Below are 142,198 nucleotides of genomic sequence, written 5' to 3'. Positions count from 1 at the left end.
TTCTTGGGCTCACAGGGCCCATCCCCTGAGGCATCTTCCTGGGCTCTAAAGCCATGCCTCTCATTTGAACAATGCTTATCTGAAATGAAATCTTTGCCTCCCTGGGATGTGGGCACCTCTCACAGGTTGGCTGTCCTGGCTGTGCTCTGTCCCTGTGCAGCTGCTCGGACACTGCACAGCCTGGGCTCGGGGTGAGCAACAGCTGCAGCACTGGGGTGTGAGCAACACCATCCTCACCCTGAGCCCAACTACAGCTCTGCACCGGATAGCGGGGAGAGACTAACCCTGAGCCCAAACCGGTGTGGGTGTGAGTGTGAGGGTGTGTTTGTGAGTGTGTGTGTGTGAGTGAGTGAGGGGCGGCTGTGCCCGTCGAAGGGTGTGAATGGAGGAGGGACGTGGGTGAACGTGTGCGGGGCGGCTGTGCCCGCACTTGAGCGGGGTGTGTATTGGGGGGGTTGTGTGTGTGTGCAGGGGTGTCTTGGGGTGTGTGTATTCTGTGTACAGGGTGTGTATTCTGTGTGTAGGGTGTGTACTGGTGTGTGTGTGCAGGGTGTGTTCAGTGTGCGGGGTGTGTGTCAGTGTGCAGGGTGTGTGTCAGTGTAAGGGTGTGTCAGTGTGCAGGGTGTGTCAGTGTACAGGGTGTATTTCAGTGTACAGGGTGTGTGTCAGTGTGCAGGGTGTGTGTCAGTGTGCAGGGTGTATTTCAGTGTACAGGGTATGTTTCAGTGTGTGGGGTGTGTGTCAGTGTACAGGGTGTGTGTCAGTGTGCGGGGTGTGTTTCAGTGTAAGGGTGTGTTTCGGTGTACAGGGTGTGTTTTGGTGTACAGGGTGTGTCAGTGTGTGGGGTGTGTGTCAGTGTACAGGGTGTGTGTCAGTGTACGGGGTGTGTGTCAGTGTGCGTGTGCGGGGTGTGTTTCAGTGTAAGGGTGTGTTTCGGTGTACAGGGTGTGTTTTGGTGTACAGGGTGTGTCAGTGTGCGGGGTGTGTGTCAGTGTACGTGTGCGGGGCGGGTGTCTCCGTGCGAGGGGCGGCGTGTGCCCGTGAGCGGGTGCGGGGGGCGCGGCGTGTGCCCGGGCGCTCCGCTCGGCTCCGCTCCGCTCGGCCCCGCTCCGCTCGGTCCCGCTCCGCTCGGTCCCGCTCCGCTCGGTCCCGTTCCGCTCGGCTCGCCCGGGGCCCGGCTGTCTCCAAGGGACGGCCGGAGGCGGCGGGAGCATCGCGGGCAGCTCCCGGCGGGGTTTTTGGGGAGGCGGCTCGCAGCCCTGCCCGCCGCTGCCGCCGGGGCGCGGAGCGCGATGCGGCGGCCGCCCTGCCCTGGCCGCCGGCGGAGCGGAGCCTCGGGGCCGCGGGCAGCGCCGTAGGGACCGGCCGGGCAGCGGAAGGGGGGCGGCCGCGCCCCGCGGCCCCGGGCGCCCGGCGGATCGCGGATGAGCCCCGGGCCCGCGGGCAGCCCGGCGGGTACCGCCTGACGGAGCGGAGCGGAGGTGAGCGGGGACGGGGCGGCACCGGGCGGGGGGGGACGAAAGCCCCGCGGTCGCTCTCGGAACTTGGAACCCCGAGCCCCGGAACGCCAGGCGCGGGTGATCGGGGCCGCTCCGTTCCCGCATCCCCCGGAGCCACCGGCACCCGCCAGCCCCCGAGTGGAGCGCTGCTCCCGCTGAAGTTGCCGGCGGCGGGACCGGGAGGGATGCGGGACCGGCAGGGATGCAGGACTCGGATGGATGCGGGACTGGCAGGGATGCGGGACTCGGAGGGATGCGGGACTCGGAGGGATGCGGGACCGGCAGGGATGCGGGACTCGGAGGGATGCGGGACTCGGAGGGATGCAGGACTCGGAGGGATGCGGGACTCGGAGGGATGCAGGACTCGGAGGGATGCGGGACTCGGAGGGATGCGGGACTCGGAGGGATGCGGGACTCGGAGGGATGCCGGACTGGACAGGATGCGTGGCCGCGCTCCCCTACAGGAGTTGCCGGCAGCAGCGGGATGTGCATCCCGAGGGACGGTGCTGGATTTTTTCTGCCCTTGCCCTACATGACAGCACGCAGCGAGCACCCGCACCCTCGCAGGGAGGGTTAAATGCCGGTTTAAATTGTTATTAAATTGTTGTTCCTTCGGGAAGCCCTTGACCTGGCATGGGTGAGCCGTCCGGGTGACCCACGTGCCCCCAGCACGGGAAAGGTGACGGTGGTACCGGAGAGCTGTTCTCTGGTGTGATGCTTGCAGAAGAAATATGCCTTTTTTATCGACCCCTCTTTGAACTACCAGGCATCTCGCAGTTTATAGTGTATCGAATTCTGCATGGAAAAAAAAAAAAAAAAGAAAAAAAGGGCTGATTTTCAAGACTCTTCATAAGTTCATTTGTTTACTATGGAGCCGTGACTTCAGTGGTCTCTTTGGTATAAAAACATTCTGCTTGTGTGATATTTTTGGTGGCATTGACAACAGATTTGTTAGTCATGGTTATGAATATGGTAATGTGCGAGTCTCCCATTAAATTCTCCATGCTCTAAGGTAACATGGTTGAACAGTCACGTACCAAGCCTTGCATTCTCGAGCAGCATCACTCTGAACTCCCAGTGTTTCATCACTTCTTCTTAACTTTTTCCACTGTATTGTAAAAAAAAAAAAATATTTGATTCCTCTGCCGGTCAGATGTAAACCCCAAGTTTTGTGCCTGGTGCATCTCCATGCAAGCAAGCTTATGTAATGCAGTGCCCTGTGCAGAATGCAAGAGGTGATCAAGGAGCACAGAATATCCTGAGTATGAAGGGACCCACTGGGATCAAAGCTGGAAGGAATTTTAGGGAAGAGGATTGTCTTTGTGGCCACGGTGCCTCTGTGTGTGTGCCTGTCCCCACGGGAGAGCTGAGCAGGGTTTTTCTGGTCTGAGGACATCCCGGGCAAGGCTCTCAGTCTTCTTCGGTGTTGATTGCCTTCTCCTTAATGATGGCATATCCTGTGCCACTGCTTCCCAGGGCTCCGTGAAGCTGCTCAGAGAACACTTTTCAGCCAGGCAGGTACTGTGTAAATGCAAATTACTGTATTGCTGCTTTAAAAATGCTTTTCAGAAGTTAAAGTGGTATCTTTGGGCAGTTTATTTGAGCTTGTAGCCAAATGCCTGTTCAGGGAGCTCCAAAGCAGACTAAAGGAACTGGGATTTTGACAAATACTCCCTGGTAAAGAAATCTAGTGTTGTTTCTCGAGACAAGGCAGAAAAGCACCCCCCATTTGTGTGTTATCAGATGTGTCACTCTTTGTTCCAGCCATGGGTATTCACTCCCAGTTCCCCTGCATGTAACTTGGCAGTAATTACCAGCTGAAGAAATGCTTCAGCCCCAGACCCTTCAGTGGATGAAGATGTGAAGGTGCTCCCCTGACCACGACACCCCCTGGCCCGCTGGGAGCCCACTGCTCCCTGAGCTGGGGCTTTGCTGTTCCAGCTGCTTGTACTTTTATTCTCAGGCACAGCAGGGATCGATACACTGTCAGCTAGGTGCAAGTCTTCCAGGCAAGAACTATACCTCAGTTACTGCTACAGGGTACATTTCTGGAATTAAAAGTAAAGAAAAAGGTTGAGGTGCTGGTTTTTGGTTTAGTTTTGTGGTTTTTTTTTTTCCTGTGAAGCAGTGAAGAGAAACTAGATGGAAAAGGACTTGAGCTTGAGACTAACCTCTGATCAGTCTTAATACTTCTTACAAGTGCACAGAACATTAACAGAATCCCTTATTTTTATTACTGGGCTTCTGAGAGAATGATTTCTATTTTAATGTGCATCGCTTTCGCTGTAGTGTATTGAGATCTCATTGGTTTTGTAATATGTTTTTAAAAGGTGTTGTTACTTTTCATAACCTCTTTCTGCTTTGGTAGAATCCCTGAATAGCTTCTAGAATTGCGTTAAAGGTAATGCAAAGCTCAAAATTCTTTGATCAGCTTGCTTTCTGCAAAGATTTATTTCAGGCAACCTGAAAAAAAATCCTTAGAATGTCAATTCTGAGGTCTTTTCATGTTGTGGATTTAATAGACAAGGTACTGTCAGCTGAGCTATGTGTCTTGCTAAGAATATGATTACGTTGTTTTTTGAGAGAGGTAGTTCTTGAAAACATACCTTGGAGAAGAAAATTCACAATAGCTATGTGCAAATAATTTATTTTTTTTTTTCTACAACAGATGGAAGAGCAGTCAAGGGTGGCTAAAATTAGTTTGAAACTGAATAGATTATTCCTACAAGTACAGTAGTATAATTTGTACAAAATGAGCCAAATCCTACTAATTGTTACACTGTAACTGGTGTAAATGTAGAGTAATTTATTTGCCTGGATTTTCTCCTTGTTTATGAAGAAATGCAGAACACAGGGGATTATGAGGCTATTGGATTTTGACATGCTTGCAAAAGTCAGTTTTTCCTGAAACCCAGTGGCAGAATATGGCCCCCCACTCTCCTCTTGACAACAGCATAATATTCACTCCCTGAGACTCCAGTTCCAAATTTGCTGTAATATGATTGTGGGTAGAGGGTTGCTGAATGACTCAGATGAATATAGCTCAGAGTAAACAAACATGTAAATCATTTCTGGCTAGCGACAGGGAGAGGAAAACATGAGAAGAGCAGAAAAAAGCCAACCTGCAGGATGAGACATTTATAAAGTCATGTTTAGCAAGGATCACCAAGTTCAGCACAGAGGAGCAACCATCAAAAACTGGGGTCTGGATTTGCTGTGGTGAAGCAAATGAGAAGCAAATGAGAAGCACCTGAATGGAGGGAATGCCTAAAGGCAGGTATTGCACAGCAGCAGAGTTGCTTGGGCTGGGAGCCTGGTACAGAGGTGGGCAGGTTCATCTCAGCACCTGCATTTGGCAGTTCACAGGGTGAGAGCTGGGAAGCCGATGTGCTGCCTGTCCCACAGAGACAGGGTGCTGCCAGGGATGGAGGTTAATCTCTGCAATGTCCAGTCTGGGGCGGGGGGGGGAACCAGCACAAGCTGGTAAATGATTCCTGAAAGTTTCTGAACCTGAAATCCTGGCGAGCTATGTGGAATCGGTACCAGTAACTGCAGAAGGGTCCAGACCCAGTGTGTGGTTCAGATGAAGAAGTTCCAGAGCAGGTCAGTGGCTTTTAAACAGCTGCGGGTTTCTTAGCTAGACAGGCACTAAATCAGAGCAAGGCAAAAGCTGCTCTCTGTTGATTTTCCTGCCAAGGGAGATGGCCAGTAAGCACAAATCACTGCAACAGAGCATCTTGCCAGCCAGCTCCTCTTGGATGCCCAGGCCCAGTGCAGTCGGAACTCCAGGGAGGATGGAGCTGTCCCTGTGAGAGGGAGCTGCAGTGGCTGGAAAGCTGGGGCAGGGTTGTTATTCCTTTCAGCTCCCTGAGCGATTCCGCTTCAGTGTGTTTTCAGGGTAAGTTAGGTTAAGTTCCCTCTTGGGGAAGAAAGAAATGTGCTGGCATCCAGAGTTGAAATGAGGAGAGCTGGGGCTGGTCCCCTCCTGCTGCTGCCTGAGGATCTGCTGGATAACCTGCTCTGCCTCCCTGCTGGATAACCTCCCTCACGTTCTGGCCTCATGTTCTTTACCATCATGGTAGAGAAGCTGCTGTGTTGTTGTGTGGAGTTCTTCAGCACAAAAGTTGTGCTCTTCCTGAGATTTCTTGCCTTGGAGAGCAGTGGGAAGTCCCTGAGTCAAGTGTGGCTGTAGGTATGGCACCCTTGCAGTGTTTTCTGTGAGGTGGTGGCTGGGAAGGGGAGGAACTGGAGAGACAAGGAGTATTTCTCTCTGCAGGTAGATGTGGGTTCTCATTTTCTCCATTTTTTATTTTCTTCAGAGCACATCAGAATACTTTGTATTGTGTTGGTCACAGCAGCCATGATAGAAGACTTGACTTAGGCAGCAGGATGGTTTCTGCTAATGGGAATGATGGTGTTTCTGTTAGCTCGTTAGACACGTATTATTATTTATTCTCAGCTCAGTCTCTGGATTCAAGCCAGGAAGCTGCTTTGTCCTTATTCCCTTCTCCCTTCTCTCCCTCTCTCTCCCTCTTCACGTGCAGTGAACATGTTCCAGTGAGAACTGAAGCAATTTCCTGGCCCCTCTCACGTGTCCTGCATCCCTTTTTTCATCCTTAGAGAGCAATCTGATTCACTGCTTGGGAAGTAGTGGCTTAAGCACCTGAATAGAGTCAGATAGGTTCCCTATCATGTCTGCTAATTAAATTGTAATGCTCATTACCACAGGATACCGTGGAGGGCAAGAGCATAAGCAGGTTGAAAAACAGGAGGCAAGTTCACAGCGCACAGGGAGGGGATGGGAAGGATGAAGGTCTGGGTGTAACCTCTGGCTCCCTGGCACTGCCAGATGCAGGGAGATCGCAGAAGGGCACCCAGACTGCTGCCCGTCACCAGAGATGGCATCCTGGGATAGAAGGAGCATGGATTTGATCTGTTCCTGTGCTCTCCCAGCTCTGACATGCACAGCTTGCTAAAGCAGCAATTCACTTTCTGCTCAGTAAAATAGAGAGGGAAGGACAGAGCTTATGGAATGGTGTTTATTGGGCATTTTGGTTCCAGAATGATAACCAGGGTAGAGATTTCAGCCTGCTCTCACAGGTATTAATGGATTAACATAGGAAGCTGCAAGAATTTCATTGTGTGAAGCCTTACTGACAAAAGCAGTGAGAGGATGAAGCCATTTGGGGCTCAGGGCTCTGGCTGGGACAACAAGATGAAATAATTCCTCTCTGTCATTCGGTCTTTGTGTCCTGCTCATTCTGGTTTGTGCTGCATTACGAAATGGAGGTGCTGATCTCTTACTTAGCCTGGAGCTGCAGTTAATGAAAATCTCTGTATTATATCTATTGGGGTATTGGAAAGTTTCCAGGTGGAAAGACCTCCAGGTTTATAAAATTGTCCTAATGGCCTAAAATTGTTCATAATAGGAACAAGAGGAATAAGGACTGCTAGGATGTCAGTGCCTTGCCGCCCATTTCTCCTGTGAGGTCAGGTTGGAAGCAGGGACCTGGTCAGGGACTGAATGGACAGGTGAGGGGGGTCCCTGAGGAATTCAGGTTGATTCAGAGAGAAGCATCTGCTCCAAGAGAGGGATTTTCTCACTGAAAAGAAGAGGTTATGTGGACAAAGGAAGTAAGATGTGACCTGTGGAAGAGGGCAGGAGAGCACAGAGAATGTCTGAACAAAAAGATGCAAAGTCCCTGCAGGGGCCATAGTGAAAATCCTTTTCCCAGATCTTCCTGTCCTGTGTAAAACCATCAGGGGATCCTCATCTGGGAAGAGCAGACTGAGCCTCTGAATAATCTAAAAAGTTTGCTTCTGCTGCAGTTATCTCATTTCTTCAGCAAGAAAGCAAAGACTGACTTTCCTCTTGGAAGAGTCCGTGAGGGACTGGAGCTGACTGGGCCCAGTGTCTGCACAGGGGCTGCTGAAGGGAACACAGCCCAGACACAGCCCTGTGCTCCTGCAGCTCCTCCTGCTTCCTGGCCAGGGAGAGCAGCTCCTCCTGCTCCTGGCTGATCCCCCGTGGCCAGCTTGGATGCACAAGAGGAGAGAGGTGCCACGTCCCTGTTCCAGACAGACCCCGAGTCCCTCCTCTGTGCCATGGATTTAAGGGGCACAAGCTGAGCCCAGACCAAGGCAGGGAGATGCTCTGTAGCTGGCAAAAGGGCTCTAGGCTTCCTCAGATTTAAGGTCTAAACCAAGGTCTAAACTTCTGCCTTAAAATGCACATCTTTGTTTAAGCCTGGAGCTCCGTGTTTAGGGGGTGTTAGGGCAAATGTTCTGCCGTTTGTCTGTGGGTTTCTGTGGATCTTGAGCTGATGCCAGGTTTGGAGTGGTACCCTCCAAGCTCTCCTGACTTCTTCCCCACCCTCATGGTGCCCAGGAGCTCCCTGCTGGGATCACCCTGGGAATTGGGAGAGGTTTGTTGTGGTCCTGCAAAGCCGCGCCTGCGCACACCCGGAGCATCTCCACTTCCACATTATCTCCTGCAGCTTTCCCTGCACCCTGTCTGTAACCTAATCAAACAGGCTGAGCAGCTGGTGAGTGGGAGCCTTGCCTGTCAAAGACAGGAGTATGAATATCAGCAGTCAACAAGCCATCACTTCAGCTACTGGCACAAAATGGAATCGGGAGGGGTAGGCACCCCTCCCAAAAATAAACCCATTGCTGTCCACAGGAGCCACATGAACCCCTGGCTGACTGAAATAGTTTGGGAGAAGAAAGCATGAAGAGTGGCTTGGCTGAAAAGAAATGCAGGATGCTGCAGTGGATGGAAGGAAGAGGTGTTTTAGAAGTGTTTTACATACAGGGGTTTCTGGATGATCTCCAGTCAAAACCAGTTCATCTGCACTGGCCATACAGCTGTGGAATGGGTCAGGGAACACAAAGATGAGCAGATCTTTCTGGGTTGTCCTCTGATTTTGGCAAAGATTTGAATGTACTCATCAATGGAAGAAAACTTAAAATAGATGGTTTTGTCCTACAAAAATCTTACAAGATTCCTGGTATGTCGCTCCAGTCTTCAAGCACAACAGTCAGCAAGCTCCCAAAGTTTTTAATTATTTATGCAAAGAGGAGCATCTAGAGGATCCAAGATCCTGGTAGTTAAATCTCTCAGCAGAGAGCTGGGGAAAGACAAGGAAAGGCTGGGATTCAGGCCACCAACACTGGACCTTCTGTAGGGAATAAAGATCAAATTTGTCAGAGTTGTTAGCTCTGCCTGGTCCCTGCTTAGGGACATTTCCAGTCCAAGGCTGTGTTAAATTCTCAGAATTTCCAGTTCTTGCCAGGCTGAAGGGAATTGTGCCTCTAATCAGCCTCCTCTTTCTCACCAGTCCTGGGGCTGGCTATGGCTTGAATTGTTGTTGAAAACTGAAGGGCCCTTCTGTGGCCACAGGAGCAGCAGTGGGAAATGAAAAAACTCCCATTGGCTTCAGCAAGATTTCGATCTGGGCATGAATGTTTTATTTCAGATGTTCTCAGTGTCATCTGAAGAGTTTATTTTCATTCTTAGGGCACGCTATGTGATAGCACCAAAATTCAGAGAGAAGCATTTGGGGTGTAATGAAAGAGTGATGCTGCCGCCATGACCTTCCCATACATTTTGAGATTAATCTTTCTCTCCTGTAAAAACAAGCTGGAAACAAGGCTTCCTTTCCTGTGTCACTGACCTGTGCAGAGCAGGCCAGCTCGGGGCTGCTCTGTGGGTTTGCTTTTTTAGCATCAGAGCCGCTTTTTGCTTCTTCTGCATACAGAGCTCCCCACTCAGTGAGCAGAGGTGTGTGTGGAGCAGGGACATCTGACTTGTGCCAGTGACCTCTTCAGAAGCATCCTTCTGTCCCTGCCAGGATGGGGCTGGCTCAGCCCAGAAGTTTGGGCAGGAGTTGAGGTTTCTACAGAAGCAGGGAGTTACAGATGGGGGTAAAAGCAGCGGGTTGTTTTGTGCTGTGACAGGCTGAGCTGAAGGGAACTACAGAGTTGCTCAGGGTCACTGAGGTGTGATTCCTGAAGTCCTGCTGCAGGGCCCCTCTCAGAGTCCTTTCATGTGGTTCTCCTGCTTGGCTGAAGTCCTTTAACCCAACCTTGGAGCACTGAGGCTGTGAAAGGATCCTGTGCCTGATTGTTCCAAGATTTAAACCAGGATAAGGCCACAAACACCTGCTGAATCTCTGCTGTCAGATTATTCACAGCAACAACATTGTTACACGTTTTTTTTTCCTTGCTAATGGCCATTTCAGACCCTGATCCAGGGTGTACAAATGACTCTGGTGTTCCTGGATGTTTGGCCAGACACGCTTTTGCCAGCTCGTAGATTGGTCTCTCATTTTCCGTGATGCCTGTAGGAGAATTTGGGCAGCCACAGGATGTGGCTCTGTTTGATCCAGACACTGATGCTTGAGCCTGAGAGCCTTTTCAAATGCCCTCTGGTCATACTGGCAAGGTGAGAGCTGTTACACACATTAAGTGTGGATTTTCCTCTCTTTCCAAGGGATCACCAAGCTTGAGTGGGAACAGCTGGGACATGCAGAGAGAGCATCCAAACAGCACCGAGTCCTGGTCCAGGGCATGTTCCTGTGCTTAAATATGGAAGAATTATGAAGAGAATGCAGAGTTGAAAAAAAAAAAAAAAAAAAGAAATCAAATTAGGCTTTTGGTTCTTGTTCACTTCTGGAAAATCTGAAGTATGTTAATGGCATTATTACTGTGCCCGTATTGCAGCTTAAATCGGCTTTATGGATTGAGCCTCTTAGCGTGGAGTTAGGAGAGATTAACAGCATTTCCACCCATTTTACAGGCAAGGAAAGAGAAACACAGCAGCACACCCGTGATCAGGCAAGATTGAGAAGTCCAAGCCAGGTTTCTTCCTTCCTTGAGGCTGTACCACACAAAGCTGTCACTGAGTTCAGTTTATTAGCTCAGAAGCAAACGAACAGTGTGCTACTGAAAACGTGGATACATGAGGGGCACCATCCTGCTGTGTGGATTTTGTGATGGATGGATTCCCATTTTATTCATCTTTTATAATCTCAGCACACAGAATATGCCTTTGTGAGTACTAAATGGGGAATCAAGTCATAAAGAATTGAGACTTCAGATATGAAAAGTGGAGAGTATGGGCAATTCTTCAGTGGAAGTGAAGTCTTTTATAGGGAAGATCATTTGTAAGTATCATGGAAAACTGATGCTGCTCAAAACTACTGGTTTGTTTCCAAATTAACCAACACATAAGTAGACCTGCTTGTGCCTCATTTAAATTCTTTTTTTTTTTATCTTGATTTGGAACCAGAGGCCCAATCTAATGTTTTTCATCCAACACTCTTGTTTACTCCATATGGATCAATTATCATTACCAAGAGCTGCTGCAAAAGAGAACGTCCTGCACCTGAAAAATGAACTCTGGAAACAGCTTCCTCAGGCTGCAGGATTTTCCTGTCCCAGATGGATCTCCTCAGTGCAGTGGAGATGCTGGAGGCACAAGAGGTGTTTGAATACCAGGTTTTTTAGTTGGAGCATCTCCATTTTTGTAGCTGTTTGGAGCATGACTGCACCTTGCACGAGTGCTTGAATCCCTGAGAAGTGATGGATGCTACAAAGTAAAGGGCTGATCCTGGTGGAAACCCACTCATCTGCTGGCTTTAGAGCATCCAGGATGTGTTTGTAGCACTGCTGACAGTGCCTTTCAAGTCTGGGCAGCTGGGGAGACCTTATGGGGCAGAAGAGCAGAGCTTTAGTTCAAAGGAAATATTAAAAGGCAGCAGTGTGTGATTGTGGCAAGAGTGAATCCTGTCTGTGTTTGTTACAGCCCAGGAATGTTTCACTCTCCAGGGTAATGTCAAAACAGTCTGCAGAGCCCCCTCAATGTTTCCTGCTACACCACACCCTATTTCTGCACAGAGATGTGCAAGGCACCAGGAAATGGTCCTGTTTTGGTCCATATTTGTGCTTTACTGGGTTCTAAGGCAGCACACACCCAAGCCCAGCACAGCACCAGTGATGCATGGATAGAGACACACTCCTCATTGTTCCCTTTCCCTATTTTTTGGGGTGCTGAGGAGGGGAGCTAGAGCCCAAAAGTGAGAGTGACAATAGATTTAACTCAAAGCTTAGCAGGCTTTGGGGCTGAGAAGTGAAGAAGTTCAGTAGCAGCATGTGACAGACCCCGTTGGTGGGACATGAAATGGGCACAGAGATGCTTTGATGTGCTCCCAAAGCTTTGCAACACCTTCCCTGCTGAGCTGGAGGAGAGTTTTAGTTTGGAGAGTATAGTCAGTGGCATCACAAGTGCAACAAAGCAGGAAGGAATCCAGGATAGTGACTTCTCTTTTCAGTTTCAGCCGGGCAATTAGGAGTTCTGTCACTGGAGTCTGCAAGACAAGTGGATCTGCATAAGCAGAGTGAAATTCAGAGTGCACAAAATGCATTTGAAACAATTTGGCTCTGCTCTGGCTGAAGCAAAGTGAAGGAAGAGCATAGTAAATTAATATCTAACACTAGAAAAGAAAATAGGAAAGGAAGTTAAAAGAATGGATTGGTCTAAGTGCTTTTGTGCTCCAAGATGACATATAAATATATACAGATTTAATTAGGAGAGGGTTATTTGAATCTCAAAGCCAACTATCAGCCTCTCACTTTCTCACAATATTTTGTTACAGCCTACTATAAAAAAGGCAGTTAATTAAAACAGATTTATTCATCCAATCATGCAGGTGTTACAATGAGACAGTGTTTCCAGAACCTGGGTATTTTTGTTCAGTTTAATGGAAAGTAATAATATCGTGTAGGAGGTGTCTCTAACAGGCGATATTCAATATTCATCCCTCCTTCCCTCGGTGTTTGGTGCCTCTGCCCTGAGCCCAGCAGGCTGCAAATGTTGTCCTGCATTCCACGTGCGAGGAGGGAGGATTTTCCCTGTGGTTTTGTTGGATGCAGGGCTGCAGTTGCTGGTGTTGCTTGCTCAGGCTCCGCCGTGCGCCCTGAGGATTTGCAGCCCCATGCTAACGCAATCCATGAAGTGGAGTCACCTTGAGTTGGCATTTATCAGCTTATGCAAGTGCAAACCTGCTGCTGCACTGCAACAGAGATGTCACTGGTGCTCTGGAGGCAGCCCTGCTGGCAGGATCAGGTTTGGGAGCCGGATGGCTCTGTGCTTGCTGCTGTGTCTGACGCTGCACAAACTGGAGTGGACAATCCAGGTTTTTCCCCCCAGGGAGGGCTGGGGTGTGTGTCTGTGTGTTGCAGTGTGATTCTTGTTAATGCTGTGTTCTGTTATTGCCCAGGTTGATGTTTTGTTCCAAATGAGACCCTCCCACCTCACACTGTCAATCCACCCTGAGTCTCCTGTCAATCCTACCCTGGGCCCACCGCATGCTTGGAGTTCCACTTCAGAAATCCACTAAACTTCGATGTTTGCTTAGTCCATGTGACCCAGTTTTCCCCCCCACCTCCTTCATTGGATGATGATTTTGTGAACCCTGCTTTTTACCCTCCCCAGGATATCTCTGATTAGCTGATGCTTTGTACCCTCCCTTTGAACCACCTCCCTATTTCAGCTGTTGCACGCTCGCATTTTCTGTCTTTTGCCCCCAAGATTCCTCCTCCAATTATTGGGGCAATAAATCCTCTATTATCCCATGCAAAAGACCTCCCTCCCATCCTTGCCTCCTCAGGGCAGAGAGTGACAGCCTCTATGTGTGTCTGTTCAAGTGGTGCCACCTTTTCCAGGCTTTCAGAGGACATTCTTGAGTTATGCTGATCGCTTTGAGGCAGCTTTCCCCTCGCTCTTGTGGCATTATCCTGTGCAGTGCTGGCGTGTGTTTGTGAGCAGATCACACTTTGGCACAACTGCAGCATCCCCAGAGCTGTCTCTGCCCCTCGTTTTCTTTCGTGGAAAGCTGAAGTCCAGAAAGAAATTTTGGGAAATGTACAGATAGCATTTGATTTATTTTCCCCAGCTGAAATGTCAGCCAAGTGACATTTGTTAGTCACGGTGTGACAGTCCGGACTATCCTGCTAAGGGTTTGCAAGGAGCTCTCCTGAAATACAGGGGGATTCTTGGAGGAGTCCAGCTTCTCTCAGCCAGGCCCCTCACTCCTGTAGCTCCCCTGGAAGGTGATCCATGGTTTTTGGCTAAGTCAGCAGGGTTTTGGGACTGGTAGGATGATTTGCTGAGCAGGTTTTTTGGCTTCAGAGGGCATCTCACAAGTGGGACACTGTTTGCTTCACCTGACCCAGCACATTCAGAGTGAGTTTGAGTGCTGCTGTCGTTAAAAACACCACAGAAAAGTCAAAGTACAAATCAAGGGAAACTGGCTAATAATCCTCATATTAAAAAAAAAAAATAATAAAAAAATCCCACCAAAACCAGTTTTGAGGCACAGAATATACCCTTAACAAAATATTTTGATTTTGCTAAGGAAAATAAAATCATCCGTGACTGAGCGAGGGTGGACTGTTCTGAGACACCTCAGGGATGAAATAAAATCCAAAGTATCAGGAGGAAAAATAAAGACTTGAGGTAGAGAAGCATCTGCAACTGGGAATCTCTCCAAATTGCACCCTGTGAATAAATGGCCTGGCCTTGGGGATGGGACAAGGACTGCAGTGCCATCCTCCCATGGCAGGAGACAAGCAGGATTGAGGGGGCAGATGCAGCACTGACTGCTGCAGGGTGGGATGCACAGCACCTTTAATTATTTTAAGGTAGAGATTGGAGCAAAAACAGGACAGAGGGAAGAGCTGTAGTCACCATGATCATATGGGTAGAGCCCAAGTGGCTTCCAGCCCTCCTCCTCTTCATCCTGGAAATCCAGAGGAAACCAGTGGGGAAAAAATCCCAATTGGTCCATTCAAATAACAATTTACCAACAAAAACAAAATACTTGGATTGGTCCACAGGGGATCCTTACTAAGCTGAGATGGAAAGAGTTAATTGCAGGAGACTCTGAGTAGGTCTTTTAGGAGAAATTCCTCCGTGCACAAGGATTGAACTGAGACATTTAAGAGTGCACCAATTCTCTCTCCAACTGGAGCATCTCTTGCAAGGAGAAGGGCTGACAAAAGATGAGCTCCTTGCCCTGGGACCTGTGGGATGAGCAGTGGCTGCAGCATCCCTGGCTCACTGTGGGGACAAAGTGCTCGCACAGACAGAGCCAAACAGGTGAACAGCTGACTGAGCACTGCCTAAAAGCAGGGTATGGCTGGTGGCTGTAGTTTTCCATGCCTGGCTGTGTGAAAGCTGGGGAGAAGGTGGTTTTTTGGCTCTGTTCTGCAGGGGCTGCCCAGGAGAGAGGTTTGTGCTTGTCAGGGGTGCTTGATGCTGGTAAAATCCACTCCACTGTGTTTTGATCAGAAATCAGCACAGGTGGGCCTGAGCTGCAGCTCTGGGAGGAAGGAGTCAGACCTGGGCCAAAGGTAGGTGAAGAAAGCAAATAGAAAATTTGGCTTAAAGGATTTAAGACATTTAAGAATTTAAGAATTGAAAAGAGGTGGTCACTGGCAGTAAGATCCAGCTAAGGAAACAAAATGCAAAGGCTCCCTGGAGTGCTGGAGAGGACATGAAAGTTGGTGCTGAATCTGGCTTCCCAGAGCAGAGCTGTGCTGGCAAAGGTAATTAATGAGCAGGGGATGGAAATCTCAGAGAAACAGGCTGAAGAAGATGAGGAAATTTAGACAGGCTGCAAATCCTGTAACACCAAACAAAAAACAGGTCCCTCAGAGCACTTCAAAACACAGGACTCAGGGAATATAACCTCAGTGCTTTGAGAGGAATTTGGCCTTAGTTCATTAGAGTAAAAAATTAGTTTTGGTTTGTTTTTTTTCTGTGCATACAGAGGTAACTAGCTACTAAATACATACCTTTAGTATAGTTACAGAAAGAGACCTGAAAAATTAGGTTTTGAGGAAATTGTGAACCTGAATACTTTTGATGAATCCAAATTAAGTCCTGTATGTAATTAAGCTAGCAGGGATGCAGGGTAATCCTAAAGAGTCAAATAATTAATTTTAGATTTGTGACAGAAGCAAGATCAGACTCAGTATTTTAATCAATCATGCAGTCTGTCTAGGAACAGCTCAGGGTTTGAGGAAGTTTTCCACAGTTTTCCCTTGTGGTGATGCATGTAACATGTCTTCCATGGATATTATTTCTGCAGTAATTTTTGCTGTTCTTCTATCAAAACTAGATTGTGGGTAATGAAATTTAATGGACAATGTTCAAGAATGCTAACAGCTAATTACATGAACAAGGGAATGTGTAAAACTAACCGTAGAGCTTGAAATGATGGAGCTGTACATGGTCATTATGCCAATGCCCATTGTAAGAGTAAGGGGAAAAAATCCCCAGGTCTTCATTTAATATCTCTGCCAGTTGCTTGTTATACAAGCTGGGTTTAGCCCTTTGTATCTGTTTCTTAATCAGACACTTTATCTTCTTTTCTGTATCTGGAAAGAAGAGTGCTGACATTGAAGAGGAGAGCTGTGCAGTGAAATTCATTGAAAATAGGAAGAAACAAGAAATGAATCCTAGGAACAGAGCAGGTTCCTGTCACAGCAACCAGGAGCAGGTTGTGTTTGCAGGCACACACCCTAAAACCAGCTGAGAGGGGCAAACACAAGTGCAGGTATGCAAAGCTGCTTGCCCAGAAAGGCGGTGGAAGAATCCCCAGTTTGCCACATCTCTGGGATGGGGCTGTGGGACGGATCAAACGCTGCTGCTGAGAGTCCCAGTGACAGTCCTGACGGCTTTTCAACCCCAGAGAAGCTCTCAGACACCTCAGGGATGTTACCCACAGTTTCTTTTGTCACATGTGATGGGGTGTGCTTCCCTAGAGACCCCCTTCTGCTGGGACACCAGGCCCTCCTCCTTCTCGCTGGCGTCAGAAACCAAAGTCAGGGTGGAGCTGGGCACTAATCTCATTTCCCTCACATTAATTCTGCTTGTTTTGCCATGGACCTAATGATCTGTGAGGAGCTGGGCTGATGTGGTCGTGGCTGCTTTCCCCAGCCCTCCTGGGAGCCTCAGGTGGCTCTGCAGGGGGACCTTGGCCTGACACTCCTCCCTCTGCTCAGTGTTGGCAGCTGCTGCTCTGGAAGCAGCCCTGGAAGGGAGAATTACATTTTGTGTTCACAGCAGGACGTAGTTCAGAGCCCAGGAGCGGGGTCAGCCTGAGCAAGCAAAAGCTGGAAAAGTAACACATGCCAGGTGAAGCCATGTCCAAGTGATGCCTGACATCTGCAGTGGTGCCTCCAGCAGTTTGCAGAGTTCCTTAAATTCCATGCTTGTCTTGATGGGACAGTTGTGGTTGGATTCTTTTTCCCCCTTGGACTGAAAATTGATGAGAGAGAGGCAGTTTTCTCTTGTTTGGACTAGGTTGTTTATTATTTTTTTATCAGCATTACATGTATACAGGGTACAAGGAGCTGTGTGCACTAAGATAGAAAGGTGCAAAATGTCTAACAAAGATCTTCTTCAAGGTCTTTTATATGTCCATTTACCCAATTAACAAATGCCAAGTAAATTATTTTCCTTAGTGACCCAATGACCCAACACCTGAGTGCTGCACTGCAGAATCCTCTATCCAATCACTTATTATTACACAAAAACCTCTGGAAGAAGAAAATGAAGAAGGAAGAAGGAAAAGACACAATGCCCTAATTCCTCCATATTGCTTCTTATTTTCTAAACTAGTTTAAACTTTAACTTTTTCACCCAGTGACTTAAGAAAACTCTCTAATTTACACACTCACACTCCTAGTTTTTCTATTTAACAGTTGTTTTCACAGTGTTATATGAAATTCGATGTTTTCTTGGATGTCAGAACCAGGTATCAGAGATAAGGGCACACTCTCTGTGCCTCTGACTCCAACATCTACCTGTTTCCTGTGTTTCAGTGAACACCTAAATCACAGCTCACTTCCTGTACAAGTTTTATTTATGTAGCTCCTTTTAGGTGGGGCAAAATAGGCAGGGGTGTCTTCAAACACCACCCAGGCATGGAAGTAAAAAGGATAAGAAGGATGCTAAAAAGGAAAATAATGCAAACTGCTAACTTTCCATCTCCTCTCCTGTGTAAGGATTGGAATTGTCACCAGCAGAGATCGTGCCCCAGGATTAAAACCCTTCACTGAGATGGATGGGACTGTTGAAACCTCTCTAAGCCCTTTTCTCCTTTCCAAGCTGCCTGCTAACTCCTGTAGCTGTCTAAGCACCAGATACCTGAATTTTCAGACCTTTCAGAGCCACAGAGGACGGGAACTTTCAGATAAAGGAGCAAGAGGAAACGAAAAGAAAATGAGGATTTGAAAGAGCAGTGCCTGTCAGAAGAGACTAGTAGTGCATCATCACTGTACATCTGCTGCTCTTGTTTGTGGGAAAGCATCAGCAGGGAAAGCATCAGCAGGGAAAGCATCAGCAGGGAGCTCTCACTCTGCCCTGCAGCCTTCCACGAGGGGCTCAGCTGTCAGTCAGTGCTTAAGGTGTGGAGTGGAATGAGGTTCTTTTCTGTCCTGGATATTCTGTCAAAATCTGGAAGTGTCTCCTGCTTTTCTTTCCTTAGAAAACAGGGGTGATGGTCCTTCCTGTTTTTCAGGGCTCTCCAACCAGTAGGCACAAGGGATTTGCAGGAGGAGGGCCCTTGGAAAACAGTGCCTGCCTGGTGATATCCACTCTGCATTTCTGTCTGTAGCCAAAGTTATGACTGTGCTTAAATAAAGTGTGCAACATCTTTTCTCAGCTGATTTTAAGCTCAGTGTGGCAGTAATAGAGGTGTCTTGCAGCAGAGAAGCTTCAGCAGGCCTTGGCTGTTAAGTAGGCCTTCATGCACAGAAATGCATTTCTCCTCTGCCAAAAGTGGTGTTAAATTGGTGGCTGCTTTATTGGATTGAGTCAAAGGGATCCTCTGTCGCTCCATGTGAACAAGGGTGGATGATATCTGGCTGGAATGATTTAATGGACTTACAAAACTGCCTTCATGGAGAGCACCAGTGATGCTTCTGCGCTGTGCTGGCTGAGCGATAACACCCTTTTAGCTTTATAAATAGCAGAGCAGGCAATCCCTGAAGTGTGTGGGCTTGAGTCAGTGCACAAAATGCCACTGTTGCCCTGACCTGCTGCCAGAGCAGAGCACAGACACATCCCTTGCTGCAGGGATCCACACCTGGGGCTTTTTCCAGCCAGGAAAGGACTTAAGAGGAGGTGCAGTGGTCAGCAGAGAAGATCTGGCATCCCCAGCTTTCCCAGGAAATGGCCCTGAGCCTGACAGAGCTCTCAGGGATGCACAGGGTGGGATTTTTGGGTGTCTGTGCAGGGCCAGGAGCTGGACTGCTTGATCCTTGTGGGTCCCTTCCAGCTCAGGATGTTTTATGGCTCTTATGTTTCTGTGATTCTAGTGCTGCCAAGTCCCTGGGCTCCAGGGCCCATTTCTCCCCTCTCTGTCCCACATCTCAAATGTGGGAACTTTGCCTTAAAGTTAGGAGATTTTTAAACCCAGAGAATTTGGGACACTTTCTGTCTGGTTTCTGCATCAATGAAGTTCACTCTGTGACTCACACTCTTTACTTCACACCCCAGAGGCTAGAAACTTTTTCTTTTTTATTTTTTTTTTCTCCCAGAAGAACACATTCTCATATAATTACTGAACTCCCAAAGCTGAGGGCTGAAAATAAACCCCAGCAAGTGTGGCTAGACTCCCAGGGAAGTGACAAGCATGGCATGACTGTAATCTAGTCTAGTCGTGCAGACTGTGAGCAGTTAGGGGAGCACACAACCCTGGGGAGAGCTGCTCTCCTGGGGTGAAACAGCTCCTTGATACTCTGCTGAGAGTGATGCTGCTTCCATGGCCTGCTCCTTGCTGTGGTTTATCCTCAATCTCAGTTTTAATGCCAAAACAGTTGCTTTCAGAGTCACTTTAGAGCCACTTTGCAGACAGTGCAGTGCTGCTCCCTTGGCAGAGATCAGTATCTTGTGAGCCATCTGTCCTGTAAGAAACAATGCTGCCTTGTCAGGGAGATGGTGAGAACGATATCCTACACGTTGTAATCTGCGATTTAGCAGCTCCACACAGACACTCAGGAAAGACTGGCAGCATAAAAAGCACAGCTTTTATCAGGAGTGCACAGATAGGAAGAAACCCCAAGCAGGCAGGGACGTTCTGCAGGTAGTTGTGGTTTGGGTGAAAGAAGCAATTAGCTTTCTTCTTTGCAGGATCAGTGCTCACTGCTTTGATCTGCAGTAAATCACAATTTTGGTTTGTGCCTGCCATGGTCTGACCTGTGGTTTAGGCAGAAGCCAGGAAAGCATAAAGCAGGTGTGCACAGCAATGTTCAGGGACAGCAAAGGAGAATTTGGTGAAGTTGTGGGTGGGTGAGGAGGAGAGCTCAGCTCCTGCCTCATTCCAGAACTGGAACTCTCCTGCCTGGCAGAGGTGTCTGAGGGATGCACAGAGGACAGGAGGGGACAGAGCTCTGGGGCACCCCAGGAACTCCCAGCAGGTTCCAGACACTGTTTGTGAGGATGGCTGGAAGGGAGCAGGGCAAGGAGCCTTTACAGAGCCTTGGAGGGGAGAGATCAACACCAGGAGAGAAAAAGAAAATTGGTGGAGACATCTGAAAATCACTCCTTGGGGATGATTTTCATTTAACTGTGAGATCTTCTTCCCAGCTGAGGTCAGACAGAAAAGGAGAAAGTGAGGCTGTATCAGAAGAGACCTGAGAGGGAGTAGAAAAGAGAAAGGGAGGACAAGACGTCTCCTCTAGAGAAATAATAATGTCTTGGACAGGTCTGTGAATCCAAGAGTTAAGACAGACCCCAGGGGCAAGGTATTTGTTAACTGTTTTCTTTTTAAGGTTTGCAAAACATTAATATTTTAAGTAGTTTATTCTTCATTAGCATAATTAAGAATACATAAGTCTAAACTCAGTGAAAACAGAATTAACAAATTAGCAGGTGCAGGAATTTGGAAGCGAGAGGTTTGGGAAAACAGGGCTTGCAAATGTCGGCATTAAGTAGAGCAGGGAAATCGTGCCAAGCCTTATTTATGGATTTGTGCATTTCCTTTGCCTAGGCCCACTCCTGCAGCCAAAGGAATGCAGCTCAATTTAAACATGAACCCCCTGCAGTTATACTGTAGCTGAGCCTGAACCCCAGAGCATATAAAATAAAATTCTTCTGAAGAGAAACTGATGAGCCTCACCTCAGATGTCTCTTGAAAGCTGAGGTGTCTTGAATCAACACTTAACTGAACAGGGAAGCAAACTGCAAAATTAAATCCAGAAGAAAACGGGAGAAAAATTTAGAATAGTATCTTGATGAGGGGAAATATAAAAAGTAGTGACATTAAGGTGTACTGCAGACAAGGGCTTGGGGGGGAAAAAAAAGACATCCTATTCCCATGTGAGGAGTTCCCCTTAGGAAAACCAAGAACTGATTTCCAAGATGATGTCCTGCAGATTTTTCAGTGTGTGACAGAGTAGCCCTGTGGGATATTTAAAATAAGGTTTTTCCCTGTTAATCTGGGACAGTTCTGGTTTTTATCATCATTTTCATGGGATGAAACTACTGCACTCCAGATCGCTCAGGCACTGGGCTTGTCTCAACAAACTGTTGACAACAAACAAGCACCAAAAAACTGTTTACACTTACAGAGTTATAGGTATATAATATATATGTGAATCTGTATTTATGGGCTATCCTGCCCAGTTATCACTTGCTGTCACAAAGATGAAATAACTTCTGTTTTGCTGCAGATTTTCAGCCCACACAATGTGAGGATGAATGCTGTCTGTCCTTTTAAAAGGACTGTTAGGTCTGTGGCTCAAAAGATCAGGATGTTATTATTGGGCACAGGTGTAATTATGGCAAAGATTAAAGAATAATTAAATTATTATTTAATTTTAATTAGATTATTAAATAATCTAATTATAGATTATTTTAAAGAATAAAGAAATACTTACTCCTACAAATCTCTGACCCAAATCTCTGACTTTATTGGAATGATCTGGAGGTTGAATAAGCAAGTTTTATACTGCAGTTGTTATTCAGGAGCCATTTAGGACATCAGTGGAAGGAAAAAACCTGATTCTATGCATTCCTTCCCTTAGAAGCAGCATAACACTCTTACTCCTCTCCCAAGCTGCTTTATGTCTGTGCAGCATTTTTGGTGTCTTTTGGATTTGCCTGCTTAGTACTCTTGAGAACAACATTTTCCCACTTAAAATTAATGTGATTTTACTGCCTGCAGCCTTTCTGTGGGTCTTCAAAAACTGTCCAGTCTGCAGTTCTAGGTTCTGTCCTGAGCTGTATTAATGAACTGGGATTTGGGCTTTGCTTCTTTATTTTATCTGCAGCCTATTCTGTTTATTATCACTGTCAGGAGGAGCTCGCTCACACTTTTTTTTTCTATGAACATTTCTCTTTTCTGGATGGCATTTCCACCTCCCCATAAAGCACCCTGCTTTACTGCCCAGCCAAGGCAGTTGTTTTTTCCAGGACTGTGAAGGATGTGACGAGCAGGGCTGACTTGTGCAAAAACCACGACTGAGACAAACTGTGCCTGCAATCTGTAATGCTCGCTCTCCATCCTTCTAAAATCCATTCAGAGAGACCCTGTGCTCGTGGAAATGTTTCTCTTCCTCAGCTCTACAACCCTCTGGGTGGCTCAGACTGTGGGATTTGGTGCTGAGGTGTGTCTGAGCTAGGCAGGATCCAACCTGATGAGGAAGCTGCCCAGAAAGGGGACTGTGAGCAGCATTGTCTGGAGCTGCTGAAGGAGATATAATCTCCCCACACCAAGCTGTGCTGTATTTAAATCAGTCACCTGCTCTAACTACTTCAGATATTTGCATTTTTCAGATTTTTCTTCCCCTGTCTGGAAGCCCCTAAAAAAAATTAAAATCTCTTTTTCTCCTGTGAAGGTTTTAGAAGAGGGAAATGTCTGGAAGTTTGTTCCCTTTCCACAGAGTGCCGGAAGTATAACTTTTTAAAATCTGTTTTCTCTTCTCTTTCTTGATTCTGCTGCTGTGTTTCTTCTGCACTTCTCTTCACTCCTGGATTTCCCAGCTTCTCTGAGCTGAGCTCCTTGGGGATATTCCCTCACAGGGAGTCCCACTTATCTCAGTTCTCTTCCTGGGTCTTCTTCTCTATTCCTGGGTCAGGAATAAAACTCCAAAGCTCGTTAGGATCTTGTTTCTCATGTTTATTAGGATGTTATCACAAAACTTGGCAGATCTCTCCAAACTTTCTGCACAAGTTCAATTCATCCTGCCCTTGTGGCTCACTTTGGGCTCTGAAGGCTCAAAATGGCCCCAAACTACACAGTTCTTTTATCTTTATACTCATTCTCATCCAATTAACAATAGACACGTAAATTATTTTTCTTAATGACCCAATGACCCATCACCTGTGTGCTGCACTCTGACATTTTCTATCCAAAAACCTCTAGAAGAAGAACATGAAGAAGAAAGAAGGAAAAGAAACAACATTCTAAATCCTCCATCTTGTCTTCTGCTTTCTAAACTAAACTCTAAACTAACTTTTTCACCCAGTGACTAAAAAAACTCTTTAATCTACACACTCACACTTTTAGCTTTTTTATCTGACTTTAACAGTTGTTTTCAGGTAACACCATGAAAACACGCCCATAAATTTCATGTTGTGTGAAATTCAGTGTTCTCCTGGATCTCAGAGGCAGAGATCAGAGCCAAGGGCTCACACTCTGAGTCTCAGACTCCAGCAAGCAGCACCCTCATGGGAGCAGGGTGGCTGCTCCTTGCCCACCCAGAGCTCCCTGTTTGGCCCCCTTTGTTCAGACAACTGTGAAATGAAGGTGTGCTTGCTCTCTGTGGGGCACAGATTCCTTGTCCCAGTGTCCCACAGATGCAATGAATTTGGCTTTTAATCCCTTTGTATTTACCACAGTTTAGAATTTAACTCAGGGAAAGAGAATTCACGGGTTTTGCGCTTTTTCATATCCAAAAGGAGCTGCAGGTGAACGTAGTACTGCCTAAAAAAATCCCTTTATTTGCAACTGGGAAACATTCATTTGAGAATTGAGCACAGGAGTTCTCCTCTTCCTTCCAAGAACCTCTGGTCAGGTTTGAATGACAGAATTGGGAACAATCCCAGAACAGAGCCCGAGGTGGAGTTCCTGCAGCACAGTAACCCTGGAGGCTCAGAGCAGGGCTGCAGGTGATGGATGCTCCATGTGCTGACTCTATTTTCACACAGGTGCCAACGAAACCAGCCCAGCAGAGCTTGTTCAGAAATGGGAGCTGGTAGCCACTGATGAATCCACTCATTGCCAGATGAGAAAACGAGCCTGAACTGTTGCAGTTGGTAGCTCAGAGCTTGCTGCCACTGCCTTTTCCTCTCTCTGGCCACTGTGCCATCATCTGGACTCTTCCCTCCTGCCTGGCTGGGTCACTTGCGCTTCCAGCCAGGCTGAGGCAGGTCTGATGGTCCACACAGCTCTCCCTGAGAAGATGCTCCCAGATTATCTTGCTGGTTGAAGAAATGATGAGCCAGAATGGGAACAAGCAAAAATAAAAACCTCCAAAACCTCTTGTTGGATAGGTGCAGCAGGCAGAGATCACAAGCAGCAGGCACAGAAGCAGTGGACACAGAGGCTGGGGATGATAATGATGCCATGCTACATTAGTGCTGCATTAGCAGATAAGACAACAGGGCAGCGTGCTTGACAGTATTTCTCACTTCACTCGACATCTCTTTTTTGTAGGAAATGAATACTTAGCCCATCTCAAACAAGTAGGGGACAGAGCAGTGACGTCAGACAGACAAAATGAGTTTTCTGTTCTGCCTGCATTTGTAAAGATACACACTATGAATATATTCAATTTTTTTTTTTTAATCTACTCACAATGGTACATTTTTATTTATTACCACCTGCGTGATGGCTGTGTGGAAAAAAAGTGGGAGAATTGCAGACTGTAAATACTTTATTATAATAGTAGCTAAAAGCATGTTCTGCAGCCATTCCATCAGTAGGAAGTAATTTTAATCATTTTAGTAGCCCAGACTGATTTCTGTTGAATACTGAAATATTCCATGTCTGGGTCAGTATTTCCCCCTCCCGTGTCTCCCAAAGAGGAGTTTTACATTTGGCTCTACACCAGAGGCTTTTTCTGTCATCCTTCCCAAAGTTGTGTCTCGATTTGCAGGTCCTGCCCCTCTGCTTCCTTCTCGCAGGTGCAGGGAGAACTCCTCTGGCCGTGCTGCAGGGAAATCTGGTTTGCAGCTGGTTTTTATTGCAGAGCTGCTCTCCCCCTTCCTGAGCTGAGGAGCTCAGATGAAATTTTAGCATCGTTAACACCCCATCAATGCCGAGTGAAACTTTGCTGGGCAAATCTGCAGCCCATCCCTGGAGTGGATCAAAAGCACACAGAACCCATCCCTGGAGTGGATCAAAAGCACACAGAACCCATCCCTGGACATGCAGGAGGCTTGAGGGAGCCCGAAGCATTTCAGACTTCTGCTCAGGCTGTCTGCAGCCCAAATTCTCCATCCATGAACTGTGCTCTGCCTGGCAGAGGAGATGTAGAGAACATCTTATTGCAAAGGGAGCTTGAACAGAATGAGCCAGGTGAATCCTCAGCGCTTTGCAAGGGGACAAAGCTGAAGCTTCCAGCAAGGAGCTTATATTTTATATATATATATATATATATATGTATAAAAAGCACATACACACATATAAAAACACGTATATATATCCCCATATGCAGTTGGTTGTGACTCATCAATTGATTATGCAGCGGAAGAGACTTCTACCAAAGAGCTGTCCTTTCCAAATCCGACATATATATCTTTGATAATTGTCACCCTCCCCAGGAAGTTAGGATTTGCAGTTGGGACTTGAGTCAAATGGTGACATTTTGCAAAGGAATTTTCTCCTGGTGTCTGTAAACTTTGTAATCTGAAGTTTGAGGTTGTGTTTATGAACACTGCTGGGTTGGAAGGTTCTGTGCTGTACCCCGAATTTATGTGTTCTTAACTAAGCCTGGAGTGATGATGAGTGAGAAATATATTATAGGGAATTTTTCTCTGTGTCTTCTAAGGACATATCTCCACTGTGAATCAGGGGGCACTGCAGCCTTGTGTTTTTATCACATATGCTATTAGTGCTCTTCCTTTTTCCCATGTTGGGCAGTGAAAGTGGATTACTCATCCCCATTTTTATTAGCTGTCAGTTTCTCATTTTTGTGTTGTACTGCGGCCCTGCAAGTTTTGGACAGCACTTACTCCAGTCAGTGATATATTTTATAAAACTTATGTTCTGGATATAAACTTTCTGAGATCATGGGGCTTTAGCTAAAAGGAATTTACACAGCCATAGAACCAGAAGGTCACTGAAATTTTATAATTTTAAAACACATCTGAGGTCATACATTTATTCAGTCATGGTTCTCTTTACATTTAAAGGCATCAGGAAAAAAAATTCTGCTTCTGGTGGTGAAAGACATCATGAGAGACAGCGAGACTTAGGGCTGTAATCTGGTTCCCACTGAACTCCATGGAAAAAGCAATTTTCTGGAACAAGAGGGTATCTTTGCAGAAGGAAAGGAATTGCAGAACGTTACAAAGTCGGTTTTATTTTCTCATACTGTGCTCAGCCAGGCATTGTTAGTAAATAAGATCTAGAGCGCTTAAAAGAAGGATCCAATCACAAATTCAATTGGTCCATTAACTACATGTAATATTATTTACCTAAGTGGCCCTTCTGGACTATTTCATAGCTCAGGTTTATAACCTTTTTTAAAAAGATCAATAGTACTGAGCAGGCAGTGTGTGAGCACGATGAAAGTCAGGCCATTTTCGCAGTTACGGGCCGTGATTTCCAGACCTGGAGGCCAGATTAGAATTGCAAAATGAGGAAAATGCTCTCCCTGAAACACTAAAAAGAAGAAACAGCCTTGGCAAGAAGGATGGGGGGAAGCAGTGAAGCAAGGGATCAGTTCTTTGATACAGCTGGAAAATGCAGGTGGCTTTTCCAGCACCTAAACCCTTCTCAGGTGTGAGCGAGAGGGTGAGGTGCCATTTAAAGCCACACACGGGGTTTTGCTGAGTTTTGTTGGTGTGAGGGCATAGCCAGCCGTGCTCTGAGCAGCCTGGCAGGTGAGATAGAGTCCCAGCAAGCAGGAAAGGTAACTCTTTGCTCTTGGTCTCGTGTCCAACATCCGTGTTCAATCAGCTCCTCGGGGTGGCAGATGCTCACATCAGCTGGCAGCTAAATTCCACACCCCCAGAATCTCTGCTGCCTCTGTTCAAGGGTGCTTTTCCACCTCTGAATCAGCTTCATGGTGATGATCACAGCAAATAAAATCCAGGAGGGTCCTGTTTGATAATGGCCCTGGTGATCCGTGGCTGTGACCCACCTCTGGCTGCCTCCCCTTCGGTTCTGCTCACCCCATTTCATCCAGGTCACGCTGGCTCCCCTGGGATGGGATGTGAATTGGGAACTGAGGGATGGCTCAACTCCAGCACACCCAAAAACTTTCTGTAGCGACAACTCATGGAATTTTTCACGGCAAAAGGCCAGAAACTTCCCTTCCCCAAACCAGGCCAGATGTTCCTGCCAGGTATGGCTGCTTTTCAGGGGCTAAAACTCTGATTTCTTGTGCCAGGCACCACAGGAGTGAAAAGGCTTGGAGATCTGGACTAATAATTCAGGGAGAAGGGTGTCTCTGCTGAAGAGAGGTGATAGAGTCCAAACTGAGTGCTGAGTCCTGCTGCCTTGAATAGTTTGTTATATTTCTCTTGTTATGATTCTCTTTTTTTCTCCACCTGTTTGTGGTGCAGATATCACCACTGCATTAGCCAGGATATTGTCTGAGGCATCTGCAGTCAGGCATAGGCTGGGAAGAATCTTCCTTGCCCCAAAGAGTAACCCAGGTAGCAGAAAATGCCTCTCTGTGAAGAGAATTCATATGGAAAACACGTGTTTTCAGTCTCTCTGCACCGATTCCAAAATTTTAGTGTGGCTGTGTTCCTATTTTTGCTACCTTTCAGGAATGTCACTGCTGCTTCTCCCTAGGCAGCACCTGTGCATTGCCTTCCCCTTCTCCTACCTGGATTTCATCAATATTTTTGTAATTTTTTAACTGTTAAACAGGAGACAGGACCAGTCTGGGAAACACAAGTGTTTAGGGCCTTCCAGAATTGTCTGCTTCGCCAAGAGATGCTGCCCCTGGGAGACTGGTGGTGCTGGGAGGTGGCAGCTAGAGCAGGGATCTTGTGCTCATTCATTCCATCCACAGGTTTGACTGATCCTTTGTTGAATAATTTTGATTGACAAAGACATCAGGTTTGGAGAGTCTGTCTGTAAATTGTGCTGGATCTCTGGCTGAGGGGCAGCTCAGCAGATAAAGGTTTTGCTGAAATCTCCCATGAACTCCAGGCAAGACATTTTTATTATTTTCTTTTAATCCTGCCTGCTATTATTTCCAAACCCAGTCAGCAGCATGTGTTTGTCAGGCAATGCAGGTGTTGGCATGAGAGGAATTCAGGAAGATCTTTAATTTTGTGAGTCTTTTCTGTTTGGTTTTATTGCAGCTTCCTATATGCTTGAGGTATTAACGTTATTAGCTTTCTTTGGGCTGGGGTTGTACTGGGAGATGAGATCTCACTGAGGAGTTAAGGCACTTGAAGCTTTCTTTTCTTTCTACAAAACTGTTGGGAAGGAAAGGGATCCAATGCTGGCATGATGTTTCATAAGGTGACATTTGTTATAACTCATTGCAAATGTTACTCACCATCTACAAAAAGTCCAATTAAACTAAAGAGCAGTGAAAAATAGCCAATTCCACTTTAGCAGCTGCACTTGTTGCCAGAATCCCTCATTTTTTTGGAGCCAACAGATTCCCCCAGGAGACCTTTATACAGTGACTACTGTCCTCTGGCACCAGTCCCACTGCTTGGTGTTCCCTGCTCCCATCAGCCAGACTGTCACACAAGGACAATATTTCCCTTCCCATTTGGGTTTATCTTTACTTTCCCAAAGATCTCTTTGGTCCTTAGTTGTTACCAGACCTGTGCTGCATCCTTCTGTCTCCTGTCAGTGTTTCAGTGGGAATTAGCTAGATCCCAGAGGAAGAAGGTTTTCAAAAACAAGATTTGAAAATGACCTGTGACCCTTGGTGCTTTTCAGAATCCGAGTTCTACATGACTTGAAGCTTCTGGGTCACTGAGATTCTTCTTAAGTTCGAAAACCTTTAGCAGCAATTATGTTCCTGTAGAAAATAAGCCAATATATTTATGGTTTCTATTCACATTATGGGTCCTTTAGCCTCCAGTGCCTTTCTGTGTGTCTTGAGGTTGAACCACTGGATTCTGTGGTTCTGCCTGTGCAGAGAGACACGTGAGCAGTGTGACAGCATCTCTGGGTACGTAACAAACACAAACTTCTCTGGCACTCGGAGGAGAGCGGGATCCTGAGCGAGCACATTCCCTGAGGTGCCAAACTGGCTCCCCAGGAAGGTGCAGCTTTGCTGTCTGCTACAGCCACCCACTGTTCTGCAGTGTCAGCTGGGCTGGAGCTCAGATCCACCCACTCTGGAAAGGCAGAAATGCAGCCGGGCTCTGCGGCTGCCTCGGGCACGCCGGGGGTGGTACCTGCAGAACCCCAGCTCTGCTCTGCAGCCTCCTCCTCGTTACCCTTTATCAGCACCTCCTTTGCCCCCAGGATAGGGCACTAAAATGGACCAAACTCTGGCTAATTTGCTGCAGGAAGCTGTTGAGCTTTGGGCAAGGAGATGGAATAAGTTGCCCAATTAGTTATAGCTGCTGGTGGCCCCTGGTGCTGGCCTGGCATCGTTTGTCAATGCCAAGCAGAGAGAGACAAGACTGGTTCCTTTTTTCCTTACCTGTGACTGCCCAGCCCATGTTTCCTATGGCTCCAATCACCTGCTGGGATCCTTGAGGTGTGAGAAGGAACCTCAGTTCATTCAGTTTGCCGCAATTGTTCCAGGGCAGGGTTTACTTCTCGTTTTCCTGGACCACAAAACATCGCTGCCTTTGGAGAGCAAGGGTCTACATCAGCCTGTCTTTAGGTCCTATTTATAAATGAGGAGAGTGAGAAAAAATGTTTTAAAACATGCAAGCTTTAAAAATAAAATGGTGACCTAGTCAAAGAGTAAACACTAAGGGAAAATAAAAGACTGTTTTAAGAGATGGAAGCAGAGAAGCAGCAGCAAAAATGTTCAGAATGAACCTATTACTGTAAAGAGGAGGGTGTAGATCAGCAGGTCCCATCACTGACAGTTCAGAGGACCTGGCTTAGTAGTGGAAAAGGAGGAATGGAAAAGAACCTTGAGTGGGAAATAAAGCAAAGATGAGAAATGCACCTATTTGCATGTGATAGATTACCTGTACACATCCAGATCACACTTGTGACCAGACAAAAGACACCAACTGCTCAGTGTTTAAACAAGATAAAAAATTGTTGCACTCTATTAGGAATGGGGAAGTACCACACAGACTCTCGTAGCTTTGGTTGCAAAAGAGAACAAGTTTTATTCTTCCAGATCTCCTTTTATAGACAGTTTTGAGAAGGTCTGAGAGGTAAACCTCTCATTGGCCATGAAGCCAACACATCACCATCACTGGGCAGCTGGGAACAACACCCCTTGACTGCTTCTTGCAAGTAAACAACAAGGATCCAAACAACACCTGCAGAGGTTGTTTTCCTTCTCCAAGGACTGTTTGGATTCCTCCTTACGATTTCTCAGGCCAGAGTGAGAACCTTGTGTGACTCAGTTTCACACAGGCCCAAGCTAATGCCTGAAGCCTAAAAATCTCTTATTTGACCATTGTCAGTTCCCATAAAGAATTATACTGAGTTTCTGTCATTGTGAGTCGTGGTGGCCCCTTTGTGCTTCCAGGTAGTCCTTTAAGGTGGGGTTGCTCAGGGGGTGGTAAGAATACAACACCTTAAAAAGGGATGGGGAGCTTTTCCCATGATGGCCCTTTGGAAGCTTGTCCCCTGTGAGGCTGTGCTGTCACTGATGCGTGGTTCTCCTCCCTCACAGGTTGCCTGGTCACTATGAACCATGGCCCAGCTATACTACAAAAAGGTCAACTTCTCCCCGTACCGAGACCGGATCCCACTCCAGATCGTGCGAGCGGAGGCAGAGCTCTCGTCGGAAGAGAAAGCCTACCTCAGTGCTGTGGAGAAGGGGGACTATGCCAGCGTGAAACATGCCTTGCAGGAGGCAGAGATCTACTACAACATCAACATTAACTGCATGGATCCTCTGGGTCGCAGTGCCCTCCTAATAGCCATAGAGAATGAGAACCTGGAGATCATGGAGCTGCTGCTGAGCCACAGCGTCTACGTGGGGGATGCTCTGCTCTACGCGATACGGAAGGAGGTGGTGGGAGCTGTGGAGCTGCTGCTCAATTACAGGAAGCCCAGTGGTGAAAAACAGGTTGGTTGAGTGTTCCTGTTCAGTTTTGAGCCTTAGGGAAAGTGCTGCTGCTCAAAGTCCTTGCTGTTGTTCCACGGCTTTAAATGCCCAGAGCATCCCTGTTTGGATGGTAATTCTCCAGCCTGAGCAAACATGTTCTGCCTGACTTAAACACCCAGTTTTTTATCTTTCACTCAGTGTTCTTTCCAGCCTCACAGTGTTTGTGGACACACTGATTTATAGGTTGATTTATAGATGAGCACTTTCCAAAGGAATTTGTGGCTCTCTGAAATTATATTACAATCTGTAAGTATGAACTATTGCCACGCTGTTGTGCTGATATTAAGTGGAATTGCTTTTCATAAGTAAATCCTCAAAGCACACAAGCTTATTTACAACTGCAAGCAAGCAAGCAGCCTGCTGGGTTTCAGTCCTTGGCTTCGTAGTCCTCTTGGTCTCCCTCTCCAAAGAGCTCCAGGGCAGAAATGCTGAGGCAGGACATAACTTACAGCAGTGACTTGTAGGAAGGATCCTTAGCTGCAAAACCATCCCTAAGTTACATAAGGATCTTGTGGAAAATCCTGAATCCTGTCACTTCAAGTATCACTTTTTGCACGACCCCAACTGTTTTTTTATTTTCTGTTTTTTTTTTCTTCTCATTTGTAACCACTACTGCCAATAACTAGAATAATTTATGTACGTTGCTGACCACTGATAATTTTTGCGTATTCACTGCTTAGAAAGGAACATCCAAAACTTGGATAATCCTTATATATCAGGCCTCCTTTTGAAGGGAACACATCCCTCTGCATGTGAAAGATTAGTACCAGTCAATCATAGAAGAAAATGTTTTCAATGCAAGGGCCCCTTAGCACATAGTTTTTCAATAGTCATTTTAACAATAAGGATCAACCCTGGTGGAATTCAAGAGTGCTCAGCTTATTATCTAAAAATGGCAGCATTGTGTGTGCTTGTAGCAATGTGATTCTAATGTGTGGTTTAAAAACTAGAGAGGTAATGAAACTCCTCTGTCTGACCTAAGAATTGAAATGTTAGTACTGAGTTTTAGTCTGACAAAATGTAAGTAGCAAAATACAGATTATCCATTAAGAATGAGCCATTTTTTTATCTTGGTCTTCTAGAAATTTGAGCATCCTGCAGCTCAGCAGGACAGAAAGCACTGGAAAACAGATTTTTTTCAGTGGCATGAGGAATTGCTACTGATTATAGCAGGCTAATGACAGGTCTCAAGTTTCTCCTGAAATGTCATGGAAAGCAAGTGATGGGATTCAAGTGGGTTTCTGTAACATCCCTTGAATGCTAAACCTTGTGTCCACTCAAATCCACAGCTCTGCTGGCTTAACTGGACAGAGACAGAGGTCCATGAAATGAGGCTGATATTTTACAGCTGAAATTCAGCTCCAGTGTCTCTAGTTCAGTGATCCATTTCATAGAAGGCCTGTTCTATTTTTTGGTTATCTCTGTGCCAGCATTCCTTCTGTAGCTAGAATTGTATCTGCTTGCAGGGTTTACAACTTGGAGAGCATGTGTGGGGGAGAAAAGATGCAGTGCCAGCTTCAGCTTTATTTACAAGGTTTGTTACAAGACCAGATTTTGTCAGTGTATTTTAAACTAGCACTGGCTTGGTGCAAAATTCTATGAACAAACTCGGATTAACTTCCCTGGCTGGGGTTCAGGCTCTTCTGGAGACTGCAGAAAATGTTTGCTGGTAGAGGACTGCAGGACTGGACTTCCCTTTCAGCTGTTTCACTGACTGCTCATGCAGTGATGGTGATTTATTTGCTGATGAACATTAATTTCATGTGTAGTGATAGGACAGGCTGGGCCAAAGTTGGTTATTTTGTCAAATCACAAAGCTGTTACAGGAGGGGTTTCTGAACACAAGCTCCTGATGCTAATTCCACAGCAGTATCAATATACATTCATTAATTTCCTTGCTGGACCCTTTCTCAGAAGGTCCTTTGGGAACCCCACACCTAATTGCTTTCACAAAAAGCACCTGATAAAGCAGATTAGCAGGGCTTTGTCCTCATCAGCTACTTACATGTTCTAAAACGTGTAGAAACCCTGCTTTTTTGTTCCAGTAGTAAAAAAAAATCGCACCTGATAGGAAGGTTTCTGTCTAGCTGTGAAATTTGTAAGATAGTACCACTGCACTTCTTATATATTAGGTTTAGTGTAATCTGTTAATTAAATGTGCAGAGGGTTCAGTTTGCCTGGTCAAGCCTGTGTGGGGACAGCTTCTTGGCTCGTGTTTTTGCCATTAGGGACTGGCTGTTTCTGCTGCACTCTGGGCAGAGGTGCAGGAGCAGCATCCTCCAACTGCCCCGTGTTAAATGTTCATTCAGCTGAACCTGGGCTCTGGGAGAACCTGTTGGTTCCATTTTCCTGCTGCCTGTTGTTGTTTGTCTCTCTCCCAAAGCCTGGTGTCTCTCTCTGGCTGTTCCTATTTGCGTCTGTTCACGTCAGCTCGGTTAATTGTTGTCTTTGCATCTCAAAAGCAGCTGAGCAGCATCATCCAGCATAAATCCATTTCATGGGTGTGTATCTTCAGCCTTATCAGCGTGCCACAATCCCCACAGCAACTCCCACAGGCTGCCTCATTCCAGCCTCTTGTGGAGTTACAGTGGCTGGGGCTGGTTAGGGGAAGAGACGCCCAAAACAAGGCAGAGAACCGTGGGCCCTTGCAGACTCACCAGCTTCACTCTCCAGCCACAGGAGAGCTCCAGAGCCGGCTCTGAGAGCTGCCCGAGGGGAAGAGCTCTGCTCTCCACCTGCACCATGACCTTTTCAGGGAGCAGAAGTTAAAAACCTTTCAAACACACGTAGTGACCTTTGCCGTGCTCCTTCTGCCAGAGAATCAGGGTCTCATTGATGATGTAAGGGGAGGGGGATGGATGGATGGATGGATGAAGGGCTTGGGTGGCTCAGAGGCTCAGATCCTGTTATTAAGTGAATTTTTATGAGTCATTATTCTGCAAACCTTTGCTAGACCTGCTGTTGAAGCACCGTTTCCTGCGAAGACAGTGGCAGGGGTAAGCCACAGCTGTAACTATAACAACCCCGCTGCAGCCAGGAGCAAATTGCTCTGTTTCCATGTGGAGCCTGGAGAGCTGGGAGCATGAACACCTCGCTCCAGAGGCTGCTGCAGAGCACAGGAGAGATTAGCAGTGATGTGCTCGAGTAGATGTGTTTCTTTTTAGGTTTATTATCTCCAAGCGAGGTTTGTGGGCTATTTTAAGATCTCCTCAAATCTGTGCTGCCCAGTCCAGACAATTCAGAGCCGTGGTTTTGGGTGCTGAGCTTTGAGCCTGCTGGTGAAGCTGGGGAGGAGGCTTCACCACTTGCAGGCAGGATAATGCTAATAAACTTACAGCTGCTTTGAAAGATGCTGTTGGGAGATTTTGGGGTCAGTGAGAAAGTCATCATGGTGCAGCCACGGGAAGAGCACAGAGATGTTCTGATGTGCTTCACTCCCAGCAGAGAGTAAAGCCCAGGCTTGAACGACCCATCCTCCTCTTCAGTAACCAAAGAGCTCCCCTAATATAGTGAGTTTTACAAGTTAACTTTTAATTTCCAAGCGTTACGTAATTTACTCCAATTACTCCTCAAAGCTTTTTATAAACCATATTTCCCCTTGACCAGTCCCACAGCTGATCACTTAAACCATGGCATAGCTTTTCTCCCAAACTCTTGACAGGGTTTGGAAATCAAGCAGCCTATTCATGAATATTAAGAGGAAGAACAAAACAAATTAATATTTGTGGAACCAGGGGGTTGTGCGAGCATGGCTTTTCCTGCAGAGGTTTGTAGCCAGCAAACATGCATTTTCCAGGAAATAAAAGTGAGCCTGATCTGGAGCTGTGATATTTATTGTTTGATTTTCTGGGCAGTACAGAGGCTGATGTTGTACTGCATAGTGGCAGAGGAGTAATACAGGGGTACTTGGCATGGCAATCCATCCTAAGTGATGAGTGTCATTTAAATAAGACAACAAACCACCGAATAAGCATCAGAAAGAGCAGGGATAGGCTTGAAATAGCAAAAATTAGCACCTGCAGATGTAGTATCGAATTTGGCCCGGGCTTTTATCTTTGGGGGTGGAAATGTTAAAATTCAGACTTGTCTGTGCATGGGACAGGTCCAGTACATGCAATGGCAAAACAAGGCAGAAGGCACACAGCAAAAACAGAGATCTGGCTGGGTCCTGTGGGGTTGGAATTAACTGGGAACTTTAAATTATTGTTTTTTTCTTAATTCAGAACTACTGTATGAGCAAGAGAATGTGTATATGAAGCCTGTTGAATGAATTCTCCAACCTTGTGAAATCTTCTGTCTCTCAACCTATTTGATCTTTGAATTTTGCTGGGCTTTTTTGTTCTTAAAAGTGCTATCAGATGGGTTTTTTACACTACACAAGCATCAATTCAGTGGGTTATGTTTTCAGCTAAGCTGAGACTGCACCTAACCTTTTCCAGCAAAAAGCAGGAAATTCCTGTCTGAAAACTCCCAATTTCCCCCCGTATTTGATTCACCCTCAATTTACCATAATAGCTGTATTTCCTGACACTTGGAAACCTGTTGAAATCAGTACCAATTTTTCCAGATGAGGGGTTTGGAGGCCCATTTATTCTGAGCTGCTTGGGTGAATTGTGTGGAGTGGTGGCAGCATCCCCCTGAAGGTGCGTCACCACTCTCTGTCCTCCTGCCAGGGCAGGACACGGTCTGTGCTGCCTGCTGAGCCCTCCTTCCTTCTTTAGGGAGCTGTAATCAGTCATCTGAATTACTCCAGTTGGTAAGCACCTCCACGGTGGCTGTTTTCTTCACAACAATCAGAGCTGACATCGGCTGTTTACACAAGGAAGGGTAGGAGCATCTCGCTGGTATCTGGCAAACTTAGCGATCTGCTCTCGTGGCAGATGGCTCCAAATTAAGCTGCTTCACAGATGGGACTACAAATGCAATTCCTCAATAATGAGGATGAAAAGGGAAAAAGGGATCTAAGGATTTATGGTTCCCATGGTCCAAAGGCCTTCTGAACCAATGTGATCCATATGTATTCCAAAAGAAGGAGTTTACAGCTACAGCCTCTGCAAGGGTATGGTTGTGAAGAGGAAACTAGAGAGAAAAAAAGGCAAGTTTTCAGTCTTAGTTGCTAATCATCAGTTTGATGGAAGATTGCTGCTCTGGATAGTGTTAGTGAACCTAAAACTTGACCTCAAAAATCCTCTTTTAGGTGAGCTGATGAGTGAAAATCCACCTTCATCTTTGTTCAGATCCCACACATCAACAGCCTTTTGTGAAACAGAAAATGAAGCCTGCATTAAACCACTTTATTCTTGCCCAAATCCAGTAACTTCTTTGAGACAATGTGATTTAGCTTAATTTCCCTACTCACACAGGGGTTTTGTCCTGTGTGCAGAAACCAGGGTAAAGTTTAGCCCTTACCACTGAGAGCCCTTCATTCTGCTGGTACGAGCTCACTGTCAGCCCTGTGCTGCCACTGATGGGACTGTTTGAGTCAAAAGAAACAGTTCAATTCTCAAAAATCTCACTATATAAAATCCAGATTGTGCAGGCAGTTGGAAAGAGGAGAGGTTTAGGAGAAGGCATCTGTATCAAGGAATTGTGTGGCAGCTCTGAGCTGTGGCTGTGGAGCCCTGAGGGGAACAGGGTGTGACTCGAGCCAGTCATTTCAACATTGATAGGAGGGGTCCAAAGTGAAAAGGAAAGGCTGAACCTGGTTAGGAACACTCCTGAGCAAGAGGAGGTTCTGAAGAATAGAATAGAATTAAGAAAAATATGGCCACAAGTTCTCAGTGTGGAAGTATTTGAAAGGCACAATAAGGAAGAAGAATCGTGTCTGAAAACAGAGAAGCAGCTTCAAAGCCTAATGGCTCCATTAGCACCCAAGCTTTTCATTATTTTTATTGATGCAGTAATAATTCACAGTTATGGTTAACATGCCTTTGACACTGGTGGCTGCCTTCAAAATGAATTCCATCTAATTAAACTAAACAACAGAGAAATCAAAGATCACTTCAGCTAATGATTACATTTAACTGTGAAATTCCTTCCTCCCTCCCCATTGCCTCGATCCCCAAATAATCTGAAATCTAGGTGAAAAAGAACTGGGGTGAAATCTCTGGACTCAGCAAGCAGCATCAGGATTAAGGCAGTGACAGATAGCAGATTTCTGACAGTGGCAATAAGGCACAGGCTCCTTCTCCTGGGTCAACACAAAGTCTGTGATTATTTCCTAGGATGCTGGTGGGGGTCAAGCCAAGAACTGCATCACAGCGTGCACAAACATGCCATGCTTGTAATTGAATGTATAGACAGGTGAGAAGTCAGGAATTACCCAAGATGCTTCCCAGAGAATTGTCTTTACTGATCTGTAGGAGTGTTCTTAGCACTTGCCCGCTCTGGGCACACTGTACAGTGAATTTTCAGTCAGATGAGATGGGTTCTCAGGATTCAGCTGCATGGATGAGCTATTATAGGGGAAAAAAATCCTGTTTGTGCTGCTACACAAGTAAACTTCTGGGCTCTCTGTAGACCTCTGGATTAAGGAGTTTAGTTTCAAAAAACCATGTTATCTACCCAGCATCCATGAATGTGCCTACTGTACCCACCTCCCTTTGCTCCTGAGCCCCAATTACAGCATCCCCTGGCATCAGCCAACACGTGTTTGCCTCTAGTCTGTGTGAATCCCCAAAGCCAGAAGTTTGATATGGCTGTGCAGATTCCCTGATACAGATTTGTGGGAGATTCTTCCCGCTGCAACAGTCATAACACATTTTTTTTCCAAGGGAAGCTTCTCTCTGTGGGAAAAGTGAATGGAAAAAATTACAGGCTCCTCCAAAACAAAGCTCTGGGGTCTATAAAGATCTGTGAGGAACTGCAGGGCAGCTTAGCAGGAGTCCCTCAGCCCTTACCTGGCTGTTGAACAGAGCTGTGCTGGGCTGGCAAAGTCACATTTATGGCTTGTTTATCCCTGTAGGAGCAGTATTTTGCTATCCCATGGCAAAACACTGCCTGGTGGGGCAGCCCTTTGGTGGCAGTGGTGGTGGAATATCAAAAAGGCGCTGACTGGGAGCAGTATTTCTTGTCTCTGAATTGCTGCAGCGAAGGAACGCTGTGAGCCAAGGTCTTTGCTCTGTCATTGCCTTGGGAGGATGCTGGAAAACTGCTGGAGAGGCTCAGGGCCATGTGAATTGTTGGTACTTAATTCAGGGCAGGGAGAGAGGGCTGGTGTGCTCCAAGTACTCCTCAGGCAGGAGATGATGAGGCAGTGCCAGGCTCTGCAGCATCAGGGGCACAGCATTACCTAGAGCCTTTCAACTTCCTAGCACTGACAATATCAGAGGAAGTTGCTGCCTGAGTGGGAATAAAGGAAGATCACAGCCACACAGATTTTTATTTTTTTTTCCTCGTGCAAAACCCTGCCACCTGTCTAGGTTGCCATTTCTTTGCTGTTGCAGACTCTGGGGTCTTTTCAGAAGCTCACAGTGTCTTCTTGGTTGGTAAAACAGCAGTGCCAAAAGCACAGCCTAGTAGTCAAAATGGGGAATAATGAACCTCCTGGTCTGTGAGCATCAGGATGTGTTTTGTGCACCATCAGGCAGCGCTGGGCTGGCGCCAGATGCAGTAACTCATTCCTCTCCCTGACACTGTCTCATGATCCAATCTGATTTAACTTTTTTATTTTTCTAAAGGAATGTGATTGAATATGAACACAACCCAAGGAAAAAGCCCTCCCTCTTCAAGCCCTGTTAGCAAGATATTACCTCACCTAAACTTAATGAAACATCTCTCATCCGCACAAGGTGATAAATTACAGGAAGAAGGGATGTTTTATGTACAAAGATGATCTAAAAGGCTGTAGATAGCATGATTATTAACCTATATTAGCACATCTTGTCCTTGTTACCACTAAGAATAGATAATACAGAGACCAAGAAAAATGAATCAAAAAGCTGGACAGCTCTTCCTCCCAGAATAATGCCTGAAAAATATTAGAAAAATAGTAACTGTAATAAAATGAAGACTACCTTGAAGGCAGAGCCTGCAAGTTTCCAGATAACCATGGGCTGTCTTTGTTTCATTTGTGTTTGGATTCAGGGGAAAGCTTATCCATAAAATGAAAAATATCTCAGATGCAGCAACATTCCAAAGTTCTTGGAGTAGTTAAGAAATTTATAAGACTGGATTAAGCATGCTCTTTAATAAAATTCATTTCAAAGCTTAAAACCAGCATTAAAAATAAGGAATAAACCCTAATAACTTTTATTCAGAACAGCTGCTCCTATCACAGAATAACTCTTAAAATGGTAATGAAGAAAGGTGAAAAAGCCCAAACAAACAGCATTTTGTGTTTCCAGATGAGGGGAAAAAAACCCCAGCCGTCAGGAATATGCCAGCTAGTTTTCCTATCCAGTCTTGAGGAGATAATTCAGTTCACTCCTGTGTCAGTCATCCTGGATTTACACCTGTGTTGTTGTCACAGTCTCAGGAAAAAGCTCCAGCAAGCAGCCAGGGAATCTCTGCATTTTGGGAAGATGCATAGTATTGCATTTTTGGTAGACCCATGGGTCTTTGTCACTTAGGCCACTTCAGCAACTTCATTTTTTGTCTGGATTTGTGACAGTCCTGAACTTTTGTGCTGGGTTTGTTCCACATGCAGAAGCGTCCCCATTCAGTGAGCCCCTACCCCTGTGCAGGTGTAGGATGGAGCCAAGGTTCCCTGGAGGTAACATCACACAATATGTGATAAACTAGGACTACAAAAGGCTTGTAAAACATTCCTCACAGAGGAGGAGCCATAGCCAGGACAGGCTGCAGCTGCTGGTGGCACACCAGCACTCTGAGCAGGGATAGGCACTCGCCAGCCCAGCTCCCTGCTGGATTCTGTGGCTCTCAAGTGCATCAGGGCACGGCAATTCAGGGCAAAGCGAGCTCAGGTTGCTCCAGCTCAGCAGGAGAGGTTCAAACACGAGGTAACTCTCTGGCAGCATCCCTCTGTGACTCGCAGAATCAGCCACACTGACTGCACTCTTCCTTCATTTCGTCATCAAGTGCCTCATCTCATCTCCTGCAGGGAGAGGAGAGGGCTCAGGAGACAGAGACACAGAGACAGAGACACAGAGAGAGGGCTCTGTCTGCAGGAACTTGCCACAGGCCATTAAAATGCATATTTACCAAATCCTTTCCTCCCAAAGGCTCCTCTCCCAATCCCTCTTTTCTTTAATCCCCAGCAGAAGTTATTATGTAGCATCAGCCACAAATGGTGACATCTTTTGACAATCTTTCTGGCTGTGCTGCATTTCCTAAACACATGGCTGAACACAAGCTCTGATGCAGTTCTGCCACTGTCAAGTGCACTAGGTTTCAGTTCAGCTCTGAGAACTAATCCCTTGGGCCTACCTCCATTTTTAAACACATGGATAAGAAACCAAATTAAAACTGGAAGAGCCTAGAGCAGGTCTGTCCGTATTTTGCTTTTGTTTACTGGTTGCAGAGAAGGATATTTGGTTATACAGATATCACAGATCTACTTTTTCACGTTCTTTCAGTAGCAGTGCATTACATTAATTAACAGTTATTAGCAGTTCTGTGATTCTCTGCTTTTTTTGTTCAAAGGTACATATTTTAGTGTTAATGTGCACCATCTGGTAACCTTGTATCAGCATTTGGCTTGCTACAGGGCACTAAAAGGTACTAATTTTCACTGTTTTGCAGTACCAGTCTGAGGAGCAGAGATTTTATTTGGCTTTTACAGGCACATTTGTAAGTCACTGAGGAGATTTTAGACCAGAAAGAGCCTTTTCTTCAGCTGGATATTCTGGGACAGCTGTATTGGAATCAGTGGAACGCTTCAATAACAGCAGAGTTTGCCCATAAGTACATCTACAACAACGTGAGCCTTATGCCAAAGTTACAAAGATCATTAACAACCAGCACAAAAGCCCTCAAACTACATGACTTTTTTAGATAGCAGTTTGTGTTGTTCATTATATTTCATTAACCAAATGACATCGTTTCAGTCAATGAATTGCTCTTGAGAGAAGAAACACAAACTCCCTATTAACAGAAATACTGGCATCACTCTGATACCAGACGTGTCTCAAGGCATCTCTGGTTAAGATGCTGAGTTTAGTGAAGCCCACACCACTGCATCACCTAAAATAAATGCATTTATTTTATAAATTTATACAGCCATGTACCATTTTCCCAGGGTCCCACATAGGTTTGCTTCCTGTGCCTCAAGAGAGCTTACAAGAAAGCTGTGTGATATTTGTAGCTTTCCACTGAGGCTTGCACAAGTTTGTGTTGGCAATTAGAAAATCTTCTATAGCACACAGCTGAGTCAAAAAAAGTTATACAAGCTGAAAAGAATGCAGATTAATGTATTTACAGTTGATCATGGCTATACTTACAATTTATTGCACTGATCCAGGGGAGATGAGAGTTTATGAAATGCAGGTGGCTTGAAAACAGGGCAGTTCCAAATGCTACAGGTAAAAGCGCTCTGAGTTATTCGCAGACAAAATATTATTATCCATAGAAGGCAAAAGGTGCATTGCCATCTGTCTGTTAGTTTGGTTGAGGAGAATGTTTTTGAGCTGAATCTCCTTAGTTTTCCCATTTCTTGCTGCGTGGTTCACATTGCTGAGCAGTCTTGGTGCATTTGAGCTGGGTTGCTTTTACACAACACTAAACCAGAGGAGCTGCTCCAGGGACAGGTACCAAACTAGATTAAATTCAAAGTAAAACTCCTAAAATACCTACAACAAGGCCACCAGATCTTCAGTGCCAGCTTTTTTCCTTTTTTTTTCCCCTTCTGTAGTTTAATTCCTCTTACACTGTACTCCTGACTAACAGCAGAGATTCCTGCTCTCTTTCAATCCAGAGCTCCTTTCCAGCAGTGCACTATTTTGCTGGAAAACTTATTTTTTCCATTCAGAGGAGGGCTTAGCTGTACTGAACAACGCTTTTATGCGAGCTAATCCTTCTCCTTTTAATGAATTAAGCTTGTTTCTTCACCCTCCTTTTCAAATAAAGGAGATTTTTCACTCGCTGCAGCATCTTTCAGAGCAGCAGTGGTACAGGGGTAAGCAGGCCACCTTATGAGGATTAAGTCTAGGCAGATGATAACAAGGATTCAGTCACTTGTTGTTAATGGTAGCATTAATTTCTCAAATGAAAAGAACCAAGATGAACTGCAGAGAAGGCCTTTGCTCCCGTGCAGGTAGTGGCAGTGAGGTTCTGAAGGACTCGGGTTAGCAGCTGGTGTCAGGGGATGAGGTTAATGGAAAAGAGTTTTGTTTTTCTGGTCATTTAATGACAGTAACCTTGGAAGAGCTCAGCAGAGCCCTTGGGGTAGAATTAATTATTCCTCTTCTGCTTCCATCACTGCAAGTTAGCCCAAGACACAGGAGAAGCCGATCTGAACATGAACTCAGCTGGGCAGAGCATCACAGGAGGAACATCAGCGCTGTTTGTGATCTCTGCTGTGAGAGAAAACAGCCCTTGAGCAAAGGCTTTGCAGAGCCACAGGTTCAGAATACATAGTTTAGGATGCAGGTTATCAGAATACACTGTGTGAGAAGACAACAAAAATATTTATCACAAGACAGGCAATTTTGGGCCAATTGGTGGCCTTTGGGCCAGGCAGGCACAGAAAAGAGGCCGCAGCAGCCCCTGGTCACACTGTCCCTGTTCTGTGCTGTGCTGGTTTGTTTTGCTGCCCAGAAATAACTCCAGCTCCTGAGAGAGGAGGCCTTGCACTGATCTGCTCCTCCGTGTCTCTGCACCACCATTTCCCTCTGTATGCTTTAATTAAAAGTACTGTGAGCTGCCCAGGAAAACACGCCTTCCCTGCCCCTGCTGGAGTCCTCATGAGGCAGCGCTCTGTTTTGGGGGTGATACGAGCCAGAACAAGGGATGAGAGATCCCTTCATTCAATCCCAAACCTTGGGAAAGGCATTTTGAGTGTCCCAGATCCATCTTTAGAAAGCCTCTGGAGCAGACAGGATTAGCGCTATCCCCACCTGTAACATCACTACCTTCTCCTCAAGCGCCCATTTCATATTCCAAGCAACATGAATTCCTCATCTGTGTAAAGCTGAAAATCCTTTTTTGCAGCCCTGGGTACAATAACTTCCATAGAGAAAAACAAGATTAAACTTGACAGTAATAGAAGTGGTAGAGGAGGAAAAGCGTTCTTCCTTTGAGGCACAGGTTCTGAGTACAGCAGCCAGTCACTGATTGAAAAAGGGCAGGAAGAAAGATAAATGCAGTTATATTCAAGCATCAGGTCTTAAAAAAAATATAAAAGCTTGTAAGAAAGAGAAAAAAGAAAACCCCACACCTTTCTCTTGACATTTAACAAACTACCTAAACGAGCTAAGCACAGGGAAAGGAAGAGAGTGCAAGACCTTACACAGAGAGCTGCTTTCAGCCATTTGTTACTGGATATCTTAAAATACATCCATCCAGCCTTGCTAAGAGACACCAAGCCCTCCATGACCTACAGCAAATCCTCAGGACTGTTTTGTCTCCCTCCTGCCTCTGTGGGGACCAGCCTGCTTGGCAAAGCACACACCCGTGGGTCTGCAGGTCGCCAGGGATTTAAATCCTCGTGTGCCACATCCAGGGGAGCAGATTTGTTCCCCAAAATGCCTGCAGCCACTCAGTGAGCCCTGCTCCCGTGGCTGACCCTGCACCTCGCTGTGGTGAGCACCTTTGGGAGCTGTTGTCTGGCACGAACAATCCCTGTCACGCTGTTCAGTGTCAGGGTTCCTCGATCAGCTTTGGCTCTTTAGTGCTCTACAGGCTCTTAACTCCCAGGAAACTGAGATTCTGAGGCTGGAGGTCTCATCAGGTGTATCCTACAGAGGGATTTCTTACCTCATGCTCCTCCATCACTGCTTTGCTTTTGGATTTAGGCAGACTGAGGAACGTTTGCTGCCGCTAGGACCCTTTGGCATCTCCGAGATGCCCTTGACGTTCCCAAAGGGAAGCAGGCCCACTGTTCCCCCGGCCCAGCCGTGCCCCCTGGAGCAGCAGGGATGTGCCAGGGCAGGAGTGGTGGAGAACAGAGTGTTTGAGTAGTGATTAACACACAACAAAGAGAGCTGCCTGCCTGCAAATGGAAACACACTGGGTGCTTGTGATGTAACAGCATTACCATCTAATTTTACACTCTGCATATAGTAATAAGACACAACAGGGTGTGCATTAAGCTCATCTTTTGAGAAGTGCAGCGGTAGCTGAATAATGCACACCCTGGAGTGGCTTATTTGTAGTGGACTATGGCTCATTAATTTTACATTTAGTTTTTTTCAGATCCGTTTTTAAAAAAACCCACAGGTCTCTTCTGAGGGCAGTTACGTAACGTATCCTCACACTGAAAAATATTTTCAAATAAAAACAGTAGGCAAAAGTGAGAGTTTTGCCCAGCTGCAGACCAGGGTTTGGTGTGTTTGGTTTTGGGTTCTTGGTCTGCTGATGCAGATATATAGTGCAAATAATGGTAGTTTTGGAAATCTATTCAGTGTTCACTCTTTTCTAGACTTTTCTTTCTTTTTGTGGAATTACCTGGGCCTTTTTTCTTCCTTTTTTCCCCTCTCTTTTTTTCTTTTTTTTTTTTTTTTTCCCCTTCTATTTGGCATATGAGCCAATACCCATTGCAGACCAGATTCACATCTAAAGCATTTGGATGGGGATGGGACTGGCTTTTACACCAGACTAGGAACGAATGGTCAGGAGGCAGATTTGCAGGATTTGGGGGAAAATGATTTTGCCAGAATGGCAGTGTGCAGATGAGCCAGCCTACAACGGAGGGCGTCATAAAAACCCTGTTTTCTTATTTCATTGCTCCAAAAGTGTGAAGGAGGGACTTCTGAATTCTGCTGCTCCACGTGAGCTATGACTTTTTTCCCCTTGTGGTTTATGCCTCCATGCAGGTTCCAACCTTGATGATGGACACCCAGTTTTCGGAGTTCACTCCGGACATCACGCCCATCATGCTGGCGGCTCACACCAACAACTACGAGATCATCAAACTGCTTGTCCAAAGACGGGTGACAATCCCACGCCCACACCAGATCAGGTGCAACTGTGTGGAATGTGTCTCCAGCTCCGAGGTGGACAGCCTGAGGCATTCCAGGTCGAGGCTGAACATCTACAAAGCCTTAGCCAGCCCTTCGTTGATTGCCTTATCGAGCGAGGATCCCATCCTGACCGCCTTCCGGCTGGGCTGGGAGCTGAAGGAGCTGAGCAAGGTGGAAAACGAGTTCAAGGCTGAATATGAAGAGCTTTCACAGCAGTGCAAGCGTTTTGCTAAGGACCTTTTGGATCAAGCACGGAGCTCCCGGGAGCTGGAGATCATTCTCAATCACAGGGATGATCAAAGCGAAGAGCTGGATCCCCAAAAATGTCACGATTTGGCAAAGCTAAAGGTAGCAATAAAGTACCACCAGAAAGAGGTAAGAGCCGCCTAGGTGTGAAGGTATTGGGTGAAATAATTAATTTTTCGAGTTGCCGTGGGTTTGTGGAGTGTACATGGATTTTTGATGGGGTTTTTTGATGTGCACATGGATTAGGCACAAACCAGGAGGCTCGGGGCACCTTGGTGACAGCGTCAATCTGACAACAACTGAGGGCAGCAGGACTGGGACTTGTTGCAGTGGGCTGTGGTTTCTCCAGCACCAATAATTTCTGTCCCAAAGCTACTTGAATCCCATCTGATTGTAACCCATGCCCCTGAACAGAGCAGCCTTCAGACATTTCCAGGTCTGCTCGCTCTGAAAGCTTTTCCCTTTTTGTACAGGAACCCAAAGCTAGATGGGGTCGCCTGGCTCCTGAAGGCTGGAGTGCAGGAAATAATATAGCACACAATTCACCTCCTGCAGCCACCAAGCACTTCCAAGCACCCATTCAGCACTAACTCCAGAGGGCCAGAGATGGAACAGCAGCTAAAGAGAGCAGGAGAGGTTGGGAGCACTCCCAGAGCCCCAGGTCTCCAAGTTACCAGCAGTTCTTGTGAAAACACTCATGTGGTGCAAATATTTCTTCACACCTGTGACACCTCTTGATCCTCAGTCCTCCTCTGTTTTAGGAACCGAGAAGCAATTCCCAGAAATTCAAACTCCTGCCCGTAGCTCCCAAGAGGGAAGCCGTACTTCAGCTAAAGGGCACAGAGCCTTTCAGAAGCCCTGATTTATAAGTTGATTCAATAAAGGCCATGAACCCCAGGAGAATGCTGACAAGAGTTTCATTAGTTGGCTCTGGATTTCCTTTCTCTTTCCAAATCCAGACAGAATTTAGGAGATGATATATTGTTGTTGGCCGGCGATGTTCCAGGTTATCTGAAGGAGGAATTTAGTTGCTTGGTTGAGGAACTGAATTTCAATGTGTATTACATATTTCTGTGTCTGGAGGGTCACCTGAGTGGCAGAAGATCCTGTCACATTCCTGTGTTCACTGTCTTCCCCACATCCAACAGTGACCCAGCGTGGTGTGATCCCTTTCACCTCCCTGCAGGGCTGCACGTGTCCTCCGAGGTACAAACAGCCAAGAGGTGAAAGATGCACATTTCCTTTCATCCCTTCGGCCTCCCCAGTGCCAGCCCCTCCATGCAATAAGCTGGAGCCAAAGCCCCAAACTTCCTGGGATCCAGCACTTGGCAGCTTCCTGCTCTTAGTGGGCTGCTCTGGGGGAATGTCAGCTCGCTGGTGTCACCTCAGGTTGTGTTTCTTGCTCTGTGACACGCTTGGGTAACACCACAAGTGCTTCAGGGACGTGGACAGTAGTGAAGAGTTACTCTGGAGAAGGACAACTCAGGTAATCAGGTCGGTGTTCATGGAATCTAAGAAGGAGCAGAGATTCTACTTCTGTTTTTCCACTGGCCTGGCAGGCCCAGACTCTGCAGCCACAAGCTCCAGGTTGCCCCAGCGCTGCTGTGTGCAGGTCACTGCTGGTCCCTCTGTGTCCCTGGTGGCATCCAGGTGTAAATCTGTGCCTGCTCTTGTGTTCCCACTCAGTAGCTGCAAATCCGAAGCAGCTCTCTGTGTTTGAAATGTGCTGAACAGTCCTGAAGCTTTTTTATTTTAAATTTTTTAATCGTTGCCTGCTTTCTTGACAGTTTTCATCTTTTTTTTTTTTTTTTTTTTTTTTTGGGCGTATTTGACTGAATTCCAAGCATATGGACAAATTCCATGTTTTGTGACATATTCATGACAGTTCCAGCCTAAAAATGACAGCAAATACGCTCTGTGTTGCCAGCTAAGCTCAGTTCTGTTTTCAGGTGGAATTCTGGTGGGCAGGGGCAGAATGAATGAGGTTGGGAAAGCAGCTACTGAACCCTATCATCCCACCTGGTTATTCACAAAAACCCTGAAGGGTGGCTGGGGTTTTCTTATCATAATAATTAGGCCATCTTATAATGGTAATTAGCACAACACAAAACATCAGGCAAGATACAAACATCCTTGCCAGCTTCTGAAGAAGTGAGTAGGAACCTTTGCCAGGGAGACACTGAGAAATGTTTTTTGATCCTGACTGGAGAGTATCAGACAGAGAGGATTTTTGTGGGGACAGGAGGGAAAATTTTGGTTTGGTTTTCATGCAAGACGGTTCTGCAGAGAAAAACAGCAGACTTTTAAAAGTAGATCATCTTGTTCTGCTGAAGCTTTTTATGTCTTAATGTTAAATGGGATTAGATTGGGTGGAGAAGCTTTTTACACCTTAACACTGCCAAAGAAAGAAGTCAAATCTCTGGTAGCCTAAGAGAAGAATCCAATGTGGACTTGGTTTATTTTCTGGGGTGTCAATTGTCACTGCAGTTCTTAGTTCTTTGTGTTCAGCACAAAGAATGTGTAATTTCATATTGATTTCAGACAAATTTCCTGCAGCTTTTATTTCTTTTTGAGTGAAATAAACCTGAAAATTTCTCCCCAAAATATGAAATGATTCCATTTCAGCTTAGTCAGGCAGATAAGGTCAACTTCAAGATTCTTTTCAGAGAAGCTGTTAAGGGGAGATGGGTGAAGAGATCATGGGGTTTGTCTTTACAAAGGCTAAAAAAAAATCTTCCATTATCTTTTGGTTTTTGTTTTGTTTTTTCCCAAAAAACCCCTTGGGGAGGTGCAAGTTTTGGCTACTCCCAAACATGACCCATCCTAAATATTTTATAAGCTGAGAAACGTGCTGCTCATGAGGAAGAAGACCGTTCTTCTTTGGAGGAGGGCCAAAACAATGGAGTATAAATTTGTTGCTTTTCCTGTTTGTTTTTAATAAGCCTGTAAATCCAAGGTAAATGACTGTTTACACAGAAGGGGGAAAAAAAAAATCAGTTACACAGGAAATATTAAAATATGTCCTAAGGTATCTTTGCAGTGTATTTTATGGCAGTAAGTGGTAAAAACATGCTGTGCAATTTTCTCAAGATCCCTCTCTCTTCTCATGTCAAGTGTAGCATGGTTGTGTCCTCAGTTTCATCTTACTCTAGAAGATGGGAAGGATTTAATAGTTGTGATATCTGTTTGCATGGCAGTCACAAAACCTGAGGGGGAAAATGAGGACAGCACGGTGGAACACGATGCGTTAGACCCCACATCAGTTCTCTCAGTCCACTGTTAAAGACATTATTTTCCAAGGATCACAGTAATTAAGGTCTAAGAGACCATAAACGCTCTGTAGCGTGTGTGCCATTTGTCTTCACGTTATTACTTTTCTGCTTCTTTTATTCATGACTAATTTTGGAAGGAGAAAGGGTACTGAGGGCCTAATAGGAAAAGGCACAGCTCAGCTGTTGAGGATCAGTCTTCACTGTGCTCTCCCAGCACCAAATTAGCTCTGCATTTGTTAATTTGTTTGCATTTCTAAGAAAAGATAGGGAAAAGTCATCTCTTAGGATCTTGCCAGTCTCGTAAAGCACAGTTGCGTATACAGGGTGTGTGGCTGGGTGAGGGAATCAGAGCAGAAGCAGCATGCAAAGAGAATTTTGATGTCCTTTAAGCTTTTTTTGCTTTGCCAATAATGTGAAACAACCATAGTGTAGCAGTGAGTCAGGTCTAAAAGGGCAGATTTCTGCTCATATTTAACATTCTGCTGAGCCACAAGAACAGCAATACACATTCAGCTTATTCCTGCTTTCCTGCTCTCCACCACAGGTCATTCACATCTCCAAAATGAAGTGAAACATCACAGTAGTGGGGGTTTTAATGCATTTTTCTGGTGCTGGCAGGTTTAGTTTATGTGTCTGTAAGATGTCTACACAATGCAAGGCACTCAGAAAAAACCCCATTATTTTATCTATTACTGTCTTGCTTAGCATGTCCACAGAATTAGATCAAAAGAATGCAGAGAGAAATTCCTTCTCAGAAACCCTTAACCTCCGTCTCTCTTCCTCACTGTGCTCTCATCAAATGGCAGGAAAGGACAGAAGTAGAACTGTTTGCTTTTCTAATTTAAAAACAGTGCTCTTTGCCGTTTTGCTCTTCAGGATGAAGCTTCAACAGCTTCAGTCCTTCTTTTTTTTATTATTTTTTATTTTTTTTTCCCAGGACATTTACATAGACAAGCACCTCCTGAGATGCAGTTCTGAAGTGAATGAATAATCATTCCTGCCATGCCGCATATTTTTCCGCTGTGTCTTGACTCTTGTCAACTGTGTGGCTGCAGTCAGAAGCACAGCATCCCTCTCCAGGGAGCATGCATAAACCTGGGAAATTTCTGAGGGCACTTCACTTAGTGCATAAAAAGAGCTTATAAAAATATCAGAGATGCATGAAAAATGAAGTGTGAGGTCTGTGGAAATCAAAGCTCGTCGCCTGCACCTTGTTTACCCGTTTTGAAAGTCGTTCAGGTGTCTTGACGGATGGCCACAGATCTTTCTTTGCTCACAGGCAAAGCTCAGTTATTCTCCTGTGGGTTTGTCTGTTTTCTTGCCATACTGCCTGGAGGAATAATGATAGAGGGCTGAATATTTGTATTGTGCTCTTTAAAGGCACAATGAAAAGTCTTGCTTGAGCCTGCACAGCTCAGAAGAGTAATAAAGAGGCTCTTACTTCCAGATTTCTAGAAGGAAATCAGGTCGTGAAAAGATCTTTATTAGGACTAGGTGAGGGAAGCAGAGCTGCTCCTTGTGGAAGCTTTTCTTGGTTTCTAGTGGCCTGGAACACCCATATTTCTTAGTGTGCCCCATGGTGAGGACGGCGTGGTCTGTCCTGTGCCACAAACCCGAACGTAAATTCGGGGATTTCAAAAGCACTGAGTGTCCAAATGTGACCTTCCCTTTTCCAGCAGCCATCCTTTCATTCGTTCATTGTTGTCTGCAGCCGTGTTCTCATCTGCTGTGTGAGCAGAGGCCTGTGCTAAATGAAGCTGTTTCCTCTCAAACTCCATCCCAGCAGCACTCCACCACCTCAGAAAATCTCCTGTGGATGTGGCACTAACTGAGCTGTTATCAGCAGCCTCAGAGGCAGAATTTGGGGTGGCAGGTGAGGAGATTTGTCTATATTTGCACCTCTAAAAGAGCCATCCCTGCTGATCACTGGTGGTGCATGACTCAGAGCCCCTCCTCTACGGGCTTGTGCAGTTGCCAAATCTCTTTGTTCAGTTTGGGAAATTGTCACAGAAATCCAACCTGTACAGCTGCATCATCGTGTTACAAAAATTAGGACAAGTGGCACTTAAATCTTAACTCCTCTCCGAACTTGGAAGAAGAAATAATGTTCAGAGGGCTGATGGTTCAGTGCTTTGACAAAGTGGACTGGAATGTTTATTGGAGGGAACAGCATTATTTGGTACATCGTTCACGTAACGCCAGAATGTTCTCACTTGATGAAGGTTAGCCACATATTGCAGCTGTCACGGAACAGAACTGCAGAACACTGTCTTTTGACAGCAGAATCATCTCTGACTAATCTTGTCATGCATCAATTTGAAAAAGCACCCTAAGACGGGTATGTAGGTCAAGGACAAGGACTTGGATTGCGTTATGGTGATGTGCAGCAGGCAGAAAATGCCAGGATCGTTCTTTGAGTCATTTTTGGTGTCCTGTGCCTCTCACTTAATGATCCCCTGGACAAAGACGGGAAATATGTTGAAAGCTAAAGAGGTTGCCACTGTTTTAACAGGGTTCAAGAGTGATTTAGTGAGTTTGACAGTACTCCCTTAACTTCATGTTTCCCATCAGTCTTTTTGCCAGCCAGAGAAGAGGCTTGGGAAGCCAAAGCTGAAGTACAGGATATGATTGATGGGCTTTCTGTAGACAACAGGAACTGGAGAGGAGAAATGATGCCTTGTGTGTTGCAACAGCCAAGCGTTCAGCGTTCCCACATCTGAAGGGCTGAAGTGTACTTAGAGTCAGCTTTATGTCAGTGGAGAAGAGCAAATCATGATATTTCATACTTGGAATGACACTCTGAAGTAATAAACTCTGGGGAAAAACTGTGGGCATGGATTCACTCATTTGGATGTAGAAGTGATCATTGTTGTTTACCTGATTTCTGGGAATTTCAACTTCACTCCTGTGGCTTAGAGAAGCGAGTTATGAAGCTCCATTCAGACAAGAGCTGAGGTTGCACACTCCTCTCTCCTCATGTATCAGTCAGGCCCATCACCACCTCACAGGTGGCTCCAGGAGAAGTGAGATGAATAGATGGCTTTTGTCATCACACCCCCCAAACTGAGCTCTTGTGCAGACTGACATTTCAAAGTTGTGACTGCAGTTTTTGTTCTTATTCTCTCCAAACCCCGGCTGGCTGAATAAACTTCCCCCAGCAAAGCGTGTGTTCTGCCAGGGTGATACAACCCAGGAGCAGGGGTAGCCTTTGGAGGCTCCCAAGGAGGTGAGAAGTGTTTGTAGTGTGTTGCTCTGCTCTTTAGTGGATATTGGAGTAAATTTACTCATTCGGGAGAAGGTAAGGCAGAAAGGAAAAGGAATCCAAAATTACACAGCTTCAGTGTAAACGTGTCTCAGGTCAGAAAGGAAGCAAAGGAAAACTAATTTTGGGGCTTTTTATTAACACTAATCGGGTAAAGTAGGCATGTATTTTAAAATACTCATAAATGGCTTTTTAAATTTTCATGTTTGCTTTACTTACCACTTATTTAATGTAAATGTTAGTAATTCACTCGAGACAATGAGCCCAGCCTTTTACTTAAAAGTCAATACCTTCCCCACTTCTGCTAAAGCCCCTGAGAGCTCCCAGTATCCACTTCCAAAAATCTGTAACTCCTGAAGTGCTGCCTGAAAGAGCACTCAGGAAATGCTGATAGATGTGTCTGTAAAAAACACATTTTTTAGTGTTTTTCCAGTGCTTCTGTGCCCGCTATCCCCTGTTCAGCTCCCGGGACCCAGGTGTGTGTTGGGAATTAACTCCCTGTGGGCTGTATTGCTCATATTCAGCACCTCACTTGGAATTCCAGCCCAAAGCTCCTGCATCTTTGTAAGAGACCTGTATCCTGGGACGTTTTCTGGGATGCATCCCTCAGGAATGTATTTATCAACTCTAGTCTGCTGTCTGCTTGAATAAATACCGAAGAGTTGTGGTTCTGTTGGGTTCTTGCTCAGGGTCTGGCCCAGAGGAACCTGTTCTGCTGGGGTGTCTGCTTCACCTTGCCTTGATTCAGTGCAGAATTTAATGCACCTAAACCCTGCTGACACAGGCCATAAATATAAATACAAACCTACAGCTAAACACACATTTGAGCACTCTGGGTAGAGATGGATTTCATTTCAATCTTAAAGCCTTTATGATTGCTTCTTCTGTGGGTAGGTGTCCAGGATTTGCTAGCATCTGTCTTTGTCCTAGGATATGTAGGACCTTTACATTTAAATATTTAAGCCAATCCAACTTGAAGGCATTAAATCCACAAATTTTGATGGAACAGTGGCAGGATTTTAGGGGTTATTCACTCTTTCCTTTTGTCAGCGTTCACCTCACTGCTGAATTTCCAATTGCTACCACTTAAGCTGAGTTCATGTCTGCTGCCACCAGAGAGATCTATTATGGATAGGAGACCTTTAGTTAAGATTCATGTGTCATCATAATTTAAAATATTTTAAGAACAGATTAAACTAAATTCCTGTCTAATTTGAGGCCATATGTTCATCTGTGGGGGATCTGGAGTTTGTTTTATTCACCAGCTGAGGGTTTGAGCAGTTTGGGTAGCACCTGCTTTTCTTGAAGGGCTGGTCCAGCTCAGCCATGTGATCTCCTTCATGGCAGGAATGCTGCCATGTGGATTTTCATCAGTGCTTTGCTGCTGCTACTCACAGCTGTGGTTTTGATAGGATATTCATCCTGCAGAAAAAATAGATTATGTCTTGGAAGTGTCTGATGAAGAATGTTGTGTAGTCCCATTCCCCCACGTTACACAGCCCCCCCTCCAACTACTTTGTCTCATTTCTCCTTATTTTTTTTCCCCCCCTCTTGCAGAAAGTACTTAATTAACAGGATGAACAGCCATTAGGTGTTTACCCTCTGCAGCTCACACTTCGGCAGCAGAATGTAAATAACTTTGCAGTCATTAACAAGGTTGAACTTTAAAAAGAAATGTGCTACAAAAGAGGGTTTTCTTATCCATCCCACTGTTTGCAACACTGCAACTTGAGGAGGCTGGCATTTCTTCTCCAGAATATGTGGTCTCACAGGGCTCACTGGCTCTCTGCTGCAGGCATCAAATTAGGCCACACAGAATTTCTCTCTCCTGTCTTGGGCTAATTTAGAAATGAGGCTCTTTGACTATTGCCCACTGGAATTTCCCTTAAGAGCAGTCAGCCTGATGCAACCAGCACATTTCCATTCTTCCTCAGATCTTGTTCTTGGTAAGAACGGGGGCAGAGGAGTTGGTGTGGCCCTGGAAACGCGTGGAGGACGGCAATGGCATTTCTGCTTTTCATGGGAGACAGGGATTCCCAGGAATTCTGCATTCTTCACAGACCTCTCTAAGATATGCTGCTGCATCAGACACTGCACACAGGCTGCAAAATCTAGCTCTGTTCCTGAGAAAATCTGCCTTTCCAAAGCTTCAGTTGTGGGGGGCAGCACCGTGCAGTATTATCCAGTGGCCTTGCAGGTTTGAGATGCTCTGGGCTGCAGTGATGTTGGTCTGACTTATTGAGAGGAGTGTCAGATGGGAACTAAAGGTAATTTCACGGCTCCCATGCCACGTTTGGCTCTCACTGGTGACCTCCCTGGGAGCTGCTGGAGCTGACTGATAAAAGAACTTGGTCCTGCTTATTAAGACAGAGCTCTGCAGTTCCAAATTAGTGGTTATTCATCTATGAAGAGCATTCGCCCTCACCATCCGCAGCAAGAGTACAGACAAGAGCTCCAACAAACTCCAAACAAGAGGCTGTTGGCAGCAGTCAAGATAATCAGAATAAAGGCAGAGGGATGCTGTGCTCAGCCCCTGTGATGTCTATCAGGGAGCTATTTCAGTTGCTCCCTGAGGCATTCACATCTCAGCCCATCTGTGTCTGATCCTAAGTTACTTATGACTGTGAGAGATCAGGGATTTCCCCATAGATGAGGGGAGGCAGAGTGGAACATAATTTCTGTGTTTGACAGCATGCAGAAAGCATTTAATTCCTGAGGAGTGAAATTTAGGTGACTTAAAAATATCAGTAAAGATTAGTTATTAAGGAAAAGACACTCCATCCAGCAGCTGCTTTTTTCCCCTTAAAAATATCCCCCTTGGTATAGGATTAGGTGGCAATGAGCATGATGAACATGGAAAATGAAATTCTCTAATAGCACAATCCACCTGCAAGCCAAATGTTACACAAAGACCCTGGCAAGGCTGAGAGAAGAGAAAGAGAAATAAAAGACTTTGTACTGCAGTAATCTCTAGAGTGCTTCCCAGCTATGACTGGAGCTGCTGATCTCATTTCTTGGAAAGGCAAGGATATTTATCCCTATTTTCACAAGCCAAGGGACTGAGCACCTTGCTCACAGGTATCACAGGGGTGCTGTGCACACAAGGAGGGACTCTGAGTTGCATCTTACCTCCCTGTGAGCTGTATCCTCAGCTAGGGACGGGTTCTGCTCGACAAGGTAATGGACAGGGAGGTTGTTTTTGGGATTAGCTCCTTCAGAAATGTACGTGGGGACCACCCTGGACAATGTTTTTTGCACAAGCACAGGCTTGGGTGCTTCTGTGGTGATTTAACCCCAGCCAGCAGCTCAGCCCCAGGAGCCACTCGCCCACTCCTGCCAGTGGGATGAGGGAGAGAACTGGAAAAGTGAGAAAACCCGTGGGCTGAGATAAAGACAGTTTGAACAGGTGCAGCAAAAGCCATGTGTGCAAGCAAAGCAAAACAAGGAATTCATTCAGTGCTTCCCATGGGCGGGCAGGCAGGAGCTCAGCCATCCCCAGGGCCCCATCAGGTGTCACAGTGGCTCAGGAAGACAAACATCCCCCACTTCCCCCTTCTCCCCCAGCTTTATGTGCTGAGGGTGATGCCACACGCTCTGGGGTACCCCTGTGGTCAGCTGGGACCAGCTGTCCTGGCCGTGTCCCCCAGCTCCTTGTGCCCCCCGAGCTCCTCAGTGGTGAGGGTGAGGAGCAGGAAAGGCCCTGGCTGTGTGTAATCCCTGCTCAGTGATAACTCAAACATCGCTGTGTTACCAGCCCTGTTTCCTGCACAGAGCCAAACCCAGCTGCTGTGAGGAAAATTAACTCTACCCCAGCCAAACCCTACACAGCACCAGATGTTTAGTTCCTGCATTGGCTGAACTGAGAATAAATGCCACCTCTTGGTGACATTTCTTTTCACTAATGCAGCTGTCAGAACATTCTCCATCCTGTCTGGGGGGGTGATGTCTTGTGCTGCTGTTTGTGGTAGAGGCTGGAGGCTCCTGTAGTGCAGTCCTTGGATAAAATGCTCGTCAGGTGCTGGAGAAATAGTGTTTGATATTTGTATGTTCTCTTAGCAGAGCTTCTGGTGCAGTGCATCTGCCTCTGACTCTGGACCATCCACAAAACTGGGACAAAATGCAGGTTTTTTCCTGCTTTTCATTGTGCAGAAACTGTAACTGATGCCAAACCCTGTCACACACGGTACATTCATGTGAAATGATAAAAGGCTGTGATGTACACAGGGACTATTTCAGTCTGTGGCACATGAAAGGCTTTGCAAAAATGTGAAAAAAACACATTTGGGGTTACTTAGGTGGAAAATTAACTTTCAGGAAAAGCCTTGGTGTAAGTAGTGGTGTTGAAGATGTCAAGTTGCTTTTCCAGTTCTCTGCTCTGCTATTTGCAAAGTAGAAATTTCCTTAACTTTATGGAGAAATTTGAAATGATGGAGGCTAACAAAAGTTCCACAATATTACCAGAGTTTCATGGTACTTCACACCCAAAATAATGTATTTTTGTATTTTGTGTGCATTGATTTAGCACTATGACTCCTAGACAATCTTTAATTCATTCAGTGATTTTGTCTGGTCAATGAATTTGGGGGTTTAGTTTAATTAACAGCACCTAGAAGCAAACTCACCAAAAACCAATAAATTCTTTAGGCAGCACACCAGTGCTGCCTAAAGAAGGTTTGCTTCTTCATTGTAATTCAGAATTCCAATGTTTTTGCACGCTGGGAATTTTGTTTTGCAGACAACTGCACTACTGGAGATAAAAGCATCAAGTGCTTACTGATTTTAAATCTGTGATTAATAAGTTGGACTAATACAAGTTAGTAAAAGTCTACTTTGGTAAGTGCTTGGCCTTACCTTTAATAAACACAGCATTTGGTGGTTTATGACATTAGGGAGTCTCTTTGTGTGGTGTGCTCAAATTTCCCTTGGGCAAATTTCATTGAGGTTGGGACCAGCTTGATTGGAAAATTTAATGGCTTTTTCCATTTCCATTCCCTTTTGCCAATCTGCTCTTTAAAGCTGCTCTTTCATGATGTGTGAATTTGTCTCCATTTGAAGAACTAACATCAGATACAACTGAGAAAGCAGATTTTAGAAATGAGCTATTAGGCAGAGAAGAGGCACTTTTAAGAGGCTTGCAAGTTGCACAGCAACCAGAAGAACATATAGTCATTTGATTTCTCAAATGACTTTGACTTTGACTCAAGGGAAAAACAGTTTTATTCTCCCCTCAGAGCTTTCTATCATATGTGATAAAGAATAAATGTGTTTATAACATTTTCTCCCCTCAAAAAAAAAAAAAAATTAAAAAAAAAAAAGAATAAAAGAAAAAGTTGTGCCTCATCTCAGAGAAGCAGCAGCATCTCTTGCCCTGTGAGTCACTGCAGAACACATCCAGTAACAGCTCCTGATTGAGATCTTGAGAGAGCAGAGCAGTGTAACCTTCTGTTTCTTCCAGGTTTTGAACACAAAGCGCTGACCCTTCTGAAATCAGAGTTAAAACACAGCCAAGCACCAATCGATGCTTGGCGGTTTTCCTGTTTCTGTGGAATTGTTTCTCTTACCTGTCCAGAGCAGCTGTGGCTGCCCCTGGATCCCTGGGAGTGCCCAAGGCCAGGCTGGACCAGGCTTGGAGCAGCCTGGGACAGTGGGAGATGTCCCCACCCATGGCAGGGGTGGAAATAAGATGAGCTTTAAGGTCCCTCCCAACCCAAACCATTCTGGGATTCTGTGATTTTATGATTGCTCTCCCCATAGATGGGATTTTACAATAATATTTTCTCATCACTACAAGCAACAGATCTTGGCTTTTTCCCATCCCCCCACAAGCTGCTGCCCATTTGCAGCTGCCTGCATGTGCTGCTTGATTCCAAATCACACCCTCTTCTGATATTATTTTCCCAAGCCCTCTGGAGCAGAGTGTCACCAATTATGTGCCAATGCAGAAGTCATCAGCTTCATAAATGCCAGATAGTTCCCTTGGAGAACTTATTTTCAGTGTTAGTTGGGGTCATTCCCTGTGTATGAACCACCCAGTCCAAAAATGGTCTGATTCTGACATAAACAGCCTGTTAAGACATAAAATATACATTTCCAAAATCTAAAAATACCTACAGAAGTGAAAGACTTCTTCAGAATGAGCAACTAATTTGTCTTTTTGTTTGACCTTGGTTTAGTCATTTTGAGCATGGCAATGACAGTGCTCTGCTTGTTTAGAGCACTCTGAGAACTGTGCTTAAAAGTCCTCCCAATACCGGGCAGTTTTTGTGGTGAATGAATATTTAAAAGATCTGGGTGTGGGGCTAAAGATTTTTGAAGAAAACCAGAGTTGTCTTGGTCTTGCAGACATCTCTGGTTAGCTCTGGGTCTGGAAAGGCTTGAAAACCACGGGGCTGTGCAGGTATAACCAGGAGCATGAAGTCTTGTGGCACTGAGCAGAAATATCATGGCTTGGTTTGAAATCCCAAAGGCTGTTTAGTGTGAGAGCATCCTGGAGGAGCTGCACCCTGAGCATGTGTGCTGGGTGAGACGCACTAAATCACAATGCCATTTCTCACAGAGTATCAAATATCTCTGAGATCAAAGATTCCTTTTGGCCTCTGCTTTTAATCCCTTGCGTTTTACGGCTGCTCCTTTCCTGAACAGCGAGGCAGAGCTCCAAATGTGCCGTCCTGCTCGCCACCCGATGTCACCTGGCCGCACCTCGCGCTGCTCTTTGCTGTCTCATGCCAGCCCAGCCCACACACACACACACATTGCAGCACCCCACACGCTCTGGGAGATGTTCTCCATCTCACACACCCTCCCAGAGCTTTGCACCTTTTCCCTCCTGCCTCATCTTTCAGTCACTTTTTTAAGATGCTGACAGTGACTTGTTTGAAACGTTCTGAAAAGGAACGTGCTCCAACACATGGGGAGAGAAACAGCTCGTAGTAATTCTCCTGGTGCTGCTTTTGCACGAGGCTGCGTGTGTGGTGAGTGGCTGATCCGCAAAAGGATGCTGCAAGCAGGGAAAAAATTTCTTCCTTGAGAAGGAGTCTCAAATCCTACATAGAAAGAGTGAAACTTCCCTCTTTTTTTTCCCTTTAGCTCCAAAATATGCTTTTCCAGCCCATAAGCCGGCCCCAAACGTAATCTGAGGGTCTGTGTGGGCTCTGACACGTAAGTGAGGGGGAGAGCACGTGGAGTACCAGTCAATAATAATTTTTCTTTCTTTTTTCCTCCCCAGTTTGTTGCTCAGCCAAACTGCCAGCAGCTACTAGCAACGCTTTGGTACGACGGCTTTCCAGGATGGAGGCGGAAACACTGGGCAGTGAAACTCCTGACCTGTGTCACCATTGGACTGCTTTTCCCCGTGCTATCCGTGGCGTACCTGATTGCACCCAAGAGCAGGCTGGGACTGTTCATTAAAAAGCCATTTATCAAGTTTATCTGCCACACTGGCTCTTACCTGACCTTCCTGTTCATGCTCCTGCTGGCGTCGCAGCACATCGTCAGGACCGACCTCCACATGCAGGGACCACCTCCCACCATCGTGGAGTGGATGATCCTGCCCTGGGTTTTAGGTAAATCCCACACCCAAATCCTGCCATGGGTTTTAGGTAAATCCCACACCTGATCCTGCCATGGGTTTTAGCTAAATCCCACACCCCAATCCTGCCATGGGTTTTAGCTAAATCCCACACCCCAATCCTGCCATGGGTTTTAGCTAAATCCCACACCTGATCCTGCCATGGGTTTTAGCTAAATCCCACACCCCAATCCCCAATGGGTTCTATGTACATCCTAGACCTGATCCTGCCCTGGGTTCTAGGTAAATCCCATAAATCCCACAGCCAGGAACACTGAGCTACAAGGCCCGACTCACACCCATGGCAACTGTGTGGGGACTCATCCCCGAGCCCAGCATGTGAAGAGATTTGGCAGCCAGCTCCAGAAACCGCACACAACAGCTGGGCTCCTTCTGGAACAGCAGATCCTGTTGGCCCAGGGCTGCTCTGCTGTTCTGTGCCATCTGATGTGCCTTTAGACATGACCCGAGCAAACCGCGGCAGACGCGGCTCCCTGCCCGCTCCCCCAGCTCTGGGTGAGAGCAGCAGGTTGGGAATGAGCCCCTGGGTCACACACAGTGCCACTGCTGCTGCTGGGACAGGGACAGGCAGTGCCCACAGCCTGGCTCTGCTCTCCCCGACCTGCTCCTGCAGGCAGCGCAGGAACCAGCCTGGCTCATTCCTCCCAGGTTAGCTGCAGGAATGCAGGAGGGGGAAGATAAGGCTCAGTCGCTGCTGATAATCACTGGCCACATCAACATCAAGTGCTCTGATAGCAGCAGGGGAAGGAGGGAGTGTTGACTGGCTGGAAGTTAAATGTGAGGCTCTTGTTCCAGCCTGGCTTGGGCAGCCAGAGCTGGGGAGAGCAGGAGGTGTCTGTGCGCTGAGGGCAGGGTGTTCAGGAGAGGCAGCGAGATGGGATGAGGTGGGAGAGGAGCAGAGAAGCCAGATGGATGTATTTTTGATGAGAGAGGACTAATTACCTTCCCAAACTGAGCTCCAGCACAGCAGCAGTGGGAACCTGTGAGCTCCATCAGGATCCTGATGCCTCCTGTGGTTCAGCTCCCACGTCCCTTGCTGTGCCACCAGCGTGTGGCACCCCTGGGAGCTGGGAATGTCACCAGGCACTTTGCTCAGTGGTTCCCACACCTTTCTGGCTCTCCTGCTCTCCCACACCTGCTGCCTCCCCTCTCCTGGTGACCCAGGGACGCTGCTCCTTGTTTCTGTGGCTGGCTCTGCTGAACAAACCCAGCTGCTCCCGAGCCAAACCTGAAACTGCTGATGGAAAACGAGGAAGAAAAGTTAAGAGCTGCAAACATGTTCACAAATCACTTTGGATGGTGACCCAGGGCACTGTGCTCCTTGCACAGCTCCACCACCAGCCTCATTGTCTGATGAAGCTGATTTATGCACTGAAAATGCAGGTGTTGGTAGAAACTTCAGAGTAAGCTCAGGAGGTTAAATGTCTTTTCTGAGCATAGGTGATACCTTCACTTTAAATTCATGGTTAAAATTGAGGGAAATGGTAGGCATTTCAGTAAAACTGATTTGCAGATGAAAGAAGGATAATCCATTTTAAAAAAACCTTTCAAAAGCACCCCTTACAGCTGTCTGTTCTTGAGTTCCTTTGTTTCAGATAAATAGAGATATTGTATCACTGTTTATTAAATGGAGAAATTAGAACAGTTTCACCAGATTAAAGGTTATTACTTACGAAATATTTTCCACTATAAAAGGAGAGAGAACAGGCACACACAGCATTGCTGTAGCTATAGAAACCAGCAACGATAACTCACTATAAATACAGTGTATGAGTTCTTCAACAGGCTCCTCTCCATTGATTTATTTTATTTTATGGGTTTGCGTGCGTGCAAAGACGTGGAGGCAGCTGTAATAAGATTCCATGGCTGGCCCTGACATTTTGCTTGTGTGGCCATTGACCTGCTGGCTGGCAGCTGAGCAGCTCAGATTGATATTTGGGGGCGTGCAGAAGTTCATTGCAACCTCACCTGCTCTTCAGACTGAACGTCCAGGTCCTTAAAGTTGAGTTGCAAGCAGCACATCGGTGCCTGCTGCAGTATCCTGTGGTTAGGCAGGGGCAGCAGTTTGGGTGAATTATATTGGTGATGCACCTGGAGGTGAACTTTTGTTTTGTTTTTGTTTTGTTTGGTTTCTTCACACGTTTCCGGTCATGGTTCAAGGATAATGCCAAGTGGGAAATTCAGAGTACCTGGGGCTCTAAAGACATTTTCAGAAGCATTTAGGGCATGAAGGAGCTGCCATTTGCTTTTTAATGGGACTCCTCAAAAATACTTCAACAGTTCTACAAGAAAGGACACAGAAGTTACTTATAATCAGAACTGTGTCAGGCGGGTTTGGCCGTCTGGTGATGAAATTCAGAAGCTGCCCTTCACCCTTTCAGCTGCAAGGAGGTAGAGTGAGCATTAGCAAGTGCCAAAAATTATCACCAGAAGGCATTTCAGAGTTGACATGATGGGCTCTGGCTGTATCCTTGGAAACAAACACCTCACAAACCCCAGAGCCATATCTGACATGAGGTGAGTCACTGCCAGGCTGCAGTGCCCTGGTTCATGCTGAGTCTTACCTTTCCTCACAAATAATCCCTGTGGGCTTTTTGTACAGCAAGATGCATAAATACAGGGGCTGAGCACAGAGAATGGATCCACTTCTTTCTTCTTTGGTGTGATATTTGCAGGTCAGGGAGGAGCTGTGTTGGCGTGCAGAAGCTGGTTCTGGTGTTGCTAGAGAAAGTCAGGGAAAATCAGTGCTGTCCAACAGAGCACTGAATTGCTCCCAGTGTCTGTGAGAGCAGACAATCTATTAGAAACTACACCCAATACAGCTGCTTGAAGAGTTTGTTCACGTAGAACAAATTTCAGCTGAGCCAATTCACTCGTCCTGGTTATAAATAACATGTGTTTCAGGCAGTCTCCTCATGTGCATATCTGGAGCCCTGGGTAGGAAACCAAGGTCTTTTTCAGCTCTCTCCAGACTGCATTCCCTGCAGACTTGTAAAATGTCTCATAATCAGCAGCATTGTACTTTGTAGAAGGCGAGAGGGATGAGGCATTTTTTTCCAAGCTGTTAATTTCAAATTGTCTGGTATTCCATGATAGGTATATACACAGAGCTTTAATGGCAAATAATGCCTTGTCATGGCAATGAACTCCCTTTCTTTCCACAGGTTTCATCTGGGGAGAAATCAAGGAAATGTGGGATGGTGGCTTCAATGAGTACGTACATGACTGGTGGAATCTGATGGATTTTGCAATGAACTCCCTCTATCTTGCAACCATCTCCCTTAAAATTGTTGCCTATGTCAAGGTACAGTAACCTGGGAGAGGGAATTTGTGATGTGCCGGTGAGAGCTGTAGTACACAAGGTACAAACTGTTCGAATCAAAATCACAGCAAAGAAAATAGCGGCTTTTCAAGCAGTCCAATTTTGAAAATTCACCTGGAAAGCGTATTATTTTGTTTGGAGAATGAACATCCTGTTCATTCCGCTCAGTTCATTCCGACTCTTTGATTAAAAGTTAAATAGATTGTTTGTGCACTGAGGAGAAATTTCTCCACTTTCTGTGCCTTTTGTAGATACTCAGTTGCCAAAGCACTTTGTTTTCTCTGCTGGCACTGGACCTCCTTCAACAAGGCATAGTTGAAAGCATGGCTTTTAAATAAAATGGTAAAGGGATAACAAGAATACGGTTACCTGAACTCTTCTAGAGCCAAGCTTTGAAACCTGTAGTCCTACAGATCTGGAGATCAGTAATCAGAAGTATGTGACAGGTCTGCTGAGAAGAGCAAGGCTGTTACCAGGAGGATTCTATCTGATAATCTGATATAAAGGGGTCAGCTTACTCTTCAATATGTAACCTGTGGGCAGGGAAATGACAAGCTGGGGCTTTAACACCCCGTGGGTTCTTCCCTGTCATGTTCCATTTGTGGTGAGAACGCACATCAGAGCTCATCCTCAAAAGCACCTTCCACATTTATAAACTTCTGATGCTCCAAATTAGCAAATGCACAGGGTTTGAAGCCAGGGGATGGCCTGAAGCACTTTCCTTCTGTCTCTCTTTTTCAAAGACGAGACACAAAAGGCATCCTGTAAAATTCCTTATGCAACAGCTCTCTTTGGCTTCGGCTGGAGCTTCGTGCTTGGCCTACTTCTTCCCTTGGTATGAATCAGCAGCAGCTTCACTGCAGTCAGTGGAATTACTCAGGTGTAAATCAAATAATTGGGATCTGCTCCTTGGCCACTCCTGCTCTTCCCAGTTTTGCAAGGTCTCTGATTCTGGCAGCCCAGCTCCCAATAACCAGGACAAGCACTTCCCCAGAGCAACCTTGATTAGTCCTGCCCAGCAGGCAGAGGGGGGAAAGAGGAGAAAAATTCGCCAAGCCCCACTGACTCCAAAATGCAAACAGCCCTGCTATGGGGCCTTTGTAAAATCCTGAAGGCTGCAGTCTTGGTGAGTCAGATTTTCAAAGGGAAAAGCTTTTAAGCTGGTTGCTGCTCCCTGAAGAGGCAGCTCTGTAACAGCATCAAAGCAGGAACAGATTATGTCTTTTATTCTCTCAACATTCAGAACCAGGGAGGAAATTACAGACTTGAAAGGTTGGTCTTTAAACCGCAAGCAATACTACAAAAAAAAAAAAAAAAAAAAAAAAAAAAAAAAAAAAAAAAAAGCTGGAAATGGTAAAATGCACGGACAAATCTTAAAATGTTAGCAACCTGGTTCTTTCTCACACACAAATTACTAGAGGAGCTGTGCATCCACGGGTTTATGCAGTCACACACCAGGATTTAAACTCACAGCCAAAGCACAGGTACAAAGGAGGAACAGCTCTGTTTGTGTTCCCTGCAAGAGCCCCAGAAACAGGCAGGTTAACCTCAAAACCCCCTGTGCCAGCACACAAAGGAGGGTTTGCAGGAATAGATCTGTTTGAGCTTGGATCAAACCCTCTTGGATTAAACCTCAGGTCTGCTCCTGATGAGGGTCAGTGTCAGACAATTCTGAGAGGTGCAGGAAATCTTCTGTGGGAGCAGTTCTGAAACACCAGGTGACAGAAGTTCCCTCTGCCCTGTGTCATCAGGGGTTGCAGTGTGCTCCAAAATGTGAGGGTTTATAACGTTGATAATGGCTTCAAAACATTTTGCAATATGATTTGTTATTTATAGAACAGCCCTGAGCTGGAAGAGGCTGGGATATATGCCAATATACCATATTCTAACACTTCTTAGAACTTCAAAGGATTACATGGACATTTAACTTTCTGCCAAATATCAGAAAAATTAAATTGCATACTGACACTAAATGTTTTCCATCCCTGTTTTTACATGAAGACTTTTTTTTCTTTTTTTCCTTGATTTGACTGGTTCCAAGACCTGGCTCTGATATTGTCTGATACCAATGGAATCTTCAGGTTAATTATAGGGTAGAAATACTTTCTTAATCAGTTTTCATTTGCTGCATTGAATTAGCATGTAATGAGGAAGGGTAAATGTGACAGCAGGGTGTAATTTATTTGTACTATTCTATGTACATCTCTGCTGTGTTTCATCTTTTGAATAGACACCAAACCAAACTATTCCAGCCTTCCCAGATACCCAGCTTGGGTAGCTAACTCTGAAATCTGCTGTTTCTCTGTTAGCTGTGATGCCAGGCTGCTCTGAAGATGCTATTTGCCAAGTGAGGAGATACCATCCATTCCTAAAGGACCAAAAAATGACCTTAATGACCTAAATATTCCTTTCAAAAGAGGTGTGGGACACAGAAGACCTTTTCCCATACCTTTATGTGCTAAGCCTTAGCAGAGAGCCCATGGCTGCTGTGTCCAGCCAGCTTGCAGAAGAGAATTGGGAATAACTGTTCAAATCCCACCCACCCCCACTGCTGGATATCCACAAAAAGTTAACCTCTCTGCCTGTTTGTAGGCATTTTAAGACCCATCTTCAAATCAAGTTAACAGGCTGAGGCCATGATGTTCATGTAATAAAGAACAGTTTGGAAATGTCAGAAGGAATCCGAGGTCATGCTGAAATGCCTTTGTATCATGTCTCATCTCATTCATACAGAGGGATAGTTTGAAATATCAACCTGCTTTTTGCTGAGCCCTTGAAAAAGTTGGGAGCTTGTGTATTGGACCTTCAGATTGAAACAGAAAGTCTCTGCAATCTTGTCTGTCAGTGTGATTGCTATTGGTACCATTTCCTTTTCAATGGTACCAGAATTATCTTAGGAGCCCGGAACGTGCTGGTTCTGGTGTTAGCTGTGTTATTCTGAGTGCAGTTTTGCCTTTTTATGCATGCTAAATGAGCGGAGACAAATGTTAAAAGGACAATTATTCCTTGATGTTAAATATCTTTGACTCCATTCTCTGTGCCACATCATTATGCCAGAGCAGTTCCATTTTACAGACCCAGAGCAGTTTCATTTTACAGACCCAGAACAGTTCTGTTTTAGACCCAGAACAGTTCTATTTTACAGACCCAGAGCAGTTTCATTTTACAGACCCAGAACAGTTCTATTTTAGACCCAGAACAGTTCTATTTTACAGACCCAGAGCGGTTTCATTTTACAGACCCAGAACAGTTCCATTTTACAGACCCAGAACAGTTTTATTTTGCAGACCCAGAACAGTTCCATTTTACAGACCCAGAACTGTTTTATTTTACAGAACCAGAACAGTTTTATTTTACAGACCCAGAGCAGTTCCATTTTACAGAACCAGAGCAGTTCCATTTTACAGAACCAGCTCTTTTGTGTTACCTGTTCACATTTGGCTGCACTTTGCTCAGAAAATGCTTCTGCTTTTACAGTTACATTACAAACCCAGTTAATGTTGTAATTGATGCACTCAACTGTACCCAGTGTTTCAGCTGTAATTAAGGCCTCTGCTTTAGCAACTCTCCTAAAATTGCCATGACAAATTAACTAATAAGAAAATTAATACGAAGAAAGCCTTTTGGTTCTGGGCTGCTGGCACTGGTTTTTTTTAGATTACATGTGAAGGAAAGCATCCAATACTCCACTGCTTCTCTTCTTCCCTTCCTTATCCCTCCCTCCCTCCCATTGTTCCTGGAATGTGCAGTGTTTATAATGTGCAGTCATATTAAGGAGGAAGAAGAACAAAAGTAATTGGAAATTTACACCTGCAACCTGCTCAGATCTGAACCCCTTTAAATGTTGAAAGAGAAGGAGGTTGTGTATGAACTCATGGATATAAGGAACCCACAGACTGTGAACTCAAAAGTAAAACAAATTTTTAAAAATCCTAATTTTTCCTAGGCTAAGAACAGCCAACATACCCAAAGCCTCTAAAGAAAACCTGGTCCCACATCTCTCACCATCAGGGGGTCATAATGTAGTAGGCAGAATTCATAAAAAAGCATCATTAAACCTTCATCTCTGCCCTAATCAAGTCAGCTCCTGACTGTGAGTCTGACAGCTGCTGAGATGTCAGGGGTTAAAAGTCCTTTTTGTGCCACTACCTGGTTAGGATTTACCTGTGAAGGGTGAGAATCAGTGAGTGTGTAGGAATCCAGAAATGGAGAGACATTTCTCTGTTTGTCCTATTCTCCAAAAAGGTATTAATCCTATTTGTCACTGACAGAAAGGCTTCCAAATATCCCTGGGTAAACCAGGATTTATAAAAAAATTAAGTAGAAAGTAGTAGAATGTTTAGTATGTCACTGAAGTCAAAAATACAGATTTTAGAGGGTTTAATACATGGAATAATGATGGAAGAAAAAAGGTGTAGTTTTTAGCTCTCCTTCCTTCTACTCCATGATTCTGCAGTTTTTAAGAGCACAAAGAGTGATTGGTTGAAAGTCAGTCGCAGTTTTAGTTACATAAGGAGATATAAAAACCTTATTTGTTAAAATATAAAAACAATACACGTGTCTATAGTTAATTGGGTAAAACATAGATATAAAGATAAAACAACCGCGTAGTTTGTGGCCATTTTGTGCCATCAAAGCCCAAAGTGTGCCAGGTTGTAGTGACTTGAACTTGTGCAGAAAGACATGCCAGGTTTTGTGATAACATCCTAATAAACACGAGAAACAAGGTCCTGAAGAGCTTTGGAGTTTTCTCCCTGACCTGGAGAACTGAGATAAGCAGAACTCCCCGTGAAGGAAGGAGTATCCCAAAAGAGCTCAGCTCAGAGACTGGGAACTCCAGGTGCGAGAAGTGCAGCAGAACCAAAGAGAGAAGAAGTTTCAGGTGTGACTTCGGGAGTTACCTCAGTCATTAGAACACAGCTCCCTTTTACAGCCCTGTTCTTCCTTCCTTTCTTTCTTGCAGTACAACGGTTCTCGGCCGAGGGAGGAGTGGGAGATGTGGCACCCGACTCTCATTGCTGAAGCCCTGTTTGCAATATCCAACATCCTGAGTTCCCTGCGTCTCATATCCCTGTTTACAGCCAACTCACACCTGGGACCCCTGCAGATTTCTCTGGGACGCATGCTGCTAGACATCCTCAAATTCCTTTTTATCTACTGCCTGGTGCTTCTGGCTTTTGCCAATGGACTGAACCAGCTTTATTTTTATTATGAGACCAGTGCCTCGGAGGAACCCAACAACTGCAAGGGGATCCGATGTGAGAAACAGAACAATGCCTTCTCCACGTAAGACATCCTCTCCTTTCTGCTTCTGAGGCTTGCCTGCCCCTGTCCCCTGTGTCCCCTGCCTTTGCTGCTGTCACTGCACTGACAGAGCCTTTATTTATTCATCTGCAAAGACCAGGTGAGGTGCTTGGCTCTGTAGGAAAGGTGGCAGGTAAGGGGGGCAGTCACAGAGACTGTCTCTGTCTGCTGTCACAGAGACTCCCACTTAGGTCTGCCAGGGGGACACCTTTTAGTTCTGGACCAAGGAGTTTCCCTACATGATCCTGCAACTTAAATCTTATTTTATGTCCAGGCACAGTTTCAGTATATTTGAGAAAGGAAGTGTGGTTCTAACACAGTTGTTTTGCCTAATTACTGAAGAAAGGAGGGGAACCTGAATAAAATGAAGGGAATAAGGGATAAACCTATTAAAAACAGGTATTAAGAAATAATTATATTAGATCATTATTATAAATTATTTTATATATTAATAAATATAATATAATATAGTATAACATAATATAACATAATATAACATAATATAACATAATATAACATAATATAATATGATATCTATTATTATTAAATTAATAATTATTAAATAAATACAAATATTTATTTATATTAATTTTATTAATAAATAATGTGACACAGCAACAACAACAATTTAACCTAGACCTAGATTTTAATGGACACACGATGTTGCAGGCTTCTCTGATTTCCCTGCAGACTAAAATCCCAGCAGAACCTTTTTTTTTTGCTGGGAATGCTGGTACTTTACTGAGCTGCTGGCATGGAAATTGCTGTGAGGACAGCTGGCAGAGCTGAAAGAGAGAGCACATGCTGAAAAATGACATGAATTGTCTTGCTGATGTATTTGTTTTAATTACTAATAGTAGAAATAATTATAATAATCAGCCCCCACCCGATTGTTCTTGCTGCTTGCACAGTACTTAACTCACAATGGCAGGAGAAATAAATAAAGCACGGTCTAGAAAAAGGCCCACGCCCTGCAAACAAGCAAAACAAAACTGTTGTCCACCACTTTATGCTAAATTAAATAAAACTTGTCATGATGCCCAATAATTCTCCACCCTCTGTCAGCTGAAGGCTTGGGGTTAAGAAAGGATTTGGGATGTATTTGCACCGTTATCAAAAACAGATGATGGCTCAGGCCACATGACTTGGTTGGGAGAGGAAAGGTTCCAGCATTGTCCTGTGGGCTCTCTCCTAAAAGAAACATGGAATTTTCATGGGATAGAGCCCATCCTTCAAGAGCTTGGTGACCTGGTAGCCCAGACATGTGCCAGTGCATTTCCCACTGCAGGGCAGGAACACCACAGCCTGGAGGAATTTTCTCATGAAACCCATCTCTGTCTGGGGGAAGTGAACTGACCTGCACTGTGCTAATGAGAAACAGAATTAAAGATTTCAGGCTTTTTTTCCTCTGTTTCAGTCGCCTCACATGGCCCAGAAATGTGTCGTGCTGCCCTTGCAAAGGGATTAAATAACAAATACTATTCCTTGATCTGTGTCCACACTGATGCAGCAGCCAGAGGGAGGAAGGTCTGGCAAGCACTGTGTGTGTGTTTAGGGATAAATTCTACCTCAGGAAGGGTCAAGCCTACAAAATCCAGTACCAAATCCTGCCTTTCTCTGGAGCTATGGTGAGCAGACGTGTTCAGTTCTGCATTCTGGGCCTGCCACCACTGCAAACCTGTATTTTTACAGATTTCATTGTGTCAGGTAAGTGGAGAAAACAACAGCAGGATTTGGCTGGAGAAAAAGACCACTGGGCCAGCAGGAAAAAAAAAACAAAGCAACAAACCAACCATTCTGAAGTCTGTAAGAAGATGTAATGGCTTGGGAGCTAAAAATGAGACAAGGAGCACTTAGCAGAAAGTGTGTAGATCAGCCTAAATACAAACCACAATTTCTGCCACCCTAACATTCATTTAAACCCCCTGCCAAGGGAATATAGCACAGAAAGGAAATTGAGGGGGCTCAGCCTTTGTGGCAGAGGTTTGTGTAAAACAAAATCACAGTGGGAGGGGATCCATTAGGAGTGAGGTCTCCTGGCAGGGGACAGAACACTCTGCAGGTACTTTTTGTTTGAGGCTCGCTTAAGAAATTTATTTAATGCGTTCTTAAAAGTTTAAATGGTCGTTATTAACACCCCCAGCACAAGCTGACATTTGGCTGGGGAGCAGATGCACAGTGTGGGGCAGTGGCTGGGAAGGAGCAGCTGCAGATCCAAATATTGGAATTGGGGGGGAAGCAAACGGGGCTGGAGCCAGTCCAGCCAGAGCTGGGGACCCTGACTTTGCTCGTGGTTCATTCCTCACCTCGAGGAATAAATCTGAAAAGCTTTGGATCAGTGCTCTTGGATTCCCACCAGCATTCCTGGGCTCACACAATGAGCTCTAATTCTTCAGGGGGAGCAGAGAGGATGCCCCTGGTGTGTGTGCAGCTTGTGTCGAGTGTGACACCTATTTACTGCCACATTACTCTCCTATTGCTCTCAAAGGGTGGGTTTTAACATTTTCCTGGTGAGGAAATTTTCTGCATTGCTCGCACAGATCATGGAAAAGTAATATTCCTTGGTGACAGCAAGGAGGGGAAGTCATGAATAATTTAAGGTTTTCTGCTTTGGCCTTGCCATCCCTCAGAAAGCAGAGTGCCTGCTGCTTAGGCAGATGATTGGAAAATATGTTCATAGCTGTGATGCTGGAGACTGAAGGAGGGAGAGCAGAGTGAGGAAGAGGAGGAAGGGGTGGAGGAAGCCACACCTGCTGTGTCCTTCTCTCTGGAGGAGAGCTGCCATTCCCCCTGGGTCCAGCTTCCTGTGGCAGAGGGGCAATTTGCTCTTCCCCAAGCTGCCATGAAGAGTGCTGGAGTTTTGAAAATTCTTCTGTTTGATTAGGATTCAGAATACACTCAGCAGAACACGAGAGCCTCTCAATTTCCAAAATTCTATTTCTATACAGCCGCTTCTCCAAGGCAGTGGGAGCCCTCCCCAAAAAACATGGACTGTGAAAAGAGGCTGTGGAGATGTCCTGTCATCAAACACTGAGCACACAGCACCTGAAGCTGCTGTGCAGAGCTGCAGGAGCCACTTGGTGTCTTCCTCAAGGGCACTACATGCCCACATGTGAATGTGTTGGCCTTAGTCTGAGCCCAAATGACACCAGTTCATCCAGAACCATACCCTGATCACTTCTAGAACTGATTGCAGTTTAATGATGAGAACCTCTATCTCCTTTGAGCCAAAGCAATATTTCTGCTGTTAATAGTAAAAATATTATAAATATTTTAAAAGACAGTTAGCACTCCACCACTTCTAGCAAAGAAATGCTTGGTATTCTTTGGTTAATCCTTATTTTACTCCCTCTGTTATTTAATAAGCCTAACAAACAGCCTGGGCTTTGGGAGAAAGATTTTTTGCTTTAAAGCATCTTTATGATTTTGGCCAGTGAAAAACATGAGCTACATCCACAAAGTATAAACTAAATCCACATATAAGGCATGAGGATACATGTGAGCAAATGCCTGGAGATGATGGGAGAACAAATTCCTGGTATGTCAAGTAAAGCATCTGAATTATTCATATTGGTTTCTCTAGTAGCTTCATTTGAAAACATCTGCTGACCTCAGGCCAAAATGGAAACTCCTAAACAGGCATATAAATGTCATTTTTGGATGATATAAATGCCATATTTTGGAAAGCCAAAACAAAGATGCCCAAATAGAGCAATTATTTAGATTGCTGATTAGGCAGCTGACGTGGCTGTGAAAGGTCACTTGTCTGTGGCTGAAGCAAAGAGAGACCAGGGATGATCTCATCAGCTCCGTGGGGTCGGGTCTAGTTCATCTATGGAAGGAAGCCTTCAAAAGAAGAGAAACTCTGGAGCTGAATTAATGTGATGATTCTCTTTCATCTGAGTCATTACTGAGCGGTGGCTGCAGGTTCTGCCAGGGACTCTGCCCGTGGTGGGTGGGAGCTGCTGCACCAACCACTCAGAGCCACCAGCATTTTGGGCAGGTGCTCTGCAAACACAGCAGGATTTTTGGGCAGGTGTATTCCAAACAGAACAGAATTTTGGGCAGGTGTATTCCAAATAGAGCAGTGTTTTGGGCAGGTGCACTGCAAACACAGCAGGATTTTTGGGCAGGTGCACTGCAAACACAGCAGGATTTTTGGGCAGGAGCACTGCAAACACAGCAGGATTTTTGGGCAGGTGTATTCAAAACAAGGCAGAATTTTGGGCAGGTGTATTCCAAACAGAGCAGTGTTTTAGGCAGGTACATTGTGAGCACAGCAGTGTTTTGGGCAGGTGCTCTGCAAACACAACAGCATTTTGGGCAGGTGCATTCCAAACAGGGCAGAGTTTTGGGCAGGTGCTCTGCAAACACAGCAGTGGTTTTGGGCAGGTGTATTCCAAACAGAGCAGAGTTTTGTGCAGGTATATTCCAAACAGAGCAGAATTTTGGGCAGGTATATTCCAAATAGAGCAGTGTTTTAGGCAGGTACATTGCAAGCACAGTAGGATTTTGGGCAGGTGCACTGCAAGCAGAGCAGGATTTTGGGAAGGTGTGTTCAAAACAGGGCAGAGTTTTGGGCAGGTGTATTCCAAACTGGGAAGAGTTTGGGGCAGGTGCATTGCAGGCACAGCAGGATTTTGGGCAGGTGCACTGCAAACAGAGCAGAATTTTGGGCAGGTGTTTTCCAAACAGGGCAGGGTTTTGGGCAGGTGCACTACAGGCACAGAAGAATTTTGGGCAGGTGCACTGCAAGCAGAGCAGGATTTTTGGGCAGGTGTATTCAAAACAGAGCAGAGTTTTGGGCAGGTGCTCTGCAAACACAACAGCATTTTGGGCAGGTGTATTCCAAACAGGGCAGAGTTTTGTGCAGGTAGATCCCAAATAGAGCAGAGTTTTGGGCAGGTACACTGCAGGCACAGCAGGATTTTGTGCAGGTGTATTCCAAACAGGGCAGAGTTTTGGGCAGGTGTATTCCAAACAGGGCAGAGTTTTGGGCAGGTGCACTGCAAACAGCAGCTGAAGCAATTGCAAACTCTCAGCCTGCATCAGAGCAAAAGGTGAAGGTGGCTGTGATTTCTGCCATCTCCCACCTCGTGGTGCCTTGTTGTGCACTGTTCAGCTGCTGCAGTCATGCTGTACTCGGGGATGGGTTCCCTGAGCATTTATCCTGCAGACACATTAATGATGCAGGCACTGATTAACCAGGAGAGTTTATAGATAGCAGCACTATCGCAGCATGGCAATTTTAATTAAATAGAATATATGGTGACTGTTCTTTGCATGTGTGAAGAGTGGGAAAGGGAGCCTTGGGTTCCTCAGGGCAGTTGTGCTCGCTGCGTCTCACAAGGACAGACAGCAAATGCTCTCACATGCATTGGCTGCTGGGTCACTGGCTGAGCACAGGGTGTCTCCAGGAATGGATAAAAGGCCATGCTGTGTGGCTGCTCTCTGGTGTCTCCCAATATCTGTGTATTCCCTTAGTGAAGATCATTTTCCACCCCCCAGCTAAAAATCTAAAAATCAGTATTTTTCCTCCTGTGTGAAGTTCCCACTGTCTTCTTCAGTACTTGTCTTTCCTACCATCACAGGAGTCTGCTGCTCCATAAAGGACAGCTAACATCATAGGATTACAAAAAAAAAAAAAAGCACAGAAATTTACTGCCAGGGTATAGCTGGTTGAACTCTTAAGTGTGTAACCTGTTGCTGCATTCCCCTTTTCCCTGTGTGTGGAGACTTGTGGGTTAAAAGAAACAGAAACATTTCTGCTTTCCTTTACTGGCTTTTACAAATAATCTTGCCAAAAATGATGGCTGTAAGGCATGGTTTTAGGTGTACATGTTTTGAGCTAAGATGATTTTACTTTATATATTTTTCTATGAAGTAATAATATACTTATAATATATATATATTTTATAAATTGTGTAAATTGTATAGATTTGTATAATTTTGTATAAATATAATACTATATTAAATATAACATTGTGTACATTTGCAGGCTTTTTGAGACCCTCCAGTCACTCTTCTGGTCTGTGTTTGGGCTGCTCAATCTCTACGTCACCAACGTGAAAGCCAGACACGAATTCACGGAATTTGTTGGGGCCACGATGTTCGGGACCTACAACGTCATCTCCCTCGTTGTGCTGCTGAACATGCTGATAGCCATGATGAACAACTCCTACCAGCTCATTGCTGTGAGTTCCCTCCTTCTCTCCTTGCTGTTATTCCTCCCCGTGTTCGAGTGGGTCCCCTCTGGCATGCTGGAGTCTGCTGCCCCCAGTTTGTGCCAGCAGGTAGCTGGGATTTCTGCTCACCAGCCTGAATCATGCCTGCGGAGGAGGTTCTGCTCTGTCTGTGATGCTTTTTAGCTGGAAAAGGCTCATGGGCTGTGATCTGCCCCTGTCTCCTCCTGTGGAGTAACCTTGCTGACCACCTCGGGTGTGTAAAGGGAAAGCTTCCCACTGCTTTTTGGTGTTTGGTTTTAACTCGGGGGGTGGGTGTTGTGGTGTATTTTTTTTATCCTATTTCTGTTTTCTCATGTGGAGCCGTGTGTGTCAGGAGCCCAGCCCTGCAATTTCTTTTTCCCACAGTCTTCCCACTTGAAATTAGATCGTGTCCATCTGTAACACCGGAGTCTCCTGGCTGTAAAACCATAATCTGAGATTCCTGAGTAATCCCAGTGAAGGATGGATCTGAGCTGAGGCAGCTTGGGGCTCTAGAGCCGTTATCAAACCAAACTTTCATTTCACTTTTCAGAACTGGTTTCTCCGCTGTAATCTCATTCTGTGTACCCAAAAACCAATCTGTACCTTGATGATTAAATTTGTCAACAGACTGAAAGCTAAAGCAGCGTGGCTCTGCATTTTAAAGGCTCTTAGGGTCAGGAACAGCGTGGAAGGAAGCAAAATCTTGTGTGCACAGTACTTCAGATAAAGCAGTGGGCACTCACTCCCCATGGCCACTAACATGATGGGTTTGGAGACAGTGAGGTGATGAACTGCTGCATCATCTGGGAACAGAACAGGAGTGAGGGGAGTTGTTTGTGTCCTTGGCTGGTCCCTTGGTGCAGAGTAGAGGCTTCCTCAGCTTTGGGTGACTCTTGGTTTATTCTAGAAGATAAACCAGCGCAAAAACAGAACCAGCAGCAGTTCTCCTACTATTTCCACTTCCACATTCCTGGACAAGTCGCTGGGAAATGTGTGCATGAGCTCCTTTCCTGGCTAAAGCAGAGAGGGGAGTATTGAGTTGTTTTCTTGAACAGGTTCCACAATTGTTGATTATCTGCTGATTCAAGTGGCTCCTAAATTCACTTGGTCAAGCAGAGCAGACCCGTCAAATTGCTGATTCTTTTGGACATCTGATCTTTATCATGGTAAAAAGTATGAGAAAAACTGGACCACTGACCTTCCAGATGAGCAGAAAAGCAGTTTATCACAAAGGCATCGATGCTTTATCAGTCTGTTTCAATGCTTCAAGTGCTTTCTCTTTGTTCACTGCTACTCCTCACAATCCAGGGAGACTGGAATGGGGGACAGAAAACAAAGATTCTCTCTTTGGCCATTTTCTCCAATTCCCTTTCCTTTATTGTCATCGAATAGGCTTGTCACTAAGACAAAGCCCAAGCCTAAGACTGGCATAAGAATAGCAGTATTTGCTATTCACTGGGCCACAAACCACTCATCATTCTTTCCCCTGAATAATTCCAGTGATGCAATGACACATTACACACAATCCCACATGAATTAGAGGGGACCCATCATAACAATTAAGTGAAGTGAGCGCTCCAGAGAGCGCTGTTGTGTTCGTGGTTTTGTGTCTGGAGCAGCTGGGAGCAGCCCCATCAGAAAATCTCGATAGACCCGGGGGTAGAGGACTGAACTCTGCAGATAACCGAGGGAAAACTCGGGAAAATGGCTGGAAATGCTACAGGAGACTTGGCTGTCACTAAAACTGTCTGCCTGCAGTCGATTCCGAGAGCAGTGACATTTCCTGCGAAGGCAAGATGCAGTCACTTCCAATCTTTTTTCCCGTGCATTTGGGTTTGGAAGCTGCATTTCTGCATGCCTTCTCTCCGGGAAAAAATTCCCTTCATGTGTCTTCTAAGGGCAAACATCAATTAATCTCTCCCCCGAAGAAAACAAGCCGTTAATAAACGCTGAGCTTTATAAATGTGGGTCGTTAATTAACCTCCCCTAATCAGGTTCACCCCCTGCTGAATCCCAGCGGACTGGGTGCTAGACTGGGCATTTCTTCCTCCTGGGGTTTGTATGATGTGGGATACCCGGGGAATGACAGCATTCCAGGGGGGAAGGAGGGGAAAGGAGTCCTTGAGGTGGGGTGGAGATCTTCTTCTTCATCAAGAAATCCACGAGCATCGCTGCAGAGCGATAAAACAGAGGGGAGTGAGATGAGAGCGCATCTGACTCCCCTGCAGTGGAGCGGTGAGGACATCTTCATTAATCCCGTTTGTTAATGAGCCCCAGGCACTGCTGCAATGCAAACTCCCCTCCTCTCCTGCAGGGACAAATATAATGCATTTGTAGCAGTTATTCTTCAGCTCAGCTTTCCTCCCAGACTCAGATGTGAGTTTGTGCTGCGAGGTTTGGGAAGGGAGAGTCTGAGCTGTCCTTCCTTCTTTGTCTCCCCAGGCTGGGGATGAGGGCTGCCTGCTGAATTTGGCTCTGCAGGCACACAGCATGAAAACACCACTGTCTGTGGAAGGCAGAGCAAAGAGAAAAACCTCTGCTTCAAGTGCTTCTTGACTCAGAGAAGGGAGAACTTTTCTGCCATAATTTTGTTGGGTTTTTTTTTTTCCCTCAGCTATTTCAGACTTCAATAAATACATACTTCCAGGAGTGCCCTGAAGCAGTTTCAATATCGATTATTTTCAGGCAGGCCATTTTTCTCTTTTGCCAAACCATAGTCTGGTTATGGCAGACACCATCTTTCACCAAGAAAGCAAACAAAATCCAGATGCAATCCCCCAAATTTCCATCCATTTTGTGCCCTTTCAATATGGGAAGATCAGAATGTTTTATACAAGCAGCACAGGATGCCCTGGGATGTTATGCACCGCCAGCTCCCTCATCTCAATACTTTCCCAGACGTCACCCGAGGATGGGAAGAGGAATTTGTCACAATCACGAGAGGAAGGACAAGGGAAGGATGTGAGTGTGGCCAGGTGGCTGCATCATTTGTAAGTGCCAGAAAGTAACTGAGTGGGTGGTGAGGACACTTCATGGGCTGTTTCCCATCAGAGCCACTTGGCTGCACCTGAAGTCATCCAATCCTCCTGCCAGGAGCTAATTTTTATCCAAAATAAGCGGGGTAAGTTGGTGTTCCCCCTGGCACAGAGGGTCCTGGGGGTGCCCTCGGGTGCAGGTATGCACTGCAGGGAATTCACGTGTATTTGCTAAAAGCTTGTTCCTTGTGGCCACACCCCTGATATTCTGGGGAATCAGGCAAGAATTAATCACTGGAACTGCACCAGCAGCTCTGACTGCAGCAGCAGGAGCAATATCAGTGGAGGAACAGCAACCCAGGGCTGTGCGGGAGAGTTGGGGTGATAAATTGTGCACAGCAGCTCTGCGGCACGACCCACCCACCGCTGGCACATTAAACAGAGATGTGAGCCCTCGCAGCTTTCAGATGTTCCAGGATAAAAATACAAGGATGCTTAATGCCTCAGGGATTTCTTACACCAGAGTGAGCCTGAGAAAAATTCCCTCTGGCTCCAGGTGTGAAGGTGTTGCGGCCTCGAGTGTGTCCGTGTGTGATGTTGGGGTAATGGCTTGGCTCCAGCAGCGAGTGTAAAGTTGTAAAATCGGTCTGGATATTGCATTTTGTGTCCTCCTGTTGGTTGGAATGTCTGTTATTTCAAGGTAGCTCATCTCAGACAGCTGTTCCTGCAAAAGACTGCAGGCTTTAAAGGAAGTTTTAAGGGTGTTTCTGAGGTTAGTGCGTGTCTAAATTGGAATTTAGCTGTCAGTGTTTGGGTTAGAGGAATCGGGGCACTGGGCACCAAACTCAGGGTGCAGTTTTAGATGATGAAATTAAATGGAGAGGATTAACACAAGTAGTTAAAGACGAGAATGAAGAAAATAAATGTTTTGCATAGCAAAACAAAAGCTGTGCACTAAACAGAAATGGCATGTGCAGCTAGAAAATAAATAAAACTCTAAGTAAGTACAGGGATATTAGACATGGAATTTTCTCAGTTTTTGCAGACTAGATAGCTTGAAAATGAAGGCACAGAGAAACATAAAGATTTTTCAGCTCTCTATTACATTGCTTCCAAGATAACTTTGGATTTCCCCCAGGTGATAGTTTCAAACTTTCCTTCATCTGCAGAGCACACGGATTCCTCGACTTCCCTGCACCAGCTGAACTCCCTCAGCAGTAATTGCTGCCCACTTTAATTCACACCACCAGCAGAAATTCTCTTCCCCACTGTGATTTGTGACCCTCAGGACTGTCAGAAAATGTTCCTCTGCTTGCACAACCTGCACAGTTACTACCTGGAGGTTTTTAAAAGGAGGAATTTTATCAACCAACAAACTTAGTTTGAAATACAACAGCTGCCCAGTGGCAGATTTTGGGGTGGCTGTGTTCCCCTACAGAGGTGAGGGCAGCTCCTAAATCTGGACTCAGAACCAAGCTCTTGTAAAGCATCAGGAAATGTTCATCTCACCAGGCCCCTTTCAGTACCATCAATTTGAATTTCCTGGAAATTAAGCCATCGGTGGTTTTTAACTCTAATACAGCAGGAAATGAAGTTATGCTCTTGTTGTGTTGCCAACACAAGCTGGGATTAATATTTCTTGAAGCTTTTTTATGGTGCAGCGAAACAAGGAGGTTCTGGAAAGAGGATGAAATGGCTCTTCCTTGGTTTGCCAGCTTTGTCCCTCGGTTTAGTGGCCCTCAGAGCCTCCTGCTGACCAACACACACATCTGCTGGTGACTGCCCACGTGCAGAAGCCGTGTTTGAGGTGCAGGTGACACACTCACACCTTTTCTTTATTCCACAGCACAGCTGTAATTACCCAGATCTCAATTACTGCGCTCCGAAAACTCATCCCTGGCATCAGCAATAATGAATCGAAATGGGAAATTCTCCTGCACTTCGTGCCTTTAGTGACACTTGGACAGGCAGCCAGGACAAGGCAGCCTTGAGCTAAAGGAGGGTGGATTTAGATCAGACATAAGGAATAAATCCTTCCCTGTGAGGATAGGGAGGCCCTGGCACAGGTTCCCAGAGAAGCTGTGGATCCCTGGAAGTGTCCCAGGCCAGGTTGGACGGGGCTTGGAGCAGCCTGGGACAGTGGGAAGTGTCCCACCCATGGCAGGAGGTGGGAATGGAATGAGCTTTAAGGCTCCTCCCAACCCATTCCATGATTTCATGATTCATTTCAGGATTTCTGTTCCATTCCCCCACGTGGAGAAATGCTGGACCCCCACTCCCTGTTCCCTCCTGAGGAGCTGTAGCCCACCTCTGGAGCAGTGGGATTGATTCTCGAGGCTGAGCCCTCTCTCTGGACCTCATTCCTGGGTGTGGGGGGATTCCCAGCAGATTTTTATTGGAAAATGAAGGGAAATAGGTTGCAGCATTGGTGTGCAGGGATGCTCCCATACATCCAGAGGCCTGTGTGTGGAATCAGCCCTGGAGCCTCGCTCCAGACTGGCAGGCAGCTTAATTGCTTTTTGTTAGCAAGCTAAAAGATTCATTTGAAGGTGTAGAACTGTTTGTCTTTTTGCTGGCTTTGGCCTAATTACATGTAACCCATGGACTCGAATCACGTTGTTAATATTCATCTGGTGTTTGCAGAGCCTCTAAATAGAGGCACTCGATGTGCTCCAGCTTCACATGCTGCATCTTCTGTTCTTAGAGCAGACAAAGCTCATTCTCCATCCCAGGATCCAGCCCTGCCACTCCTGTGAGTACTGTCAGCAGAATCAGGAGCTTCAGCCTTTCTGCTGCCTTTAATCTTTGAAACCACAGGTGTTTATGTGGCCCTGGGAACCACCAGGGCCAAACCTCTTTGGGGCTCATTCAGGGCAGAAATGTTTCACTCCAGTGAAAAAAGATGAGCTTGCAATCCGTAGATGAGGCCCTGGCTGATTTAAGATGTTCCAGGAGTTGGCTGGCATTTATTTCTGGAATTCTCAGGGCTGGGCTCTGGGGATTTTTGGTGGAGTTAACACCCCAGTGCCCTGCCTGACAGGTCAATAACTCTCTGCCCATTACATGTGAGCAGCACAGCAAGGTTTGCTCCTGCTACGTGATAGAAGTTGAAGTATCCAGATGGAACCACATAGGTTGCAGCCCCCTGCATTATCCCATCTTTTATTTAGGCCTGACAAGCTCAATTAGCATTATCTTGTGCTTCTGCATCGAGGGGACTCGTGTTAGAGAGGCAGGAGAAAAGAGGAAATGCGAAAGATAAAAGAAGAATATTGCTGAGGAAAAAGCAGTGAAATACTAAAAGGGATTTATTTGTCTGGGAAGAGCTTTCCCCTGGTACTGAACAATGGAAACAGCTATATTACTAAGAATTCTCTGAAATATGACTTTTTAGATGCCAGAGTTCACTTTGCAACACGCTGCAATCTTGCAAATAAGTTGATGTTGATCATGTAGGTTAAAGAGGATACACACAACCACTCCTAATTAAATAGGGATATGATTAATAATAACCTGGATGCTTTATCTCCTTGTCTGTTTTTGTCTGCTGGTCCTGTTCCCACTCAGCTGCAACCCCTTGCTTTTTGGTAGGAGAAAACAAGAGACATCTCTCCTGAGTCAGTGCTATCTGCACAGCTCAAGGTTCACTTCCAGACTCGACCAATTTCATACATTTTATGATCTGTCCCTTCCCTTCGGCTCAAGGATGTATTTAAATGGTCAGGACAGAGGATTTTTTTTTTAAATTTTTGAGCAATTACTCAGTTTTTGGCAGCTAAGCTCAGGCACTGCATTTATAAGTGGCGGTGCAAGCAGGCCGCCTTCCAGAGGTGTTGGGCACCTGCTGCTCCCTCTGGTGCTGTGACCTTTACAGGCTCAGTAAAACACGAAATCCAGCTCCATTCCTCTGCTGAGGAAAGGCAGTTTATGGCCTCTCATAAAAGAGCAAAACACTGAAGCATTTGGTGCCTGAATACACGGACAGAGTGGTGCTCTGGTGAGGAGCAGGGAGTGGGACATGAGGAACTTGCTCCCTGCTGGCTTTGGTTGTGAGGAGATAAGGGAATTCTGAGGAGGTTTGGGGAGGTGAAGCCTCCAGAACCCCCTGCAAACCCCACAGGCTGCTCCATCCCGGTTTCCCAGTGCTCTGCTCCAGTCCTCAGCAGGACATTGTGACTCACAGGATGGATTTTGGGCTCTCCTGACGTGGAGGAGTGTGATGGTTCGTCCTTCCCCTTTGAAAAGTACTTGCAGCAACTCAGCTGGAGGAGGCAGGGTCAGACCAAGGGCTTTGCACACCCTAGAAATAGAAAGTGGTGAATTCTGCAGTGCTTTTTCTTTCCAGGGCAAGTTTGTGCAAGAGAATCATCCTGGCTGTGTCCAGCAGAGAATCCAAGGCTCCCATCCACCAGCAGTAGGTGGCCTGGACTGACAGACTGAGCACCCTAAAGCCACAAGAGAGAGCTGAGGTTGATTCCTGAGCTTTGGGAATGGCTGCTCAGAGAGGAACAGGCACTTTCTTTGGAGCAGTATCTCCAAGTGTAATGCAGACATGATAGCATTAACTTTAGCATAACTTTATATAGATAACATAACTTTAGCAGTGATAACTTTATGGACTCTTAGAATGGCTTGGGCTGGAAAGGACCTTTGAAGATCAAATCTCAGCCTGACTGGCTATGCAGAAAAAAAAAAAAAATCAAAGACAATATTCTGGAAATAGGACGAGTAGAAATGAGGCTAAGTTTGTTTATTAACAGAGTCATCAGCACTCAAACACTTTGGCTTAGCCATGCCTGCTCAGTTCTCCAGGACGTGTGAGTTACCTGATTTTGACCTGGCTGGGGGTAGTTAGCATTATCAGCACAGATGCCCCTTATCTCTCTGACCTTCAGCATGAAAAGAGGCTCTTATCAGGCAGTGATGGAGGAGAGAGAAAGGATGGCAGGAAGATCAAAACCCTGGTGAGATCTTCCTCATTGTTTCTTCCTGCTGAGGCTTTTAGAGAGCTGCTTCTCTGCATGACCTTCCCTCTGCTCCGATTTATTTGACTATTAAAATAAAAACTGAACTTAACTGGAATATGACTGCGGAAAGAAAAAGATGTCAGTTCCCATAATTTAACTGCACTAAAACCAGCACAATCCCCAGTTCTCTGTGTTTTCTCCAATATAATATTCCCTGGTCTTCTCATTAGCTATCGTTGTTTGCATCCAAGATGCTGGTGGGAGATGAAAAGTATTTGATATATATCTATATATGTATATATAACCTAAATACACCGTGGAATGCAGCGCATTGCAAGCCATAATAAAAATTTTAATTATGAATATCTTCTGCACATGGAAGTTATAAATAGCAGAGATGCTAAAGCATGCATTTTCCAAGTACAAACAAACTGATTCCCCGGGGCTGGGAGAAGCAGCCACGGTTCTGGGCAGGGGTGGCCAGTGCCACAGCTCCTGTGACAGCTCTGTCACCCAGGAGGGAACAGCCCTGCTCTCTGCCCGACCTGGCGTGTTCAGAAGCCACTTGTGGTTTTCTTTTCCACTGCAACCAACCCCATTTCCATAATTCCCGAGCCTCTTTGGCTGTGCTCCAAAGATGGGGTCCTTTATCCAACTTAGAACAAAATGCAGGTCCTGTGCTGTGCCTTGGTGGCATTCTGGCCATTCCCAACTGGGGGGCCTTGGACACTGCAAAATCAAGGAAATTTTTTCTAACTTCCTCCATTGCAGTGTGTTCATTCACAGGCTCTGCCATGTGGGATCTTCCCCCAGCTCTCAGATTTTTAAGGCTCACAGTCCCAATGATGGCTTATCTGCTATATGAACTTTAGATCTGAAGTTTTTTTTCTCCCTTGTGCTCTGTTTGCTTTCCTCACCTAAGAGCCCTGCTGCCTTTTGCCAGACAAGGGTAGCTCTTGCCTGAAGTCTGTGACCTGCATCCTGGTCCCAGAATTCACTTTCCTTCTTTCCCAGTGCTAGTATTTATTTATCAGTTTTTCCTCAGGACCTGCCTGTGCTCCTTTTTCTGTGCTGGAGCCAAAATCCCTCTTGGAGCTGCATCCTGGGGAGCTGCTCTCCCTTTCCACCCTCCTGCCCTGCCTGCTGCTCCAGCTGTGTTTTCCCTTATTTTCCTCTGCCAAGGGCTGGGTGTCCCAGGCACTGTCACAGCTCCTCCTCAGAGCCACTGCAGCTGCCCAGGACTCTGCCTTGTGCTCGTCAGTTCTTTCATCTCTTCTCTGTCTCATCCCCTCACTGTTCTAATTGCTTTTCTTAATGCTAGATTGTCCTGTTTTAGCAATTTTTCTTGTATTATTTTTGAGATTGATCCTATTAAGTTCTTACCCTTCAGTATGTCATCCCCAGCTTTGAAAGCAAAGTCATTTGTTGCCAGCTGCAGCTGAATTACCTATGCAATAATTGACTTTGTAGCTTCCTGGTTTTCTCACAGACTTTTTCTTTCTATGACATCCTTTCCTTTGAAAAATGTTAAGCACCATTTACGTCAAATAGCCTGCTCAGATTTTTGCTGCTTGCTTCTCTGAGCTTGTCACCAAACCCCCGAGCTCTGCTGATGTTATTTCAGTTTGCCTGACACATATTACAAAATTAACAACTTTGAAACAGCACAAGACTTGCCTGGGTGGAGTTTCTGTGAAGATTAATTTTCTCCGGACCCTCTTTCTGCAGTGCTTTCTGTTCAGGACACACAAGGGCATCTTTCTTGTGCTAGCCTGCTCGAAAGCCAGCCCTGATACATTTTCTGTGCTGTTTCCTGCTCTGGGTTTTGCGCAGAGCAATAAAGAGGCACGTGGAGAGAGAAATGTATTAAATAGAGCCTAATGACTTCTCCTACGCTTTGCAGCCCCGCTAATTACACAGCAAAAAAGGCACCTTTGAAGTTCCTGTGCCTCTGGGGCAAGCAGGCTCCCTTCCTCAGTAGCCTGCAAGGTAAATGTTACATCTCCTCCTCCTTTCCTAGAGAAAAGTACATTTTGGGGCACATCCTAATCCTGTGGGGCTGCTGGTGGCTGTTCCTAGGGTGGGACAGCAGCAGAGAGCTGCTCCTGCTGCAGAATCACTCCAGCTCCTGCCAGCACTCCTGGCACAACTAGAAAGCTTCAATCCCTCCTCCAGAGGCACTGGGGCACAGCCAGCCAGCCTGGTCCCCAGGGCATTGTCACAGCCATCTATATCTGCATCTGACAGCCTGATTTCCAGCTTAGCCCACTGCCTGCTGTGTAATGAAACCCAGGGAAGGCGCACACAGCACCTCTCGTGCCAGCCAGAGCGATGCTGGAGATGTTTCTACATTCTTCCTTCATGTGGGTGTGGGATTTGCATCCCAGGAACTTCCCAGAGGAAAGGGCAGGAGCCCTTGGGCACTTCCACGTGGCAGAGAGAAGCTGGAGCAACTGATGGTCCTGGGATTTTTTTTGAGAGTGGAAAAGTTTGAGGATCTCGGCAAGCCTGGCTGCTGAGCATTACCCTCAGCTCAGCTTTAGGTTTTAGAGACTCACAGAATGGCATGGGTTGGAAAGGACTTCAAACATCCCATTCCACCCCTGCCATGGCAGGGACACCTTCCACCGTCCAGGCTACTCCAAGCCCTGTCCAGCCTGGCCTTGGACACTTCCAGGGATCCAGGGACAGCCACAGCTTCTCTGGGCACTCTGTACCAGGGCCTGCCCACCCTCACAGCAAAGAATTTCTTGTTAAAATCTAAACCTTGATTTGCCACAGGCTTTCCACGGGATGTGCTTCAGCTCCTGTGTGCAGAGGGGAAATTCAGTGATTCCCTCCAGCCACGGGGCAGCTGGAATACTGAACTCATGGAGAGGAGAAGGAACCTGCAGGCTGTGGCAGAGGTGTCCAGCTCATGCTGAAAGCTGACAGCATCTTCCCCTGCTGGGTCAGGACTCACTGCTGTCATTTAGCAAAGTATGATCCAACCTGTATGGCCCAAGGAGGAGAAGGTGATGGAAATCTTCATAGAAAACATCTCAGAAACTGTAAACAACACATTTTCTACACAGAGATAAGGACAGAGATTAATGCCTGAATTATTGTGGATAATTAGTGTAGCAGGTAATCATTTAAAATCTGGCACATCTGTGAATACATCACTTTGACTGAATTAGAAAATATTTGCAACTGCTGCAGTGAAATGGCTTCAGCCATCCCACAGGGAAATCTTTGTGGGAGATTAATTCTCACTTCAAATGGCAGAGATCTGCAAGAGGATTATGTGGCCAGGATGACACATTCACATTGTGATAGGAAGTGAGACCGGTTTTTGGTTTTTTTTTCCTCACAGCAAAGCCGAGTGCTGGTTTCTTTGAGTTCTTGTGTTCTTTGAGCTTGAGGGCTCGGCCCTCTTAAGTGTAGAGTGTTCGACAGCTGAAACACTGAACAGTGCTTGAAAGAAAACAGTGACAAGAACAAGGGCGAGAGAGACAGAAGCTCTCAGAGAGAGGACAGAGAATCCCAATTTAGATTAAAATTCCTAAAGCAACAAGGTCACGCTGGCACAGCTAGTGAAATGTGGGGTTTTAGCTTATTATAAATGTTACCAAAGGGTTGTCATCTGAGAGCAGTGCATGAGGCAGCACAGGTCTGGGAAGGTTCTGTGCTCACTGCTCAGACTCAGACAGCTCCCAAAAATGTGTCTCTTGCCCAGGGGCCAGCAGTGACCGGGGGAACACCCCAAACCTGGGGCACACCTGCTGGGGCCACATTCCCAGCCACTGCAAGGCTGTAAATCCCAGCTGCTCCAGCTTTGACCCAGGTACAGAACAGCTGCTGATTTTTGGTACTTGGCACTGGGAGGAGAGTTTGGGGAGCTTTAGCTTTGTGTGGGGATTTTATTGCTTACAGCACTAAGGAGAGCTCTAACCAAGAAAATGGTGGTTTCCTGGCACATGAAGACATTGTCAGTAAAACTGAAGTGTCTCTTTGCTATGTATTTCCACCACAAAACTGCTGCCAGGAGCTCTCATCTGATTTGCTCAGGTTTGCAAAACATCAAGGTGAATAATTGAGACAGGCTGAGTTTGTAAACCCTGGGGAATTTGCAGCAGCAGAACAGAGAAGGGAAGAAAAGACACTTTGAGCTTTGTGCAGGGGGTCTGGTCTGTCTTTTAAGAGGGGTTGTAGTGCACTTGTTGAGTGAGACAGCACAGGAAGAAACACAGGTGGGGTGAAGCCAGCATCCCCCAGCCTCACCCACAGACACTCTCAGACCAACAGGAATTTGTTCAGACCAGCCTCAAAACTTCTTGAGGGAAAAAGTCTCGCTGAGCTTCACGGCTCTGAGGAAAGCCCAGAGTCACAGAATCCAGAATGGTTTGGGTTGAGATCACCTTTTCCAACCCCCTGCCATGGGCAGGGACACCTTCCATGAGACCAGCTTGCTCCAAGCCCTGTCCAGCCCAGCCTGGGACACTTCCAGGGATGAAGTGTCCCATCCAGCTATTTTAAAATGAAAGAACAAAAAGTAAAAAACAAAACCAAAACTAAAAAAACAACCAAACAAAAACACACAAAAAACCCCAAGACAACCCTGCTTTGTGCAGAAAAGCTTTTTAAGCCTTTTCCTTCCTTTCCCAGAAACAAATTTGCAATCCCCAGGGTGGAGATTTGCCTTACCTTCCCCTTCAAACAGCATCCAGCATCCACTGCCAACTCCATCTGCTCAGGATGTGCCCTTTTATGATGTGCTGAAGGAAACTGCTGCCACTCCTGATCCCACACCGAGCCTTTGGTGGACTTTTGCAGCGGGGAGGGGTGGATCTATCACAGAATAGGAGTTGCGAGGTAGCACATTCACACCTCCTGCTGTGTTGACAAAGAACTTAAAAGATACATCTCTATCCAAAATAAGTCTTTGCTCTCTCCTTCAGCTCCGGGCTCCCCAGCTGCCCCAGGCGGTGCTGCCAGGTGTTTGTAGTCCCTGCTCAGCTGAGGAATTCACCCCTGGGCTCATGCAGCTCTTCCCTACAAAATGCAGCTGCCACTGGGCTTTTCCTGGTAGTGAGCAGGGGAGGTTTAGCTTGGATATCAGGAAAATTCCTTTTCCTGAAGAATTGTCAAGCGCTGGCACAGCTGCCCAGGGCAGTGGTGCGGTCCCCATCCCTGGAGGGATGTAAGAGGGGTGTGGGTCTGGCACTTGGGGACAGGGGTTAGGGGTAGCCTCGGGGAATGGCTGGAGTTGATGATCTTAGGGGTTTCATCTTAGTTGATGATCTTTTCCATGAGAAATGATCTCATATCCAAGTGGAGCACAGAAAGTGCAGCTCAGGCCCCTTCTCTGGGGAGGGATTTGCTCTCCCCCCTCCCTGGTCCCTCTGGGCTCAGCTGGCCTGCAGTGCCCATCCTTCCTCTCGTTTCAGCTCAAGCTGTCCAGACCTGGAAAGGCTCAGGTGGAAAGATGGGCATGGGGGAGCTTTCAGGTGTGGGCAGGGAGCAGCCAGCCCTGCTCCTGGGAGGGAGCTCTGCCTGCTCCTGGGAGCAGCTGTCACACAGGAGTTGTCCTGTGGGCTGGCAGGTAGAGACAAATGAACTAAAAACCAAAAAATAAAATCCCAAGCAGGAGTTGTTTTTCTGTTGTTGATGTTGGGTTTGGGTTTTTTTTCTTTATTATTATTTGTGTGTTTTTATGGTGGCAGTTATTCCTACTGCTACAAACTGCTTTTTTTTTTTTTACTACCCAGGACTTCATTTCGTGATACTTCACAGCAAAGCTGCAGCTCGCCTGTTTTTGGGGTCTGATGGGGTATGAGGAAAAAGGGGCACGACAGGCTGCACCTCTGAGTCTCCCTATGGCTTGCAAAGAGCCTCTGTGCTAAACTGGCTGGGGACAATGATATTCTGGGCTGGTTCAGACCATCTGCAGAGATTAATGTGCTCCCGGGCCGCTGAGACAGTCGTTCTAAATCCAGGGCTGCACATAATTTGAATACATTACCAAAATGGAGTTCAGCTGCACCTCACTGTCAAAATGTGAGCATATTTTACCCGTGTCAGGGCGCTGGAGCATGGCCAGGGAGCCAGTGTAGTAATTTTTTGGGCATGATGTTCAGCCATATTTTATTAAACTCCCTGTCCTACACCTCAGTGCCCTCCTGCTGCAGCCCAGCAGCCCTCGCTCCGTAATCCGCTTGTCCCAACCTCCCTGAAATCTCCTCGGGAAATTAAAGTCCTGCATTGTCCTTTCCTCCCACCTTGCGCTGTTCCTTAGCCTGAATCATCGTGGCTTTGGTTTAATCTGGTGTCAGACGCCAAATGCCGGGCGGCTGAAATGTCACAGCCATCGGCTTAGCGCTGTCCTCGGCGGCGGCAGCGACACACAGATGCACTGTTTCAGCTCAGTGTGCTGCTGTAAGCTGTGCTCAGCACAAATTACTCCCCTCCCTTTTCTGCCATGTCAGAAATATTCTGGTTTTCTCATTTTCTAATGTCAGAATTTCTGCAGAACGAAACAGCGGCGTTTTATTCAACTTTCAAACTAGCACAAAGCAGCACGAGCTCTCTTTTGGATCTCTGCAGCATCTCTGGCTGCAGGGAGCTGCCTCTGCCCTGATGTTGGAGGGATTATGCACTGTGTTATTGAGTTGGCTCCATCATCATTAAAAATTGACTAAACTGCAGAGAGTTCTCCCCAAACCCAGCGATTTTGAAGTCTGTAAGGTCAGTCTCTTCCATAACTCAGCATTCCTTTCCTGGGGACCCCGTGTGTCTATCTGTGCAGCTGAAAAATGATGGTGTTAACTTCCCACCTCCACTTTGTTGAGATGAAAAACACTGGGGCACGGCAAGCCATCATGGTGATAATATAAATGCAAAAAATCCCACCAACCTAAGAGCAAAATGTCTCCTGGCTTCTCTAAGGATAATGCAGAGGCAAGATGTAAAATATGGCACACATAAAATGTGCCATTTCCTTATAAGAGCAGAATTAATGGAGGCTATAAAAAAACAAATCAAAAACCACTATGGAAGTCCTTTTTCCCAGGGAAGAATATGAGAATTCATTGGATTTAGACATGAGGAACAAAGGTTTGTGATAATAAAAGCGCTAGCAAAAAGCAAAATAAGAAATGTGTTTTCTTGCTTCTTGCATTGGTGAACTAGTGAGTACAACCTCTTAAGGACAAAGCTGGCCTCTAGCACGTGGAATTCTCCTTGCTGGGTATTGCTCTCCTCTCTTTCCTCAGTGGTTGGTATTTTTTCACTCCAGCTACATTTCACACCAAATTTTTTTACGCCCACCCCCAGCGAGGGAGACGTAAGGAGTGACACTGCTCTGCCTGCAGCTGGAGAAATCCCTCATTGCTCACACCTCACCTCCTCAGCCTGGCTCCAGGAACACCTGCCTGCAGCTGCTGATGGTGTCTGCCCTTCTCCCGCAGGACCACGCGGATATCGAGTGGAAGTTTGCGCGGACGAAGCTCTGGATGAGTTACTTCGACGAAGGCGCCACTCTGCCCCCTCCTTTTAACATTGTCCCCAGTCCCAAGTCGGTCTGGTACCTTTGCAAGTGGATCCACAACCAGCTGTGCCCAGGTGACGACTCTGACAACGAACAGAAGAGGCACGAAAACCTCAAAACATTCACAGTAAGGAGCTTGTGCTTCGTTTCTGGAGGGTGCTGGGGATATTCAGGGTGGTGGGGGATCAGCAGAGGGTTCCTGGGTCATAACTTGCTCAGAGCCATCAGGAGCTCTGAAGACAGGACCAGATAGGTGACACCCCTGTGCCTTTCTCTTTCCAGGAACGACACGCTGACAACCTGATTCAGAATCAACATTACCAGGTAAACTCTCTTGGGCACATAAAGTTTTTACTTGCTGTTTCTTTCTCCTCCTGATTTTCCAATACTTCAATTCTTGCTTGCTTCCAGAATATATTTTGATAAGTGTAGGTCCTCTAAGAGGATTTTACTTATCATGGATTAAAGCATTTCCTCATTGGATGGTTCAGTAAATCTGTCCTTGCCTTTCAGCCCCTCTGGAATAGTGGGAAACTTGCAGGTGTCAGTGTGGCTGCTGAAGTCAAGGTCACATCCCCATTGCCATCAGGCTGCCAGGACATCCTGATTAAAACTATTTCTGCAGCATTTTTACACTCCTGAATTGTTCCTCTCTTGCTCTTTTTTGTAAAGCACCCCTAACTCACACTGTGGTTGGGATATTCTTTTGTTTGGGACAGCTCAGGAAGCAGGAATGATTCCTTTGTTGAATCTTGCTGGTTTTTTTTATTCTCAGCCCGCCTGTCATCAAGTACTTATTAAACTCAACCTACAAAAGGATGAAACTTCATTAAAAACACCAGCTTCAGCCCTTGAATTCAGTGGGATGTATTATGCCAGCATGCTGGAAGGAATAAAAAATTCTCCAGAATGTTAGGTGGTACGTTAGGCTCCACTGCCAAAAGCCATTAGTAATTTGTCTTACTTAAGACATCTCCTGCTTTCTGAAGGGCACTTTTATCAGAAGTTGCTGGTTAACATAATTAGTCACCTTTGACAACTGACATATGGTGCCTTTTGTCTTCACAGCACAGCTTACGGCTACGACATTGGCATCTCTTAAAAACCTCCCAGCAAAGCCTCAGTGCAGACACCATCTTCAGCTTGGTGTTGCTCAGACTTGTTTATGAAGGGGGGGAGATGCAGGGCAGGTTTGGAGTGGCCTCTTCCCTGCACACAACAGGCACAAACAGCCTGGGTGTGTTTTGGCTGGCACAGATAAATGTGCAAGCTCAAAGGCACCAGTTTTTGCTTCTGTGAAGCCATCAGGGAGGGACGGGAGCAGAGCAAAATGCAGCTCATCCAATAAAAACATGGAGTGTAGCAGACAGGTAACGCAGAGGAAGGAGTGAGAGTCCCTGGAGAAGTCACTGAGAGTGTGATTTGGCCCTTCCAGTGCCACCCACGGATGGTGCAGCCACCCTTAAAGGAGTTTCTGCCCTTAGGGAGCACCCAGGCAGCTGCAGATGTGGTTTGAGGTGAATGTCCACTGACCCGTGGGGTCCTGGCTGTTCTTCACATTATTTATTGTTCAAGTAGCCTCCTTGGCTTTCAAATTCTTGATAAACCACCTTGAAATGCCAAATTTATCCTGTCAGGATACGCAGAGTGCACACATGAGATTGGTAATTGTAAAACCTTTCAGCAGCTGAGATTAAAGAGCACATCTAAGAACTGCTTGGAGACAGCACTCCAAGAATTTTTTCCCCGTGACTTGTACATCTACAAACCCCAGTACAAAACAACTGCTTTGCCTTTACTTAAAAACTGAGCATCCAGAAGATGGAAGCTTGTATCAACCCTTCCCAAGGTTTGCTCTGCTTAAAAGGAAGCATTTTGTTTCTAGTGGTGAGTGGTTTTTAGCCAGCAGAGTCAGGACAGCTGCTGTTGGCAAGAGCTCAGGGAAACGCAGCAAGAGCAGAGCTTGGGCTGAGCTAGCAATTGAATCACTTGGATTGTTTCCTATTCCAGGAAGTGATAAGAAATCTTGTGAAAAGATACGTCGCTGCAATGATAAGAACGTCCAAAACCAACGAGGGTTTGACTGAAGAAAACTTCAAGGTAATTTATTATTTCTCAATAATCATTTGTTTTATTAATTCAAACAGCCGCTTGCAGAGTTCACACTAAGTTGTTAAGGTGATTTGTGATGTGTGGAAATAGGATTGTGGCTGGAGCTGGGAATGTATCTGATGGGCCTGTGGGGTTTTGTGGGCAGAGTGAGTTATTATTGAGTGTCCTCCTATATGACCACCTGCCATATTTTAATGTACAATGTGCTACGCAGACAAAAGCACTGGAAAAGATGGAATAAAGTAGGAATGAAATACATGATTTGAGTCAATGTCACATTCCCAATCCCAGTGCAGACAGAGCCAAAGAATGGGTTGGGGTTGATGGATATTAAGAGCACTCACCAACAAATTTAAAGTTGGGCCTATCAGCTAGACATGATTCCTGCCATATTTCATCAGTTCTCCCTCTTCTGTAACTCTTTTTATTTGACTTTTTGGGGCGTGCAGGGGGTGGGCAGAGGGGGTTGATCAACAGGGCCAGTCCCCAGCCTTTGGGGACAGAATCCTTGTGAGGTCCCCAATTCTCAGCACTGCCAAGACACCACTTTTGTGTGACACTGGGCATGGATGTGATGTCCTTGTGTGATTTGGTATCAGCCACCGGCACAGCTGAACAGCTCTCCCGAGGGAAGGTGATCATTCCTTCATGTCAGATAGGGCTGCTGGCAGTAACTCCTGTCTCCTCTTGCCCCAGGAATTAAAACAGGACATCTCCAGTTTTCGCTATGAAGTTCTTGACCTCTTAGGCAACAGGAAGCTCCAGAGGAGAAGTTACTCTACCAGCAGCACAGAGGTGTCCCAAAAGGACGAAACAAACGAGGACGGTGCTGGAGAAAAGTCCAGAGCCAAGAGCGTGTCTTTCAATGTAGCCAACAAAAAAAAGGACTTCAACGTTTCTGCTCTGATTAAAACCATGTCTGGGATCAACATGGTGGAAGAGAAGCCAAAAAGCAACGGGATCAGCAAGCGCTCCTTTGTCCGAAATGGGAACAGAGTTCAGAGGCTCTCCAGCTCCAAGAAGGAGTCCTTCAAGAGACTGGGCCTGCTCTTCTCCAAGATGAACGGCCACGTCCCCGAGCCCAGCTCAGAACCCATGTACACCATCTCAGACGGGATCATTCAGCCACATTACATGTGGAAAGACATTAAATATTCTCCGATGGACAGAGAGAGAGAAGAGAATTGTTCCAAAAGTGAAATTAACCTCAATGAGGTGGCCTACAGTGGGAACACGAGACTTTCAGGACAGAGCAAGGAGTGCCCTGTGGTTTGTACCAGCTCCCTTCACTGTGCTTCCAGTATTTGTTCCTCTAACTCCAAACTTATAGACTCGTCAGAGGATGTGTTTGATTCATGGGGAGAGGCCTGTGACTTGTTTATAAACCAGTGGAAAGACGGGCAGGAGGATCACGTTACCACCCGGCTCTGAGCAAAGCTCTCTTAACTCTCGCTGGAAAACTCAGCCAAGTATTGGTCATGGTTTGCTCTCATCTGGTTCAGCATCACTGTTTCCTTTCTGTCCACAGGTGAAAAAAAAGTGTAAACCTACTTATGTTATGGCCTATTTTATAGCCATCTGCACCTTTTTTAATTTACTTGTTTTGCACTCACTAATACTAAACTAATGGTGTCACCGTTTATAAGGTTGCCATAAACCACAGGAATCCCTTTGGATGCAGTCTCAGTCCCCAAACCCCACAGACTTCAGGCATGCAGGTGGCTGAGGAAAGGATTTCTCCAATGCTCCCATCATCATCCCACCCCAGCTGGGTTTCAGTGCTGCTGTCCAACACCATCAGCTCTGCATCCTGCTCAGCTTTCCTCATCAACACAGACAGCTGTTGAGCAGGAGGCTGAGAGTCACTCTGAAAATATTTTTCAGAAGGGTTTCCACCTATAACTGCATTTTTTTTTTGTTTCCTTTTAGCAATATGACTTCTGATTCTTTTGGTTGTGCTTGTTTTTTCAGGCCACTGTATCAATATTGTAAATTATTACTGAATATGAGACCCCCTTTGATCATGGAACATGTTTTTGTTGCTAACATATTTGCTTATTTCCCTAAAATCCCTTTTGGGGAGCAGAAGGACCTTCTAATTAGGCTGACAGTGGGAGCCAGCACCTGGCCTTGCCTCCAACTCCTGTGTAGATGAACTGAAAAGAAAACCCAAAACAACCCTGGCTGCTTGAAATCCAAACCTCAGAGTAGTTTCTAATAGGCTGAACCAAAACCCAGCTCTAAGCCTTGCCCTTATTTTGCAATTCCTAATTTTACTTCCAGTGCTGCGTTCACTTTTTGCTGCCTCTCTGATGGGTGTCAGGCTTCAGGGGGAAATCCATCTCCTGAGGGAGAGCATCCCCTGAGCACCAGCAGTGTGGAACAGCTCTGCAGGTCCTTCTCCGAGGTGCAACAACAAGGACTGTGGCAGGGGGTGGTGTATTTATTATTTATTATTTATTATTTATTATTTATTATTTTCTATTTTTTTTTTTTAATTTTTTTTATTTTTTATTTTTTATTTCCCCAGCTGTGGGAGTGGCTGGACAGGGCTTAGCACTGTCACTGTTGTTGTGCCAAGGAGCATCAAGAGCTGGGAGAAAGACAACCCCCTTCAAGGGCAAGATGGTTCAATTCTTAACAGGGATTTTTAGGGGGTTTTATTTTAATTTTTTAACTTTCTTCTGCAGTGTTGCTAAGAAATGCAGATGACTGGTGCTCAGCACCACCTCAGAGGTGTTCAGGAGCTCGGGAATGGCTTCATTCCTGCCCTCCTGCAGGGCTCTGCTCCCTGGAGAGGGTTGTGTGAGCTCCAGCATTTCTCCAGGCTGGCTGGCAGCAGTCACCTCACCTGGGAAACAGGTTGGGAGCTGCCTCTGGAGAAACACAATGCTGGAAAATGTACACCTGCCCCTGGAGCGGGTCAGATCTCACCAGCGAGGGGCACGAGCAGCTCTGCCGGCAGCGCGGAGGGTCAGGAGCAGAGGGATGAGAGATGCTGGAGCACCTGCAGCTGGATACTCTGCCCGAGTTTGAAACCTGGCTCCCTCCTCTTGAGGGGGAAATCTCCCCTCGTGGGGTTTTTCCTTTGGGCACTTGTGCAGCTTCACCCAGGAGATGGAGCACAGAGAGAAGAAATGTGAGTGCTGCAGCAGCTCCTGGGGCAGAGCTGAGGTGCCAAACACCCCGAAATCATGGAAGGGTTCAGTGCAGACCTCTGTGGCTCCAGGGCAGCCCTGGTGCTGAGATAAATCAGCAGCAAGGAGCAGAGGCTCAAAAACATTTCTGTATTCCTCGCTTATAATGACAGCAGCCTTGTTACCAGCAGGCAGTGTAAAACCCCAAATATTTAAGCCTCTGGATGTGTTAGTTAAGGCAGAGTGAAAGGCATTTTTGTATCAACAGATTTCAGGCTTTCACACTAATTGCAGGGTTAGCGTTGTCTTTGAAAACCACATTTCCTCTTCCCTCATGGAAGGCTGAGCAGGCTGACATTGGTGGTACACAAGGAGACTTGCAAATCCCGAGGGTGGGGAGCAGCGTGCCGATGGTTCCGTGAGGAAATCGGGCACCCCTGGCTGGAGGAGCAAACCCCTCGACAGGGGAGAGCCACAGCCAGAGCCCAGCGAGGCAATGCTCACAATGAGAGCCCCACAGGTCAAGAAGCCAAACTGAGCGCGTTTCTGCAAAGATAAACACGAGCAGGAGCTGCTGCAGAGGGGTGGATTGGGATCCTTTGATGCCTGCCCTAACCCACAGCGCAGCCTGTGAACTCCACTTGACGTGGGGCCAGCGAATCTTTGTGGCATTTCCTGGGTAAGGAGGAAGAATGAAAACAATTCAAGTACAGTTATGCAGATTACATCAACTGGGCTTGAAATTGGGCCAGAAACTGGGTTTATATCCTTGGATAGCGGCAAGGCTTTTAAGTGTTCAGTGAGAACAAGCACACAGCCGCTGGTGACGCTCACGTGGTGTCATTCGAATGCATTACCAGGTAAAAACAACGCAAAGAAATGGAATTAACTCTGCAGTGCTGCCCCCAAAAATGCAAAAATCCCTTCCCCAGTGCTGTGCTGAAGGGGGTGGCTCTGTGCCCGGGGCTCCCCTGGGCTTTGCTTCATGACTGAGATCCTTTCTTGCTCCCAGCTACGAGCTGACTTTGGTATTCAACACAAATATTTGATTTGGCTGTGATTAATACATGTGTCCAGGAGTTTGCAAAACTCAAATTGGTCCCCCAAAAGGCAAAATACTCTTTGATTGCATCTATGCATCCCTGTTGATAGCAATAGACTTTGGAGCAGCTGGTGAATTATTATTATGCTAAAACAGGAGCTTCAGGGGAGCAAAATTGAAGTAGCTTCTGAAAAATAACATTTGATTAAAAAAAAACCAACCCAGGTTTTGCTTAATTCACTTGCAGCACAGTATTTGGAAAACTTCATCAGTATTTTTCTGCTTTCAATTGCTCTAAAAAGAAAAGGTGTTTTAGTGAAAGTTCTTTCCTTCGGAGTGAGTGACCCCTGTGCTGCCTCTGCAAGGGCAGCTGATGGAACACTTGAGTTTCTCCTGTGAGGAGTTAAACTTTTCCTTGGCTCAGCTGGCTCACACCTGGCCTTTATTCTGTGGGCTTCAAGAAGGATCCTTGTATATATGCAAGGAGTTTGGAGTTAGGAATAACAGAGATCTCAACCATTTGCCCTTTCTTAGGTTTCTTGCTCTGGAAGTTGCATTTTTTTCTCGCCTCCCATCCCAGCGTCATTTTCACCTGGCTTTTTAAAGCAGCACACCTGCAAATGGTCATGGAATTATGGAATGGTTTGGGTTGGAAGGGACCTTAAAGTTCTTGTTCCAACTCCCCTGCCATGGGCAGGGACAGTTTGCATTAGGCCAGGTTGCTCCAAGCCCTGTCCTTGGACACTTCCAGGGATGGGACATCATCACCAATTAAACAAGTTAACAAATAACACCCAGGGTTAAGAATTTAATAGAGCTGGGAGGTGTTTGTACTCAGGTCAGAGATTACCTAAATTGCTTCAGAAACAAGAAATTAACTGAATTATCTGTGCAGGTTATTTGGATAACTGCATTTGTACATGGCTCACTTGCTGGTAAATATGTAAATATTCCTGTGTTTGTACCTGTGTTCCCTCAGAGGAAGCATGGGCAGTGTCAGAGCCAGGAGGGAGCTCAGCTCCACTCCCTGCTCTGCCTCTGCCTCCCCCGTGACCTTGGGCAAGTCACTCAGCCTCTCGAATGCCTCAGTTTCCCCATCTGTAAAATAGGGATAATAATACTTACCTACCTCGCAGGGGGGGTTAGTTCATTATTTATAAGCACTTTCAAATTTAAAGGCGCTATATACAGTACGTAGTTAATCTTGGTAGCAGTAGTATGTACTTTTATTTTCTTACAACTAATTCAGGTTAGGATTTAACTGTATGTCTGTTACGATAATTTTCCATGTAGGAAACTCGCATGGTTTCCCCATGAAGGGAATTTAGGGGACTTCTGCAGTAGACAGAGAGCAGGAGCAGCATACCCTGGAAGCCTAAATTCTGACACCTTCGCTTTTGTGATTTATGCCTCACCCGAAATGTCACCTCCCTGTATTTGTGTTCCATCCCTTTCCTGACAGCCCATGTAACATGATTTTTAGCAGAAACAGCCACTGTAAATATTAAGAGTATTTAAATAAATATATTAATGTACAAATATAAACCCTTACCTTTTAAAGAGGTTAAAATTGGTGGGTATGACAGGTTTCTAAGCATGGGGTGGGGGCTCCACAGGCAGCTCAGCACTGGTGCACACCCACACACTGGGCTAGGGCTATAGGAAAATTTCACATCATCACCTCTGCAATAATCACTTTTCCCCCCATCACTGGCAAGGACAACTCACCTGGGTGTCACAGGAGGGCAAAGGGAGGCTGTGACTGGAGCAGGGTGGCCCTGCTGCCTGGTTCTGCCCCCGGAGAAGGGAAGGCAGCTCTGGACACCAACCCAGGCAGCAGAGTGTGGCCAACACTGTGGCAACCTGGACAGCTGGAAACTGTCCCCTGCATCCTTGGGAGGGGCTCCTCACCCAGATTTCTCTGTACAATATTCTCTAGTGTTTACTCTGGACAAAGGTCTCTGGTTTGAGCAAGAGGAGCTCTAGGAGGGGACTGGCAAGGTAAGGGCACTCTGAGCTCTCTGAGCTCCCTGGCAGGGACAGGAGCATGTTCAGGTCCCTGCACTGGGGACCTGATGTTATTGACAGGGATATTTGGACAGTTAGCAACAGTGAAAGCAAGGATATGAATCACCTCTGGGTTTTCTAGCAGCTGGAAACCACCCAAACACTCACTGCTCTCACACTGCTACATGTCTGTCCCTTCCTTTCCTTCCCAGCTTTGCTTTGGTGTTGCTGCTTCCCTTTCCAAAGGGCCAAAATCCCAAAGAAAAGCATATTTCATTAGCCAGGAGGAGGCTCAGTGTTGGTTGAACTCCTGGCTGAGCTCTCCTTTAAGCAGTTATCTCCTCCTGCAGCGCCCAGCCCTGTCCCACAGACAGAGAAAGTTCCGTGCTGATTCCCAAAGGATCAGGAACCCCCTCCCACCTCTGCTGCAGTTCCACACACAGAGGACGGCAAAAAATAATCAGAACCATCCCAGCCACCAGGGCTGCCTAAGGTTAATGAAAGTTGTTTTTTAACAGAATTCCTGGAGGTGTTTTTGGGATGGGGCACTGCAGGGACCTCTTCCTCACAAGAGGGACTTCCAGACCCTCTGGCACAGAGAGACCAGGGCTGGTCACACCTTCCCAGGTGTGCTGGCAGCATCAGGCACTCTAATTAATGTAATGGTAAAATTAATTGGAATCAGATAGACTGTGGTGGATAATAAATCCACTCTCTGGAGAAGCATCTAAAATAAACTGTCCCCCAACAGCATCTGCAGTTTTCAGTGAGTGTGTGACTTGAAATGGCTATAAAGCCACTCCCTTACTCGATTTTTGTTTGAAGAGATAGAGAATACTCTGGGCTAATACATCAGCACATTTCCTAAACATTTATCATTTGATTAATTTTCATTTTCACTCTTCTTTCCCCATTTCTGGCCCTTTTTACAAAAAGAGAAATTTCTATACTACTCATGTAACTGCCTCCACCCAGACCAACGACTGCTCTGGAGGCAATTCATGACCAAGAACCATTGTTCTAAAAAGAAAACATGTTTCATCTAAAGAAATACACTTAAAAAGCAAAAGTGTTTTATCCTTATCTTCCAAACCTTTGATAGCATTTTGTGCTTCAGGGAAACACTTTGACCTGCTCTGTTTTTTTGGGTTTTTTTTGAGGTGTGCAAAGCAAAAAAGGAAACCCCCAACCAGAACAGCAGTAGAACTCAAACCACCCACAACTTTCAATTTAGTTCATTCCTTCCACACAGAATTCCTGGTTTGGGTTGGAAGAGACCTCTGGAGATCCAGTCCAAGCCCCTGCCAGCCCTTTCTCCATCAAATACCCACCCACCCACCCCAGCCACCAGTGCGGCCTGTCCCCATCCCTGCTCAGCATGGCCTATTTTGGGGATTTTGGGGGGGATTTCCTTTCTTTTCCCCTCCCATTGAAAGCATTCCCACATCAGCAGCACCTCCTGGGCTGGCAGAGATGCTGTGCCCAGGGCTCAGACATGCCCCGTGCAGGAGCTGACAGAACACTGTGATCCCTTTAGTTGACAGAGCAAGAGGCCTTTTGACTATAAATAATGTTGTTTTTCAGCAAGGGGGCACTTTTGGGTCTTAGCTATTTTTTCTGGCTATTGTACAGTTATTTAAAAACTACTGAAGGTGTTTATAAGGCAGGTCTGGGGGCTACAGGGCTAAAGATTTTGAGAAGCAAAAGACAGTAGCAGATGCTCAAGTATTCTATTTTCTATATGGGAGCCCTGGAGACCTGGGCTGACTCTGAAAACAGTTTTTTTAGCAAATCGAGTTTTATTGTCAAATTAAATCTAAATTAATAAAAAAAGCAACCACAGAAACAGCCTTCACACCCAAGCATATTTTAAAATGCCATTTTATTTCATGAAATAAAAAAAGGTGAGGCTTTTTTTTCCCCACCCTCCCACCCCCTTCTTTATTTTAGTTTTGCTCAAAAACTCAAAGGGGCCTTTTTTAGGCTAAAAAGCTTTTAGATGTTGTATGACTTTTGTGTATGCAAAGACAGATTGGGGACCTCAGAATCTGCCAGCTGAGTGGTAATAGCCACCCCTGGAGAAAAGGGGCAGAAAAGGGCAAGAGCAAAAAGCAAAAACAGATGCTTAGTTTTATGTACTTTTCTACTTGCATCTCTTCCATCCGTAGTGCAGACTCCATGTCAGACCCTCGTATAACCTGTACAAAATTAAACAATGTACATAACAAATAAAATTATTTATTTTATGTGTATTTTTAGCTTAACTGTAAACTGAAAAAAAAAATAAAAAGCATTTAATTTTTTTTCCCAAAAATGTAAGCCTATTGAAAAAATCAAGGTGTTTCTACCTTTTCAGATGTAACATTTCCAGCTGCCTATTGATAATAAACATTTATGAACAGCAACAGATCTGACATTTTAGAGTTTTTAAGAAAAAAGTTCAGCACAGACTTCTCAAGGGCTGTCAGTGATCATTTAAGGGCTCTGATTCTATGGAGATTTTATTGGTATTTTAATTAAAATAAAAAAAAAGATATCTCACAGTCCTGCTTACATCCAGTGAAGTTGGTGTCCCAAATTTGAGCAAGAGCTGAACACCTGTCTGGGGAAAAAAAAAACAACAACAACAAACCAACCCAAAATATTCATTGTATCTTGGGCACAACAGAAAATAGCAACCCACTAGAAGTGTTGGTAAATAAAATTCACCACATGAATGCAATTAGTCGTGCACAGAAAAGTCTAAGTAAGTGTAATTTCATTTTCATTTACTCCCCAAAGATCTCCTCAGACCAGCACAACTGCATGGCCACACAATTAGCAATACAGCTAATAGAGTAAGAGAGTCATTAAGCAACAACTTATAACTGTATTAACATAATTTGCTTAAGGAAAGCTGTCCTCCAGCAAATCTCATTAAAGTCCTGGAGGTAATTTTCAAAAGGTTTCCATCTCTGACCAGAGGCTTTTGGTCAAGCTTCCAGTAAAGGAAGGGTTTCCACAAGTTAAACTCTGACAATATTCCTTTCCTTGGAATGCAGAAGATTCCTGCACAAGGGATTCAATGTGGGCACACAAATTAACACCAAGCATGGCAAAAGCTGTACTAAATCCAGGACCACAGGCATCCACAGTTGCAGAAATTTAAATATTCACATAAAACCAAATTTTTTTCACCTTTTTTTCTTTTTTTTTTAAATAGACAAGGAGTTTTTGCAGCTGGATGTGCACATTCCCACTCACATCAGAAAGCTGAAAGTTCAAAGTTCAGGCAGTAGAGATATTCCAGAACCACCTGGACACAATCCTGTGCTCTGGGATGACCCTGGGATGAGCAGGGAGGTTGCACCCTCCCAGCCTGGCCCATTCTGTGGAGAAGCTTTGCAGTAAATTTAATCTCCTCTTACTCACACTTCCTCAAAAGTTATACAAATCACACATTCACATAATCACCACCAGCATAAAAATAAACACTTTGTGCTTTCAACTATGACATACTGAAAAAGTGCTGGTTTAAACAGAGTTAGAAACCACATGTCTACAATTGAATGGAAAATGAAAATAGGGAGGGTAGGGAATAGAAAAAACACATAATGGAAAGGATAGAGGGAGTTGGATGGCCCATCAATTTTATCATTAGGGGATACTCCACATTCTCTTAAAAGTCCATCTTCCCTAAGCTAACAAAGTTAAGCCCTCATCACAGCTCTGAGCACAGACTTACCCTCATCTTGGGTCACAATCACCCCAAAACTTGTGGCAAAATGCTCAGCTGCTCCAGGGAAAGCAAGATTTAACATCTGGAATAAAAGTATTGCCATAAACAGAGCAAAACACCCTGTCTGGCCTCAGAGGCTGCAGATCACCCCACTTGAGGCTGCTCTGAGCCTGTGGCTGAGCTGTTTCCTACATGCTGCAGCCCAGCTGACTGTGAAATCTGGTAAGCAGCAGGGACTAGGAGCTTCTAGATACAGGCCTGCCCTGCAAAATTTAATCTCTGATCTTATTTCAAAGCTATAAAGTCCTGGTTCAACAGTTTTATCTTCCTCCCTTATGAGAAAAAAAAAAAAAAAAAAGCAGTTACTTGGAATTCTGGGTCTGGATTTATATGTTGAGTATCTTCCATATATAATGCAGCCTTTGATGGTGTAATTCTATAGAAGGTATCCCAGCAGTGCTGCTGAGAGAAATGGAACCTAAGGGTGAAATTAAAAAGCCAATGGAGCTAGAAAAAACAAACTTTCTGTAGGAATGGGTTTGGGGGAAAACAGCAGAGGAGCAGGGGACAGCCCAGTGGGCCAGTGGTGCTGGCAGGCAGAACCAGCACGGTGTCTCTACAGAATTCATCATTATCTCCAGTAACAGATGGATTTGACAGCTCCAGCAGAGAGGTGCCCCAGCAGCGATGCTGTGGCTGTCAGTGCAGGACTGGTGCTGGCCCTGGGGTGACACACCTCTGCCAAACTCCAGGCTTGGGGCACTGAGGGGATGTCATAGCCACGCTGGAGTCTGGCACCAGGCAGCAAACCCAGGCTGGAGCAGGGCTCACAGCACCTTACAGACTGAAACATTTAATCACCAGAGAAGCCACAGCCCAGAGCACAAAACCTGGGGGTGGTCACTGCTGTGTTCATCCTGTGGGTTCAGAAGAATCACAAAATCATTCAGGAGGGAAAAGACCTCAAAGAATGAGTCCAACCTGTGAGTGATCCCCAGCCCAGAGCACTGAGTGCCACATCCAGCCATTCCTTGAATACCTCCAGGGAGGGAGACTCCAAACCTCCCTGCGCAGCTCTTTGCAGTGTTTAACAACCCTTTCCATGAAGGAATTCTCCCTGGTGTGCAGCCTGAGCTGTGGCCTCTGTCAGGAAGGAGAGGCTTGGCTCTGGGGCTCACAGGGAGGGAGAGCACTCCATTCTGCTGCCAGTTCACAAAGCCTGCACAGCCTTCAGGTGTCAATTTAATTTCAGCCCCTACCTTTCATCTATAAAAACACAGTGAAGGAAAGGAGGTGGCAAGCATGACTAGTGAAAACTTGGCTGAACAGCCATCCACAAAAAAATAAACAAAAAAACCTCCATGTTCCAGGATCAAATCTTTGCTTTAAAAATTTACTATTGGGCAATATGATTCAAGAAGTCCAACAAAGAACAAAGAATGTAAAAACAACAGGGAAAAAAAATTCCAAATAGAATTCAATACTCATGGATTTTTTAATTCTTCTAACTGTGGTTATGTCTTCAAACTGTATCCCAATATCCCCATTCACAGCAATTCTGCTGGGCATGAAAAACCCAGAGGATTGGTCTGGTACCAAACTGTAACAGCAATAATCAAACTAAAATAACCACACTAAAACATGTGCCAAAGAGGTCTGGAAAAGCATCTGACACTGGGTTCTCCATAAAAAAAAAAGACCCCAAGCCCACATCTTGGAACATGCATAAATCCCAACAAGAAAAATAAATATCAAATACAAAAATATAAAATAATATCAAATAAATATCAAAAATATAATATTTAAAAATAAAATAAATATATTAAAAAAATCAAATCTCAAACCAAGCCCCAGAATTCTGTAATTTTGCTGTGAATTTTCTTACAGCTCCTGAAAAGGCTGATTAGCTACAAACCCAGGAATATTGTTAGTACAGGGATGCTGCAGCCAGGGCTGGCAATCTCCAGCTGAGGAAAGAGCTGAAGCACAAAGCAGGTCAGCTCTGGTTTAGGCAGAGCTGTGGCTTTTTTGGCAGCTGTTTCAGAGAAGTGCTGCAGAGCTGTTGTACTGCAACACAACTCTGAGAAACAGAACTGAAATAGAAGACTCCAGCAATCACTTAAATTTCTGTACCCCTCCGAGTTCTCTTGCTGTTAATAAAGAGGTGACATTTTCATTCCATGGACAGCATTCATCAGTTCCAGGACATACTGCTACCTGCTCCCCACAGCCCCTACTTTTTAGTCCAAAAAGCTGATTTTAAGGCTTAAAAGCCCTGGCAAAAATTACATAAAACAAGTCACAGAGGTACCTCTCTATATCAAATCCATAAATAAATTCCCTGTCTGCATATGACATATTATATCAATTGAAGTAGTTTTCATGTATATCAAAATGGTCAGTAAGGCCAAAATAGCCATGGCTAATGGTGAAAATCCTGGTCCTAGATGGGTAAGCAAAACTAAAAGAACAGGACTCTCTACCAGAATTACCAGCTTCTCCAATTTAAAAAAAAAAAAAAAAGTTGACTTCTAGGGAGAGACTAATCCCAGAAGGCAAAACACCAACACTGCTGTGACAACCATGTATGTAGATAAAAGCAAGGCTGTCTCAGTGACAGAGGAAGAAAGGAGGCAGAATTCAAGGGGAAAATATTCCATTCCCTTCAGTGCCTGACAGAAACTGCTTGGGATAGGGACAGATGGCACCTGAGACAGGTGGAAACAATTCCATGACTCCAGCATGGAGACTGTACTTAGGGAAGTGCCACTTTGAAGTCCTTAAAATAAATCACAGGCTGTACTAGTTCCTTTAAGAGGTTAGGCTAGCATTCTCTGAATGCTATTTCACAGAAAAAGGAAGAAACCTTCATGGTATTTTCTCCAAAAAACATCTGTGCAAGTCAAGTGCTCCTCCAGAGGCAGAAACACAAAGGCCACCCCTTATTTTATGAACAATTTTGTGTAAATGTTTTGTTTTAAAAACAGCACAGCAGCTCAAAGTCAAATTAGCCATTCAGAGGTCATTTTTCATCTCACTTTGACTTTTTACCTGGATGCTCCATCTTGAAAAGCCATTGTTAAATTGCCAAATTAAATGTACAGCAATTAGAAATTGCAGTAGACAAACTAAAAGCTGAGCTTGCAGCCCTCCCCCTACAGAGTTCCATTATCAACACCAACAGTGCTGCATGAATTTAACACAAAAATATAACAAGTCACTTTTTCCTACTATGGTTTTGCTTCCAGGGTTACTTAAAAGGGATACCAAAGGAAACGCAATTTTTCCCCTCCCAGTTCTGCACTCAGTCCCCTTTTCACTATCACCTAGTTACACAGAAAGGAAAAATTATTTAAAAAGAAAGTACCAAACAGTAGAATGGGCCAAGAGAGCCGATTTAAGTTTTGTGTAGAATGCTATTTGAGGGCCAAGCATGTTGTGCCTGAGTGTAGAGGGGAAAAGGTGCAATTATCAGGAATTATTCTACTTCCATGCTTTTACTGCTTTCTCACAGAAGGCTGGAACAGCCTTTTCCCACCCAAGTGCATTTCTTCAGTGCAGGCTGTGGGACTGTCAGCAACATTACCTGCCAGTGATAAATGACCACTCATTTTCACATGTTTAATGCTTTTATTTCATGCTGAAAGTGCAAATTAACCACCACAGCCACCACCATATGTGCAACAGCCTTCACAAAACAAATCTTACAAATATACAACAATATACAACAGGTCAAAACATTATTCTTACACTTTCCATAGCCATGAAACCTATGCCCTATGAAGCCAGACAGAAGAAAACACCTATTACAAATATGCGGCCACTAGAGGCAAAGCAGCTTTGTTTTTCGAACTTTGAGAAAAGTCAACTTATTTTAAACATTATTATCCCCCTCTAATGACCCTGTGCCCAGTGTTTACCTGAGTTGTGATGGCAGCCTGATTCAGTGCTTCAGCAAGAACCAGGTGCTTCAGTGTTCAGTGCAAGCCCTCAGACATACACAACATGCCTTCAGTCACAGCATGTTTTTTCACACGCTTCCTTCTACTCACATCCAAGCTGTTCCCTGCACTGCAGTGCTTTTCTCCTATGCTTTCCTAATCAACTAAAGCAACATCTTGTCATCTATCAGTAGCATAAACCTAAAGAGAGACATGAAATTTGAACAGAGTTCGACCAACTGACTCAACTCCTCTAAGAGAGGATAACATTTACCAAACAAAATTAACAAGAGCTGGCAAACAAGAAACAAGAATCCAAGGAGGAGCCCTCCAGCTCCCAGATTTACATTCCCTGAGGTGCATCAGGAGGTGCAGGGTTGGGGGAGGCCATGTAGCCGACCTGGGGTGGTGCTGCTGAGCTGCCAGCCTTCGCCACTGGTGGGGAATTTCCGTGGGGAGGATTTACTGGATGCCAGGTCCCGATGTAGCGGTAGGCAGGAACCACAGAGTCAAAGCCAGGCAGAGGCTGCTGGCTGAAGGGCTCTGACACCACTGGGTAATACACTGGCCCGTAGGGCAGGGGTGGAGGCTCTGTGTTTTGGAAGTTACCTTAAAAAACCAGAACAAAAAGCACATTCACACACTTCAGCCACACTGATGGCCTTTTTATGCAGGCCTTCATGAGCATGAACACAGAATTACTCAAATACAAACCATTTGCTGATGCCTCCAAGGGAACCTGGTGGACTTCAGCTTGCCCAGCATCAGGGAAGAGCTGAGGCACTGACTGATCCAGGACAGGAGCTGGCTCAGCATATGCTGGGTAAACTTCCACTGGAGATGGAGGCAGCACTGGCTGCATGTACATCATGGAAGGCCAACAGCTCTGATGGCAATACTTGCAGGAAAAGGAAAAACATGGTTATGCAGACAGCCACACACTCTCCTGTGCTACTTTCAGGTCTAAAGTTAGGAAAAAACTGAGCTTTTTTCTTCCCTTCCTAGCCCTTTAGGACAAATAAACAAAAAACCCCATGAAACCAACACAGCCTCCCAGAAAAGGAACTGCAATACCTGCAGCAACAGCCACACTGCTGTTGTGTCAAAAGCCTTTACAGAGGAAGAAGATTCCCACTTATTAACTTTGTCATATTCAGAGATATTTCCCATTTCTTCAGCTGAAGGAGCTCATGTTGCTCTTTTCATTTCCCAAATCTGCAGCACTGACACTGCACTGACTACTGCTACAGAGAATGCTTCAGCAGAGCAAATTTCCAGAACACAGAGAAATGGTGCTAACCAGCCTGAGCTCAGCTGCACAGCTCCTGGGGACTCCATCCACACATCCCTAACTGGTCTTTGATGTCTTATCTAAATACACAAATTCTTTTTAGAGTGGCTCAGGTTCTTCCCTTTTCTTCACAGAAAGAATATTTATCCACCATCAAAATATAAAATAAAAAGGCAAAACCCCAAAAGTAAAAGCAAAAAACCACCACCACAAACCACAGTAAAACAATTAATACGGTGTACATCACATTTTGAGGTAGAACTTCACTTCCTGAGCCAGGCTTTTAATCTCCACCAAGAAAGTCCATCCATATTAATAGTCCAGTGCACAGAATACATATTTAGGACACTTGAAAGTTTTGAATACATAAGTACATTTGTCAGGAAACCCAGCAGTTTTTACAGGCAATTTACTGTACTCGTTTTAAAAGCACTTACTTGCAATCCCATATTAAAATAATACCGCAAGACCTTTGTATCTGAAATTAAAGGATAGGACATTAAAGAGCAGAGGAATATAAACCAAGAAGCAAAAGCAACTTACATTAAGAACATTTTATTTGAAGTTATTCTTACTTAATGAGTAACAGTATTTCAGCACTACCTTTTCTTTAAAATTTCAAGGCTAAAGAATGCATCTTCAACAGAGTTAAAAACTAGTTATTAAACTAGTTTTATCTTTAAGTAAATCCAGCTTGATGTTTGTGCAATAGCAGAGCATTTGTCTGACCAGTTATTAAATTCAATGACTACATTAGCTTTAATTTTGGTTTATTCATCTTGATTACTCAAGTCAGAACTCAGTTTTGTTTTTTTTACAAGTCTCCACACTGTCTAAGCAACTAGGACTTAACACAGAGCAATCCTAACAACCTTCTCACCAAGTTTTGGTGCTCCCCAACTGTTATATAAAACTCAACAGAAGCAGGAATAAGATATATATTCCTTCCTCACAAGGGTATTCAGCTCCCTGCTTTCTTGCAGAGTTTTTTACTTCTGTCTTCCCTGTTCTGAACCATTTTTTCCCAGCCAGGTAAATGATATTCTGAGGAACATTCCCAGGTGTGTGAAGAAACTTTGAAACCTCTCTCCAAAAGCGACAGGGTTTTGAACTTGGAAACACATTTCCAACTGCCCAAGAACTGTGAAGCAGCTTTAAACCTTTAAAGTTGACCCACTGAAAGGGCAAAAAAAAAAAAAAAATAAAGAGGGTGTGTGTTTAATCCCATGATGCACTGGAACTGTGCATGAGAAAAACTGATTTCTTAGATTTCAATCTAGATTTGCTTTGAAGGCTCAGGAAGAGCAAGTGACCTATTCCACAGCACAGACTCTGAGCTCTCAGCTGTACTAAAGCCAAGGGAAAGCAGGGAGACAACTCAAAAGCAGCCACTACAGGATTCAATTTAGCAACACCTCCAGAGTTACTGTATTCCATTTTCACAAACACCCACCCTGCCCTAGACCAGGCTCTGCAGTGCTTCCCATCTCCCACATCTTTCCCAGCCCTGCTCTCTGTGTTGTGTTTTGCTGCAGGAAGGCAAAATCAACAGCAAAGCAAACCAGAATTTTAAAATGCACGAGGATTTGTTCCTCTGTCTCTGCTGTCAATTCTCAGTTCTTCTACATTTCAGCCCATCTATCAGGGCAACAATCCATGCAGCTGTTTTAGGAAATGCACACAGATCCTGACTCCTACAAGTGTTGGTGGTCTGGCTATAACACTGACCACAGCCAGTAAAATAATAGAAATACTCCAAAGGCTTACACGAATACAAACTTCTCAGTATATAGCTTAAATTCCATCTATGCCTGGAAAAAGTTGGTGGTTTTTTTTTTTTTTAAACCCAATTTTGTTCTTCAATTGTTTATGCAAATCTATGCAAAGCAAGCATAAGAGCTGAATGAAACAGCTGCTCCCATAGCAGCGATAAGAGTACAAAGGAACTGCTGGGAGACTGAAGTGACAAACTGACATTGGAAATACTGACATCTGTGGAATGATGGAACAGAAGCCAGTACAGTAGGAGATCAGTTTTTGTTTATATTCCTCTTTTAGATGTCTGGAAATCAAGTTCATCTTCAGTAAAACCTTATGAAGCAACAGCTAAGCCAAAAAAAGTTGCCCCTCCTGACAAGAAAATATAAAGACCACATTGATGCCTGATAAAAATCTCATCTCCTGACAGAGTTTTTAGTGCTGTTGAGAAGCTCTGACCACCACAGTGTCTGTGGAACACAGCAATTTCAAGCAGGCTTTATCAACAGCTCCTTCAAATACAAGGCCGCAGGCAAGGGCAGGACACCTGAGGTCACGGTGTTAATAAACACACTCAACAAGTCCTAAATGCCATTAAGACAAGATACAAGATGCTATGAAAACTGGAATAAATGGAGATACAAGTAATGCTAGAGCCCAGAGCAGAATTTCCTCCCAGGTCTAGGACTTCAGTCTGTTGACAAGTCCTGCTCCCCATATGTACCAGTGTCTTTAGCAAAGCACACCCACATACTTCACCCTGCCCTACTCCAAACTCGCTGGGTTTCTTAACTTAAAGGCCATATAGATTATACTCCCGCAGTGTTACATAAATGCTATGTGCAATATTATTAACTAGCAATCTTTAAAATTCCTGCAGTCTGTGCCAAGGAGGACAGGGCCAATATGATGTAGACTGACTCAGCTGAAGAGCTGCAGGCAGGGTCTGGAGAGGTTATTAATCCACATCCACTCCAGATTCTTGTCAGCACACTTAACACTCCATTCTCCCAAGTGGGGAAAGCCTCAGTTAAGAGTATTCAATTACAGCTGGAAAGCAGGAGCTGTGATGTGTGCATGGGATCAGTGATAGTACCACAGCAGGGAAGGGGAACCAGAACAGCCAAGAGTAACAAATCTTGGATTTGAAGGCACAGGTGAGACAGCAGAGTCACTGCAGAGCACAGCAGAAGCTCTGTGAAAGCAGCAGGCTTGGTCCCTGCCCTCTCACTGCTGAACAGCTGCCGTGGACCTTAGACACTGTCCCAGCTGATGGCAGTGTGTGACAAAGCTACACACCCAGGGAACAAACTCACCCCACACTTCAGCTAACACCACAGAATTGCAGCTTGCAGCCACAAAGGAAAACATCCAAAATGCCCCACTGAAATGTGCAACAGCACAACTTATAAATACACAATTCTTATTTTAATCAGTTGTCAGAAAAGTGATTACTCTGCCACAAACAAGTATGATATAGGCCAAACACCCTCTCCCTGTGCTTTCATTTATTTAAGATACTGTCCGGAGCTGCAATAATCAAATATTTGAGTCAGATACAAACTTGCTGTTCAAAACTGGGAATGAAAATGTTTTAGCGTAAGTATCTGTAATATTATTTCTCACTCCCTGCGAGCTGCAGAGAGCCATTTCTTCTCACTATGTATTCTCACTTGGTGTTCTGCTAAGCTTTCATGAAGAACACAAGTCAGAAATGTGCTGGAAAGCAGCAGGAATAAAAATACAAAGCACCATCATTACCTCGAGGCAAATCACTGCCACTGGGATCACAAGAGTAAGCTGGAAGAACAGCACTGGCTTCTCCCACCTCACTCACAGGGGGAAGAGGAGCTGAATAAATTGGGAATGGCACCGAAGAAACTGCTACAATTGGAAAGAAACAAACGTCACCCAAAAAGTCAACTTTGCCATGGTATGTCAAACAAGTAAGGTGTTAAGTTACACAATTCAGTATGCACTTTGATACCTCAGTGCCCCTAAAGACAGGCTCTAACAAAGTTTTGTTCAGCAATCACTTTGAAATGTGTCCAGAAGAAATTTTACAACTAAATTTTAGTTTAAAGGTTTCAATTTAATTGAACCTTCAATTTTAAGGTTTTTCAATCTCTCAAGCCTTAACTGCACTTCTATCTGCAAGCTGTATATCCCAGTTACAGGAAAAAAGTCTTTTTCAATCATTTCTTCATATTAGAAGGCAGGACAGAGTTCTAGGGCAGATAGTTATGTAAGAGAACAGAGGACAGACTAATCACTTCAAAACCTCAAAAGTGTGATAGCCCACAAAAACAAGGGAAGGTCTGAGACTTATCAGGACAAAAATCTTCTGGACAGACAACTTCTAAATATTCATTTAGGTGGCCCACACCTCTAACACAGCAGCAGGTTGGCACCAGTGAGCAGACAGCTTTGAGAACCATGCTGACTAAACTCTCATGCAAAATAGAAAAGAAAAAGAGATAAGTGAGACAGAACTGAGCAGAATGGAAGGTGGAGATTTTTTAGATGCTAAATGAAAAGTTATAGAAGACAGGAGAAGTGCTCTTTGCAAGAAGGAAAATTTTTTCATAACAGCCATTTTGCAAGAGCAAAGCAGATACAGCACCTAAGGCAGAGAGTGCACCCTGTGGCTACCCACAAACCTGATCTTGCACAGAAGAAACCAAGGGTCACAAAAATAAATTGGACCCCAAAACACCACAGCCAGTGACTCTCCTGGTAGAAAAAGTGTTCTAGAGGTTTGCTACCTCAAGTCAAGAGGAAAAATAGCTGTAGGAAAGGGGAAGCGAAGAGAGCTGCACTAAACTCTGATTTCTGAAAATAATTTTCTAGCAAACACTTGGCATTAATGGTTAAAGGTGGCAAGTGGGGAACCCAAAGCCCATAAAAATTCCCATAAAAATTTTGGGGCAACAGCCCCTTCAAAACAAGAAGTCAGCTGCCAAGTTACAAAGTACAAAATTTTAAACCAAAGCAAGTGACACTTTTTTTTAAGCCTTTTAACACTTGTGGATGGGGGGAGGAAGGGAAGGGAAAATGCAACTGAAAACTTGGAAATCCAAGTCCACAGCTGCAGTCTGTACACTCTACCTGGCCTCCCCACAGAAAAGGGAGATACTATGACAGGTTGAACTGCTGTTTGTGGGGGAGCTGCTGTTATGACACTGGCTGGAGTGGAGGCAGCAGAATTTGAAGAGAGACCTGTAGCTGGAGCAGTGTAAACATCTGTGGAGGTGGAAACTGTTGCAGAGTTCACCAACACCTGGAAAAGAGTCAAGAGTATTCAACAGTCTGCCTCTGCAACTGGCTTGACAAAGACTATGAAAATACCACATACTTCAAAAATTCTCACTTCACACAAAACCAGCTTGTAAATCCTAGCTGTAAAAGGCACTAACTATCCAAACTCTCTAAAAATTGGCTTGAAAATACCAGTTTAGAGTTGCAGACACCTGTAAGGCATCTTCTGTTTTGCCTGTATTTGCAGGGAATTGCATTTTCTGCTGCCTGAGGCTGTGAGGGGTGGTCCTCACAAGCTGTCACAGTCCAAGCAGAGTGGCTACCTCTGCACAGGGCCACCACAATGAAGTGTGAGATACAACTCAGAGTATCAGACACTACCTTCTGGGGATAGCTGTAGGAGAAACCACTTCATCTTGAGGTGACACCAAGACTGGCCCTTCTTCCTGAAGGGATTCCAAAGCAAAGCATGGTCCATTTTCAGTGGCAAAAAAAGCCACAGGGTACACACACCACACCTATTTTTAATTTTTAAATTTATGGATTATACAGCCAGAGTGTCTTTTGTAGCTCAGCTAAACAGTTTTATTCTGACATGCTTAGGACTGCTTTCACACCCACTGTGGAGCAGCAGGTGACTAAAGATTCAGTTTCAAGTTAAAAAAAAATAAAAATTAAAAACTCCAAGATAAGATCTATCACAGATGAGATCTCTCCAGTCCCACAGAGAAGGACTAAGATTAACTGGTGTATAACCTGAAGGGTGGCCTGATAAAAGCAAGTGCTCTCTGGAGCAGAGAAAGAAAAGTAAACAACACTCAAATACACACTCTCTTTGCAGAGGGAAAGAAGGAAAATCATTAATGTGTATCCCATGCAATTCAGACTGTACTTGCAGACTCAGATAAAAACCTCACCATTCAGGGAGAAAAAGGATGGTGAATATATAAAGGAATACTAATTTAATTTCTTTTATTATTAAGTCTCTGGCCTACTATGCATCCAAGGGCAGCTTCCATGAATGCCACGCACCTCAAAGATCTCCATTCTGAAGTCTGTGAATAAAACTTACCAGGTTTGCTGTAGGTTCTGCTGAACTAAACACTGTTGCAGTTTCACAGTTGGGATCTGGAGGATACAGGCAAAATTAATTGAAAAGAACTGCATTAAATCTAATCCTTCACAAACTTATAAACTTATAAAGAGGCCATAATTTGAGTGTATTACATTCACCAAATATTCCATCAGTAAAATCTGAACAGGTATTTACTTACCTGGAGGTGCATAAATATATTCCTCATGATATTTCCCTAGAAGGGAGAGAGAACAGGAAGTTTTCATTCAGAGGAAAAAAAGAGGGGGGAGCATAAAAGCTTAAAGCTGCAGTTACTGCAATTACATTTCAGTGCATCTATTAATAACCTGCTTTCAGTATCATCTCACTTTGTCTCATTTAGGAGATGTAAGGAATCTACTTTTGACAATGAAAAACACATTGACAAGCTCTTTATGTTTTATTTTTTTTTTGCCTATCAATCCTTTAGGAACTCACCATTTTCACTTGCTTCTTCATCCTCTAAGGCACTCAAGTTCTGCTTGTTAGAAGGAGCAGAGTTTGGACCCCTCCTTGCTACCCAGAATGCCCCTGGACCATGGACAATGGGAGCAGGGCTACTGTGGCTCTGAAAAGCCAAGCCAGAAGCACACATTTAGAAACAATTTAAAACATTTCCATGCTCTACAGACAGACACACAAACAGGCTGGCAGACCCAGCTTGCTGCAACCAAAGCATCATCTGTGTGTCCACTCCAAAGCAACAAACATTTCTTCCCTTTCCCTTCTGTTCTGCCTTGCATACTTAAGGGAATTTCAAAGCTTTACCATTGTCCTGTGCCATGCAGTCAAGCTGCTCCCTCCCAGAACTCAGCCAGCTTTATCCCAAGCTCTAACAAAGCTGTAAAGGAGGGAGCAGATCCCAGACAAGGCTGCTACCCCCCAACATGTATTAGTGCAGTCCTCATTCTAGAGCATTCCCCCCACAGCAGCAGCAGATCAGATCACCCTAACACTGATGATCATGGAAAAATATCATCTTTAGTCACAACTAGTGGAACCAAGAGGTGGCTGCTGGCATAGACAGCAGTGTCTGCACTACGCTGACCCACACACACAACCATGACTATTTCAGGGAGCAGCACATCCCAAGGTTGCCCACAGCACTCCTTCAATGCTTTACATGCCCTTTGTTGCTGCACTGAAATTAGTCTTTGGCTGCACCCCAATTTAAAAGATCATTTCTCTGAAGGAGGAATATAGGATTGAGATGCTCGAGTACGAGTTGATTCACTCTTTGGTGATGGCTAAGGTGATACTCAAAACTCTTCTCAGAAGACACTGGTGACTATGAGATCGATAAAGTGCTCAGAGAGGCTTGAAAGATTTCCAAGGTTGAAGCAGAGGTGGTAAGTCAGAAGATTGTCCCACCAGGCCTCTAGCAGCATGGCAGAGTCCTCTGTGAGATGCATCTTTCCCCAGGAAATGTCACATTCCTTTACTAAACAAGACAAGGAAGAGACAGAGAAAAAGCTTTGGCATTGACAAGAAAGTCACTGAATGAACATGAAAACTATTCATTAGGAGCTGCAGGCAAGTCTAGCAAAGGGGGAGAAAAAGCCACTGAGCAGTATTGATTTCATGTTGGAAAAAAGAAATTGCAAGATAACGTGTCCTTGTTCCTTGGCACTCATGGAGGAAAAAATCAGAGCAAAGATTACAGATCTAGTACGTCAGAGCAAAAAAAAAAAGATTGGTGCTGAAACAGCCCTAAGCATATTCTCTCCCTCATTTAAATACAAGTCTAACACTAAAGTTCACTGCTTCAACACAGCAAAAAAATTCAAACATACCAGGTTGGTTTGGTTTTTTTTAATCTGTTTTCCTATTCAGATACCTATGTATAAATTGTTCTGGTTTGTTTTTTTTTAGCACACCCAGCCTTGGAATAGGTTTAGACTACAAATGAAGGGAAAAAAAAAAGCATTTTAAACTTTAAGAGTACACTTTGCCAATTTATCTACAACTCAACAAAAGGACTGCTTTAAGGAAAGTCTAGGTTTGTAATTTTTTTTCTGTTTCTGTAGCAAAATAAACTGTCAGGAACAACAAGTTAATCCAAAACATCACAACTACAAATTCATAGTAAAAGATCCAGGCTATCACTACCTAGTTTCCGAATCTTGCTACCCAAACTATAAATTATAGTGTGGCAAACAAGTGAAAAGCTTTCTCCCACAATATTTAGAGCTAGACAGACAGGCACAGGAAGGAAAGGTTTTGTTTTCAAACTGCAGTAGGAAGGAGAAACATGATTATGTTTATGAAAATATGCTTAAAAGCAAACAAGTGTTGCTACTGAGAAAAAAAAAGGGAAATATGTAGAAAAATTGAGGTTTCAAGCAGGTTTTACAGGAACTAGACTAATTTCAGTCTTCCACTATCAAAAATGCATTCATTGCTAACTCTTCTAAGAAAACCAAAAAAAGCTGTTGTATATTTAGGTAAAGAGTCACTGTGCATTTAGTTTCCCCCTCCTCCTCTCTTCTCTTGGAGAGGCTTCAGCTTACCCTTTGCTCATAACTCACATGCAGAGTAGGAAAAGCGGTGTCATCGTCTCCTTCAATTTCACAGAAAGTTACAGTTTCTTCTGGCCCTTGGGGCTCCTCTGCAGCCCCTGCCACAAAGCCGTACTGGTACTCCCTGCTCACACACGGCAGCGGGCGGCGGCTGCGGCTGTACGAGCTTGGGAACAAGAGAGGAGGTGAGGAATCGGCACCACCTGCGCTTCCACCTGCCTCTGGCTGCTCGGTTTTAGCTCGGTTCTTTCTGCAGAGCCACAAGAAACCTGCTCTTTCACGCTCTGCTGCAAACAGGCAATTCATGCCCCACCATCCTCTCCAATGCCTGGCAGAGCAGTTTCTGGTGGAAGAGGTTTGTTGTCACTCACCAGGACCTGCAGGAGAAGCTGTCACAACTCTGACAGCCTCTCTTCCCTGGGCTGGGGTAGAATGCTGTTTGAGGGCCAAGCATGCTGTGCCTGTCTATAAATCAGGCAGATCCCTTGAGTTTAAAGAGGAAAAGGTGCAACTACCAGAAGTGCCTCTCAGCTGCAGTTTTACCTGAACAGCATGAACTCCTAGCCAGTCTGCAGCCAGAGTGAAACAGGCAACAAGTGAAAACTCAGGTTTCCAAAGCTTCCTACCTCGGCATCCCGGGTTCACGGTGGTGCCTGGGAGGATTCTGCGGGTGATAGGGTTTGTAGGGAGCCATGCTTGCTCCTCCCTGGGAGCAGTGGATGGCAGGGAAGCGCCCTGAGGGAGCACTGTGCTGCAGCCGGGGTGGCAGCACTGGCTGTCCCCTGCTGTAAGCCACAGCCATGAACACTTCCTTCCCACGGACTTTCTTCAGCATCCTCTTCCGTGTTTTCATGTCCATTTCTGCAGTTTCCATTGAGGACAGAAAAGAGATTTACACCTTAAACCTGAGCTATGGTCACAAATGATAAAGAGAAGACTTAATATTTGAACCCATAGAAAAGAAAGCCAGGGGCCTAGTCCAGAAAAAGTGCATTGTAAATATGGAAGCTATAGACCCTTCTTTAAAAGATTCAAGCAGGAATTCTCCATGACGAGGATACAGTTATCTGACATGGGACTACCTTCCCAGCTTCAGCCGATCCAACCAGTCCTCAGTGTTAGAATCTCTCTATGCAGGCTGATTTATAAAAGTAAAAAAACCTCACAACTCCTCCTTCAAATTCAATTGAATCCATATTTAAGTGGCTGGGGAAGCCCTGGTCCATCTGTGTATTTCTGCTAATGCCAGATCAGACAAGTTCTCTGGTTCACTGGTCTTTTAGATGGTTCTCAAGTGGCCAATTTGTCCTCGGCAATTTTGAGCAATACCAAATTTGCTTTGTATTTCAATGGATTTGCTCTTCTGCAAAGGCAAATCCATCACTGTCTGAAAGAGACCTTTCCATCCAACCCCCGCAGTGGCCAAGTTTTACATCACAGGGTGAATTAACTTGCTTCCCATACCCAAAGTCTGCTACAGGTCCAAGTGTCATGAGTACCTCCCCTACTTCCCCAGGGAAGGAATGCTTCTGGAAGCCTTGTACAAACCTATTCCTGAGAAGTGTCCACCCGTTACTTTCTGATAAGCTCCTCCTCTTCTGCTGTGAGCCATATTCCAAGCAAAGACAGGAGCCACTTGTGTCACTGGCTTTAAGTTTGCCAAAGGAACTGTGTGCCTGCAGGAAGGACACCCACGTTAGCAGTGCCCCAGGGATACATTCTGCACAACAACATAAGCTGAAGCAACACCAAGACAGAGGAAAATAGTTTGTGAAAATAAATAATCTGTTTCTCTGGCACCAAGAACACATTACTGCTCCTTGTTTAATTAGAAAAGAAAAGCTAGGCTTTAGTTTGAACACTATTTACTTCCTGGGTCAAGTCTCTCTCCCCTGCCTGCATTTGTGTGCCTCCAGAGGTACACCTAAAAGCAAGGGACAACACAGAATTTTTGCAGGATGTTGTCAAACCCTGCTTCAGAGAAAGGTGAATGTGTGAACAGCAAGGGGGAGAAAGTGATTACATTCACCAGAAGAGCCAATTATTTTGTTGCTTGGGTACAACAAAAACTCCAGAGAAACCAAACAGCAGAGGGTAGTTTGCTCTCTGTGAATTAATCCCAAACTGCAAAGATCACTTTTACATTCCAGTGAAGGAAGAGTAGCAAGACTTCACAGAAAGCATTACAGTAATGATTTTGGTCATTAGAAATCCAAGAGGAAAAACAAACCCCAGAAAGAGTTTAAACTTGAAGTCATCACCACACTGCTTACTTTTCTGCCAGCTCTTCAACAAATACAGTCAATGTGTTGCTATCCTGTCCAACCTCCTGGATATGAGCATTGTAATACTTTTCTCCTGGTTCTAGACACACCTGGAGAGAGAACAAGAGAAGCTCTAAAAAACCCCAAACTGCATCAGAACATTGTCCATAAACCACTAATGGCAAAGGCTGCTCCTAGCCAGCCCCATGTTACTGAGTTGGCCCAGGAGCCTCAAATACTTCTTCAAAACTGCAACCAAAACAAAGAGCACAGTACTAACTTCAGGGAAGATAAAAAGAAATAAAATCAGCCTTGTGAACAGCTGAGAGGCAAGACACCTGCTCCCTAACTTCCTTTTATCCCCTGTGTCCAGCAGATAAGTACCAAGGAAGACTGCTGCTTAAGAACTTGAGGAGAAGATAAAGTAGGAAAAGGAAAGCCCTGCTCAGTGAGAAGTCACTGAGTAAATCATTAGCACTGCCCTAAAGAGTGATAAAAAAAACAACCCACCTTTATTACATATGAAATCAGAAGACAAAAAACTGACCTTCCTTTCAGTATCTCCTGTCCAGATCATTTTAATCCTCCCTTTTTAGCTCTTCCCTTTTTATTTTATAAAAATATTTTGCTACTTCACTGTTGAGAAAGGTAAGACTATCCAGAATTGTTGCTTGGCCCAAGTAAAAAAATCTAAAGACAACTACATCAAAAGCACCCTGTGCATTTTGAGCTCTGCCTGGAACTTCCACACTCAGAGAATGAGGATGACTGGTTTACACTGAATCCCCAAACTGCTTTTCTATCACACTACCAAGTTTAAAGGTAGATTTCAGAAAGAAATTACATTTAAAAGAACATCTACAGGGAAGAGAATGAGAAAAGCATTAGAAAGTTCTATGAAATCGAATGATTTCATGGTTTATCACAGTCTATTTAAAGTAGTTTTAACAATTGATCATAACTGGGTCTCCTTTGAGTACTAACCTGACACTTGTCTCCTAAATAGTACTGTCTCCCAGCAAACACCATGTAGTCAGTTTTTTGAAGCTCTAAAAATAAATGAATAAATAAATAAAAGGGGGGAAAAAAAGCCTTTAAGCTACCATTCTTCACACATCCTACAAGTACTTCATGACAGCATCCAACTACAATTTACAGGCCAACTGAGTTAAATCCTTCCTGTGCATACCCCAACATTTCCCATAGTAACTGTGGAGTAACTCTAGATGTTCTTGCAATAAACCATAACCAGGCTAAGTCACATGAGACCAGGAACAGCCAGATAATGCAGCAAGCAGCACTACTACAACACTGCAGCTTCTGTGGTGGCACTGAGCTAAACCCTGCATTTAATACAAATCCTGAAATTAAGAAGGTTGGACATCTCTTATCTTGCCAGAGTTCTGGTGGCACTTCGCAAATTTGAAATGTCATCCAGGAAAAGCTAACATTGCCTAAAGTCTCCTTGCTGTTAGATTTCAGCTTTTTTTTTACCTCTGTTCCTTGCCTGGCTTCTCTGCACGTCAGTATTCTACACAGATAATTGGTTACCACACTCTGTTCCAAGAATTTTAATGATCCTCATTACTGATTACGCCGTGGTAAAATGCTGGAGTTTTTCAGCATGCAAAGCACTTTGGGTCAGACATCAAGTATCACTTAAAAACTTATCTTTCTTGGTAACTTCTTGCTTTACAGATCAGCCACAGTGAATGCCAAAAAGCAGCCAACCTTTCCCAAGCTATGAGAACCATGAAATCTCCATAGAATGTTTGAGCCCAGGAGGGCTGGGAGGCAGGAGAAAAACTCATCTGACAGATCTCAATGCTAAATTTAAGATCTTCATTATTATACAATTCTGGGGCCAAAACTGTGCTCTAAAAAGAATTCTTTGCACACATGCTGTAACAAAAAACTCATATTTGAATGCTTTCCAATACAACAGAACGGCAAGAAAGTTCTGTGCTCCGTTTTGAATCCTCCTATTTCCTGTGTACAATCAATAAGCAGCAGGGATCAAATTTTTAGCAACCTTGTACCATTATATTGTATCAGAAGCTGGGTGTTTTGTACTTTGAATGCCAGACAGGAAACCAAGAACGTATCCCACCTACAGCTATCTGCTGGGTTCACCTGTGCCCTTCACATTTCAGCTGAAGAAACAGGTGACAGGACTTAGATTCATAAATTTAATGCTAACCCTACTACAGGAAGGGTTTTTTGGCTTTTCCCTTTCCAAAGATACCTTTTCTGCTGTCCAGCCAAACATCAAACTCCACATTTCGATAGATGGTAGAGTCCAGTGCTTTTAGCACTTTATAAGGAACAGGCATCTTTGGAGGATTTTCTGGAGGCTAAAAACAGAATTGGAACGGAGCATTAAGAAGTGCATTTCATGTGTTCAGCACAGTCTCTATCCTGCCAGCATCTGTGCACCATTTTAAAAAGTACAGATGCTATTTTCCAAAATATTCACTTCCACTGTATTTCCCTAAAAACTAAAACTCAAGAGTCTGAAAACAGATCCAGGCACTCAGGTGCTGAGCAAACTGACTCTGGAAAGCAGAACAGGCTCAAGAGTAACACTTGGCATGTTCTGTACTCAAAAAGAATCAAAGGAAGTCAACCAGATCAATGAAGCCACAGCTTCAAAAGTTGGTGAGAACTTCAGTTATTGTATCTGAAAACTCTACTTCTGTAGAGCTTCTAAAAGTATTTTGAAGCAATTTATACTACAGTCAAAGACAAAAATTAACTAATTTAAACCACATTCTGGGAAAAATAAACAGCAAATCAGGAAACATCCGCTAAGCTCCATCTTTTGGGGGAAATAAAAATCAGCTAGAGAAAAACTAGAGAATTTCAGAAAGGAAAAGAGCATTTCCAATTTAAAAGAAACTCAAAGGCAAAACCAAAAGACAAGTAGATGGAAGAAATAAGCCATCTACTTGTCAAAAATACATTTTTAGAAAGTGGTAAAGAGGATTTAGCCCTAACAAGGGTGGCATCATACAACAGAAAAAAACCCAAAAAACCCAAAAGCAAACCGTAAGGATTTTAATCCAAACTGCCAAACCTTTTGTTCTTCAATGCCTTGTTTGAACTTGGTTTCCTGTGGGTTGTCAGTATCGTTGCCTTCCCAATCATCCAGCCTAAAAAAATTAAAAATAAGATTACAAAAGCTCCAACACATGATTTCTAGCCAGGATTAATATCACCAACTCCTCATACAACCTGAAAAAGCACCATGGTGCCATCAAGTGGCACATTTTGCCTTAAACACCAGCAAGGTGCAATGCAGTGCAGGACAAGCTTTTTCCAAGTTTTAAGAACTTGACCTTTGCCTGTTCCAAAACCCACCCTTAATGAGGGCTACTGTTTGCATTAGAAAAGGATGAAAGTGATCCCACTGATTGAATTCTTGCACTGTCAAGTACAAAAAGACACTCTGTGCCAGGTACCACCAAACCAATGCTGTCTGCAAGCATTTGGAGGTAGCTCTCAAGCCTTTTAGAGCTATGGAGGCTTACAAGAGTAAAATAAAAATTATAATAAAGCTCTAACAAATAAGGAGCAATTTTACTTACAAATAAGCTGTCGTTTTACAGAGTAACACAGAACTATAACAGCCTGCAGCAGAGGATATTCAGTTATGTGACACTTCCCAGCTTCCAAGGAAAGCACACTCTCTTCCATGATATACTTGAGCTTTGTGTTTGTGTCATAATGTAGGAAAAGAAGAGTTAATAGTCCATAAAAATTCATAGAAACTTGGAAAAATTGTCCTCTGCAAGGTTTTGAAGGTTTTGTATTTTGTTTTTTTTGCTTCCCTCTTACCAGATCCCATTCCCAGCACACTACCTCTTTTCAGATGGATTTCTGGGCACTTTTTCATGGAGGCAACCAAAGTTTGCATCCTCACTCTCTACAGGAGCACTGTTTCTGTTCTTCTTGGATCTACTTCGAAACACCTCAACTGCAGACCTTAATTCTTCCTCTTCCATGCCAAACACATCTTTGTAGAGGATCTCATATAATACAGCTGAACAAACCAACACAAAGCTTGGTAATATAAAATCCATAAGAACTCCTGCAGGTTTCATCAGGCAGATCTTCAGGTATTATCTACTGTTACAAGACAGTAGTGACATCAAATGCAGCTTAGGATAGGATCATAACTTAGTTGGGAATTAGGGACCTCTGGAAGTCATTTGGCCCTACACCCATTTAAGAGGTAAAAAATTAGTCTATGCATAAAAATATACCATAAGTGAGCTTCCATTTCTCTTCTCCCCACACCTGAAAATTGAAACCTGCCTCTAAAGATATGAAAACACACAATTCTCTTCCACAGAAAAATTATTTCAAATTTACCCTGACAAACGGCAGCATTTTCCTGAAATTGTTTTGTATACACAGAGTCATAATGGCCGTTACTGGAACAACACAGTAAAATCTGGGAAAATAAAAAAAAAAAGTTTTAAGGCTGGAATGATAGAATCTCAAATTCTACTATCCTTTCATTCTACAGTTGACATGAGCTCATCACGAAAACAGTAAATATTCTCAATATAAATATGAAAAAGCTGTAGCATCAGCTCAAAATTGAAATCTAGGTAAAGCCCCCAAGTAACTTTGTATCATACAAAGAAAAAAGAAAACCATCTGTACATCCTGCTGTATTGAACATGAAACAGGAGTTTGTTTCCAAGACCACCATTTGCTCAGAAAGTAAAATAAACACAACCCATTGAATGCAGCACTCCAAGAACACACTGTCCGAAGTGTGAAAGGCACATTTCATCCTTCTCTGCCTTAAAGACTAGAAGAGCATTTACTTCTCTAGCCCTTAAAACCTTGCTTTTAAGAAGCAGAAGAGATGTTTCCTGCAACACATGCATTGATACACCATGTAAACATGTCCCACCAAGCTTTCTGGCACACAACCACAGGCAGCTGCAATGGGCACAAGCCCTGAGGCAGCTGTCAGCATGCTGCCAGCGAGGATGTTTCCCAGAAAGCCAGGACTCTTAATTCTGTGAGCTCTGTGGATTCTGCCAACACAAGCTCTCCTCTTGTGGTGAGGAGGAACAACACCAGAAGGAGCTGCTGCCTGAACTCAGTGTAATGACAGACAGCTGCCAACACTTAATGAGAGCTCTGGTGGGAAAGCCTTGGAGGGCAAACACAGATTTAGACCATGCTGTTTGATTTTTAAACTCAGCTCATTTTGGAATTAAATTAAGCTACACAGGAAGCTGTGTAGATAAAGAATGAAGCACATGTAAATGAAGACAGCAATGCTCATCAACAGTTCAGTAACAGCTGCAGCAGCACAGGTTCAGAACGGACTGGCCACCTTGGCAAATCTAGCAGCCCACACTGAAATCCACACTGCAGCAGCTCCACTGGCATCATGCCTCAAGTAGCCACATTATTGTACACCCATGTCTACACAGCTCCAGAAAGCACCAGAGGGGTCAGATGCAAGGTAATACAGAGTATTTGTCCTTTATGCTCCTTCCTTTTGCCCCCAGCAGTAGTTCTGATGTAGATAAGCTGTTCCAATAGCTCCCACTGTGAACTGGGATCAGTTTGTAGGTCACAAAAACCAACCTGTTTGTTTACAGTCATCCCCTCCCATTAACTTCCCCTTCTCAGGGGAAAAAATTGCACAACTCATCCAGCTTCAGGAAAAGTAAGAAAACAGACTGGCAGAGGAACAGAAGGAAACTGCCCTCACATCTACTGACCTTGTCTTCAAAGCCACTGTCTGTAGCATGTGTGGGTGGCTTCCCGGGGTAGCGGTACACGATGAAGTCTCGCCTAGGTAAGCAGAGGGAAAACAAGACTTGCAAGAGCACACTTTCAGTAGAACCATGCTGTGAAGAAGTTCCCCGGGAGCAGTTTAGAGCTGTCGGTTTGCAGGAAAATCAAGCAAAGCACTTCTGATAAATGAATGGTACCGTAAAGCAACAGCCAGGTGAGCAAACCCATCTTGAGGGGAAAATAAAAATTATCTGTGAAAAATCATGATATTTACTCACAGATTAAGTCAAATACTTATGTTTACAGAAGGGTGCTCAGACACTGAGACAATTCAGTCTAAGTGATTTAAGCACCCTGCAAAAGGGCTAGAACCTCAGTGCAGGGAGCTAGTAATTCTTGCCAAGGTTCAGTTGTTCTTTAGTACTGTGACAGAATGAGCCTGCAAAAGGTGGTCTCTAATTTCTACCACTAGAGAGCCAGACTGCTTTTTTACAGATAGTTCTGTGCTACCTCAGAAATAAATAGCAGTGTTTACACACCAGGTAGGGCAGATACTCCTCACTTCTGGAGCTTTCAAGAACACCTACATGAGTTTTACTCATGCTTTTAACTACCACACAGTGTTTCCACCGCACACAGCTCCTTGGTTTCCCCCATTTTCCAGTCTTCAGCCACTAGAAGCAAACACTTGACATTCAAGTTTAATAGCAGCAAAAAGATAACAAATAAGCATCTCTGGAAACTGACCCTGCCCTTGATCCCCATCAGAACAGGAGCTGTGACGGCACCATTTAAATGTCAGTTAAGTTTAGGTTTAAGAAAGCATTTCTTATCATGTTTCAAACATTCACCTCTCAGGGGCAAACACAAAGAAAGTTCTGGGGCCAGAACTCCCACACCAAGTGCTGAACAAAACAAACCTCAAGAAAGGGGTACTTACTTGTACATCATTGATAAAGCACTTATTTCCAGCTGGCCAGCACTCTCCTATACAAGATTAGGAGATTATGTGAGATAAGAGAGGCATCTAAACATCAACAACTATATTCTACATTTCTGTAGTATTAAAATATCTATTCAAGCTCATCAGTTTGTTAAAGCAATAATGCACTGAAAGTTGAGATGCAAAGATTTGGGGGAGACTGAGGGGAAAAGGGCTTGCTATATGGGGTGGCCACAGTTCCCATAATTAGTAAGACTGAGCTGCTGCCAGAGCTGCTCCAACACATCACTTTAGATTAATTTTTTTTAAACCCACATTTGTTGCAGAAGCTGCAGCATTCACCAAAGTTACTGGTTAAAGACTAAAGAAATAGAAGTTTGAACAGTAAAGGAAGAAGCAGGGGACTGTAAAGCTTGACAAACATTTCATTTAAGGTACACTTCATATATTTTGCTTTTTTCTTTTTTAAAAAAAACTACAGTTGTGAGTAAGCTTTTACTGTCCAGCCTGTAGAGATTGCTCCTTTGCACCCATGCAAATTCCCCACTATAACTGGTATTGTTTTTACATGCACAGTTTATTCACATTTATTCAGCACAAACCCTTAGTATAACTTATGCAATTGATTCCCCAAGATTTGGATCTAACAAAGCCCCACAAACTCAAAAAAACACATTTTAAATAATTACCTAAACACCTTCCTGTTCTAGTCTCTTCAAATTTAAATCTTTTAGTAAGTCTTAGATCAGGCTTACCTTTGGATCTCCTAGTCGTTCTAGGTATTTCTCAAATGAGCCTTCCACATACTTTTAACAAAACAAGAAAACAAATACAAAAACTTAGGCTCTTAGTTAGAAAACAAAGTTAAAATTAAACCTAAATACTACTTAACAGCTACCAGCTGTTGATTTGGAGAAGGCAAGACACATAGAACATAGGAATAATTTGGGGTATCAATGTGACAACTCCAAGAGATCCTAAAACAAAAAATTAAGGACACAAATCCAAGCAATACTCAAGTCTGTCGTAGATTAGATGAAGCACTTAAATGTGATTACAGGGAAAACACACAAACAAAAAACCCCAAAACACAACCTTCAAAAAACACATCAATACCCTACAAACCCACACTGCACACACCGGTACTTCACACAAACTGCCACAGACAAAACCAACTAAAAACTTCACTTTACGTCAATTACTCCAGGATTTCCCACCATCTGTTGATAGTTTCTTGCACCAAAATCCTACAGGTTTCCCACCTAAATTCTGCAGTGGTTGCTCCACAGATAATACACACAAACACCTCATCCTACTCATTGTGTAGGTTTTAGTAACTTGCTCGTTTTCAGGAACTGCGGAACCAAAGTCAAATAAAACTTACACAACTCAAGGTAAGGATGCAGCCAACCTGTCATTTCTCCTGTCCTTCAAGCACCAAGAGTGGCAAAGCACGGTGTTCGGTGTTCTCAGTGTTAGACCACCCTGACCCCCTCCCACAGCATTTCCCAACCACACAAACCCAGCTTAGGTACAGAACACACGGTACTTACGGATTCAAACCTCGGCTGGTGCTGCCTCATAAACGAAACACAAGCTTTCCTAACTTCTGCGTGATGAATTTGAGATGAAAACAGCTGGAAAGATAACGGTAATGAAAGAGAAGACAGCAAGAGTTTAATTTACGCCTGGCGTTAGGCACGAATTCTCCAGACTAACGCCACACGAGAGGCGGCAGTGCCGAGGCTGGGGGACACCTGGGGACACCTGGGGCTGAGGGAAACCCGAGCGCCCGGAGCCGGTCGCACCCATCCCCACACACATTCCCACACATCCCCATCCATCCCCGCTGCCACCACCTCGCCCTGGGCAGCCGGCCGGCTGTCCCGGAGCCCTCCGGGGGCACCCCCGGCCCACCCCCAGCCCGCGCCGGGCCTGAGGCGCCCCGGCTGCCCCCAGCCCGGCCGGCTGCGCACCTGCTCCGAGACAGCTCGGAACAGGCAGGAGGCGTCCTTGGCCGTCATCTTGCGGTACAGCCCCAGGCTGCCCAGGTACTCGTCCATGGCCACCTCACTGAAGGACTTCTGCCCGAAGTACTTCTTGGAGCCTTTGTGCATCTTCCCGGCCGGGACGGCTGAGGCGCGCGCGGAGACGCGGGCGAGGCGCGAGGCGCTGGGCGCGCGCCTGCCGCTAATGAGGAGCCGCTAATGAGGCACCGGGCCCACCTGCGGCACCTCCCGGTCCCGGCCCCCGGCTTCCAGCCCCTCGCATGCCGCTGGAGCTGCCCCCGCCGGGGCCATTTCACGCTGTTTTAGGCCGGTTTTTAGGGTGGCCGGCTCCCGGCGGGGGAGCGCATCCCGAGCCGCGGGGAGCGGCTCCTCCCGCACCTGCCTTGGCTGAGCTCGCTCCGTCACCTTCACCGCTCGAGCGCACAGAACCAGCGGGAACATCGCTCCCATGGTTATCCGAAATCCCCTCTGCGCTCCGGCCTCGAGGGCAGTTTCTAGCAGTGGGTTTGAAATAACTCCATAGAAATCGTTACGGGAGTGAAAGAAAAATCTTAGTCGCTCCCAATTGAGTATTTGGGGTAAACTTTGGGGGATTGGCAAAACTGACCCTTGCACAACTTATGCGGCCTGATTTATTCCACCTGTAGTCTTTTGTGATTGATTTGAATGCCTCTACATTTAATTTCCTCATAAAAATTGTACTTAGACACTAGATGGGCCAATTTAATTGAGTTTAATTTTAAGGAGTTTAATTTTCTTGTTTTAAACAACAAAAGCAAATTCCCTCCCCCCCCCCAAAAAAAAAGAATAATGTCCTTGTAGGAAAGGCAATTAGCACCAATTATACACATCTGAAGTTCTAGAACATTAGAAGCCTAAGAACATGCATGAACATTTTAAACCTTAAACCACCTTTGGTTTTCAAAATACTTGAAGAAATCAATGTAGCATCAACATCATTATCAATATTTTAAATGGGAAGCTCTGATCAGCATCAAAGAATCCCAGAATGGCTTAGGTTTGCAGGGACCCTAAAGTTCATCCAGTTTCAACCTCCCTGCCATGAGCAGGGACACCTTCCACTATCCCAGGCTGCTCCAAGCCCTGTCCAGCCTGATTTTGGACATTTCCAGGGATCCAGGGCCTGCCCACCCTCACAAGGGAGAATTTCTTCCTTACATGTAATCGAAATAGGAAACACTGGCTGTGGAGAAGTCCAAATAGATGGGTTAGGATGGGGTAACACCATGCAAAAGGAGCAATTGTATTGCCAAGCCCATTCCTGTCCTGTTTTACTTTGTGGGTAAATCACCCAAACACAGGGCAGCAGTTTGGCAGCTCCTTGTGACTTTTTCACCACATGTGCCTTTTTCTCATTTTAAGCTTAAATCTCTCACTTTTAAGCTCTTTTCAGTGCTCCTGTAAACACATGAAACAAGAGCCGAAGGCATGTGCAGAACATCACAGGAACATTAACAAAGACAATTTATTTCCACCTGTACTTGACAAAAATGGTCAAAAGGCCATTGTACACATGCCATGCCTGTAAAGAAGTAGTTTTGTTTGTCCTCATCACTGGAATTACCATCCCAGTGCAGCTTTTGTGATAAAAATATCTGTCCATGCAACTACACAGTCCATACTCCCTCCCTCTTATTGGCATTGTACTCTTTTAAGCATAAAGCTGAACGAGTTTGGCACTAAAATGGAAGCCATTTAATCTCAGTTAATATTAAATTATCTATTTTTTGACTGTTTGGCCCAGTTGCTAGATCTTAAGCGTAGGAAATGAGACATTTTATTCCAACTTCTTTATTTCTCCATTTTGTTTATTGCAACCCAAGAACTTTATCCAAGAATGAAGCAAACTTTTCTGGCTGTCCAGGAGGAAAAGGTTTCAAAGCTGACAAGTCCATTGACTGCAGTGTCTCCACAAGAGTGCTGTAAAAGCAGACAAAAAGCAAAAAATTAAAGAAGAAAGATCCATCCCATAGGATTTTTTTAAATACAATTTTCTTTCTATTTATCCACATATAATTCCTTAGCATGGAAATATTAAATAAGGGTCTGTATGGAAAGGAAGAGAATGCACAGAGCAGCAGCCCCAGCCAGCACTGGCTTGCATGCAGCATTGCTGAGAACACACTTCTCTATCAACTTTTAGAGACAAACTCGAACTTTTAAACTTTTTAATCCTCTGTGGTTGCAATGCTGGGAGACTGAATAAGATCTGAGGCTCTTCTCCATAAAGCACAGGAGGAAATCCATCCTATTTGAACACATGGCAGAATTCTCCCCTGATCAGAGAGCCAGAAAGAACAGCTATGTCAATCTGTTACTTGCTATTATCAGGCTGCAAATAAGGCTCAAATGCTTGGCACCGCCCAACACAAAGAAATAAAAGTTCCAAAGCTGACAGAAGCACCAAGATAATGAGTTTAAGAAACTTGTTCAGTGTAAACGAATGCCAGGCCTGGTCTGTTCAGAAAGCTCTTCTGAAACATGTAATTCTGCTGGCAGGGCAAAGGAACAAGATGAAGACTAAGTAATGGGAGTGACATTTTCTCTGCCTTCAGTTTAAAAGTCATCTGTTATTTTAAGAGTGGAGTCAGTCACAAGCAAAGAGAAAACAGTAAGACAGTCAAAACCTGGAGAATAAATAAACCCAACAGGAGTCAGGATGAACTCTAAAAAAAGGAGCTAGGTGGTTTTGGGGACTGTGGGATTTTTTCATGTGTTGTTTGCTTGTGGGGTGGGGTTTTTTGGTGTGTTTTGTTTCATTTGGGTTTTTCCCCTAAAGTGACAGGCACTAGATCTGTGAAACCCCTTGCCAGAGGGTATGGTGGATTCAGGAAGTTTGGTTAAAAGGGCAGCCTGAATAAGTACTTGAAAAGCAGGAGTACTTAAAGTTACTAACCAGATAATATCTGATTTATGAATCTCCCTGAATTCAAGTGTTTTTCTTCTTTTAATCTAAATACACGTACCCTCAAATGGAAAAAAAATAATTAAAAGAGGCCATGGTCAAAAGGCTTGGTAAGTGTGGTAAATTACTACCTAATGTTAGTATTCACTCTGGAAAATCTAGTATCCAGATGGAGATTACAGAGAAGGATGTACATTTAGTTGTTTGTACATTCTCAGTTCTGCAGTCACATGGACTGAATGTTCTTGTCCAGCAGGAACAGCCACAGCAGCTCCATACCTGCAGTTACAGTAGAGGACACAGCCATCTCTGTGGAGCTGTTTGGCCAGCTCAAGCTGATGGTTGTCCATCAGCTTGTCATTTATTACTACTATTAGTGGTTTTCCTTTCTCTAGAGTCTCCAGGCAGCTACCAGCACCTACAAAAGAAACAGAAAACATGGTGAGAGATGAAATATCCCCCTACTTGCTGCTGAAACAGGGGAGCCTCTTGAACAACCCAACTCTAGCTGTGGACCTCAGCACTCCCAGCCAGCCCACCCCGGAGCCGGAGAGATTCACCCCCCGACCTCCCGCAGCCCGAGGAAGCAGCCGGGGCTGTACCTGCATGGCTGATGACCAGATCTGCCCTCTGCAGCTCCTCAGCCAGCGAGTCCTTGAAGCGGAACACTTCCACCGCCACGGCCGAGCTGCTGCAGGGCTGCGCCTGGGGCAGCGAGCCCCGGCCCACCTGCAGCACCAGCTTCTGGTACCCGCGGCTCTGCAGCGCCTGCGGGGCACGGGAGGGATGGATGGAGGGGATAACGGGGCTGGGGACGATGGGGAGGTGCCGGGTGGGAGGATGAAGAGAGGGATGGAGAAGAGGGGGATGATGGAGAGGGAGCGACGGGAGTGGAATAAGGCGATGAGGCGGGGATAGGGAGGGTGTGTGAGGGGTGTGCCCAGCTCCCGACTACCCCGGCCCGGATGCCGATGCCCCCTCCCCTTCCCACCGTCCCTCCCATTTCTCCACCAACACTTCACGCTTCTCCCCGCGGGACCCCCCACACCCCCGCTCCGGCCCCCTCAGCGCCAGGGAGGGCGGAGCAGCTCATGGCGCGCAGGCGCCATCGCCGTGACGGCAGGCCCGGGCCGGAACCGGAGCCGGTGTCTCGGCCGGCTGACCTGCAGCGCGGGCGGGGAGCCGGCGGCGGCGATCAGCTCGTCGAAGCTGGTGGTGCCCACCGTGACGAACACGGACTTCATGGCCGCCGGGACGGGGAGGGGCGGGCCGGCCGCGGGGGCGCCAGGGGGCGCCGCGCGCCCGCGCTGCGCTCCCGAAATGGCGGCCGGGCTGAGGGGAGGGACGGGGCGGGCGGGAACGCCCATTTCCCTCATGGGCCCGGCCCTCCCTCTCCTTCCCCGTCCCTCCCTCTCCTTCCCCGTCCCTCCTTGTTCCCTACGATCGTTTCTGGTCCTTCCCCGCCCGGTTCGTCCCGCTGCCTCCGTCCAGGCGAGGCAGGTGCCACGGCGCTGTGGGGCTTTCCCCCACGGTGCCACACCAGCAGGGATGGTGGCCGCTCTAACGAGCCCACTGTCCGGCAGCGTTTAGAGGGGTAGGCAAGACTGTTTCATGTTTTTAGACTGTCAAGGAGGAGAGATAAAAAAGAAATAAATTTGGAAAAGGGATTCGGAAAGTTTTGGTGTCCACGTGTTATTTCAGCACTGGGGAGCCATGTAAGTCGCGGGCAGCCTGTCTGGGTGTGCTCAGAACTGCCATTGCCAGAGCAGGGCCACAGCCACCTTCCCTTTACAGACTGACATTGTCCCCAGCCTCCCACACCGCTGACTGGGGGAGTAACACTTTAACTTCTATCCCAAAATTATGAATATTAAATATGTTAGCACACTCTTGTTCACTGAAGAGTGAGAATGACCCCTGAAGAGTTCCACAGAAGGAGCTGGCAGTTTTGTTTCTTAATAGTAAGTGTAACACAATGCACAATGCTACAAAGATAAACCAAAGTTAGATATCTAAATCTGTTTATTCCCTGAATTAAATTCAATAGATGGGGTCACAACTGTATACACAGTTGTGTATGCAGTGTTCGAAGAAAGATGCAGCTGTCTTGAGGATACCTCTGATTGCCATGCTAATGCCTTGTTCACAACGCTCATTAGCCCCCTGTTGTTTTCATTTAGCATAATGAGCCACGCTGAAATGTACTTTATTTTTTGATTAAAGCAGGTAGTGCTGACAGCAGAGACTTTCTGGAGGAAAAATGCAGTAGAACAAAACAATACTGGTGTCCTAAAGACACAGTGACTTAGTGGCTCTGCCCAACCTTATCCAGCTCTTGCTGTTATCCCTCAGGAAAAGGAATCGGGGAGCTGAATGTGGCCACAACGTGAGCCAGGTAAAGATCTCTCCAACAAGGCATGGTCTGGTGACCATCCAGCAAAGACATGGACACAATGTCAGTCCAGGAAACCCAAACAGCAGCTCAGGAATAGAATTAGCAGCAAATTCTAATTGACCCACAAGTCACCTCTGTCGTCCCAGCATAAGAAGGACATGGTTAGGTAGGTCCAGAGGAGGGCCACAAAGAGGATCAGGGGCTGGAACACCTCTCCTGGGAAGACAGGTGGGGAGAGCTCAGGGTGTTCAGCCCTGAGAGAAAGCTCCAGGGAGACCTTAGAATCCTTTCCAGTGCTTAAAGGGGCGAGCTGCAGAAGGACTTTGAACAAGGGCCTGGAGTGACAGGACAAAGGGGAAGGGCTTTAATCTGAAAAAGGGCAGATTTAGACTGGATATTGAGAAGGAATTCTTCCCTGTGAGGGTGCTGAGGCCCTGGCACTGGGTGCCCAGAGAAGCTGTGGCTGCCCCTGCATCCCTGGAAGTGTCCAAGGCCAGGTTGGATGGGATTTGGAGCAACCTGGAATAGTGGAAGGTGTCCCTGACCACGGCAGAGAGTTAAAACCAGGTGAGCTTTAAGGTCCCTGCCAACCCAAACCATGGTTCTATTTAAACCCATATTTAAATGTCCAATATTGTGAGTGGAAGCCCCAGATGAAACTGGTCTGGGCAATTAGAACCTGTTAGTGCAGTCAGGGCCCTGACAGCTGTTGGACAAGAAGGTAGACTTGGGATGAAAGGAAAACGCAAAATTTTTCAGATGTTGGAGATGAGGTTCAGCACCTGGTAAAGGACAGGATAATTAAATGTTAGGAGTTTTGGTTGGTTTTCTTCGTGTGTCACTGAAAATCAGTGTCCTCTGAAGCTTGCACTTCCAGCTTCATGCTGTATAGGGGCTAGAAGAAAAAATATTCAAATGTAAAATTGCAGTGACTTAAATTTGTGTTGGAGTTTTCACTGGAGGATACATTCCACTTGCAGATTGAATCAGGCTTGTTAGGGTGATTTTAAACAGAAGAGAAAAGGGAAAACCATCCATTAAGGGACTGTTTCATGCTAATTTGTACCTGCTGTTTTAATTAGAAGTTGTGTAGGGCATAAGTAGAATTTTGCCCATGAGTGCTTATGCTGTGGTCTGTGAGAACTACAGATCACTCTCAAAATGAGGTACTTGGAGCTGATCCTGTGCAGTTTTAAGGCAGGTAGAGGTCATGTAATGCAGGCTTGATGCTGTGCCTTGTTTCATTGCTGCCTCTGCCCTGTGTTCCTGCAGATAAACCACACAGTGATCCCCTTCACAGAACTGACCTGCCAGTGACATGTTTGCAGTTAGATCAGCTCACTGAGCTCCACAAGCAGCACTACCAGCACAAGGGAGGTGGCAGAGCTGTGGTACCTTGGATTTAGACTGTCTTAAACATCAGGGGATTGCACCTCTGTTCACCCCTTTGTTGTCACAAACTCCAGGCACGTTCTCTGAGCCTTGTGGCTCAGGCAGCTGAGTGCCCGTACCTTTTGGGGCAAACCTTGTGTGAACCTTGCCCTGCTTGGGCCGTGCAGTCTCTCTGCAGTGCCAGCTCTCCCTGTCTAACCGGTATCTGTGTGATATTATCAGGGACAGTCCAGAAGCAGGGGCTCAATCTGACATAATGTGGTCCTGCACCCCAGGGAGCGGCTAGGAAAGGGCTGAAATGGAAGATGGCTTTTGTGAGAGCTTGCTGCCATCTGTGCTTTAGAGGGCATAATTTATATTCTGATATTTTCTTCCTGTGACAACATCTGGGTGAGAAAGTGAAGATGTCATGAGTGCAAGCTGGTTCTTTTGAGAGAGGAATGACATATCCCTCCCCTCTTCTCCTTAGCTGGTATTTGAAATGTTTCTGGATGGCTCAGTTTTGAGCACTGTCTCTTTGTATTCAGTTCAGCTTACCATAATTTGCCCAGAAAGCTCTGTAATTATATTATTCAGGGGTAAGAAAGTACATAAAAATAAACTAGTCAGCTCACATTTTTGTTTCTGAAAACTACATCCTGCCTTCAGTTTGCTCTTGAAGTCTAAAGGCTGACTCACAGCTGTGGAGATAAAGCTCTGATGACCCCTGAAATGCATGGGCCACAGAGTATCAAATAATGAATTATTAAAATATATACACCAAAAGGAAGACAGGAAACCTGTATAAGGCTACAAAATTTGATATTTTTTTTGAAGAAAAAAAGCCAGTGACTGGCTAGTTATTGACTTTCCTTTCCCTTGTATTTTGTGCACAGATTGATTCTCCATATGGCTTGTGATATAATGCTGCAGTGGATGACATGAGACACAGGAGAGCAATTAGACTTCTCCACACTAAATTTGTTATATTTCAGTACTTTTTCTATCTTTATAAATGTGCAAAAAGAATAAAGATAGTCCTACTTCTCTTTACTATTTGCTTTATATAAATTTGAACTGAAAAAATGTTTGCTTCCTTTTCCTCTCTCATTGAGATGTAGTGCTGTACCTATGAGGGTTGAGAGTTTTGTTGGTGTAGGGAGCTTTGAAAATCAGATGGAGGATCTTTTGGAGAATAATAATTCTTTCATATTTCTGTGATTTGGAGATGCTTGGCCTGGGAAAATAACAGAGTAGCATTTGTCAGGCAAATGTCAATAGCATACTTTGAAATATTTCATCCCATTTCTACATCCTTTGGGTTTTCTCTTTGTGGCTTTGTTATTTAGCAGCTGGATTGACAGGTGGATACACAAAGGTTCAGACTGACTGGGGACAGGGAGATGCTGGATCACCTCCTGCTCGGGGCTGACTGGCAGCAGACAGACACCAAAGCACGCGGAGGAACTCTGCTGACTAAATATCTCACGTGGAGTGGAAGAGGAGGCTGTGGCTCAGCCAGAAGGAGTGTCCACCATCTGACAGCTCTCATGGATTTTTCTGAATTTTTGCCACATTTGATCGTGTGCCTTGAAGCCCCTGGTTCTGGAATTATGGAATCACGGTTTTTAGGTTTTATGTTTCTGATTAGGAAACAGAAAACCATCCAGTGACTCTTAGGGCCCTGAAGACACAAACAGTATTTGTTAGAGATCTATAACTATGTATCTGTTTGTTACTCCCGTTTTGCTTTATATTTAAACAATGTAATGATTCATAGAGACAGGAGCTCCTGGAAGCTCAGAGTTTACTCATTTATGAAAGTTAAGTGCTGCTGGCCTCTGCTCTCAGGTGAAGCAGGAGGGCACCTGTGCCCTGGGATAGAGCACATGCTGTGTTTCAATCTTTGTTACAGGGGCTGTGGCTCGGCTGATTTGTACCAGCCCTGGAGCTGGATCCTTACTGATGCTCGAGGCCTTTGCTTGTTCTCTGGCATAAATGAAATGCTTGCCTTAAAGAACCAGAAAATGAGCTTCATATCAAATAACATTTCTCAAAGCTGGCAATTTTCAGTAGTGTTTGGGTTATTAGGCTATTAAAGGAAATAATTTGAAGAGTGGTGGCAAGCCAGGCCAGTGTGCAGAGGTTGGAGGGAGTTGGAGGTGTGTTGGAACTCGGTGTTGTGATGTCTCCTGGCAGCTGGTCCCTTCAGCTCCTCTGGGATCCTGTGCCCGTGACAGCCTGGTACCGCTCCTTGTCTGTGGAAAACACTTGCCACCATTCCTGCCTGCTGGCCACCAGCAAACACCTCCACAGCAGTCCACTGTGTGAACACCCTGCCGCTTCATATTCCTGCTTAATCCCTCTGACAACCAAATCTATTAAAAATTCATTTTCAGCCAGGCAAATCAGACTCCCTGAAATCACTTGAGCTTTGTTCTCTGAGGGCAGCTTGTGCTGGTGCAAATATAATCAAATCCTGAGGTGCCTTGCATGCATTTTTACAAGCACTGAGATGGAATTCATGTTTCAATTATTCTTTTTGATGTGCATTTTTGAAGGAAATTAGAATATTATGCTCAAGTAAACCAACAGTTTTAATTCTTTAGGAAGGAACTCAAGTCAGTTGAATTCCTTTTCCCAGACAATCTCAATTATCCAAGTACATACAAATATCTCTGTTTGCCATGCAGCATAAAAATAGGTTAAGGAGGTGAACTCAGTGTGAACTCAGACTAAATTTCACTTCTGTCCATTTCCCTGTTGCTCTCCAGGAGCTGGCTCGAGACAGCAGCAATTTATGTAAACAGTTTGAACTGCTCTCCTGAAGTATTCAGGGACACCTAAGTCAGTCCACTGATGAAGTAAATGGATTTTGGAAAGATGTGGGCTGGCTGAATATTCTCTACAATTAATGAAAAGCTGCTCTAATTCTGCCAGAAAGGCAAAGGGGTGTTGGGCAGACGTGAGCAGTGGTGTTTATACCAGGAGAGGGCTGCCTGCCTTCGCTGCAGTGAGGGCACCCAGCCTGCAGGCTCCGTTTTGCTCCATCTTTTCTGCACAGCATTAGCATCTTCCCATTTGCAATGCCTGTTTTTAATTGCCAAGCTGCCTCTCAGAACCAAAGCAAAACAGCAAAAGCATTCGAGGTTCACTTCCCAGCCGATCCACAGCCACAGATCAAGGTCTGAAAACCCAGTGATGTTCCATGGACTGAACCTTCCTTGTTCAGAGGAACTGTGCCCTCTGCATCATCCCCTGCTGCTTTGCAACAGCAGTAGGGGTACTAAAAGCAGTGACAGTCATGATTCATTTCTCTCTGCTGTTTGTTTGTGCTAACAAGATGATAGCTTATTATTTACAAGCAGTCTAGTTTCCATTAGACATTAGGGATCACAGCAGCCACAAGATACTCAGCAAAACCACTGAGCTCAATTTGGAGATTCTTTAACAGCTCTGGGCCACCAGTTTTTTTGTGTGCATGATATACAGTGTATACTGAGAAGAATCAATTCCAGAAACATCTTTGAATGCATTTCCTGTTTATGGCCATGTTTTTATCACCAGAAATGCTAGAAATGTTTTATGCAGAGGCAAACCAGGAGGTTAATGGTATGCAGTGAATTTCACAAAGATGAAAAATTGTGGCTTTTATTTTTTAATGTTCTAAGGATATATGGAGAGAGACATGTAAGAGAGATCTAAAGTAATATTTACATCTGGAAAATTATTTTGAGTGTGTGTGCATGTGTACTTTACAAATAAATCCTCTTATTTAGGTATCAACATATACTGGCGAATCTTTCAGGATTTCTTGTGTCATAATTCCAGGATAACATTAAGCTGTTTAAAATAAATCATCATTCTACAACTCACTGGGAAATATTGGACCAGATTCATCCCAGGTATGACTGAACTGGTTTAGATCTAAATCAGAGCTTTAACGTTTGGGAGAGCTATTATTACTGCATACACTAATGTCAAAACAAGAATATTTTTCATTATCTTGCCTCTAGAGAAACCTTCTGAACTCAGATTAATCCTGTTTGCTTCACCCTTTAGTATGCTTATGCTTGGCCACCTGTACTTCCATCCACAGTAATCCTGCCTTTCCCTTTCCCTTTCCCTTTCCCTTTCCCTTTCCCTTTCCCTTTCCCTTTCCCTTTCCCTTTCCCTTTCCCTTTCCCTTTCCCTTTCCCTTTCCCTTTCCCTTTCCCTTTCCCTTTCCCTTTCCCTTTCCCTTTCCCTTTCCCTTTCCCTTTCCCTTTCCCTTTCCCTTTCCCTCTCCCTCTCCCTCTCCCTCTCCCTCTCCCTGCTGAGACCAAGAGCTGTTCAGCTGCTGACTGTTTGTGTTCATTAAGCAAGGCTTTGTGTACCAACGTTTCCTGTTACAAAACACTGTTCTTGTCACTGTGCCATCATAAAATGGTGATTCATGGTTAAATTCATCCAAGTGAAGGGCCTTGGTTTTGCTTTTCTGATTTGTAAGTGTGTCCCAGATTGGGCTGCTGGCTGAGGGCACACTGAAGCCCTAAATCTGCCCAGAGGTGGGGTAAAGGATGGCAGATGTACAGACAGGTCAGCTTTATGTGCTTTGCTTGGAAGGTGGAACTGTTAAAGCTGAAAAATTCTTCCCACTTCCCAGCATGGTCCATGTTTAATCCTTTTGGTAATGGCTCTGAGGTTTCAGGGTGGGTATGGGCAGCTGGCCATCAGAAATTGGACCCTTGCAGGCTGCTGGGTCACTGCTGTGTAGAACAGCATCAGATTGCTGTCAGACACTGCTGAACTTGACCCACTGCCTTTGCCACAAAGCAAATGATGTTCCTTTTCTGTCCCTTATCAAAGGGATGGAATTGCCTGGCAGCACCCACACTTATGTGTTGACACTTCTGGTGTAACTAGTAAAATAAATTAATTTCTCTGAAGGTAATGAGCTTGATATTAAAGAAATGATTCATGCCTAAGATCAAAAGGAAATGTCTTCTGAAGGAGTGTCCCATGTCCCTCCAGGGCCTTAGATTTCTGTCATCATAGGCAAAGTCATTCCCTTTGGTTTCTCTGAACCTGGAATTTTATTTTTTATTTTGTGAGGCAGTGACTTGGTGAGGATTCAGGTAAAATCTTCATTGATTCTGAGATTGGTATTACTCAAAGTACTGCTGGGATACAGTGGTCCCTTACTGTTTTCTGTTTATGAACAACCTACCCCAAGGTGCTAATTAGCTGGAGGAGTTGAATGTACACAGAGCACTGGTTTGTTCCTCTGTAAAAATACATTTGGGGTTGATGTGACTTGGCTTAATTGTGAATAACCTGTGTTTTCCAAAATCAGCAAGGTAATAGCAAAAATTTGTGAGACTGGTATTTTTCACCTAAAAACTAATTGCAAATATTTGGTTAATTCTTAACAACAACCATCCTCATTAAGGGTTTGTTAGATGCAATAAACACATTTAAATATTTTTGTTTATCTTCCACAAAATCTTGTTTGCACTCAGTAGGATCTGTTCTTGGGAGTTGGTACCTTTGTTCTGTGGTTGTTGTAACTTTTTTTAAAAATTCTTTTTAGTTTCTTTTTTCTCTTTCTGATTCTGCTGCACTTCTTCTGTACTTTTTTTCCACTCCTGGATTTCTCAGTCTTCTCTGAGCTGAGCTCCTTTGGGATACTCCTTCATGGGGAGTCCCTCTTATCACAGTCCTCCAGGCCAGGACAAAAACTCCAAAGCCTGTTAGAATCTTGTTTCTTGTGTTTATTAGGATGTTATCACAAAACTTGGCAGGTCTCTCCAAACTTTCTGCACAAGTTCAATTCACTGCAATCTGGTTCATTTTCTTCTGATGGTACAGAATGGCCTTGTGGCTCACTTTGTGGCTCACTTTGGCTTTGAAAGCACAAAATGGCCCTGAACTACGCAGTTCTTTTACCTTTATACTTATTTTTACCCAATTAACAATAGACATGTACATTATTTTTCTTAATGACCCAATGACCCATTACCTGTGTGCTACACTGTGACATTTTTCTGTCCAATCACCTCCTGCTACCCAAAAACCTCTAGAAGAAGATGAAGAAGAAAGAAGGAAAAGAAACATTCTAAATCCTCCATCTTGCCTTCTGCTTTCTAAACTAAACTCTAAACTTTAACTTTTTCACCCAGTGACTTAAGAAGACTCTGTGATCTACACACTCACACTTTTAGCTTTTCTAACAGTTGTTTTCAGGTAACACCATGAAAACATGCTCATAATTTCATATTGTAGGAAATTCAGTGTTTTTCTGGATGTCAGAGCTGAGCATCAGAAACAAGGGCACACACTCTGTGTCTCAGACTCCAACAGTTGACATCAGCTATTTTCTTGTTCCAGGCACTGTGCAGGCTGGAAGAAATTCTTCTATGTGCCTTACTTTGACATACAAATATCATTTGTGCCATGCCAGGTGTTTCTGTTCTGACTTCAAGGATGCCTGAACAAACAGGAGGCAAATCATGGCTGGTTTTAATCTGTGGCTGCTGAGATTAGGTAATGCAGATGCCTTAAACTGATCTTAAGTTTTATTTTGCTCAGAGGAAGAAGGTTCACGTCAGACTCGGATGAGAGTCTTGAAGATATTTGTGGGTTCTAGATAATAATGATACATCAGGTTTAAATTGAACTCTGTGCTTCAGAAGTGGCTGCAATAGGAGGAACCAGCATGATCTCCACGGGTTTATGTAACAAAAATGAACACCAATTACAGTGCGTTTTTTCCACTGGGACTTAGCCCATCATTTTGTCTAATTATGGTATGAATCCCACAACGGATAAACCCTTCCTCTGTATAGAACTAATTCCCCCTAGAAATGCTAAAAATCTTAAAGAACTCCAATTATAATGAATTTTGCAATAGATAAAGAGAGCCTGTGCCAGCCACAGGAAAAAAAAAATAGAAACAAAACTAAAAAACCCAGAAAAACACGAAGGACTAGCCTGGGAGACAAAGAAGGAATATATAATAGTTTGTATAAACTCCTCTCATACTTTATCTAGGCTTGTACTAAATAAAATGACTGATCTATGAAACATTACTGTCAATTTATTGACATACAATCAAGGAATATTGTTGGATTAGAGAAACTTGGGAAGAAAATGTCTGAAAACATGTTCTACACCACTAAGAAATTCTGAGACAATGAGAACAGTAGTTCTGTCACCAGGCACGTTACATCCCAGAATGGTTTGCCTGTGGTCAAGAAAGGAAAAAACTCTGATTTCTTCACTCACAGCCCTATTCTTCAGCTCAAGTTCCAGCATTGATTTGATTGGATTTCTGAGATAGTTCACTAAGCTGCAAGGCTCTGCTGAGGGTTGTTAAAAGACTGCAGAGTGACAAAAAAGTCAGCAGAGAAAGGAGCTGCATGGCTTCTTTGGCACAACTGAGGATGGGAACCACAAAGATTAGGCTATGGTCACTGGGGGATGAAAACTCCACATACACATATTTTATTTTGACTGATGTTCTCTTACGAGTTTAAAACTCATAAGACTCATACCTTAGCAGTATTAAATAAAGAGGCAATGTTTAATACTGAAATTGCCTTCCCCAGCTGTCTGGTGAAATTGAATCCAAACTCTTATTTTCCTTCAATTGAATGCAATATATGTTCATACTTCATAACACTGAGTGAAAGATCTTTCAGACTCACTTACAAGAAAGAAGAAACAGCCTTCCCCAGAGCAAGATTTCATTTATTTACAGATTGGTCTGCGAAAAAAAACCCAGACCAAATGATGATTACTGCTGAAAGATGATACCTTGGGAAGTGAAAACCTGGTACAACTGGATCTAATCACTTGAGGGAGTGACAACAGCTCTCATGGCTTCCTGGCTGTACAGCTGTTTGTTTGTAATGTTTGCCTTTCCTTCAAGGAAACCATTGAAAGGATTTATACACCCAGAAAGACAAAGTCTCAGTTAGACAAAACCTTGCAATTCTCAGATCTTCCTGCTTCAATAACACTGAACTCAAACCACATAATAGCAGTCCAGGGACAGCTGGTAGTTTTCTCCTTATTTTCACCTTGAAATTACATTAAAAAAATTATCTAGATAATTCCTTGCTCTCAGTTTCCTGTGTTCTTCTGTGAGTGGCTGTCCCATGATGTGCCAAGGTGATGGAAGGAGCAGCACATGGAATGTTCAGAGGCGAGCTGGGCACAGCCAAGCTGCATTTGCTGTATCTGACTTCAGTGGAAGGGGCTGCTTGTCCAAAAAGATTTTCAAAGCATGTCATACCTAGAAAAAGCAGACTCATGGTCTTTCTGCATTGCCAAGTCCTAGGCTGGCCGTGCAGCTTGGACTGCTGCATTTGGTTTGGCTGTTTTTGTTTTCTCAGCGTCTGCTGCCTGCTGTGAGGGAGGTCACATTGCTCTAAAGTGAGAAATGACTGGGCTTTTTGCTCTGATGTATCCTAACGTGTATTTTTACTCCCTATGAACATCACTGGCACTCTGCTGAGATTCATTCCTGTGATTTACTGTGTGGCTGTTGTGTTTGGATTCAGCTGGATCATAAGTAAAACAACAGGAGAAAGCTACAGTCACAAATCCATCCACAACAGACCTTCCTTGGCCTTGTACACCTCACATGGATTAATAATTCTCTGTGTCATGGGTACTTGTGTGCCTGCATAAACTGGACACTCTGACCTCTGTCCCCTGCTCTTGAGGTATGAATTAATTCTTGTGTTCTCAAGTTTCCTCAGGAGGATAAAAAAATAAAAGGCAAAGATGCCGAACTAATCAGTTTTCATAAGATGGAAAGGGTCATCTGAGCTTTTAAGTGGCAGAAGGGACACCAGATGTAAAGGTGTTGTCTACAAGCTTTATGTCTGAACTGTCGCTTACTCATGGGTATGGA

The 142,198-nt window shown here is 45.0% G+C and overlaps 3 protein-coding genes across 6 annotated transcripts; 1 reads left to right on the top strand and 2 right to left on the bottom strand.

Moving 5' to 3' along the window:
* The first annotated feature begins 26,590 nt into the window (after positions 1 to 26,590).
* TRPC5 (transient receptor potential cation channel subfamily C member 5) lies at positions 26,591 to 94,233 on the top strand. 2 transcript variants are annotated; one of them, XM_005527407.3, is made up of 11 exons: positions 26,591 to 26,654; positions 30,537 to 30,935; positions 44,906 to 45,427; positions 59,058 to 59,394; positions 62,585 to 62,724; positions 67,706 to 68,028; positions 74,045 to 74,240; positions 89,643 to 89,849; positions 90,005 to 90,046; positions 91,733 to 91,822; positions 92,531 to 94,233. In XM_005527407.3, the coding sequence occupies exons 2-11, from the start codon at positions 30,558 to 30,560 to the stop codon at positions 93,263 to 93,265; spliced, it is 2,970 nt and encodes a 989-aa protein (XP_005527464.1). In that variant the 5' UTR covers positions 26,591 to 26,654; positions 30,537 to 30,557; the 3' UTR covers positions 93,266 to 94,233. The 2 variants fall into 2 exon arrangements, with proteins under 2 accessions (XP_005527464.1, XP_087918693.1); XM_088062567.1 differs by lacking the exons at positions 26,591 to 26,654; positions 30,537 to 30,935 and adding an exon at positions 34,376 to 34,483.
* An 11,167-nt stretch (positions 94,234 to 105,400) lies between these two features.
* On the bottom strand, positions 105,401 to 126,828 carry LOC102109190 (UDP-N-acetylglucosamine transferase subunit ALG13-like). 3 transcript variants are annotated; one of them, XM_088062593.1, is made up of 22 exons: positions 126,572 to 126,828; positions 126,149 to 126,232; positions 125,351 to 125,401; positions 124,593 to 124,639; positions 123,637 to 123,709; positions 122,258 to 122,339; positions 121,745 to 121,925; positions 120,960 to 121,035; positions 120,129 to 120,237; positions 118,868 to 118,932; positions 117,893 to 117,993; positions 117,168 to 117,295; positions 116,246 to 116,480; positions 115,611 to 115,785; positions 113,539 to 113,668; positions 113,261 to 113,296; positions 113,059 to 113,114; positions 111,948 to 112,008; positions 110,490 to 110,612; positions 107,408 to 107,448; positions 106,394 to 106,577; positions 105,401 to 106,288 (listed from the first exon to the last, which is right to left on the bottom strand). In XM_088062593.1, exons 1-22 carry the CDS (start codon positions 126,710 to 126,712, stop codon positions 106,023 to 106,025), a joined length of 2,445 nt encoding a protein of 814 aa, XP_087918719.1. In that variant the 5' UTR covers positions 126,713 to 126,828; the 3' UTR covers positions 105,401 to 106,022. The 3 variants fall into 3 exon arrangements, with proteins under 3 accessions (XP_087918719.1, XP_087918717.1, XP_087918718.1); XM_088062591.1 differs by having other exon boundaries at positions 111,837 to 112,008; positions 126,572 to 126,827; XM_088062592.1 differs by having other exon boundaries at positions 111,837 to 112,008; positions 115,629 to 115,785; positions 126,572 to 126,825.
* Positions 126,829 to 128,412: 1,584 nt separating this feature from the next.
* LOC102106691 (UDP-N-acetylglucosamine transferase subunit ALG13-like) lies at positions 128,413 to 130,855 on the bottom strand. The gene is made up of 4 exons (XM_005527408.2): positions 130,694 to 130,855; positions 130,133 to 130,298; positions 129,810 to 129,948; positions 128,413 to 128,545 (listed from the first exon to the last, which is right to left on the bottom strand). The coding sequence occupies exons 1-4, from the start codon at positions 130,772 to 130,774 to the stop codon at positions 128,434 to 128,436; spliced, it is 498 nt and encodes a 165-aa protein (XP_005527465.1). The 5' UTR covers positions 130,775 to 130,855; the 3' UTR covers positions 128,413 to 128,433.
* Between the last annotated feature and the right edge of the window lie 11,343 nt (positions 130,856 to 142,198).

This window comes from Pseudopodoces humilis, chromosome 15, assembly GCF_049639895.1.
Source record: "Pseudopodoces humilis isolate 2021_Gansu_Grassland_sample_001 chromosome 15, ASM4963989v1, whole genome shotgun sequence".
NCBI lineage: Eukaryota > Metazoa > Chordata > Aves > Passeriformes > Paridae > Pseudopodoces > Pseudopodoces humilis.
The sequence above is the reverse complement of the archived record's forward strand: the minus strand, read 5'-3'. Positions and strand labels throughout refer to the sequence as shown.

What these genes read in the sequence shown, in the direction of transcription:
- LOC102109190 (XM_088062591.1), bottom strand. Translation starts at nt 126,712, where the DNA reads ATGCACAAAGGCTCCAAGAAGTACTTCGGGCAGAAGTCCTTCAGTGAG. An exon ending in AGAAATCCATCTGAAAAGAG is followed by an intron (nt 121,036 to 121,744) that starts GTAGTGTGCTGG and finishes TAATTTTTTTAG; the next exon opens with GCTGGATGATTGGGAAGGCA. An exon ending in GTTGAAGAGCTGGCAGAAAA is followed by an intron (nt 117,296 to 117,892) that starts GTAAGCAGTGTG and finishes TCCTTCCTGCAG; the next exon opens with GCACACAGTTCCTTTGGCAA.
- TRPC5 (XM_005527407.3), top strand. Translation starts at nt 30,558, where the DNA reads ATGGCCCAGCTATACTACAAAAAGGTCAACTTCTCCCCGTACCGAGAC. An exon ending in TTCAGAATCAACATTACCAG is followed by an intron (nt 90,047 to 91,732) that starts GTAAACTCTCTT and finishes TTCCTATTCCAG; the next exon opens with GAAGTGATAAGAAATCTTGT. An exon ending in TGACTGAAGAAAACTTCAAG is followed by an intron (nt 91,823 to 92,530) that starts GTAATTTATTAT and finishes CTCTTGCCCCAG; the next exon opens with GAATTAAAACAGGACATCTC.
- LOC102106691 (XM_005527408.2), bottom strand. Translation starts at nt 130,774, where the DNA reads ATGAAGTCCGTGTTCGTCACGGTGGGCACCACCAGCTTCGACGAGCTG. An exon ending in TCTGGTCATCAGCCATGCAG is followed by an intron (nt 129,949 to 130,132) that starts GTACAGCCCCGG and finishes TTTCTTTTGTAG; the next exon opens with GTGCTGGTAGCTGCCTGGAG. An exon ending in GTCCTCTACTGTAACTGCAG is followed by an intron (nt 128,546 to 129,809) that starts GTATGGAGCTGC and finishes CTGCTTTTACAG; the next exon opens with CACTCTTGTGGAGACACTGC.